The 144179-nt window shown below is 34.1% G+C and overlaps 5 protein-coding genes and 1 long non-coding RNA gene across 9 annotated transcripts; 3 read left to right on the top strand and 3 right to left on the bottom strand.

Moving 5' to 3' along the window:
• Nucleotides 1-2945: 2945 nt before the first annotated feature.
• On the bottom strand, nt 2946-24636 carry LOC105330339 (protein mesh). The gene is made up of 14 exons (XM_066070044.1): nt 24442-24636; nt 18542-18835; nt 7827-7964; nt 7435-7594; nt 6961-7221; nt 5649-5791; nt 5421-5566; nt 4872-5141; nt 4478-4764; nt 4216-4359; nt 3946-4104; nt 3650-3808; nt 3385-3510; nt 2946-3302 (listed from the first exon to the last, which is right to left on the bottom strand). Exons 1-14 carry the CDS (start codon nt 24634-24636, stop codon nt 3022-3024), a joined length of 2763 nt encoding a protein of 920 aa, XP_065926116.1. The 3' UTR covers nt 2946-3021.
• An 18062-nt stretch (nt 24637-42698) lies between these two features.
• Nucleotides 42699-43481, bottom strand: LOC136270992 (E3 ubiquitin-protein ligase TRIM38-like). The gene has a single exon (XM_066070045.1). It carries the CDS (start codon nt 43479-43481, stop codon nt 42699-42701), a length of 783 nt encoding a protein of 260 aa, XP_065926117.1.
• A 1181-nt stretch (nt 43482-44662) lies between these two features.
• LOC105317885 (U5 small nuclear ribonucleoprotein 200 kDa helicase) lies at nt 44663-73176 on the bottom strand. The gene is made up of 45 exons (XM_034475008.2): nt 73015-73176; nt 72656-72819; nt 72227-72398; nt 71169-71358; nt 70865-70923; nt 70623-70727; nt 69522-69674; nt 68987-69086; nt 67970-68187; nt 67376-67496; nt 66668-66723; nt 66199-66336; nt 65442-65597; nt 64902-65072; nt 64126-64184; nt 63505-63763; nt 62993-63142; nt 62678-62739; nt 60339-60519; nt 60077-60181; nt 59809-59911; nt 59189-59520; nt 58695-58775; nt 58178-58368; nt 57441-57738; nt 57165-57235; nt 56847-56947; nt 56156-56329; nt 55649-55809; nt 55249-55347; nt 54712-54840; nt 51546-51737; nt 51074-51328; nt 50211-50413; nt 49949-50022; nt 49630-49706; nt 49198-49345; nt 48731-48807; nt 48203-48290; nt 47715-47836; nt 47228-47371; nt 46633-46809; nt 46098-46258; nt 45746-45827; nt 44663-45466 (listed from the first exon to the last, which is right to left on the bottom strand). The coding sequence occupies exons 1-45, from the start codon at nt 73057-73059 to the stop codon at nt 45224-45226; spliced, it is 6447 nt and encodes a 2148-aa protein (XP_034330899.2). The 5' UTR covers nt 73060-73176; the 3' UTR covers nt 44663-45223.
• A 1958-nt stretch (nt 73177-75134) lies between these two features.
• Nucleotides 75135-92832, top strand: LOC105336067 (uroporphyrinogen-III synthase). 3 transcript variants are annotated; one of them, XM_034471259.2, is made up of 9 exons: nt 75135-75280; nt 79512-79678; nt 80254-80422; nt 81406-81471; nt 82487-82561; nt 83067-83165; nt 84066-84151; nt 86445-86543; nt 91453-92832. In XM_034471259.2, exons 2-9 carry the CDS (start codon nt 79604-79606, stop codon nt 91564-91566), a joined length of 783 nt encoding a protein of 260 aa, XP_034327150.2. In that variant the 5' UTR covers nt 75135-75280; nt 79512-79603; the 3' UTR covers nt 91567-92832. The 3 variants fall into 3 exon arrangements, with proteins under 3 accessions (XP_034327150.2, XP_034327149.2, XP_034327152.2); XM_034471258.2 differs by having other exon boundaries at nt 75172-75317; XM_034471261.2 differs by having other exon boundaries at nt 75172-75317; nt 83067-83153.
• Nucleotides 92833-105121: 12289 nt separating this feature from the next.
• Nucleotides 105122-106729, top strand: LOC136271090 (uncharacterized). The gene is made up of 2 exons (XR_010708914.1): nt 105122-106084; nt 106331-106729. It is a non-coding gene; the product is annotated as an uncharacterized lncRNA (long non-coding RNA).
• A 3828-nt stretch (nt 106730-110557) lies between these two features.
• LOC105336066 (matrix metallopeptidase-21) lies at nt 110558-132536 on the top strand. 2 transcript variants are annotated; one of them, XM_034471248.2, is made up of 8 exons: nt 110558-110703; nt 120260-120373; nt 121926-122395; nt 124373-125153; nt 128730-129026; nt 129949-130203; nt 130508-130683; nt 130808-132536. In XM_034471248.2, exons 3-8 carry the CDS (start codon nt 122234-122236, stop codon nt 131123-131125), a joined length of 1989 nt encoding a protein of 662 aa, XP_034327139.2. In that variant the 5' UTR covers nt 110558-110703; nt 120260-120373; nt 121926-122233; the 3' UTR covers nt 131126-132536. The 2 variants fall into 2 exon arrangements, with proteins under 2 accessions (XP_034327139.2, XP_011438547.2); XM_011440245.4 differs by lacking the exon at nt 110558-110703 and adding an exon at nt 117846-118338.
• Nucleotides 132537-144179: the final 11643 nt, after the last annotated feature.

Here is a 144179-nt window from a genome sequence, read left to right on the forward strand (position 1 = left end):
CTCACGGATGACGTCAACGGTTAGTGTCACGTGTCTGACTAGACGTCGGCTTTGTGGGTTGAGTTGCAATGGCTCAGAATTTTCATCCATTAGGGAGACAAGAAGTTCTTTTTCAATTGATTGACAGATTCCCCCAGGTTCTAGTGGAGCTGTACTAAATACTGTAGAGACCGAGCCTGACGGGGAAAGACGAACAATTGATTTGTTCTTGTAGTCAGTGACATACACATCACGGCTGCCTGTTACACACATACTATTAACAGTAATGTTCTTTTTCTTCTTTTTCTTGTTTCTTTTGTTCACTTTTCCAATGCAATTTGAATCCAGTGGTACAACCAAACATGCATCGTCATTGACTGACTCTAAAACTTGTAACAATTTATCGCTGTATTGGAATGTTTCTGTCCCAGAAGCAGTAACGTCATCTAAATCCACATTAGGCTCCAGGTAGGAAAAAGATCACCCCTTTGCATTCACTGTTTCCGATGGACAGTTTTGTTGAAAATCCTCTAAATCAATCTTCAATCATTTTGTGTCAATTTTATCACTAGAACAATGACCGCTGTGTTTCTGTTATAACAGAACAAAGAGGTGACCTAGTTTTATAAAGTTATAGGTGCATGATTGCTAAAGGCAGTTACATAAGACTGGTTCTATTTGATCAGGGTTTAAAAGGTGTGTTATAGATTAAACAAGATCCTTGCACTTATTGTGCATTCTGTAACTGCAAATTCTCTAAAATACGAAATAGGTCCTGGTTAACCCTTGCTTTTACTGTTTCTGATAATTGATGTTAAAAATAGATATTTCAACAAATCTTGCAAACCATTTGAATATAGAGTATATTAGGCAGTCAAAATGAAGGACTCTGCATTTGTATATTCATTGAAAAGCCATGTGCAAGCAAGCATGTGTGTTATCTATAACACGGATACCTAAAATTTAAAGAACAAATAAATTAAAAATATGGTACGGATGTTAATGTTAAGCAAAAACCATGCCGCACCATACCGGTTGAATAAAAACTATGCTGATGCCAATTTGAACAGTAAGCAAGCAAATGTATATTCCTGGATAATATATAAGAATTATTGCTACTATGTAGATAAAACACTATAAATATTTCGCAGTGAGGATTTATTAGTATATTTTGATAAACTTCTCTGAGTACCATGATATGCAATGCATACACCACAAATCATGGTACTCAGAAAAAGTTGAACAACATTCTTAGTAAATGTTTTACACGAAAAAATAAATACTATGTTTTTATCCGGGTTTTTTTATCCGTCACTTACAATGATATCTCGAGATCATAATTTTGTTTAAAATGGTCATAACTAGTTGTATTTGTGATGTACAAGTACACTCCATACTAATATACATAAAGAAAATTGACAAACATACTGTATGTTAATACTCGAGTAACTATGCTTATGTTTTTGTTTGGCTTCAACCGTTGATTTAGATGTTCTGTATATACTCTTTTAGCTTCAGATATAATAAGCAATGTTATGCAACAAAGACCGTAATTCCATTAACTTCAGTGTTATGACTGGAAGAGGAAGCCTAATGCATTTTAAGATTTGACATATATTAATATTATATATTACATTTAACATTCATAGCAGACTGACTGTCAGTGGGGTCACTTCATTATTGTTTTGCAACGAATAAAAGCAACAATTTAGAAAATTTTAGTTACAATCTTAAGGTTTTTATTTTGTAGATTGACTGACGATATACTCTTAACGTTAATTTTATTAATTGCCATGGCATTCCCTGTTCAACCAAAACTCAAAATTGTCAGCAAAACTGTTTAATGTATTGAAGAATTTTAATAACCCATGGTGCGAAGCCATTAAGAAAACTTAAAATCAATGTGGATTGACATATATATGGTATCAAAACACAATAAACATACCCTGGTTAAAATCGAAAGTATACAATATTTTATTAGAGCAATTTAAGTAATCATGGTATAGTGAGGTACATAATTCTCTAAAAGGTTTAAATTATAGGATTTTTTAAAAGGTACTGGATTTTGAAAAGTATTTATTGGCTTTGCCAACAAAATTGTGTAAGAAATATTGTAACTTTAGAACTGGTAATGCTAAATTACCTATTGAAATAGGTAGATGGTTTAATATTCCTAGAGAAAAAAGAATTTGTAAATTGGGTGCCTGCAATAAAATTGGGGATGAATTTCACTCCCTTTTCAAATGTACTGATGTATATATATCCAATTCAAGTGTTATATGTTTACCAAATTATTTCATAACAAATCCAAATGTTGTAAAATTTGAAAAACTGTTTAATGTCACAAACATAAACCAACTTACCAATATTTGTAAACTATTAGATACTATATTTGAGAGAGTTAACTCTCTTGGTTAAAATTTATCTGTTATCCCTTCATCATGCCTGTACCAATGATTTTCAACTATTATATATATTGTAGTGTGTACATACTGTACATATGTATTATCTCTACACTGTACATCCAGTTATGAGAATAAACTTTAAAGGAGATATCAGTCAATTCTCTGAAACTTTGATTTATCACAAATTAATGACCAATTAAGTTCCTTTCAAAATATTTGCAATAAACACAATATATTGCCAATTAAATATTTTTCAAATAAGATAAGAAGACCCTTTAAAACAACAATATTCTTCTTAAAGATATATTTTTCAATATTGTTTAATGAGATTATATAAGATCGTATTTTATGGTATGAGATTCCAATGCTCCACTGTGCTATGGTGTATGTTGTAAAAGATATGCTTCAACTAACTGTATATGAGTTGAACTCTTTAAACTTCCTTCCAAAAAAGAGGTAAATAAAACTTTCATTCTTTGACCAGTTTATATATAAATATATATGATTATGTTATATTATATTATATTATATGAAAATACAAAAAACAAAATGTGCGTTGAATAAAGTTTATTTATCGTTGATGCTATGCACAATATGCCATCAAGGAATAAAACCTTTGCGCTTATTTGACTTTTGATCAGTTGTGCATTTCTTCCTGAAGCTCGTTAACAGTCAACTCAAACGTATCTAGAAACGACAAGAAAGATTGTGTTCTCTCTTTAGTTTCGGCAGCAAGCTCTGATGACCCCGAAACAGCATAATCAAAGACGCACTCTTGATCATCACCACACACCTCCACTGCATCCGCCGGGAGATCTGTAGGTGTCTCAAAGGCAGGAATAAAGCTAGGATTTTGGTAATTGCTGTACGCAGTCCCATCTTTGTAAGTGAACAGTGACGTCTCCTCTGTTATCCTCCCTGAAAAAAAAAACAACGAAACATTGATGCATAACTCTTTTTGAGAAAGTGAAATATAGATAATTATTTAAAGTTTTTTTACACTGTAATCCAAAGTTCTGGTAGATTTCTTCCGAAGTTGAAGTTGGTTGTAAGATTCCATCCGATGGAGTTCGTAAATCGTTGCTTTGGTCACCATCAAAATCGCCCAATAGTCCTCTTAAATGTCCTAAAACAGTAAGAAAGCTGTCTATCAAATTGTGTATTCAACAAAAATTGAGATTTGATCCATTTTAAAATCAAAAGATTAATCGTCCATTTAAGAGTGTATAAGGACTTTAAAGATTTGATCAATTTTGAGAACTTGCCTGTTAATGAACTGTTCCCAACCACTGGTATTATGTTCAGCACATTGGAACTTGCTGTTGTTTGAAATGCTATTCCAATGGTTGTAAATGAAATGAGATGACTCTTTTTTGTTTCATCCGAAACATTAATGCCTGGTGTGACTTGGAGCACAGACACACCTAAACAGCGAAAAAAAAGAATAATTTTGTTCTAATTGATGAAAAACTTGCGACAATTTTGAAGACACAAACCTGCACAAGAACAAAACGAAAAGCTATACATTTTTACAAAAAAGAAAATTCGCACAAAATCTTACCTTTAAAATGGTAAGAAAGTGATTCATCGAAGGCTAAGGCGTCCCCATTAACTAACAGTTGAACAATACTTGTGGAGTCGAGACGGATTTCAACGACAGCCGAGTTATTGAGGTGCTGGGATACAAAAGATGTACAAACACTTGCGCCCTTAAGATTTCCTGAAAAAAAACGACATACATGTAAATATATTAATAATGTACTGAGTATTTGGATTGACAATTATCAATGGCTGACTTATGACAAAAGCACTTTCATGTTGTTGTAAATACCATTGCTGTCATGGAATTGTTCAAATCGGATTTGGCTTTGAAAACTGTCGTCATTAGTTTTCAAATAGACAAATTCGCCTATACCATTAAATGTGTATGCGTAACCATCAAGTGTAGTTAAATGGGGATCTCCGACAGTTCGAGCTGGAATATCAAGAACCATCATAGTAATATCGAACAACTTTGTTGTTGCATCGCACAATGACACGTCCACTGAACAATATATCAATAATTTTAAGAGGTCTTTCAACAATATATTTACCTGGTCTAGGTGGTTTATAATTTACACATGTGCTTTTTTGCCTGCGTTGTATATAACGAGGGCACGTGGACGAGAACCTTGAACCTTTAATAATGTGCAAAAAATGTTTGGAATATCGACAACAATACAAGAAAGGAAGTACATCGAAGTAAAAGTTAGCGATGAAAGGTTGGACGTCCTGGCCTCCTAGATAATGGTACCGCTGAAGAGTTCCACCTTCGCCGTAACAAGAATCTATAAGCTTGTCGTCATTGTTGTAACAACACATATTGTCCATTCCATTCGGACTGTAATTGTAAATGGTCTCACATTGAAATATACACAATATACTAGTAGTAACTTTGGTTTAAAATTAAGCTATGATTTGTTTATACAATTTGTTTTAAATACACACCCAAAGCTAAGCAAGTTCACACAATGTTTTGCATCTTTTCTGTACAAACAGTTGCCAGTTTGTTGGCTAAACATGTTGCAATTTGGGTCTGGCTGAAATCTTACAACATCCAGCAAAGCTTGGTCTAATGTGCACGGACAGGGATGAACACGATTTCGTAGCAGTGGAGGAAACTTTAAATCTTTTTTGAACCAGTCCACACAAGACAGGTAAGCTTCTTCTTGCTGTAGAGCTAACGGAAAGACATCAGACCAAATTCCTCTTCTAGGTCTGAAAATTGAGAATATTTTTTTAATATTTCAAAACAAAATCTATAACAGATAAAAATGGATGACATTTTGCACCGTTTATGCTTTGCTTCTAAATATGAACAGTTTTCTACAAAGAAACGTAATGTTTAGATTACAGGTTTTATTTTTTCCCCATAGACAGTAATAAAAAAAACTTGATATAGGCCAAACATTGATTAAAACATTTTTTAAAAATAATATTAAAGTATTTTCTAGAAAAGCAAGAATAATTGATCATAAATATTTTGAATTTTCTTACTGATCATTTTTCACGGTTGCAGAAGACACCATAATGGCCAAAACATAGTTCTGTGTTTCCAAATAGATTTCCTTCCATTCTGCTGAACGTTCCACTTCTTCTAGCAGAAGTTGACTCTCCCATGACAAATGTCCATCAGTGTCCTCCTGAGATGGACAACGTAGAGATGGTTAACTTGAGTACAGCAAATAATTGGAAACAAGCTTACATGTATAAGAAGATACTTACAATCAAGGAAAAGAGATAAATGTCGATCGTATCATTATTCTGCAGTTCGGCCGCGTCCCTATCCCATGAAATATTGTGATATCCAGAAAACCAATCATCTGGGTCTTGTCTGAATACTCTTTGCTTGCTGTCAGCTATATTAACTAAAATAAACATTCGATCAAAATAGTTGAAAGGGTCTCAGTACTGGCGTGAAACTGCTCTATGGCGTTTTAATTTCACGGAGCAGAATAAGCATTATCAGTACCACTCGTGATGATTTCAACTTTTCGCTAGGAAAAGAGACATTCTTAACATTCATCAATGGGATAATCAGCTTTTTTTTTAACGAATATTTTTACTTTTTACATTTATTCCCTACACTATGTTTCCTATCATATCGGTTGAAACCCTCATTAACAAACGAAGATGGGGGATAAGATAGCGAATATGCCCATTCATTTTCGTCGTAAAATACAATTTTGGATTTATTTTTTCCCAATTGAATCTATTCAAATATATTTTAATTCCAGTTTGCAAAAACACAATTTCTAACTTTACTTAGTTTTTAATATATTTAACAAACGATAAGAAAAAAATATTGCCTTAAATTTCTGTGGTATCGAACCCATAACATAAAAACCCAAGTTATATAAGGTTAGCTTATGTCAGGTACTCTAACCACTGAGCCATTTCAGACACAACAAAGCACGCTGTTTAAATACTATGTGTCACTTTGGCTTCGAATTTACGGATTTGTATTATTCTTTCAAAACGTTCAATAGTTTGGTACAAAATGATATTTATAATGTATAGTGGGTCACCTCTTCACGTTTTTGTTGATTGAAATTGGTTTGTTTTCCATTAGACCTTATTTAGGCTATGAGAAAAATATGGAGCACAAACCCACTCTATATAAGAAAATGCATTAAATATCTAAAAAAAAAATTACACTATTTGCAGGTTTTGGTACGGAAACGTCTGTTTGAGTGAACATATTTCCGGCATTGAACATATTTATAGGTCAGAAATCAATGCTGTGTTAAATATATATTGTTTTAAATTACATTTTAAGAAATATTAGATTGATTTGATATTTTAATTATCCCAATCCTTAGCATGTATATTTTGGAAGAATGACTGTTCCATTATATGTTAAAACGAGAACCTTGTACATCAATACATATATATATATACTGTTATCCTATGGAAACATTTCTGGTCAACAAATACAGTTTTTGTAGTAATTTTCTTATGGTATTTGAATTTGAATATAATCAATATCAAAGAGGTGTTAATAATGTCATATGTGGAATTAATGGTAAATACATACGGACTGTGTAAGAATACTGAAGTGTCCTTGTGATAATCTGATCCTGGTCCGTAATTTCTACGTCTATAATAATTTCCCCTGTAGTATTAAAGGCAGGGGTGATGCAGACTATGCTTAACAAAGATTCCCTTTCGCACATGTACTTAGTTGATCTAGAAAAACTAGCCATTATTGTTGCTCTTGGGTCAATACATGGGGCACTTAGGGTAATATATTGACCTCCCAACATAGGCCCTGAGTTAGGGGTGATCGCCAGATTTTCTGAAAGTGATCAAAATGCATGCAAAAGTTATATGTAATGCATGTTAATTTATCACAAACCTTTGAAAATAATGAGAGGCAATTTTAAAAAAAAATATGCGGTCTAGAAGTATCTTTTGAAAGCACTTTTTCCTGTGACATAACATTGACTATGTTTGCATTAGAATCGGTAAGCCTTTCATGGAATAAAACAAAACATTTGTGTTTCCTTACGCTCCACTTCACACGGTTGTATTACTTCCGTTTTGTCAACTCTAAATACAAATACTCCTGGAATCCACACATTCGACATTTCGTCAATATTCACGACATCCGGAGTTAAACCAACATTTACTTTGAAAAACCGTACTCCATCGCCTGCATTGAATCCAACCTGTAACACATCTTGAGTTTACAGGAGCATACATGCAGCATGTATTCTATTTCTATCTCGTAAATTACACAGTAAAAAGACATGATCTGTTAATATTTGTTGTCAACGAATCCGTCGCTTTGTGAAATAGAGAGAAAAATAATCTATACACAATTTACCAGTATGAAACATGAATATATCAGTTAATAATTTGAGATCGAAAAAATAATCGACCATCAAAATTAATTCATACTTGAGCCGGAGTTCCGCCCAATCCTGTGTCAATATTTCCGTTAGAAGTTGGTCCTGTTGTCCACTCTATTTCACCATAATTGAAAATCACGATCGAATGGTTTCCATCAGATATCAAGACTGCTTGAAAAGTATTTCTCTAAAATGCATGCAAAAATTATCATTTAATTACACCCAAGATGTCCCTCGCACTTTCGTAATCCTATATCAATCAAATGACTGAGAGACGGTTATACTTTGGATATACCTTTTCTGACTGGCTGTAAAATTTGTGGTTATTAATAAAGCAACAGAATGAGGAAGACTTTAACTGATAAATGTGCTGAGACAGGTCAAATAAAGGACTGGTTAGAAACAAAAATAAGACGAGAGTCAGTTAGTGCTATTGAAGGAGAGATGGTGACATGTCTTATGGAAATATTTCACACGGCGGTAATTTGTTTTACTGGCAATGAAAAAAGCAATGTTAATTGTACGTGTAGGTTTGTTTAAAATCGTTAACTTAAGCGAATAATTCAGAATTATTTGATTTTAAATTTTTTTAATATTTGCAAAGTTCACAGCTTAATTAACAAATGTTGATGGGGATTGCCATTTCATGGATTTGTGTCTTTCAAATACACTCTCGTCTATTAAACGCAAATTGTCATGAGTGCCTTGGGGAAAAAACACTTAATTTTGAAAGCAGATTTCAAAACTACGATATAAACTATGACTTTTTATTTTCTTAAAATTGAGATAGGAACTACTTCTATCTACTACCACACGCTAAATTAAAAATTTAAAACATGACACCCGTGCATTATTTATGAATTCATAAGTCTAATATTGGTGTGAGATAATCGCCGATTTGAGAAAGATCAGCTGAGTTTCTGATTTTAGACATTAAGATATTGAACTGCTTATTATCATTTTAATCCCAAATGTAATGCATGTCTTGTATGTTATGAGGTAGAGAAATAAAGTATTAACGTGAGTCTCAAAACATGTAGATAAAACAAAAATACATATATATTCCAACTTAGCTGGTGTTATGAAGAAATTTGACCCGAGATGAAAATTGCCCCGGGGGTATTTTTCAACAATAAATATTGAGTTCAAAGGTGTTGAATAAGACGTGCTCCGATGAAAAACAAAAACGACGTCGAGTATAATTTCCTCTGCCCTAGTTTTTTCAATTAAATTTTTTACACAAATTTTTACTATCATATAATTATTATTTTATGACAAAAAGATCAGACATTTACCGAGCGTTTGTTTAGGGGTTTTCTTAAAGTTTGTTAATTTTTAACATAGAACCCTGTGGGATTTTGCTTGAGGTGTATCAATGTAGCACTTTTTTTCATTTTATTCAAACTACTGCTCTAGGGATTTTTGTCCTCTTCTATATATGAAAGTTTCTGCTAAAAAGTATGAAATTATTAAAAAAACAACTTTTATCCCCTGTTTTGTTTAATGGGTCTTATCAAAGTTTGTTTTTTATTTGTTTTGTTTTTTTTTTTTTGGGGGGGGGGGGGGGGTTGCGTTCGCAATTTCCAAGATTGTCAGACAATGGCTATTTTTTTAATTGAAAAAGGCTAAAAAGGTGACCCATATAGTATAATTAAAACATTCAGACATATACATATACATATATTAAGGGTCATATATATAAAATACGTGGTAAATGTGTTGAAAAACATGAATTAGGCTATATGTAGGCGCGGGGTAAGAAAATCTGACAAAGAGCTAAGTTTGCTGAACGCTCTTTTCGATTTCCTCCCGATCCCATTTATAGCTTATATTTCAAGACAGTTATGTTTATTCTAAAATATGATAATAAATTTCACACTTCAAATGAGTTATTTTTAACAAATTTCGCTAAATATATGGAGTTGAAACCGTAACACCATGGCGTCAACCAAGCAAAAAGATGGTGGCGCAATGCAAATGAAAGGCTACATGAAAGCGTGTGTACTCGAACTGTACTCGGCCTCGTTAACTACTGTTCTACAATTTGGTGTTCGGGCAAAACAAATTGAGAAAAATCTTAAATTACAGAAAAGGGCAGCTAAAATTATTCTGCACCTTAAAACCACTCAAACTACCCCTATCTGTTGACATTTTTAGAGTTCTTTACTGGATGCCTATTCAGGATTATTTTATACATAAAACTTTTGTTAGCTTTTAAACTTTTAAAGGGTATGACACCGCAAGACTTCAATGTTTTAAGATATGTAAATCCTACGTACTAGAGAAACAAGTAGTGTTAGTGGTTTGTTGCAGGTGTTACTATCGTATTAAATTTTAATTTGTATTCTTACCAAAATTGTGCAAATTTTAATACAGATTAAAAATTCAAAACGAACTTTAAGGTAAAATTCTTTTGATATCTTTTTATACAATACTTCATTTACAATTTTTTAGCAAAATACACAGGTACATCCTGCAAGGCGTGAGACTTTGTTTGCGTCGAAGTTACACATGCGCATGAAAATCAAGTCGGGGCCTTTTCACCTCCCTTCGGAAACAACACCCATCAAAATTTCAAATGACCTAGCTTTATTACAAAACGTGAATAGTCAGACATCTTACACATGTCTAACTATCATCTTACACATTGTTTTTCATCTCATATAAAAAAAAAGTAGCCCCTGCCGCGGGCGGAAACGCCTTAAATTAAAAAATTAACTGGGTACTTATTTTGCTTCAGCAGTGTTTGGAAAGACTGAACATTATAAGCGCTCAGCCTCTTCTAGAATATCAAAATCTATTTTATGGAATCAACTGCCAGATTACTAGTATGTTCGAACGTTTAACGGCATTGCTTCTTTTAAGGTGTAATATCCCTCTGCTATTAATTTTACCTATCTTTTTTAAAAAAATTCATATTGATTTTCATGACAGTCAATAACAATAGATTCAGATGAAACAAAGTTGAAGTGATGAAGCGCTGCTAGATTTTTCAAAAATAGATAATGTGTCTAATCATGTAATGAAGAAAACTAGACATAGTGAATAGAAAAAGCAAAATTAAAAATATTAAATGTATATGAAAATAATATATAGTTATATACATTGCCAATTCATATTAGAAAACATAATAAAGCGGTGCTTTTTAGTTCAGAATAGCACTCTGTTGCATAGGTTTGTAACAAAAAATTGCTTCAATTAGCAATAGTTATCTTTCTTTATCATAGACTATTGAAGATTTTACATACATATTTCACATACAGTACTTGATAAATTGCCACAGTTTCTAATTAATCAGAAATGTTTTCTGTTTTTAAATTTGGATTAGATAATAGTTCATGTGTATGGATCCATATGTTTTAGAAATGCTAAAAGTGTAAACCAGTCGTGAGAGCATTTTGTTATAGCACTAAAAGGGGATCAAATGAATGATCTTCCAGTAACTAGTATGATCTCAATATAGGGGTATATTGTCTTGAATAAAATGTAATATTATTATTTGTTTAATTTTGTTGTCCCATATCTTCTCTCTCAGGTAAGAAAACCCATATTCAATTTTGAACATTTAAATGTTATGTTTCAAACGATGATAGTTAAGCCTAGAGTTTGCAATGGTCTTGGTCACGTTTTCCTCAATTATAATTCTTTCACCTTTGTGAACGAGCTATAAATGGGGAGAGAGGGAGCAAAATTTCATCCAAAATTCTCTGGCCTAAAACATCAAACACGCACTGTTCATGTACTGAACTAGTACATAAAATCTAGTAATATTACACAAAAAAATTAATCCATTGGGGGAGGGGAAGGGGTATACATGTTTAAAGTTTTTATAAATATAATTCGCTTCTTACATTTTTTTTTTTTGGTGAAAGTTTTCTTTACTTTTTTTCACTTGCCAAAAGTTTGGGTTTAGTTCGTTTGGTTCAAATTTCCTTTTTTTATAACTGAATATTGAATAAATGTCGCCTTCCAACAAAAATTGGGGCCCAGCACTGATTCCCTTATTGCTACATGCCTTAATAATTGTGAGTCAACAGAAACAAAGTGAGATTATTTTTTGCAGAAGTTATCTTTGTTATCAGAGGGATATTCCACCTTAAAACAAAGTATCTAAAACAATACTATTTAGCAGTGAAAATTCTATATATTGTATATTTTTTTTTTGTGAGTATATATTTTATTTATACTATTTATATGTGTCTTACACTTTTTTTTGGTACATATGTTTTATACAGGACCACAATGTAAACTAGTATAGTGTTAATACCTGTACTTTCCTGTCTTAATAAAATACATTATTTATTACTATTGTTATAGAGAGGGATGGTAAACTCCCAAGATGCTTTGGAGCTTAAGCGATTTGCGTGGAGGGGTACCCTTTAACTGAGTGAACAACCATGTTCTTTACTGACTGAAATTAATTAAATAAAAAAATCCTTGTTTTATATAACAGGTATAATTCATTTGATATCTCTCAAAATGCATTCTTTTTTATTTCTTTTACACTGGGTTTTTTTTTTTTGCCATCAAATAATCTATGTTAAAATAGTTCCCAACTTAAAGATTCAGTTTTCCTTTTTAACTTTTACATTAAAATTTAATGAATATTAAAAGCATTATCGAATGTATATTTTTCTCAGTAATTTTACAGTTAATCTTTCAAAACGACGTCGAATGAAGAATCACCATTAAAAGTGTGCAGACCCTTCATATATACAATGGCACATGTATGATTTAGAAATTGATTTTAACTAACAAAAAGTTTATAGTTTTTTATTACAAAAATGATTAAATTAGTAAGATTAATATGCACTGAATTGATAAAAAAAAAAAACCTGTTGTATCATTAAGTAGTAATTTTCCTCTTTTCATCTATTATTATTATTAAGATCTTCCTTTTCCTACGGTAGACCTTATTGTTATTGCTTTGTTTTTTTTCTTCACTTTTAATTATTTTTAAAGGAAGTGAACATGAAAAAAATAATTGTTGCTTAATAAATTATAAAAGCCTTTTGAAACTTAAAAATGAGGTATGTTACCTATTTGTTTATTTCTATCAAGAGATTTTATCAATTTAACACTCTCAGTGAAAGGTTTATGGAGGTAATCCATTATTCCCCAGCATGCATCTGTTCTCTGACGTAGATAAGCCACATTGCTGCTGGTGACTGGGTCAATTTTGGAACTAGGCCAGTGTTTATGTACAGAGTTGATAAAAGTTGAGGAGAAAAATTATGCCTTGATGTGAAGAAAAAAATTTTGTGTACTGTCATGAGAAGACAAGGATTTAGTACATTTCTATAAATGAATCTCAGATAACTATTTATGATTTGTACAAAAAATGAATATAGATAAATTAATTTGTGAAATATGAGATCATCACATTCCAGATGTTTGTACGGAGATGCATGTGGCAGTTAGTGTTTACATAAATAAAATGCTGTTTTTAGATTTCAATTTAAATTAATATAAAATTGTAATTCCATGGTACGCAGGTTCTGTTTATGCTGTCAGAAGAATAACAGGACTAAGACACTTTTTAAAAGTCAGGATGCTGTGCAATGCGCACCTTGTGTGCTCATTTATGTAGCACACATAATGTTCAAACTCATAAACAAGAAATTCCCGAGTGCAAGAAAAAATAGGTCACAATAACACTGAACCACGGACATTCCATTCTAGTTACATGTCACATTAACTGCTGGTGGGAATGCATCATTCTGAGATCCAAAATCTTCCTCCATAAACACTGTTTAAAATGACAACTCTTTACATTCCTTTCAAGTTTCCATTCACATTTTGATGATGGCATTTTATCCCTGTTACTACACGTGTGTAAAAATGCAATGTGTCTCACTGACGGCAGCATCAGTGCTGCCCTCTCTTAGATGGCTAGAGATAACCCAGCAGGGAGGTAATGATTTTAACAATATGGCAGCGCTCATGGATTGCAAGAATTAGTTATTCTAAGTGGTATATCTTTTTACTGAGGAAAGCTCTGTCTAAATGGTTTTCAGATATCATTATACACATCAAACAGACAAATTTGAGCCCTTGATAATTTTTTCATGTTCACTTCCTTTAAGGTCTTCTGATTCCAACGATTCCTGTTATTGCTTTGTGATTTTTTTCACTTTTGATTATTTTAAAGGTCTTCCTTTGAAAACGGAACACCTTATTATTGTTGCTTTGTTTCTTTTCCCTATTATTATTATTTTCATCTCTAACGTTTTCTCAGGAACGCTTCTGCCGATTTTAATGAAATTATCAGATCTTATTCAGCACAAAATTTGAAAGATTTTTATTATTTAATTTTTTGGTTTTCACCCCTAGTCTGAGATATTAAAGAATTTGTTTTTGCTTGTTTATGAATTTTCTCCAAAAGTACTATAAAGATAGATTTTTCAAATTTTCAGGGATAGTAGAAAGTCTTTAGCCGTAATGTCTCATGCATATCCAAACGCCCGCCCGCCTTCCCTTCCAGGCTCCGGGATCATGAAACTGTCTTAAATCTTAAGTCAGACTTAAGTCAATACATTTGCACTTAATTTTTAAGATTTTTCTTAAAGTGGATCACAAAAAAATTACTTAGGGTTATGTCTGAAATATTGTCTTCAATCTTAAGACTGCTATTAGGCAGACTTAAGTTTAAAGATTGTTACTAAGTAAGTTCAAAATGGCGACACTCGTTGGATTTTTAAGAAGAAATGATCAGCAAAAAAAAAAGGCGGCTCCCTAGTCCTCGGGTTTTCTATTTATAGTCTAGGTTTTTCCCCTTTGTGGACTTGCTGTTGAGGTTATTTCCCTTTGTTAAAGTGAAAGTGTGTAAACACGTCTGTATAATGACTGAAATGTTATCCAGTAAGAAACTATGCTAATATTTGTGTCAAGCATCTTTTAAATATAATTTTTTAAACTTTGTGATATATGATAATGTTTACGATGCAGTCGATAGGAATCTTCAAACGAAGAAGACTTCCACTTTAAACAAATTCTGTCGAAAAATCGCACGAGTTACTATGGAGTTTAGCTAAGACAAATCTTAGCTAAGTTTTTTCTTAGATCGTTTTGTAATGCACTTAAGTAAGCAATCTTAACTAAGTCTAAATCTTAGATTTATGACAAAATTCTAACTTAAATTTAAGACAGTTTCATTATCCCGGAGCCAGTTGTCACCGGAAGGTAGTGAAACACCTTAATTCTTTTTTTTTTGCTTGATTTTTTGTTTTTATTCGATTGAGACGCTCTCAACACTCGCAGATATGAAATCTGTTTTAAAATTTATCCGAGCATCCTCGAGGATTTTGGGCTCCAAAGACCTGTAGCGAGTGCGCCTAGCTCAGTCGTTTTAGTCGAGGGCATGTGTACAATCGACCCGGGTTCTGCCCCCCCCCCCAGTGCCGAGTACTTGTTCTTCCTTAATTGTGTTAGAATTTATTTATATCATCTTTATAATGATAAACTTTACTCATTTCTAATTAAAATCGAAATACTAGTGAGTATTTAAGTATAATTATATGTCTAATGCAATTCTTTTAGACGGGAAAATGGAATTTGATGAAGTGTTAGGACAACTATCTTTATAGGCTATTTTATGTTTTATTCAAACGGACACAGGATGAATATTTATCTGTACCATTCAGTCAACTGAAATACAACTGAAAGGTAACTGAAAAGTGACTGAATGGCATATTTGTGTGTTATGCAGAGATGGGGTAATGGTAATTTATAATGGTAATGGACTGTAATTCATTACTAATTTGATGTAATTGATAGTGATGTGTAGTTGACCTATTTTGCAATTACATGTAATAGTATTTAATGAATTACTTTCAAAAAGGGCATGTAATTCAAGTTACTTTTCAATTACTTTTGATTACACACTGATAATTGTATATATGAATAAGAAAGATGTCCACTATCCATTGACCCCCTCTTCACCACTTCTAATAGTACAGAATTATAAAACAATACAAATACAAGATCAAGTTAGGAAAAGACTTAAAATGCTTTTAACTTTTACCAAATATACTTGCACTCAAACGGAAGACCTATCGTTGCTCGCAACGAGCGTCTAGTAATTTTTTTCCTTAAATGTTTCCTCAAAAACGCTTCAGCCAATTTTAATGAAACTTTCAGATCTTATTAAGCACAAAATTTGTAAGACATTTATTGATCAATTTTCTGGTCGTTGCTCCCGGTTCCGAGATATTTAAGATTTTATATATGTTTTTGCTTGTTCACAATTTCTCTCCAAAAGTGTTAGAATACGAAATTTCAAATTTTCATTGATGGTAGAAAGTCTCTAGCCGCAGTGTCTCTTGCATATCTGAGTATCGGTCGTCACTTCCGGTCGTAACCGAAAGGAAATGAAAAAGCTTTATTTTCAATTTTTTTTCCTTGATTTTATTGTTGTTTTTATTCGATAGAGACGCTCTCGAAACTTCCAAATATGAAATTTGTTTTAAAATCAATCCACACATTCACGAGATTCTGGGCTCCAAAATCCTGAGAGTAGCTCAGTTGTTAGTGGTGGGCTTGTGCCCCGCCGACCTATGTTCAGTCCCCGAGTGCCAAATATGTCTACCTTAAATGTGTTAAGATTTCTGATTTATATTTGAAATGATAGGTTTTACTTATTTCCATTTTAATTTTATCAAATATCACAATAATAGCGACTTTAAAGTATAATTTAGGTACAATTATATGTCTATTTAAATTTTAAAAGAGGTTTCAATGGAATTTGATGTAGTGTTAAGAAATGATAGAAATCAACAACTGCCCCTATTGTCTACTCGCAACAAGCGTCTTGTTTTTTTATTTATCATTATTATTTTCTCTAACGTTTCTTAAAATCGCTTCCGACGATTTCAGTGAAACTTTCTGATCTTATTTTTAACAAAATTTAAAAAAAAGAATACGCGTCATTTATTTTATTTCCGCTCCCATTATATTTTTAATTTGATGTTTTTGCTTGTTTACGACTTTTCTCAAATAGTATGAATGATAGAACTCTCAAATTATACATAGCTAATAGTCGCTTTGCAATTCCCAACGTCGGTCGTCACCAAATGGTATGGTAAAACCTAATTTTTGAAGATGTCTTTGTTTTTCAATATTTTTCTATCCCTTTTTTACAGTTGATAGAGATACTAGTACTTTTGTGAATTCAGAATATATGATTTGTTTTAAAATCGATTTACGCATTTCCGAGATTTTCGGCTTAAAAGTTCGAAGCGATAGTCTGCGTAGCTCATTTGTTAGAGTCGTGGAATTGTGCCAAGTAGACCCACCCGGGTTTAATCCCCGAGTGGACTCGAAAACTTCCTAAATTGTATCATTTTATCATAATTGATTCTCATAAGAGATTGCAAGAACATTTCTACGTATTTGTAACATTGGAACAAATTGATAAAGCAAAATTGTTTATATTATCAAAGCCAAGAAAGCTTGTAATGAGTGATTGAATTGTCCAAAATATATCGACTTATTCTGATCTCTTTGTAAAAGTCGACATACTTTTGACAATTCATACGTTTCATATGAGTATGGCACGAATTCTAACGGTTATACGTTTCCGTACCGTACACATGCCTTAACGCATTGAAAAGACCACATTAAAAAAACTGAAAATTTATATAACAGGTCCATGTAAAGAAATAAAACTCAGATAACAACAAAGAATAAAAAATACGCTGAAAAAACAATTTTAATGTTTTTGTTTTCCATCGCATTGATCAAACTTCAATAAGTATTATCCTACCGAAAAGAATTGATTAAATTTGCATCTTAAATAATCGACTTTGTAGTAATCAAAAATATTTACATTCACTTTCTTTCCCCCTATTAAATTGCATTGATCGATTTGAGTGATATTTACGCATAACACAGAAGACCCAATCACCAAATCTGGTGCGTATGAATACATTCAGTCTTCCTTCAGAACATGACTGACTCTCCTCTCGACTTCAAACCGGATCACGACCTGATATTATACTTGGGCTGATTGATATTTCATGGATGTAAATATTTTTTTAAGATTTATATGAATTCAATTGATTAATTTCTTAGGGTGCCAAAAATAGATTCATCAAATTACAGAATGAAAAATAAAATTGTATTATTAGAATTTAAAACGCTGTGCACTATTTTTGACAGCATAATTCGGCTGTTCCAAAGGCTCTTCAGTTAATTGCGCATTACACGTTGAATAAGCCCGAGATTTTTTTAAAATAAATCATATTTGCGGAAAGAGAAAAAATGTTAAAAAATGTAAATATAAGCATTGAATCATTTTTTTTTGAAAGATGTGGTCTCATAACTGCAACGGTGTGTGCAAGCAAATTTTCATAACGCGCTAGCGCGCGTTATTCAATTTGTATGCACGCACCGTTGCAGTTATGAGACCACATCTTTCAAAAAATAATGATTCAATGCTTAAATATATCTCAATTTTTTTTCAACCGATTTGACTTCGTCGAAGTTGGTGAATGATGGTCCGACACGGGAAAATTTGGAAGTATCATATTACTTTCTTAGTTCAGGTTTTTGGCGGGGATAAAATTGTTTGACAGGAAGCGATATCGATGCTGTTTTAGGCTAGGGGTAAGTCTATGGGATATAATTGACAATGGTATGCGATAATTGTAGTTCTTGCTGCGCTCGCCCAACCGGTTCACAACAGAAATATATTAGTTTACTGGCAGACTCAGATAATGTTCCAAATAGAAAAGAAATTATAACACTATCTTTTGTATAAAGTACCTTTAAACATCCTGACCCAAAGCTACAGCCAAAAAATGTCACGCTTTCCCATGTGGATATGAATATCCAGGACGCCTGAAAGTCCTTGAATCTGCTGGGAAAGTAGGTTTTGACATAATTTGTAGCTCGTTGTTTTATGGTGTTCTCCGTTGTAATTCTGTACCAAACTCTCCCTCCTTTTTTTAAATAAACATCCGCCCAGAAAGGAGCAATCAAGGCCCTATCAATAGGATACTCTAAGGGACGAAACCCGTAATAGAGATTTTGTAGGGAAATTAATCCATGGCTGGACACCTAAAAGATTTATCAATTTTGTATTAATAACTTCTTTAAAGTGGCTCACATGATCTGAAAAAAAATCTCAGATCATTAGAAAATTACTTAGTTAAAAAAATAGCATGAAATTTAGAAAAATTAAATTCATGACACGTCACTTCATTATAAAATCAAAAAATGAACAACAGTATACCTTCTGTTTTCTTCAAAAGTAAATTTTTCTTCAACATATGTAATAATAATTGTAATGAATGTAATATTTGAGAAAAAATATCTTCAAACCTTTTTAAATCTGTCTTTTGATTACCTATTTTTTGTTACAAAATTTGTTGCCTTCTATAAATAGTTATATTTTTCAAAACATTTAGAAATATCGTCATCAAAATTTCATCTAAAACGTTGTATACACTTTCATTATACTTTTTTCACAGTCCTTCAATATGTTCAATAACGAATCCAAATGTTACATTATATTTACATGTGTATTTTTAAATCCTTGTACTACTTCAAATTTTATAAACATGCGTTCTAATCGTCACATTCTGTTTTACATCATAGACATTTGTTTGAATCTGTTTTACCAACCTTGAACAGTTTTCCATATGAAAAAAATCACATTATCAAAAAAAAATATAAGTACTACAGCATCTGAAGGTTTACCATCTCCTTGCAATATCATCCATCTAATATCAAGTATTACGGTATTATCAATTTGCAGTTTTCTTTTTCAGTATTTGTTTCATATTGGAGGGTAAAACAGCTTTTGTATTAATATTTTGTAAAATTAAATCTTTATTTTACATGAAGAAACCTTGGAAGCAATGCTTCTTTCACATAAGCATAATTTAGAGCAATATTTTTTCCACTCTTCTACATGTAATACAACATATAGTAATATTGCATAATCATCTTCAATTGATTTTGCTTTATTTTCTGAATTAAATTCATGTATTAGTTCTTCTATACAAGATTCAGGGAAAATCCAGTTATTCATCCATATGAAATGTCTCTGATATGTGTGTAATATCTGCTTTTATAAAATGTACCAGAACAGTGTTTTGTTCTTATTCATAATCGTAAGATTGAAAAACAACTTGTTTTTGTTTTCATTGTAATCAATAGTATCTTAAACTGATTACCATGCACTAAACAATTCAATATAAAAGGAAGGCAGACATTGCAAATCTTTTTTGCTCAACTGAAAAGAAATATTTCAATTTCACTTCCAAAATCACAACGTTTGAAAAAAAAAAATAGCTTTAGGTCAGACGCGACCTCTCTTCCATATTTTATATTCTTTCCTATCTCCAAAATGTGAAGATTTCCATTAAGTAATTCGATATTTATATTTTCATGTTATATGATACCTTTTTCATTTAGATATAGCCTAAAGTGTTCAATTAAAAATACATACTATGACTTTACTTATAAACATTCAAATGCATTTTGCATGGTATTTGAAGGTTTATTCTAAATATTCTAGCTCCGAAAATAACATGGTTAGTACCTTGAAGTTTTGGGAAATAACTGGTTTAAATGTTAATTAGCAAGAAATAATATATTAAGGAAAATTATATAGAATTGAAGAACGTCTCGTGTGTCCTTAAAATATGTTTCCATATACCAGTTCTTTTGTTAAACAAAATACTTGGCTAAAACTTACGTCGATCCGACAGTATTTTCAAAAACAATATTATCAATCTTTAAACCATCATTTTTATTTCATCAGTTGTTTTATATGACACTGAAATCCCAGACAAGAAATATCATAATCTTATAACACTAGCTCTTCCATGTATTGTCAACTGTCTTTAACTTCACGTGCCAAAAAATTGTATTATATTTTGAACTTTGTTAATCAAATATAAATTTTCACACTTTTCTTCATTACCACCACATTAAACTCCATAAATTTTTAAAATATTTCTTTTTGTAACATTAATTTTTTTTTCATCCTCCAATGATCTTCCGAAACCTATACACATACAATTTCAGGTAGTTTGATTTTTGCCTGCTGTGTACCGTCTGGTATCGCCAGCTATTGTCTGCTATTGTTGTTTCCGATTTTTCCCATTTCTTTACATAGAACACTTCTTCTCAAGGAATTCAGTAAAGTCTGAACATGACCATCATCTAGCTCTTTTAAATATGAACGAAAGCCATAAAATTGTTTCATGTGACCATTTATATGTACATGTATTTTGATGAATTGACATTAAAGTTGCTTTGTATGCCTAAAATATTAAAATAATGTATACAACAGTTTAATAAACCAACTAAATCTGACATTGCAGTTTAAATTCTTTACTAGTAGATAACGGCAGCAATAAATGAATATCAACTGTTACAAAAGAAATAAATTTCGAATACATGTACTCTCATCATCTAAGAGATTATAATTTCATATTCAGGATACCAGATAAGTACATGTAGTAATTTCATTCATTGGTCAATGAATTTGGCATTTTTTAGCTGGAAAAAGTACAAACACCAATGCGTTTACACAAATTTTGATCCAAAAAAAATTAAGATACTGACCGATTACTGATTACACTATTTTAAATTGAAGACAAACAAATAAATTAAGGTTTATAAAACCTCTTCTACAAAAAAAAATATTTTCATAAAGCACATTATTGATTATTGATTATTGATATGAAATAATTATATGTCAATTCGTCTTGTGGTTCTCATACTCTAAAAAATTGATGATCAACATAATCAAAATATACAACCAAACACTATTTAGAAAATACAATTCAAGATATATACCATATAAAACAATATTTACACTGAATATTAAGAATATTGATAGAAGTTTCAGTTGTAAATGTGTATTCTGTGAGCAACTGCAAAACTGTGCATGTTTCAGGTGCATAAAATGCATAAAGTTTTTATGTTAGAAAACATACATTCTAAAAGATTTTTTTACCTTCTGAAATTAAATCTCTAAAGAACATAAAAGTGTCCAAAATTCAACAAAGGCATTTTAAGGTCTTTCGATTATCGTGTGACGTCATTGTGAGCATTCCAGAATATTTTACCGTTATCGGTTATAATAATAGTGTTATGTGGTGTATAGTTTTGCCAATATTTCTTGATTTATACTTGTGTTTAACACATTTTAAGCTATGTAAAGTGAAATGACACCAATGTTTAACAATTCATAGAGAGTAGTTTGAGTTGAAATCGCTGAATTCAATGAAAAACTGATAAAACCGTATATAGGTAAACTTGACAGAGACCACAAATCATAATTTTTTACCAGGCAAGGTAAACATTTCTTTGCAGATTTCGATAGGATATATAATGAATTACAAGTGTACCAATTTTTAGTGAGTTTGAACCATTATTTCAAAAGTTATAGACGTTTTATGTTGCTAAACTGTACTTATTCATGGTTGAAAAATCGTATCAAAATGCACTGTAAATGTGATAGCTTTCATACTGGCAATTTTTAAATGGCCTTAAAATGTTAAAATACTTTTAAAAAAAGGATTGCGATTAATTTCTTTTAAAAATTGCTTTATTATATCGAAATTAATTAAAATGAATGTGATGATAAGAGAGCAGTCGTTGCTATAACTGTCCTGATAGTGTACCTGTGTTAGCTCCTACAGCATGAACAATATATTTGCAACATACCAATATTTAACTTTAATTTGATTGTTTGCATATTAATCATCAAATTTAAACAAAAATTACACAGATTAAACCATAAAAACATCGAGGGTGGAGAAACCTTAAAGGAAGTTATCCCTCTTATCATCTCTAAACCTTAAATTTGATTATCACTACATACGTGAAAATTCTGTGATGACAAAGATCAAGTTATGCTGTAATATTCTAATAATAGGTATATTACAACGAATATATATTCTTCTAATCACTACTGCAGAAAAAATATCCATCTCATCATTCATAATCAAGTTTGTTTTGCACTGGCAACTAAAATTAAATTTTGGTTGCATGCAAATTTGTAACCGATGAATGTTGAATATTTTTGGTACAAAACTTATTCTAAAAAACTATACAGCATTGTTACATTCAGTGTTATATCGTTAAGGATTGGCATGCTTCTTTTTGATGATACAACAAAAACATCAATGGAGCAAAACAGAAGTATATTTATTTAGAAAAAAAAAACATTAGCGGGGAACTAACAATTTACCTTTATTTTTAGAAAAAATGTATTCTTATATTTCCTTAAAAGAATGTTTAAAAACAGTATTATTAAAAAAAAAATAAAAATCCCGTTTTTGTGCGATGAATTTTATAAACATATTAAAAACTTAATACAATCTCGTTACGAGTAACGAGTAGGTCTTCCATTCAATTTTTATACGATACGATTACAATATTAATTTCAATGAAATTTCAGAATTTCCTCTCAACCACTCCCTTTCAGATAATGTATACGATTGTCTATATCCTTTAAAATTCTAAACAAAGTGTTTTGCTTTTTCATTTGCTTTTTACAGCACATTAAAGATTTTAGTCCCCTAAAATCCCTAACTACGTCATCAATGGGTACGGCAATGAGTTTTACCAACTGATATTGTTACAATCAACAACTTTGCTTCTATAATGCATTACAAAATCGTGTTCGTTTTTAAGGTATGTGTAAGAGACTTTACGAGTGTCTTGGTCCCTAATTAAAAGAGCAAGCCCCCTTTTTATTGCTTATTTTGAAAAAAAAAACTTTAAGAATATTAACATTTTTTGCTCTTACACCCATCTAAAATTGTTGTTCATTTTTGAGATACAGATGATTGAATATTTTAGGGGCCAGCCCTCTAGATCCTTAATGGGGACACACATTGGTAATTTGATTAATGGAATCAATTTGAATCATCAATGCAAACATTTCTCTTCTACGATGCTTAACAAAATACATGTATGTATCCTGTTCTAGATATGTTGCGTCAAAGTTTAAGTACTCTGGGCCCTAATTACGAAATGAATGGGCCTGGCAATGATTTTTTCTGATAGATATTGTTACAATCAACAACTTTGCTTCCATAATGTATTACAAAATCATTATCATTTTTAAGTTATTTGTAATAGAGTTTACAAGTCTCTTGGCCCCTTATTAAAGGGGCAAGTCCCTTTTTCTTTAGTTTGATGGAAAGAACTTTTGATTCTCTACCACTTTTGTTATATATGTTTTAACAAAATATCAACTGATAAAAAGAAACAGATCAAAACGTATGAAAATTTAGATGCAAAATTCGTATCAATTTTTCGAGTCTAGGCGGGCTCAAAGAAATGACGCCACCGGCGTAAAACAACATAATAGTGCACAACTTTAAACTGTAGACTACCTATCCTGAAAACTTAATAGCTATATCTCTGATAGTTTCTGAGATCAGCTCTGCACAAAATAGGTCGTAAAAATGTACAAAAATGGCCGATAAATCGGTACCGGAAGTGACAACAACAACAATTTCAAAAACATATAAAATTCAGATAATCATGTGTATAAAAAATTGCTGAGATGGGTTGAATAGTTTTTTAGAAATCGCGTGCACAAAATTTAGGGGGAAAATATCAAACAGTACAAAAACAAAAAGGTCTTCCGCTGGAAACGGAAGAATTTAATAATACTCCGAGATTATACTTACAAAACAGTTGCGACATTTGTTGTTGAAAAATGAAAAGTTCGTTGGAAACTCGACTGATGGAGAAATACTGTCAAGGTGGTTTGGCAGCCAATTGTCACCATATTCGTCTCCAAATGGATAAAGTCTATCAACCAAAATGCCAAAAAATGTAGGCACTATACAAGAATACAAAAATGAGCGAAAAGCGTTCTTCATGGTTTGTGGTTAGCTGTGCGTCGTTTTGATATACGGTCGAGTTTATATAGATGTACAAATTGATTGACAGATTTGGTTTCCCAATCATAGTTTTCAAAGATTTTATCTGACAAGACATTTCACGAAATGTTCAACAATTTTAGTATTTAAAAGCTGTTAGTATTTTTTTTTACCAATGGAAAAATTGGTTTTTACGCTCTGATAAAACGACGGTCCGGGTTCCAACCTACCTTAGTTTAGCTCACATTCACCATTCTCCTTCGATTATATCTATAATAAAGTATTACATTATAATTATGAGTATTATTATTATCCATTGAGATTATATGCGTGCATTGCGTGGTGTTTTGTCTAAAAACAGTCGGACAAGCAGAAAAATATACAATGCGTCTTTATTCTTTACTGATCGTTAAAATTTACCAGAAAGAGAATGAATTTGATATGTGCGGGAGAGAGAACGGGATGCAACTATTTCACCTAAAATGGAACAATACTAGTTGTAAATAAAAGATGCTTATCTGTTTCAAATTTTTGTGTAGTTTTGTGTTCATGTAACTTTCTTACTTCTATGCAAAAATATTGATCAAAATAGAATACTAGTATACTAGATACGCAATGATGTGAAAAATAAAACCCATGCTTGTTACGGATACTTGTTCTACATTTTGAAGATATAAATTGTAACCAATAGCCGTGGCTTTAACAATATGCCCAAAATATACACACTTGTTCTTGTACCCAAAAATTAAATTAATATATTCTGTTCAAGAACATATACTGTTAAGTATATAAATTGTGTTGATTGAAAGTATAGTAGTATCATAAGATATTGAACCAAAATAAATTGGTTATGTGCTTATAGTAAGATGTAAAGTAAATTTCACCCTTAAACGCGAAAACTATTTTTTTTCCATTGTGTTGCAATGTTCAAAGGGTTTAGTTGTAATAATTCATAAATAAATAAGGATAGAAAAAAAAACTTACCCATAGTATAGAAAGGTAATTACAAATATATTTTTTTATATCTGTTTTTACTTTTTTTTTAGTTCTTATGGAACCTTATTGGTGACTTATCTAAAATTAAGACTATATATAATTTATTATCATATGCAAGATATTTATCCTAGAAATGAAAAAAAATGTTAATATTTGCCTTTCGACAAAACTTTTGACAAACATAGACACATTTCCTCTTTAGTACATTTAGCAGTACATGCACCAATTATCAGTTGAAAGAATCAGTCTCATCAATATTCATTTTTATGTAAGTATATTTTTACACCTGTTTATGACATGATATAAGATTAGATATCTAAATAGATATAACGGAGAATGTTAATGTCGAAAAGGTGTCGTACTACTAGCGTACTAAACACCACCAGTCTTCTAATAGGCATCAATGATAAAGATACAGAAATAAGAAATTTACAGAAATAAATTCCTTTTTAATTTCAAGCTTTTACTTTAAAATCCCTGGTTTTTTAGTACATGTTTTTCTTACAGCCTTTTTTTTTTTGGAGTCACCTCTGTTTACGTCTTATAGTGGCCAACCGTTAGGAAAAACGAAAACAGAAAATATAAACGTTCTTTTTCTTATCTAGAAAGATACAAACTGGATTTTGAAAAAAAAAACTTCCATGAAATAGATTTGAGTCATTTTACTGCAAGCATTTCAAATCGACTTAAATTCTTAGTTGTGTGCGTCATTACGCAACCCATCCCTCGCCCGCGGCCGAGAAAATCGGTCGCAGTGGTCGCGGCTGGACTACCTAGCGGTCAGCTGTTATCTAATACACAAGAGTCGCGTTTTCACATGTGAGTTTATTTAGCCGGAAACACAAGAATCGTACACATTAAAGCTTACTCTTCTAAATTTGAATTAAACGATAGAGTGTCAATGAATAAATCGTTCTGTTTATTCATAAAATAAATGCCATTCTCAAACTGAAGAAGTATCAGACAGATAAACTGTAGGATTTAAGGGGAAAAACTATATTAATTAGAGTTTAGTCATCATATTGCAAACATTTTAAATCTTCCTGGGCGTAAAAATTATCCGATCCCTCACCCGAGGACGAGGAGATCAGTCGCAGCTGCACTACCTAGAGGTCAGAGGTTATTTAATAACAAGATATACTTGTTTGAGTTTATATACAAGAACTGTTTTGATTTTATGTTCTAAAAGTTTGTTCATCTTCAATTTATTTAATTAAACATTAGAATGTAAATTTAGAAGTCCTTCTGAAAATTAATAAAAGCGATATCATTCCCAATCAGAAACATCGTCAGACATAAAACAATGGTGAATATGTAAGTCTAAAAGGTTATAAAAACTATACTAATAATATTTTAGATAAACAACGAAAAACCACAAAGATTAAACCTTAAAATGATGATCACCCCTAGCACATAGCCAAGGAGATCCCGCGCGAGTGGACAAGTAGCGGTAGCTTCATGTTCTTCTACATGTTCTTTATCACACATGCATGTTTATTGATATTTTGTACGATCCCAACTATTTGTTTATTCGAGATTTTGACCGGTACATGTAAGATTGACTTGTGTTTCAACTTAAGATTTCTCTTAAGAAGAGAGAGAGAGAGAGAGCTCAGAACTAGAAGCATTATTTAGCCAAATTTAGAAAATGTAACACTCTCCAAGCGTTCAAGGCAGGATAAAAAAATCAAATATCGAATTAACACATGCGGTAGAGTCTGACACGATAAAAGAATTGTCCGGAATTGAGGGATTCAGAGATTATTTTAAGAATGTTCACATGAATGTTTTAACAAGCTTTGTTTAGATTTTTTGGTTACATGATCACAGTGCAAGTGGTTTATTTTTTTCAAAATGTGGCGAAAACCAATGTTTGGCGACTACTTAACATGTGTAATTTTTTTGAAGATTTCCAATCAATTTCTAAATCTCATTTCCTAATGCTCTAATTGGTAAGAAGAAATGGTCGTGTAAAGATGACCTTTTATCAATACAGGGTCTGTCAGGCCTGACAAGTGTGAGGAGAAGGAGGTGTTTTAATCAGACTGATGAACAATCCTTTTGCGACACGAATTTGCGTTAGAAGACCTTCTCGTTGGTTTGCAACGAGCTCGGCTCTAATTTTACAGCGATAAGCTGGCCAGGTGAACATTCTTTTGAGAAGGCTTTAAATGAAAAATGTCCATAACAAACTGTCAACCATCTAAAAATTCCACCAAAAAATACAAATCAAAGCAGAGCAACACGGACCTCTGAAAAGATAGAGGTAGGATCAGGTTCCTAGGAGGAGTGAGCATCCTCTGCTGACCGGTCACATCCGCCGTGTGCTCTTTGTCGTGATCGGAGGAAACGGAATAATCCGTAGACAATTAGGTGATTAATTACGGTCCAACAATTAATATGAAATTGTCAGTCAGCATGCAACCTAGTGGAAGATTGTATTTGGTGACAAGGTCGTTGTATCGACCATAGAACTTACGAAAAGATGTCTTCAAACAAGACTGCTGATAGTCCCTTTTCATCAACTTGTTTGTCAATGGGAATTTCAACAGACTGTTGGAAGACTTGATTTCCAAAAATTAAAAAGATGTTGTCTATCAGAAACTCAAGCATTTTTTTAATGTCACCCTAGAGTACTTGTGTGTGCAATCAGAATGGTTTTTAGCAAAAAAAATTAAGATATCCAATGACAAGGTAAGCATTCCTACGACTTCCATATTTATTGAAGAAACAACTGTCGATATAAAAAAAAAGCCTAGATTTTTATTTGTCATTGGGAATGGTTGTATGAAGCGTTGCAAAATCGTACGTTTTAATGTTATTGATTTTGGTAAGATTTTGTTACTTTAAAGTTTCTTCTAATCCTATAGAGTTTTTTAGTATCCACGTCTGATTCACACCGCTTCTAGAGTATATATTGTTGTACAGTACTCTTGAAGTTTCTCCTTCACTACTTTAAGAATAGAATACTTAACAGTAGGAAAAAACGGTATGGAGTCTAGCTGTCTTTGTACAACATAAAAGGGTTGAATGTAAAATAGCAATTTACACTTGAGTAACCACATGACTTTTATATGATATTGTAAACCTTATAAGGCAATCCAGCAAGCTATTGAAAACTCTACCGATATTTTCCAAATCGCTGTAAAACATTTCAGTTTCAGTAGAATTGATAAAATGTTTTCCAATTCCCTGTGGTATTTTTTGTATTTGACCTTAATCTTTGAATTTGTTGTCTTTTTGATAGGCCAAGTTAGACGCTTAATCCTATTAAGTGGTCCGAAGTTTTATGACGAACGGTAGAAAATGTAGAGCATCATCGAAATTCAAAAACTTTCAGGGGAATTCAGATCATCTCTGTATGAATAAATTGAAGAACACTCTAAGTGAAATTAAGACATTGATGTGAGTTCTATCTCTTACGGTTTCAGAGGAGTAGGTTGAGTCTGATCAGTACTGTAGGTCTAATATTGTCGTTACATATTTGACCTTTCCATCGAAATGAAGATTAAGAGGCTGGCCTCTAATAACAGGGAGTTAGGGACTTCAAAAGTTTTTTTGTCAAAAACATGTAAAGAAAGAACAATTCCTGATACAACTTTTCTACAATACACGGACGTCATATAAAGCATTATGTGTATTGCTGACACTTAAGCATTGAATCATTATTTTTTGAAAGATGTGGTCTCATAACTGCAAAGGTGTGTGCATACAAATTGAATAACGCGCGCTAGCGCGTTATGATAATTTGTTTGCATACATCGTTGCAGTTATGAGACCACATCTTTCAAAAAATAATGATTCAATGCTTATATTTACGTTTTTAAACATGTATTACCTTCCCGCAAATATTATTATTATCTGTCTTATTCAACTAGTAAAGCGAAATTAACGGAAGAGCCATTGGAATAGCCGAATTATGCTGAAAAAAATAGTGCAGAGCGTTTTGAATTCTAATGACACAATTTTATTTTTCTTTCTGTAATTTAAAGAATTTACTTTTGGTATACTAAGAAATTAATCAATTGAATTCATTTTTCCGTCAAAATATATTTACATCAATGAAATAATAATCAGCGTAATATATTTACATCAATGAAATAATAATCAGCGTAAATATAATATCAGGTCGTGGTCGGGTTTGAAGTCGTAAGAAGAGTCAGTTCGTGCTCTTCGATAAAGACTGAAGGAATACTGAATGTATTCATACGCACCAGATTTGTTGATTGGGTCTTCTGTATTATGCGTAAATATCACCCAAATCAACCAATGCAATTTAATAGAGGGAAAGAAAGTCAATGTAAATATACAATATTATTGTGAAGATTGTTTCTGAAAAGTGAACTTGATATTCGTCAATATTACTATCACTACAATGTTGGGATAATGATTATCAAACAGCCTTCCTTTGCAATTTATAAATTATCTACATACAAACAGAAATGTGATGTAGGCCTGTCTATTTCATGTAACAATGTATCAGATAAGTGCTAGAATGATATAAAATTCATTGCTGATCAATGTTTTCATTCACGCATGTAAAGAAAAATATCTTTTGATTTTTTTTTTGAATTTATTCAGATTTCAAAAAAGTAAGAATAAATATGTGGTTCTCAATATTTTTTTATTGAAACCGTTGTTTGTTAGCTTTAAAATCAAACTCATTGTAAATGTCTTTTTGTATTTAAAAAAAACATGCGATGTAAATCCCTTTGTCATGCAACGTTTCGGATAAAGCAATGAAGAGTTGTATCATGAAACTTTATACCAAATTTTATTAGACACTTTTTTCTTACGCAATCGCAGGTTGGCCAAATACTCACCGAGACTAATCGGTTTGTATTTTGTTTTTAACGTTTAGCTGCATTAAAAAGGTAATACTGTCATTCCTATAATTTTGAAAATGATTAATGAAAATTATTAAAATTACAGGAAAAAAACCTCCTCCCCCCTGCCCGGAAACAATATTATTCATCATAATCCCCTGTAAAAAAAATTTGATCCCCGCATATAACTGCATTTTTGAAAGATTGATAGGCGCTCTCCCCTTTTGATAAAAAAAAGTGCGCGTAAAATGTTCTTCATACAGAGCATACCCACTGTGTAAATATAGTCGTCGACTATGTTATTCTGTCTAACAAGTATATTTAGACACTTATGATTACCAAATCAGTTTCTAAAAATAAACTACACATGTGAAAAATCAAACTATAGACAACTTCCAAAGATCTCTATGTGCGTCTATAGTACAGTACATTTAGAAGTCATGTTCTTTCCATCAATCGCCTTGGCAAAGATGCACAAATATTAGTACAATGTTGTTTTAGGCTCAAACTACGTTCGTCTAATAGCGAGCGCAGCGAGGCGGCGCGAAGCGCCGCTCGCGTAGCGAGCTCCATAGACAACGTGTACGAACGGAGGAAATTCGAGTTGAAATCTGCACATTGTTCAAAGAAAATTTTATGAGGCCACGTGAAAACGTTCTACTATCCCAGTGATCCTTTGCGGTGCATAGCAACTTGGCGGAACAGGAAGCGTTTCTAAGGAAAAGTCTTACCTGTAAATCGCATACATCATTTTCATTTAACAATAAAAAATCCTTTTAAAAACATTTAAAGTAAACAACACATATGCTTACGTAAAAACTGTACCTATGACGTCATTTCCTTCCCCGAATTTGTCCGACAATTTACGAAAACTGTCGAGCGCAAAAAAGTTAAGTATGACGTCACAGTGATCTCGTGTTTTATATTCCCGCGATACATTTAGAGGTGGATCAAGCATCTGTACTGAATGTAACGTGTAGGAAGTACACAGTAGGGAGTCACCGTTAATACTGATACTGCGCTCACTATTAACGGGGACTCTTTGGCTGATTAGTTTTGTTTTGATGATTTTTTTTGCTCAGTAAGTACACATGCAAGTTCCATGCTAAATTTATTGTCACATTGATCCAATCATTGTATACGTTAGGTAGGTGACAAAAAATTATTAAAAAAGAAAAGTCTAATCATTATTAGATCTACGTGTAGCCACGTCATTTTGTAATGAATAAATAAAAGAAAAAAATTTAACTGTTAAAATATCTACATGTATTTGTTATAGTTGCATATGTGGTCAAACCTTTCAATAATATTGGATAGCACACACTAAAAAAAAGGGGGAGGGAACATGTCTACAACGTATAGCGTACAAAAATTAAAAAGATTAAAAACAAAATTGATGTCACAGAGGAAAATTAAAACACCGGTAACAACAAGGAACAAAATGAGAAATAACACAGACACACAATTTATTGATTTTAATGATCATTATTAAAAGGTAAAGAAGAGATAAAAAATAAAAAAAACCGGCTTTGTGTTTATCAAAATATTCTATGATAAGTCTGTTTAACATTTTATTAATGCTCAGTGGTAGTTTTTTGTTTAAGTGTATAAACCTAGTAAGGGACCATTGGAATAAAAGTTTGATATCTTCCGGTTCCTTGCGGTGGTAAAAGTTTTCGAGACAAAGCCAAAGTTTTTTGGTTTGGTTAAGTCCACGGGTTGCATTTAACAATGATGACAGATCTATGTGTGACTCCTTCTGCGCTCGCCCCAACGGTCACACCGTAAAACATATTAGTATGAAAAATGTCCAGATTATCTCCCTTTGAAACGCCCCTCTACCGCTTCAGGTTTCAAAACACAACCCAAAATAGAAAGTCTACAAGGATTTTGCTGCGCATCAGCCATGAAATAGCCCGGATGATAACGTTGAAAGTGGTGCGAGGTATTTCGAGTGACTTCCAAACAGTAAAAAAAATGTAAGCAAGTCCCATTATAAAACGCCGTAAGGAACTTGTTTTCTTTTCTGGAGTTTTTATGAATGAAAATTGATAATATCTCAACGAATACATCTTGGATATTTTTCCATATTTCGATTTCATCTGTATTTCTTTCACAGGTAAGTGTATTTTTATAGAAAATCATTAAAAAGTTATGGAAGCAATAAATTATGTGCGTAAATAATGCGTTTACAATTCACCGTAGAATTCAAATTTATATTTTGATCAACTAGTTTTTGATCAACTATTTAAGAAAAGTCAAAAGCCGTAAAGTTTTCTTAATAATTAAGACATCCAGTAATATGATAAATCAAATAGTGTCTGTTTGGGAGGGCAATTGTTGAAATTTACACCCCTCAAAAACCATTGTCAACCGATCGAGGCAATGCGAAGGTTGATAATTTGTTCGAGGGGTGTCAATTTCAACTGTTTCCTTCGCAAACAGGCACTATTAATATAATGTAGCATTTGTCTCTTTTACTAAGTGTCTATACATCTAACATTGTATCATAACCAGGTTATCAGTTTTGTTTTCCTTCAAAAGTATGACGTAACTTTGATGAAAGATCTAGTAGTTGCCATGCAACAAGCAAGTTTCTAGTTATTCTGCAGATATAGATATATACATTGTATTTTGGAATTATTTCTTACAGACTATACACATGACATGTTGATTAATCAAGGTGTGCACATCGTCTACATGATTGTGTTTAAATATGTCGTGTTGATACATTTACGTCTCTGCAGTAGTAATAGAAAATACGAGTGAATTGTCAATATTTCATCTAAAGTGGAAACGCTAGTCGATTGTACATTTAAAGGGACTTGGACGCGATTTGAGATCAAAAATTTTATTTTTATTTTTTATGTATAAAATGGTTAACTGGTGAATTTTCAATGATTGACCAAAATATTGAATGTTAAAGTCAAGTTACAAGCGAGATACAGAGGTAAGAATTGGTTGTTATGTAAACAAAGCTCGAGTCTTATAGTTGTTTACAAAAATGTAATGTAGAGAATTACCATTTCGTAGACAAAATGACATGCAAAAAACAATTTAAACTAATTCAATATCTTCATAAATACTATTTTCAACAAAAGAAAGATACATTTGATTGAAACTTACACCAATACAACACATTTGTAAAAAATGACATTTTCGAGCTTTGTTTACAAAACAAAGAATTATAAACTCTGTATCTTGCTTATAACTTGATATTTGACTTTCAAATTTTGACATAGCATTGTAAACTTCTATATTTATCAGTATTAACATTGAAAATGGGAAAATAAAATTTGAAAATTTTAAGTCAAATCGTGTCCAAGTCCCTTTAAGCAGTACGTTACATATACTGGTATATCCGTGTAGTTAAAAATGTTGACTACAAACGTTGTCATATATTTATTATTTTAAAATGTACAATTCGCTTTGCATATCTGGTGATGATTTTGGATTATAAAATGTGGAAATTTTTAGTTCATAGGTGATCAAGCGTCTTTCTGAATTGACCCACCATCGTTTAAATCAATGCTAAATAAACGATAAGATGAATTTATCGTTTCATGTTGGAATGTTTGCTTAAAACGGTATTTGGTAAACGTACTCGTTATATGAATGTACCGGCCACAACTCAAAAACTTTTATTTTATTTTTTAATTGATTTATGACCTGTAAATAGTTGTATGGCTTCAGGTAAAACACGTATTATAGGTTTTAACGTAATCTTGAAGTGTAAAGCATAACAATGTATAGATATTTGACAGATATATAAAATCCTTACAAACACACAAAAATCAATTTTTCTTCAAGCGCAAAATAATGTGATGCCAAACACCATAATGAAAATAGAATAATAAATGGACAAGGTTGTTTGGTACGTTCAGAAACATCCATATCAAATGAAACGAATTCGTAGAACCTCCGCAGAAACCCCACTTAAAGCGTTCTTATTATATAACCAACCGTAATCCGGTATTGGTACTATATAATATGTTACATTTGGGATACTCATTAAATTATTATGCACTTTAAAGACGAATTACTAGATTCAGTAAGTATCATTTAACCTAAAATGAGTTATATCGCCTCATTATTGAATCAATGATTTTATCAGGGTCTGCCCCTTTGGCGACAAAAATTATCTTTTAATCGAAAATGTTCGATTTTTCACGCTTTTATGATAACATTAAAGCAACAGAAGTATTTGATATCAGTTTTATCAGTGATATTTTTTGATCAGAGTTTGCTTCCTTTGCTGTCATATAGGTACATGAAGGTACATGTATTCAAATTGTTTGAAGATAAATGATTGCATCCCAAATAGAGTAATGTGAACTTTAAAGAAAAATGGCATCTATAATTTTTTGCATTGTGATAAATTTTGAATCAAAGAATGTACTTTTAAAAATATGTTAAAAGTGCGTTGGAGTATGAACTTTTCATTTAAAGTGCGTTATGAATGAACTTGGACATTTGTTCAAATGGAGTCACTAGCCCGCTTAAAAAACAATAATATTATAAATCACACATTTTTGAATTAGTATTTTTTAAAAGACGATTTGGCTAAGGTGTTTACCATTATCTTTTTATACTGAGAAATAAAATTAACCGTCACTGGGAACCGGAAATGAAAGTCAAATAACTCTATTATAATATGAACTAAACAGAACACATTGAAAAGGCCCTTTACTTTCTAATTCTACCTTGTATATATTACCATGAAGTTTCTTTTAAATTGAAATACAATTTACACTGCTAAAAAGTGCTTAATGTAAAAATAATAAAGTCAAATAAAAATAAAATCCGATCAGTTTAATGTTAAATATGAGGGCATCTGGTATAAAACAGTTTTTCTTATTCGAAGAAAATGAAAAATTTAACGAAGCACATGGACAATTTAGCGTCTTGTTTTGTCTGTATATTTACAGAAGACTTTATGGTCATAACAAGGCATTTACTTAAACCCCCCCCCCCCCACACACACACACACACGTCTGTGATATTATAACCTACAGAAAATATACAAGTCGGTATCCGTTTTGCAAGATTTATTAAAATTCCATAAACATAATACAATATTCCGCGAGTTCGGGGGTCGGTGATACTACAAGCGCCTTGACCGTCGCTCTCTAACTGCTGAATATATGAACATTGCCAACAATTACATATAGAAATAACAAAACACAGTTTTTACAAAAAAGAATAGTAAATATAATGAGTTACTTCAATTAGAGGATTACATAGATAAACTGGGAGCCAAAAAAGAGTGTCCGGATCAAAGTTACAGGAGAAAAGGTGTCATGTCCAAAGAGAACATTTCAAGGTTATATTTGCCTCTTCCTCCCGATGAACACGTAATCATTTTCCGAAGAAACTTAGTGCTGTGAAACTTGGCACTTGTTCCTTCTCGGCCCATTCTGGAAATGGATAGATCACACTTCCAATTGCTTGTAGACTTAAACCGTCTGTCAACATTGGTCGAGTTCACTGCAGCCCAGCGAAAGTGTCCCCTTAAATCACTTGTCTTTGTCTTTTCCTTTAATTTAGTTCTTCTTCTCTATCACGTAGTGGTAAATATTTTTATACTTTTATTGCTCAAGAAGTTAAAACGGGTAAAATTATTATCAACGGACAATTGCTACAGACGACGGTGGAAAAGATGATTGGTAATAGGTCACATAAAAGACTGGCTTTAACAAAAATTTATAAACAGACTTAAATATTAATGATAGGCAATAACATGTGATCAGAAAAGTGCATCCAAGCTATTTTTTTTTTTTTTGATGAGCTGAAAATAAAATATATGTAACACATTCTTCTTACACATATCAACTTTACAAAATTGATTTATTTTTAACAGAGTTTTGAGGTTTTTTGGTTCTGTTTTATGACGCGAGACTTGTTGAGATAACTCATATCATTTGACACCCTTTTAGGTATACAAAAGCAGCTTACGATACAAGAGAGTCACTTAAAATCCTTTCCAAACAGTTTTGTAACAAAATACCTTTAATAGCAATTCAGAATTCATTCAATGTTAAAGACCATTTAATATTTCATACAGGTATAGATGACTTACTTTTGATTAAATGTATATCTTTTAGGCTAAGACTAATGTTGTCCAGTTGCCTGCAAAGCTGATTTACGGGTATTTGATAATAATAAAAAAAGGTCAGACTATCTATAGGTTTGTTACGGCGACGTAGAAGGGCCAGCTATTTGTTCGGATGAATTTGGATATGTTCAGACGAATACGTTATGTGTTCGTACTATAAATAGTATTTATTCGGACGAATAAGCTATTTGTTCGGACGAATAAGCTATTTGTTCGGACAAAATAGGATTTGTTCAGACAAATTAGCTCTTTGTTCGGACGAGTTAGCGCCCCCCCCCCTTTCACTTATTCTCGCAGCAAACATTTTTCTTAAATTGACTACATAAAAAAGTGAACTAACATGAAGTTACCCCATCCCTGATCATTTTGGTGAATATGTTAACAACTGAAGTGAAATGAAGTAATATATACAGGAACATTACGCTCTGCGCCACCACCCCATCACATCCCGATTAGGAATTTTACGATTTTTAAAAATTAAGTTGTACATTCCCCCATTTAATTTAGATATTTTTTTTGGATGAGTCCCCCCTCCCGACTTTTAAAAGCGAAGCTACGTGCCTGAAATACTTTTTGAGTTGCCAAGCCGTGAATTGAAACTGTTTCACAGGTATGTGATAATGAAAACAGCCAGGCTATCTGTAGTTTTGTAGATACATCAAAGAAAACAATGATATTTAACACATGTTATTAGCACCGTTGTACCTACCTACCCAACGCATCAATGTACTTAAAGTTGATTATCTTTTTTATTTGTCGTTGTAAGATAATATGTTTTTATTTTTATTTAAACATATATCCACTGTTTTCCCCCTGAAGACAAAACTTGATTGCAATAATAGAAGGGTGTTCTCAAAGTAAGTTTACTTTAAGGAGACAGTACGGCGCATCTTATAAAAAACTGACTTTAAAAAAATTCCCGATCGGATACGGTATTTTTGTATTACCCATAAATGTATAAACTTTCAGAAAATTGCAAATTTCTCCATCAAATCACTTTAATCATTTCAATTAAAGTAATGATTATTTATGGTCCATAAATATATACATCGCATTGTTATGACATATCATTGCTGTAATGTATTGTCATGAAACTAAAGTCAGTGTACGACGCTTAACGGAAACTCTCAGATACATTTATTAATTGTAGGAACACACTCCGTTTTATTAATAAAGCATCCTTTATCCTAGATGATTTCTCCTATTTTGGGATTGTAAGCTTTATACTTAATTATAGCAGTTCTTGGACTATAATAAGTCTTTTTACAGTAAATGATCAAACTTAAATTTTTAATACATAAAGACCACAAAACACACTCACACAGAGCTATATACTGTATATTAAAGGTATGATATACAGCTGGGTCTCGTTTCATAAAGAGGCCTAAATTTTGGGCCTAATTTTAGTCTAGTCCGAGGACCTACACCAAAACTTAGTCGGGAGTATTTTGCATTTCATAAAGCGGCGTAACTAGAGGTGTAAACTTTAGACTACAGCTTTAGCATAAGTCCTTGACAACGCAGCACTGCACATGCATAAAATTGTTTCTATTACTCTGTTATGTATAGGTGTATGTAGCATGTGAAAATATGATCAATTTTAGAGGAACTAGCACTTGTAATAATTTTTATTTTAAAATATTTAGGATTTGATAATGCTTGGTTCACGCAAAGGTAATTTTTTTAAAAATAATATTACTTTTCCTTCAACAATTTACAGCAACTAGTTTTTTTTAAATTTCACATATAAAACATTGAATCATCATGCCCCCCCCCCTCCCATTTTTCTGGGGAGTATGTTAAAATCAAAATACATTTTTTTTCTTGTCAAGATTTTTTGGATGAGTCCCCCCCCCGCCTTTTCAAAAACGATGCTACGTGCCTGACACGTAATTATACCAATAGATAAAAATAGATAAAACATTAAACGGAAACCAAAAAATGGTGAAGAGTATATGATTTTCTGGAATACCACCGCAAGAAGTATTATTTATTGTCAAATATACATGGAAATCTTAAATGAATTATCCGTATAAAACGTGTATAATGTTGAATTTAAAGCAGGCTTACTCGGTATTAATTTGGTTGAAGTACATGTCTTGTGTAATGTGCTCAATAGAATAATCAATATATCATTTTAAGTAATTAGGTAGTCCAAATTATACTTATTTTATTACTTTCATCATAGTGAAAATTTTGAATTTACTGGGTCGGTGTACATTTATAAGTTGTCATATTGTCGCTCTTTGTCATTACGCATTTCAATTGAAATGAATTTTAGGGGTTATATATATACGAAAGCCGAGAAGGATCATTCGAGATTCGAGATTCAAAATACGAGATTCGAAATACGAGATTCAAGATTCGAAATTCGAGATTCAATATCTAAATTAACCAATCAAATCAAGGATCTGAAAATATGTATCCTAGCGACATCAAACTGTTCTAAATAAAAATCATCCGTACATGCTCTTATATACAAATAAATGCTATTTTGTTTTCAATCATTTCGTGATGTTTTGTATTTTATCGCAATATAATGTATTTTATACATGTACATGTATTATGATAAGATACATTTTCTGTATCCAGTATTTGAAAATAATCATTTGTATTTATCAAATCAGTTTGAACTGCAGACTTGTCTAAACTCTAATGTGTCACCATTCTTGTAGTTAAAAACCATGTATCAATAACATATCTTCACTTTAAAAAGAAAATCACAAATTAAGTTTATAATTGTGCATTAGTATCAGTGAGTTTAATCGGCTTCAATTTTCAGTATTACTTGCATTCAATATTAATGCATCTACAGGTACATATGTGACCGCGTAGATTTTACGGTGCTAGAGAATTCTTCTGGATCTGCATCGGCCGTGTGCAGTACGAACCGGGTGAGGGAATGTTGGCGTAAAGGGTATAAGGTATAAGGTTGTGGCGCGTTGTAGGCCGTAAAGGTAAAAACGAAGGGTAGGTTTGCCGTATTCCCGAAAGTCCACCAGTATACAGTTCCAGAGAAATAAACAGGCAATTGATGCAGGATTCCACATTTATTGGACGAGACTCAACGATGGCAACATTATAACAATTTAACAGACAGACATGTTACAAACAAGCCGGATATGGCCAGTAGTGGCCTCCGGACTCAAGACTCTGGGTGAGTCGGACGTAGCCGAGGCTGGCCGCCGACTTCCAGACTGCCGATTGACAATTGTACATAATTATTTATAAGAATCTGAACAATGCGTATAAATTGACAGGTGATGACATAAGTAAGCTGAGTGAAAGGTTCACAGATATAAAATAATTAAATAAACTCAATGAGTCTTTGGTGTCCAAGAAATGAAAATCTGATAATTGCACAATGTTGTTTTAAGAGATTAACAGTCTTTGAGACATGGCACTCTGTTTCTTTGGAATCACATATAGAGTCCGAAAAGTGTCAATCACTAAATAAACTTGTAACTTTGTAAGAAACAAATTGTGAGAAAATATTACGAAACAGATGTTGAATTTTAAAAGTAAAGTCCAAAATAAAGTTATAATTAAACAATGAATTTTGCACGGTGATACATACATCGTAGGTTATAAAAAAATACTGTTCATATATAAATTCCCCAAAAAATATTAGCCTTTTTCTCAGGAAGAAATTTTAATGAAAGATTTTTAAAAGGTAAAGTTTTTACTAAATGTGATGTAAACTTGTTCATGGTAAATGTAAAAAGGAAAAAAATGGTAAATAGAAAAAATATAAGTTTATAAAATGCAACACAGAAAATTAGGGCACATTTTTAAAATATAAATTATGATCTCGATCTCTCTCTCTCTCTCTCTCTCGATCTCTCTCTCTCTCTCTCTCTCTCTCTCTCTCTCTCTCTCTCTCTCTCTGAATGTGACTACTTGATGTAACTTATAAAATACAATCGTCGTTTCATAATATATATTATGCTTACTTATGTTTACGTCCGAACTTACACCTACCTATAAGTGGACGTAAAATTGTGGCTTAACTTGAGTCGGACGTAAGGATGCGCTCTTTAATGGAACGAAAATATTCGAACTAGTCCCGTATTTACACCGGCGCAGCGTTAAGTCTGGACGTACGACCATTTATGAAACGAGCCCTTGGAATAGAAAACATTAATTAAGCCTATTAATTTTAAAAAAAAAGTGTTTAATTCAAAAGTATCACAAAGGAGAATGGTACAAAAGCTGAAGAAATTAGTTTTTCAATTTCAAGTATGTTTACTTCATCATTTCAAATTCTTTTCAATAGTAAAAAATACTCATTTTTCAGAAGACTTAAAACTAACCCAATCTGAATTTAAAAAAAAACTGTATTTTAATATGCTAAAAAGATTGTTGGCAGACAATGTTGAAGAAGGTAGTTCCATATTTGAGGCCACAAATTTTTTGACAAGTCCTTTCTCATTTCCTATCAACAGTGCTGAATTAGAAAGTAACATGGAAGATGGGTGTGCTATTACATCTTGTGCGAATAGATACTTTACGAACACTCCACCCGGACTAAGAAGATGAATCTGACTATTCTTCATGTCACTTACAATGATGTTAGAACGCGAGTCGCACACTACATCAGAGAATGAACATTTCTTTACAAGACTTTGACCCCTGTAGACAACCTTCAGGCATCCAGAGGAAGATAGAATCAACAGTTCAGAGGTAGATTTACTTGTCCTGTTTACTATACAGATGTCAGTGTTACCGTTCTGTCTGACTCTCCATGGTAGAGTAAATAGCCTGGTCTGACCGTCCTCTTGGTACTCGTACTCACGGATGACGTCACCGGTCAGAGTCACGTGTCTGACCAGACGTCTGCTATGTGAGTTCGGTTGATATGTTTCCGATTCATCGTCCATTAACGTGACGAGCAGTCCAAGTACATTGTTAAAGGTTGCTTGACAGACCCCACAAGGAATCAATGGACCAGTACTGAATGACTCAGATACTGGTACAACATCATGGAAAACCTTGTATATAGAAAATCGATTAATTGATTTTTTATTAAAATCAGTAAAAAATAGATCAGCATTGTCTGTAAGGCATGCGCCATTTGCATTTGACGTAATTTTTCTCTTCATACCTTTAGATTTATCGCTTAATTCTTTCACCGATGAATTTTACGTGTAAAGTTCCTAACGCGAATTTTCCGTGAAGTTGCGGTTAGCCCGGTAGCATGCCAATCGGCTTTCTACTAAAAATACTACCCAACTTTCACGAACGTATCTTGTATTTGATTTGTATTCTAGACTGTAAATTGTAATGTAAAAGTTCTTAAAATCCATATGGTGAATTCAGGGGAAAGCTCAATTCGTTACACTCGCTCAAGTTTACGCTGAATAAAAACTCCAAAACGAAACAAAAGTTAAACAAGTTGTATTTAAGTTGATGAAATAACGGTACATGGTATTCCAATGAAAACCGATTCTCGGAGTTCCGAGATAACAACTTGATAACGTGCGGAGATTCCAGCACGGACAGTCCGATATAATTCTTTGTACAAAATCGAAACTAACGTGCGGAAATCCAGCACAGCTAGCCCGATATCACACACACTCCACTAACGTGCGGGGTTCCAGCACAGTTAGCCCAACATATCACTTCATGCTAACGTGCGGGGTTCCAGCACAGCTAGCCCAACCATTCTCTTCCAGATCTTAAACCATTCTCTGTTACAATTTTTTTTTTTTTGACAGGCATTGCTTTTTTTATGACAAAGGGATAGTAATGGCATGCCAGAAAAGTAAACATTCACACATATAGCTGTTACGATAATTTCACACTTCTATTGTCCAACAATTATTTAATTTGCCTGGAGATTAACTTAAGAAGATATCAAAGACTAGTGTCAAGAGGATTAACATTTTTGTCAAATGAAAGCATCTCCGTTTGTTTGTTTGGTTATTTCCTTTTTTTTGTGTTACAAACTAAATTGCGTAATTAATCTGAGAGAAAAAAAAAATTAAACTTAAGTTCTCATAGCAGCTTGTAAATTTTAAATTGATAACCTGTTACATTAAAAGTTTAAAATCGAAGATTTCTAAACTTATCTATAACAATCTAGATTGTTATAGATAAGTTTAGAAATCTTCGATTTTAAACTTTTAATGTAACAATTCTACTTCACCCGCTTGTATGGAGACAAGAATATCTTTATCGAATTCTGCCAAAACATCTATAAATTCTGTTCCAATATGAAATGAATCTGACTCTATCACAGTGATGTCATTTAAATCAACAATATCTCCCATCATTAATTTCAGTAAATCTTCTTTGATCAAATTCTCTTCGTATCTCAATGGATATCCCAAAATCGTTATACCCCTGTCTCTGTTAGACAAGAGGTTGGTCAAGTCCCTGAGGTTGTCTATCAAACTATAGTCAGACATTGTACTGTGCTTTTCTTCTATAAAGTCAACGACATCCATAATTTGTTCTTTTTTCTTTTCCAAGTTTAACCTACCATCATTTGTTTCAGAGTTTTTACTTTCCAGATTTCCCCTTAATTTTTTTTCGTAATTCTTCCTGATTTCGTCCAGTTTTGAAACAATCGCTTCAAAGTGTTTCTGAAGCTTTGAAACTTCAAACTCGCATCTTTTTTGGTTTTTCTCCATTTGTTCGACTGCCGTTTGCATCATCTCATTCATTTCTATGACATAAATATCCTTAACCTTACCCAGAGTCTTCTTTAGCTCTCTTCTCCTAAGACTTCCTGCTGTGGGAATTGTTTTCCAGTCGTGATCTTTATGGTCTGTTTTGGCACATTGTGAACAGATGAACTCATCACAGTCCTCGCATGTGATATCTATATTCACATTGTGTTTTTCACACATTGGGATGTGTTCCTGAGCAGATTCAAGCGGGTGTTTTGGAGATATGGCCGCCATGTTTATGTTTTGGTAGACACCGTGACTAGACCTAAATCCAGTTGCGTCTTGTCTTTACATTTGAATGGATTTGTAAAGATTTAAATATTGACTCCAAGGAGTGCATTCTAGTTATTCATTCGGTTTGTTAAAGAACAAAGTTTAAACGACGTTGAATATTTTAATTTTATCATTGCGACTTATTGTCATCAATTTAAATTATTTCGCAGTGTTCCTATCGTTAAACAGATCCAAATGTTTTTTTATTTTTAAAATTCATGAAATTAAAATTAAATTATATTGAGGGAAAAAAACATTTCTACAAGAAAAGTACTGTATAAGATAGGGACTCTCTATATATTAGGCAGACAACATTCCTTTCTCTTTACAAATGTCCGGGTCTAACAGGTATCTAAGAAAAACAAACGGGTTCAAAATTCTACTAGTATCTATGTAGTTATGTGTTTTCTAAATGCTATATTCGTCAAATTGAGGAATGTTATTCTTTAACGTACTGTTATTGGGTCTTCAAACATTGAATATAACCATTTGTAAATCGTCATTTGTAAGATTTTTCGGGCTTCGGTAAATTTTTGATTCATAATCTATTCGATGCAAGTTTAACATTTGCACTTTCATCATTTGTGATATGTATTTTTAGTTTTGCAAGTTACTGCACCATTATGACGACAGGGGGTGCAGGCTACATTGAATCTAATCATTCCTTCAATCTCATTAGACCCGTATTGCATACTCAGCCATTCATGAATACTGTATTATTTTGCATTCATTGAACTATATTTCAGTTTACCAATACATATAAATATCATAAATGTTTACACTTAGTTTTGCAACACTATAATGTAGTAGTGTATGTTCATTTTTTTCATAACTGTTAGGGACAGGATTGGGGTTGGGGTTTGGGGTCCAAAATTTATCATGAAGCACCAAACTCAAAGTGTATTATCAACCAATCTATTTAAAATTAGATCTTTGATCCGCTCCTATTAGATCTAATTTTAATTAGATTGATATTCAACTTGCCAAATACAGAAAACATGTTAGACAAACCCTTTTTTCTGCCTTTCATTAACGTAACATACCTACTAGCACTAATAATAATCAACATGAATATCTGAAACACTCTCCTTTGCAGGCATTTTCAATATCTCTCTCCATTATGATAATTTATAGAAACTGAATTTTGTGTGTTTATCATTTATTACATTGTATAAGAATGATGCATTTTCTTTCATGATGATGAATACTTTGCAGCATGTACTTCAAGGATTCATGACAGTTATTTCATGTACAAATGTTATGATTATTCATACACTATCAAAATAGTGTTTCTCAATGTCATAAATATATGATCTTTGATAGGCAATAAAACATTGCCTATGTTAAAGCACAATGACAAAACAAAATACAAACAAAATATAAACAATGACATTATCAAGTCATCAATTTTCAAATTCCTGTTTTGAATAACACAATCTTTGAAATAAATTGTGCAAGTGTACATGTTACACACTTGCAATGCATTTATCTGACACAAAAACTAACAGATTATTTTGTGCTTGCATTTTGCACATTGATTTTCATTTCATATTTCAAAGTATATTAATACAGGACAATCTAAGATATTTCAATTTTAACGATCCCACTTTAAGTTATTAATCAGGGAATGTCACTTTTACACACATGGGGTAAAATGTTGAACACTCTAACCACTGTTGCTTTTGCTGTCAATAGTGAACACTCTAATCACTGTCGCTTTCGCTGTCACTCTCGCCCTCCTTCACGTCAATGCTGAATTTATACTCCTGGTCACAGCCCATGTAGGCGTCGCTCATGAAAAAGATGGTGTAGTTGTAGTGACCGGGGGAGGGGGCCACAAAGTCCAGTTTAACCTTGGCCTTCTGCTGCAAGGTCAGTCTCCTGATGGACAGCAACGAGTTGGACTTGTTGTCCCCTATCACCACCCACCAGCCTTCCTCTCGTTTCTAGGGAGTAAAAAGATAAAAATTTAGATACACTGTACCATATATCATTATCTTAAAGCATATGTTTTTTTATACGTCGACAGTGTCGAACAAAGTTCAGGCATCAATATGAATTCACCTCAGTCACAACTGCTAATACTAAATCACTATTTCATATGTCACTATCTCAAAATATTTAAAATGACTACATTCCTAAACTTTGCCGTCATCAAACAATTACTCTTTCTCTCTCTCTCTCTCTCTCTCTCTCTCTCTCTCTCTCTCTCTCTCTCATCATACCTGAGGGAAGAATGGTGCCACAACTGGTCCCACTAGTTCATCTTCTCTTTCCAAGGAGACAAGCACATTGACGGGGGAACCACTGAAATGAAAAGAGTCTTCATTTAAACCAATTTGAAATTTCCTTATATTCATATTGCAGTCTCTATGTTTTTAAAAAGTTTAATTACCCACAAAAAAAATTATTTACAAAAGTTTTAATTCTGTCTTCAGCCCAACTGAAAATACACATATTTAAAGAATAAGGAAAAATATTCTAATAATCATATTAGATTTATATACAAATTAGAGAGAACTGAGTTAAACACTGTGATCTTTGACCATCTCAATTAAAGGAGTTGGTTCCCTTTACCTGTGAATGCCTTCTTTTTCTTGGACATCGAATGACATCTCGATGTTGGGGTACTTGTTACAGAAGCGAGCCACGTCGGCCATCTGTTCCTCCGTCAGCTGTAGAAGCTCATTCCTTTCATCATCCTCCATCTCCATGATGTCAAAGATGCTCTCCATTTTCTAAAAACCACAGCCATTCATTTCACCATTAAAAAAATTTCCTTTCATCTTTCAGATAATCATTATTTACAAATGAAAATCTAATAAGAAATATCACCACTTTATTACAATATCAAATACCAAGAAGGAGGAATATCAAAAGGTCTGTAAAAATCTGAAGTCATTATCTTATAAACTAACAAAATAATCCAAAAGGGGACACTTGCTACTCCAAGTGTAGGTCAACACTTGCATCGAAAGCTGGGTATATCTATGGATTTTATACTACACATGTATTTGTAAGTACAGAAATGAAGTTTGAATGACTATATCGTTGAACAATGAACCTCACAGTCAGGAAAAGAGAAATTTTTTTGCCTGGTATAATAGCCCACCTTTTCCTGGCACCGCTTAATGATGTCCTGTGAGAAGTGGGGGAGCTGTTTGAGATACGAGTCCTTGCCCCACATTGCCTGGGTCACCATCTGAGCGAGTTCCATGGCTGCTAGGGCGGGGCTCAGCCACCCGTTACTGCTCAGTACATCCACACAGGCCTGGATCAGGCGGATTGCCTGTCAACAAAACAAAACGATATAAAATGTACCGCAGATTGAAATTTCAATAAAACAAATAGAGGATGTGTTCAACATTAACAGTATTGTTCATGCATGTATAAACTAAATTTATTTCCCAATAACATTTTTTGCATTTCAAATTGATATAGAATAATTCTGTTTCCATATACATGTAATTTATTTTCAAACAAGAAATGATCATAAGTACCCTTTCTCATGATAATCACTGGGAAAAGTTCACACACAAAAACTGTCTTGTCAAATATGAACTTAAAATGAACTAACTACAATATAACACAAAGAAAATAATTTCCTCATCAATTTAGTAAACATGTACTCAATATCAAACTTTCTGACCCCACCCCCCTCCCAAAAAAAAGAAAATCCAATATAGTCATCAAGCCCCTGTGTATACCTTGCTGAGTATCTCCTCAGTGTCGGACTGTAGCTCCGCCGACAGCTGCATGCGGGACAGGTGGGCCTGTAATAGGAGGTTGGTCTTGACGTGAGGGTCGTTGTACTTCTGGTTGGACAACTTGTTCGGCAGTCGACTGGCCAGCTGAAGTAAATCAACAATAGATTTATTAATATTAAGTAATTCACCATTTAAAGAATTAATCTAATTTTTAACAGGGTTTATTTGTGTTTCTCACTGACTCAGATTACTGGAAAACTTAAAATGAATTATGCAGGGAAATTTCAGAGAAAACACAACAATGTGTACAAACATCCAACCCCAATGAACTTTTACAACAAATATATTCACAACTACACATCCAGTCAAATAGATTGGAAAGTTGTGACTGCATCTCGTTCTGATTTCATTTGTCATATGACTTTAATATCTTTTATCATAAAAGTACCTGAATGTACAAAGTAAATATGCAGGTGCTTGTACTTACAGATTTCAAGATGGCCTCCTCGTGGTGTCTGATGGGAACATCTTCATACTCGGCGGCATTAGAGATAATCTCCAGGAGACCTTTAATCTTTGTCTTGTTGTTCAGAGACAGACTGAAAGTTTCTGTAAGAAAAAACAACCCCTAGAATTAATTTCTTCCAGTCCATGTAGCAAAGAAACCAATAGAGTACTAATTATCAATTGAAGACCTATTTCGCAGATTTTGATCTTGAATCAACCCACTATATCAAATGTTTAAAGAAGTTAACACAACTAAATGTTCAATGACGTAGACAGAATTTATTTTTGATTTTACTTAATAAATCTACAAAGTTGTGTAGACTCAAAACTAGTAACTCCACATAATCCACAAAAACTGACGCACAGAGATAATATTAAAGCCATAGTGTGAACAGACAACTCTGAATACAATGTTTGATTCTATAAATAAAACTCTCCATTCCCAGACTACACGATGGGGACACTGACCTATGGTGGTGTAGTTGATGTAGTAGTAGGCGGCGATCATGCCCAGATTGAGCGGCGTCATGTCCATCTCGTCCTCCACACTGATACACTGTATAAGGAGATCAAACAGGCATTAAACTTGCAATTACTGTAGAATCACATATATTCGTTGGGTTAAAATTTTGTTGTTTTTAAACCATACAAAATTTCATTGGGATTTAATTTTGCCGTATCTTGATCTCTAAAATGTATTACGGATCAACTCTGTATTTATGAATTCTTGGGTTAAAAATTCCTCATGGATTCAATTTCATTGATAAACACTGCCAATAAAAATGCCGAAATTAAATCTTCAATGAATATTTCTTCTTCTATAGTATACAGGAAAGCAATATTTTTTTCCCGGACTAACATTCATTAACTCCATTCATTAAAAAACCCTTTATTTGCAACTTTTTGAGCTCACTTAAGTGTCAGGTTTATTGTCCTATTTTCAGGCTTATTAAAAGCTGACAAGTTTCTCAAATGAACATGATGAAGTTGACAAACCTTGGACTGTTCAAGATCTGACACCGTGTTCTCGACCAGCTCAGACAGGTGGTCCGACAGATGTCTGTGTGTCACACCTACAACAAACAGGAAAATACATCATCAAGGGTTTAATCCTGTATAATAAACAACAAAACTAATTACGATAATTTACATTCATAGACTTCATTGTAGGTCGATATGCGGTAATGTGGACCCATGTCAAGTGATATAGACCATAGACACAGAAGGTAATGTTGACCAAGTTTGCAAACTTACGGCAGATTTGCCATGATTTCTCTTGTTGTATACAGCATAAGTTACTAATATTTTATTTGATATATATATCTTCTTTCAGTTTCAGTTACCCTTAAGGTTGTAGTAATTGTTACCTTGTAGGATGTAATAATGGTTAACTTGTAGGATGTAATAACTGTTACCTTGTAGGTTATAGTTACAATTACTTAGTAGGTTGTAAAGTCAGTTACCTTGAAGGTTGTAGTAGTTAGGGTTCTGGGTCATCCTTCTGTACAGGAAGGTCCATGTCAGGTAGTCCACAGCATCCTGTTTGTTCTCAATGGTCTTTGTCACCACCTCAGCATTGAAGTGATCATGTAAACAGTGGTCCAAGTGGCTCTGTCAAACAGAAAGAGAAAGTAGAATCAAACAGAAAGCACATGTAGGTACAAACAGAAAGTACTTATTGGTATAAACTGAAAGTGTGTAAAGGGTAGAAATGAGCTGATTACAGAGATCAAATGCACAACATACAAGAGATCTGCAATCAATAAAAAAAATTTAATGACAAAAACCTAATTCTGTAGCTCTTTGAGTACGATAAAGTTCACCATGACAAATTAGCAAAGCTTTTGTTTTAGCTCAGTGTTTGTGCTGGTCAGTGCAAAGTGAATACAACTCACCTCCACCGGAAGAGGTTCATACAGGAATTTCTTGAAGAATTCTTTCTTTGAACTTTGACACATGATCAAAGCTTTACCTGAAAGTTTAAAATGCCCAATTATAAAAGGTATAAATTGTTTTTAAATCAGAATTTAAGTATTTATATATTTAAGGATTGGCTGATCATTTTTCTTGCATGCCTTAAACATGATGTGAAACAGTTTCCTGTCAGTCCCTTGTAATACATCTATACATGTACATGGTAAGCATCAGTTCCCAAGAACGTTCTGATATTTATCAATTACACAATTAAACAGGTTCAGGTAAATATTTCTTAACCTTCCTGATCTGTGAGTGGACGGTTGGCTCGACCAATCATCTGTAAGACGTCTGGCACTGGATAATCTTCATAACTGTAACAGAGACACACAACATGCTTAACATTCAGAGCATCTTTATTCATAAATTCCCTTTTGATATTTTTCATTGCAAAATAACTTCTTAAGTAAAAACTAAAGAAAAATAATCAAATACATCTCAGGATTTAATTAACAAAGAGTCAAAAACATGATAAATTCTGATTTTGACTCTCAAAACTTACGAGTGTGTTTTTCCGTCATAATACTGGGTATCCATGACAACCACCAAATAGGCAGACACACTCATGCCCCAGGAGAGACTGCGAGAGGCCACCAACACCTGTACAGCACCGCTAGAGAACAGATGCTCCACTGCCTTCCTCTCTATGTCACTCAGGCCCTCATGGAGGTACCCCACGCCATTACTGAGTGTCTCCTTCAGGGTCTACAAATTATAAACATTTGTAAAAAGTTTGATAAGACATACAATTTTTTTTAATTTCATTACTCAAAAAAACTGTTTGAGATTATTTCAATCCCATAATATGCTGTTTCTGATTTCACTCCAATCTTCTGTAAAAAATTTGAGAGGACACATACTTTTTTCATATCAATACTTAAAAGACATGTTTGAGATTATTTCAATCCTATAATATACTGTCTTTGATTACACTCAAACCCTATTTTATTCCCTTGCTATAACTGTATTCAAATTCCTAATTTCATTTTCAAATTGAGAATTCAAAATTCGAAAAATTTGACAATTTCAAAGCAACCGAGTAACACTCCGAGGCAAGACATACGTCCATATATGTGAGACCTCTACAGCCAAATACTTCGAACTGCTAAGAGGTCTACAGCCTATATAGGGGTTGGATGGATAGCAGTGATTAAAGAGCAATATGGCAGACAGTGCCTATTTAAGAGTGTTGTTCAGCTTTAAGCAATTACAACACATCAGTATGTCAAGTAAGGAGATGAAATCCTCAAATTATGAAAATCCAAAATATGAAGACTTCCCAAGCCTGCATATATTTTCTACATAGTAAGTTTCATGAAACTGAAAAAAACCCAGTAATTTTGGTTACATATCCCGCAATCCTACCTTGTCTGTGATCTTCTCCAGGAATGGTTGGATATCTTCCTCCTTTACGTGGAGGAAGCGACTTCTAGGTGTCTCTGTGTCAACCTGAATCTCAGCAGCACTGAAGGTCAAAATGTCAATGGCAGTCAAGCGTGTCTGTTTCCGTGATGGCACGAAGATGATGACAGGTTTACGTGGTGAGTGACGCAGGATGGCCTGGTAAGTGGGCTTGGCCATTGCAATTATTCGGGACAAATTGTGGCTGATGTTCAAACCCTGAATAGAGGCATATAAGGTTTGTTTGATACAGTTTTCTTTACATCTAAGATTTGTTTTTGATCTTTGCTCTATGAAACAAATCCTATCATCTTGCAAGATATCTCGGGTGCACTCTCTCACTCTCTCCTTTCTCTCTCTCTCTTTCATATAAGTGGGTATATATGGTATATGAACTTTTTTTCTGTATCTCTCTCTTCCTTTCTCACTCACTAACCTGTATGTGTAGCTCCAGGGGCACAGGTCTGACATTGGGGTGGAAGTTGAAGAACCCTGTGGGGGTACAGCCAAGCCACTGGGACACGTCCTTGGCATTGGAGATGGAGGAGCTGAGGGCAACCACTCGGATTGTGTGCTCCAAGTGGGCCGACATGTAACGCATACGGGAGCAGATCACCTCCAACACAGGCTGTAATTATAAGACAAGAACATCATGTAACAGAAAGAAGATATCTAATGTTCATTGATTAAGTTTAGGTATGATAATATTTGTCATCAAATTGGCATACATGTACCGTAATCCGGTGAATATAATACGCAGTAGTGTACAATACGCACCCCCCACTTTGGCTCTGAAAGTGGTGAAAAAAAGCTAGTTTGGATGTATAATACGCATTGAAAAAATTGACAAAACGGTAATGCTGAGTATTAACAACGCAGTTATAAACGCTCAATTTCATCGTGGAAATACACTACCGGAAATAAGAAAAACACGATAATTTTTTAGATACGGATTTATTGTAACTAATACATCGTGGTAATATCTTTGATTTATAATCATTGTATAAATAGACCTAGTATAAAATATTCTACCGTAAATAAAATTAATTACTTTTAACAATCGTTAATTGTTTTGACATCACTACCCAAAAGTAGCGAAATGGTGTACAGGTATGGAGAAGTGGACCTAATTAAATTCTTAAACGATGCCGATGATCAAAGCGATCAATTAGAGGCGTAAATTATGTGCTCTGTCTGTATAAACAATGCATTAGGTTTGATAGGAAAATCAAAAATTTAATCATTTTCCAGTAAGATATTGATGCGTTAAGATGGGTAACGTACATCAGTCATTCACAGCGAGAGAGAAGTTGAAAGTAATCGCGTATGCCGAGGCCCATGGAAATCGCGCAGCAGGGAGGCAGTTTTCCATCAACGAGGCCAATGTTCGACTATGGAGACGTCAGAGAGACAGACTACAGCAGCTACCAAAGACCAAGATGGCAGAGAGAGGGCGTTCAGCACTTTTCCCCGACTTAGAGGCCGAGCTGCTCATCTGGGTCACGGAGCGCAGACTACAGGGATATGGTGTTTCTACTGCTGAGATCCGCGTCAAAGCCCTGAAGATCGCCAAGAAGGACCCCAAGGCACGAGAATTCAAAGCATCGACGGATTGGTGTTACTCCTTCCTAAAGAGACACAATCTTTCCATCCGGCGGAGGACCCACATCTCGCAGAAATTTCCCGAGGACTACGACGAGAAACTATCCAACTTCCAGAGTTTTGTGATAAAGATGAGGAAGAGACATGGCTACAGCTTGACACAGATCGGGAACGCTGACCAGACTCCGCTGACATTTGATCTTCCCGCCGATACCACTGTCAACCCCAAGGGCGCATCAACAGTGTCGATCAAGACAACGGGCAACGAAAAGAACCGGTTTACCGTGATGCTGGCCTGCACTGCTGATGGGGGAAAGTTACCACCGTATGTTGTGTTTAAGCGGAAGACAATGCCCAAACTTCAGTTTCCCAAGGGAATCCACGTGAATGTGCATCCCAACGGCTGGTTTGATGATGACATTACAAAGGACTGGATAAGGAAAGTGTGGGGACGACGACCAGGTGCAGACCGGGGCCTGTTAGTGTTGGATGCGTTCCGCTGCCATCGATCCGAAGCTGTAAAGGACATTCTGAAAGAAAACCACAAGACAGACATTGCCATTATTCCAGGAGGAATGACCAGTGTTCTTCAGCCCCTCGATGTCAGCGTGAACAAGCCTATGAAAGTCGCACTACGACAGAAGTGGAATTCATGGATGTGTGGTGACCAGCATACAAACACAGCTCAGGGACGCATGCGGAAACCCGAACTTGACACCATCTGCACATGGATCAAAGAAGCTTGGGAAGAACTCGATCCCCAGATCATCGTCCGTGCCTTCAAGAAATGCTGCATCTCCAACGCACTCGATGGATCCGAGGACGACATTCTTTGGCAGGAAACTCCATCCACATCTACAGAGGACAGCGATGCAGAAGATTGTGACAGAAATGACATTGTCTATGATGACGACAGTGAAGATGAAACCCCCCTCTCTGTGCTTAGAGACATCTACAGGATGTTCGGCGAAAGTGACGACGAGGAGTTCGAAGGATTCTAAGTGATCAGTGCTTAATGTGATCAGTGCTTTGATGTGATCAGTGTTATTATTTCGCATGCTGTTTCATTTTATGTGTTTGTTATTTATTTATTTATTTGATTACTTGAACAGTTGAAAGTGACACGTTGCTTACAAAACGGGACTCTATTGAACTGAAGTGTAGTGCTTTGAAATGTATGTGTGTTTAAATGTTTTAACAGATTTCAATTTTAATTGTCTTCTAATGATATCTGTGATGCCTGAAACATAATAAATTATATGCAGAAATATTTGTGTTGTTTATAGTACACTTATAGCCTTAGGGGGTGTCTGAGATAACCAAGGTGTCAAGCGTTAGCGTTGTGGGGCACAACAATGGCTTCAATTAACGGAATAGGCTATAGAATATTATATTCATAATTATTTGCAAGAAATCAATTATCATTACATAAAAATGCTTTAAAATGAGTCAAATGATTTGTAAGCTGTTTTCAAAGATCGGTTACAAATATAGCACGTGGCCAACCAAGCCCGGATTATATAAACATCTATTAATAACAGCTGTAATGGCGGCGTACACGGAGATAAAGAAAAGGCAGTTCAAATTAATTTTTAAAGGCCATTTTGAGACAGTTTATTGATTAACATACCTTAAATATACATTTTCTCTAATAATATGGTATAACAATGATTTCCTACGGGTCAAATATTAATATATATATGATAATGAAGTAATGTTACGATGTATAGCGGGGTATCGTTTCTGTTTGTGGTCAGCATAGGTAATACGCCTGTATGATATCTCGTGCTTCACCTAGGAAAAAAATGTGTCAAAATCCTATAGGGATGTATAATACGCACCCCTTTCTCACGGTAATAAATGCTGAAAAAAAAGTGCGTATTATATTCACCGGATTCCGGTAATTATATAATAGAAAGTGCTTACATGTCATTGATTTAAATTAAGTAAAAATTATCGAATGTCTTGGTTATTGAAACAAGACCTATTGACCCACTGACCCCAACTTCCTGACCAATCAGATGGAGTTCATCCACCACAAAGAGATTGACACTCTGCACATTTTTTCTGACTTTCCATCGCCTTGACAGGACGTCCCAGATCTCTGGAGTACTGATGATGATGTTACCCTGTGAAATTACAAACAGTAGAAAGTTACACAAATAACCAATATCATGTAATGACAGTTTACAGTAATTCCTTATTTTTCATGAAAGCTAATTTCGCAATTATTCTGCTGTTTTGAATAAAATTATGAGTGTATTAAATCGCAAGCACTAATTTTCCTCAATATTTCATATAGTTCAAAACTGTCTAATAAATAAAAGAGATTCAAAAAATATGCAAGATCCGCTTCTCGCAATTTTATGCAAATATGAATTCCTTGCATTTAATTAGGAATCTAATTTAAGTTCTCTTGCAGACTTTTCCTTCAGATTCTTTTCAATTGAAGTTTTGGCTAAAATATCAAAAGTGCTCTTTTACAGTATGACATTGATAACATTTTAGAGGAATCTCAGCATTGACCTTGACCTTACCTTTGCCAGAAGTTTGAGGTCAGTGCCAGTTTCACCTGTCAAAAGAACCACTTTTTTCCCCAGCTGTCCTCCAAATTTGGCCGTCCATTCTGCATACACCTAAAGTAACATCCAAGTTTTATGGGAGATAAAAAAAATTGAAATTGATGGATCTGAAACACGTTGGATGTATCTCGTAAAATTATTCTCCCATGGATAGAGACTGCATTAAAATTTTTAAAGGCATAATTGAAAATTTTCTACACTAAGTCTTATTTAAAGAAGGAAAGGAAAAGAGGCGAAATTTCAATCAAATTGCTTAACACAATTTTCTATTAAATATCATAATTCTCAATACCAATTTGATGTTTCTCCCTGTACAAATTTTATGATAGTTACATAACTTTCTTGGGGGTTTTACCTGTTGTGCCAGAGGCTCTAGCGGGGTTACATATACACAGCGCCCATCTGGGTTCTGTGAGAACATCCTCAGGATGGCAAACTCCCCACAGATTGTCTTTCCACTCCCTGTGGGAGCCCCAATAAACACGTTCTCATCTGTGTGGTACACAGCATTGAACACTGAAATATAAAATATGTCAATCAAATACAACTGATCAACAGAGTATTTGTACATTATGTATATCACATTTAAACCATTAAAAAAAATTTATTTTAAGTACATTGTACTCCCAAGATACCCTTCATGCATAATCACAGAGTACCTCCAATGAAAATAAGTTTACAATAAATTTAAATGGTCTACTCTTCATTGATAATACATGTATCATACTTCAAACTATCTGACCTGAGAAACCAAAGATTAATTTAATGGACTTCAAATTAAAGAAAAAAATGTTTGTAGTTATCATAAATTTCAAAATCATTAAGAGTAGATGCTTTGCCAATGAGATGGCTTGTAACCTACCCTGGGTCTGGATGGGGTTGAAGAAGGGGAACTTGTCGCTGTAGAGGCTCTCAAAGGCTGGGCTCCTGAGGGCGGAGACAGGAAGTGGCTGGAGGTCCAGGAGCTCGGTGGGTGGGGGGTACTTCTCTGGGAGGATCAGGTGACGGAACGAGACGGGAAGCTGAGTCTCAGCCCCTGAAAACAGGAAACAGAAGATATTAAGTTGTTCTAAGCAAAAAAAGTGCAATCTGTTGATTCATTCAAAATATGTGTTGGGGCCAATTATAGTGGATTGTCAATATGTCAAAGGTTCGATGGATGTGATATCATGCATTTGTTTGTATATGTATGTTAATGTATAATAAATAAAGACTGCGTTCTATAATTTGGATGGGATGTTAATTTATGGCAAAGGGGTACCCAAGAAATCCACAAAATTTGAGCCCCAATCAATTATAATGATTCCACAGTATTTTGCCTCTGTTTCACTTCAATTTGTAAACTGTTCAGTGCAGGTACTATTGCAAATGCATAAACTGTGTGTATATTTCACACTTAAATTAATAGAACAAGCATAATGTAGAACAGTACACAGCGTATCAGTTACATGTATCAGATTTACTCTTTAGCTGGGTCCGCAGAGCAAGTCAAAAGGTCAGTTCACAAGAAATGAGTTACCTTGTGTGAAATTTACACCTGAACAGGGACTTACCTATCCAACGGTCAGACACAACCCTGATGAAGTACTGGGGAGGAAGTGGCTCAAACACAGGCACAAAGAACTTCACAACATGCTCATCCTGAGCAAATTTGCTGAAATGAAAATGTGGCAGAAATTTTTAAAAGCATACATATGTCCAATATTCTAAACAGATATGATATCCTTACATATTTGTGTTGATAAACCATTACACAGGTATATGTACATGCATACCATGTACAAAATGAAAACAAAGAATGACACTAAATACTCTTCATGGAAGATATTCTGGAAATTTTTGGATTTGTTATTGGACACTTTAATCCTTACCTTTTAAGCAGGAAGTACTCGTGATGTAGAATGACCTCACTGTCCACATCCTCCACCAGGATCCAGAACGCCTGAATAAATTGCATAAACAATGTTAGAAGTGTATTGGGCCTACTTTCATTTTGATTTTTTCAACATTTCCTACTTTCAATTTTATTAGTACAGTATACTATATGCAAAACTCAAAACCTTCATTTACATGTAGTGTCATATAAAGTATCTGAAGATGGCAATTGTCTACTTATTAAGACTTATAACTGAAATAAAATCTCTCACCTCGGAGGTTCCGTGAACTTCCTCACTCCACTGGAAGTCAGGGGTGATGGTCAGTTCCACTCTCAGTGTAGCCCTTGTGATTGGCTGGACATGCACAGACAGTTCTAGTTTGGGGAAAAGATGCACATATTTATGGATAGTTTTTCCACTCTTTGGTACTCGGATGAACTCTCCGATTTCCAGAGGATCAAGGTCATAGAGGCGCTCAAAGGGGAAGTTTTTCTTCTCGATTTTCTTGATGACCTCAATGGGCATCTTCTTGTCCTTGAACTGCCTTAGTGGACACATACTCTGCCACCTGGAGAGAGGCACAAAGTTCAAGACAATGACAATAAGATTGATGAACAATACGTCAGTAATCAAGTTCTAGCATTTAAACAAACTGTACACATATGATCATATCTGCAAGTAGGTATTTTCATATTGCTAAATTGACAATGTGTTATGTGTACTTGCAAGAAGTACAAGAATTAAGGGTATATTAAAAAGTTACAATCTTAAATGGAGTTTGCAAACCCAACAAGTTCTTCAGCCAACTCCAACCTGAATTTTTTTTAAAGTTCTGCATTTACACACATGTACTAATTAAAAATTCTAATAATCTCTGATGTAAAAAAGAATTTAGGAAGAAAAATCTTTAAAAATCTTTTAAGACATGCTTGTCAAGAATTTAACAGAACCTATTTCTTTACAAGTTCCATATCAAACAATTCTGCTCCAATCATAAACAAACTTACATGCGCTTGTTGACCATCTTACAGAGGGCGAGGGCCTTATCAGCCAGCTGGGCCCAGCCTCTGTGTAGGACGATCTCAAATATGGCCCTCATCAATCGCCCCGCAGACTGGGTCACAAACACCATGTCGGACATCAGGGCAAATCCCTCCAACTTCAGCTGGGAGATGTAGGCCTGTAGCAGCACATTCACCTGAAACATAGATATCACAATCCCTGAAAGCCTGGCACTCATGACAACAAAGGTTGTTTTCAGCTGACAATATGAAATGTTAAAAACAGTCATCATTCTGGGTTTTTTTCAATTTCTTTTTTATGTTCTCCTTTGAGAACTAAGCGGGCACATAGAAAACCATCCTAGAGAAAGTATACAGTCAGGTTAATGTAAGTCAATGAGATTTTGCACTACGCAACTATTGAGAACAATCCTCTTTCAGTGATAAAAATGAGAAGTTTTGAGAGGGAACATTTAAATTTCAGTCTGACTCGACATTTCCAGAAATCCTGATGTCAGTGTACCTTGGCGCTGGGTTCCTCAATGCTCTCTTTGATCGGGATGGGTACCCTCTCCAGTAACTTTAACAACTCCAGCTTCTCCTCCTGAAAAAAAATAACATGAACATGTATAATCAAACCTGTATAATAAATTCCTGTTTCTTACAGTAACATTTATTTTACATATCCCCCTATCAGTATGGACCAAGTACAGTACAATAACATCTTTCATTCAATTTGGTTGGTGTAGATGACTGTAGACAAATTTGTTGTACCTATTTTTGGTACTTGGTTCCACAACAAGTTTATTTTTCATTATCAAAAGAATTAAGACTAAAAGTGCCAATGACCAAGTGGCACAGACAAACAGACAGAAGGACCCATATTATTCAAAATAAAAGCTTTTCACATTCCCATAGTGGATTTCACTAATTCACTAATATAATATGTCTGCATTACAATACATTGGGTGAAGTGACTCACTCCTTTATGTAAATGGTACATATTAAATGTCTCACCTCTCTAACTGTTAAGTGCTTGAACTCGGATGACAGCGAGAACACTCGGAACAACTCAATCTCGCTGAGCGTAGGCTTGAGCAGCTGGTTGTAGGTGGCAATGGTCTCGTTAGTGCAGTAGTAGTGACTGGCGATGCGCCCGAGCTCCGTGCTCTGGATCTGACCAGTCTTCTTGTCGTATTTGATCAGGTTATTTTTGTCCAAGGTCAAGGCTGCAGTGTGGATCAGATCTTTACGTCGCTGCTGTAGAAGTGGGTCATCTTTCAGCATGTCATGGCCCACACCGTACAGCGACGGCGCTCGTAACATTCTGATGTACAAATATGTGTATCCTGCAGGAACAAAATAACAGCCATGCGAATACTCAAAAATAAGCACCACAAAAAAAGTTACTTCACTTAACATAAAATACAATGCACAATAATGAAAACATTGATAAACTTTCTTATGTCATAATGATTGTAAAATTATTCATTCTTTGTCACCCTAATTTTTATCAGTATCATGAGTGTAGTTTACAATTATCTACAGTACATATTTCAAAATGTTTCAAAGCGTTCAATATGTAAATGACTAGATTTCTGGTTGCCAGTTTAGAGATCAACCTCCCCCCAACTTACCCAGCCAGTCCACTGCTTCTTTCACAGACTGTACAGTTCCCAGAACACACTCCGCATTCAAGCAATCCGACATCCGACTGACAAACTGACTCTCAATCGGTAACTGAAAACAGAAGACACTTTATAAAGGCTTACTATTCTCTAATGAGTTAATATTTATTTAAAATAACTGGAATTGAATGTAACTTCTTTTGTGTTTAGGGATGAAGAGATAAAATTGAATTATTAGGAGATCATGTGACTGTCATGTGATTGCCATGTGACCTACCTGCTGGTTCATCAGTGACAGGTAGTACTGTAGCTCGCTGTGATTGGTTATCATGATCCCCTCCCCCTTTGTGTCGTATTGGGGTCGGCCAGCTCTTCCAAACATCTGCAAGTCATAGAAAAATAAAAATGTTAAACTTTACAGAATTACTTGGTTACAAAAAAAACAACAACAAATATTCAAGAAATGATGACAACACACTTCCTTTTAACTCTTGTACTACTTAAATAAAGTTAGATTTTCTACATTATAAATTTCTGACCTGCATGACATCAAGAGCACTGAGCTCCACCCAGCGCCCCTTCTCTGGGTTATAGATCTGTGTCCCCTTGATGATGACCGTGTGGGCGGGTAGGTTGACCCCCCAGGCCAGGGTGGAGGTGGACACCAGCACCTGAATGTGCCGGTCGGCAAACAGGTCCTCTACCAGGATACGGTCCACTCTGGAAGGTACAAGTCAAAGTTTACATCTCTCCTTTTACATGTATACTGAAGTAAATACAACATATTTCCTCTGCACACTTACATATACACATGCATGCAATGTTTGTGTACATGCATATATATATAATACTGTACACCCAACACAAAGCTTAATTCACCTGCAAGTGAATTAATTCCGATATATCCATATGAATGTGCATACGAAAACTGTAAAACACATATACCGGTACATATGGTTTCTGATTTTATACACCACATTTATTTGTTTTACACAATGGATTGTAAGTAAAGCAAAATTTATTGAACTACCGTCCTCATCTTTACATTCCAGCTTACTGTAAACATACGACATTTGGTTGTGTATAACAAGATATCTGTGAGCCAATGCTCACTAGTGATACCCCCGCTCTGATGTGAATATGCAAAATAAGCAAAGTCGACATTTAACAGAAAGCTGGCATCCGATTGGTACAGAAATATATCCCACAATATAGCATGCCTAAACAAACACTGTGTAAAAATTTCAAGCATCTCCGATAAATAGCTGCTGAGAAATCTTTGACGAAAATTTGTTTGAAAATTTTGGCAAAAAATAAACAAAGTCATTATTTAACAGGAAGTTGACGTCCGATTGATACAAAAATATATCCCACAATATGGCATGCCAAAACAAATAGTGTGTTAAAATTTCAAGCATCTGCGATAAATAGCTGCTGAGAAATCTTTGACGAAAATTTGTTTGAAAATGTTGGCTAAAAATAAACAGTCGTCATTTAACAGGAAGTTGACACCCGATTGGTACAAAAATATATACCACGATATGGCATGCGTATACAAATATTGTGTTAAAATTTCAAGCATCTGCAATAAATAGCTGCAGGACTGTAGCTCCCGGTCTGAAAAAATTCGGATGGACGACTTGGGAGCTACAGTGCCTCCCATAGTAAAAAACTGCAATTTACGGCGCACAAAAAATTGCGCTAAGTTTGGACTTATTAACCTTATTTTCACACAAATTCTGTAAAAATAATTAGAACCATAAAATTCTTCAGCAAATTTACTACTGATATCATCACTTTACTTGCCTCAGACCTTCTCTTAAACATGATAACCGACCTCGGAAAATGAAGTATGTTAATTTACGTCGAGATCGAGAGTCGCCATTTTTAAATGTAAACAAACATGCACCACTTTAATTGACAGGGCTGGGGATGGTGTTTAAAAGAATATCAGAGGCAAGTGAAGTGACAATATCTGTAGTAAAATGTCCGAGGAATTTTTGGGGATTAAATATTTGTACAGAATGTGATCGTAGATGAGATTAATCGGTCAAAACCTAGCGCATTTTTTTGTGCGCCGTAAATTGCAGTTTTTTACTATGGGAGGCACTGTAGCTCCCAGGTCGTCCATCCGAATTTTTTCAGACCGGGAGCTACAGTCCTGCAGCTACTGCAATAAACAGTTGCTGAGAAATCTTTGACGAAAATTTGTTTGAAAATTTTGGCTAAAAAATAAGCAAAGTCGTCATTTAACAGGAAGTTGACGTCTGATTGGTACAAAAATATATCCCACTATATGGCATGCCTTAACAAACACTGTGTTAAAATTTCAAGCATCTGCAATAAATAGTTGCTGAGAAATCTTTGACGAAAATTTGTTTGAAAATTTTGGTTAAAAAATAAGCAAAGTCGTCATTTAACAGGAAGTTGACGTCCGATTGGTACAAAAATATATCCCACGATATTGCATGCCTTAACAAACACTGTGTTAAAATTTCAAGCATCTGCGATAAATAGTTGCTGAGATAAATGTGACAGAAATTTTTGTTACGGACGGACAGACGGACAGACAGACACACAAGGGTAAAACAGTATACCCCCTCTCCTTCGGAGCGGGGGTATAATTATAGCACTTTTGGTGGAATGCGGCTTCCGCTTAGTCAAGTACATTGTTGAATGGCCTACTTATGTACATTGTATGTATAAGAATAGTCACATTCAGGAATTGTGGAATATGCTAATTCAAATCCACGCTAACTTGTTCAAAAACTATTTTCTGCTGAATATCATACACATCAAATATAATACGTTTACAGTAATGTATTATTCATGAGGACAGTGAATAACTTGAATCAATAATTTGAAACATTTTCCTTACTTGGCCATTCCTGCATGATGGATTCCAAATCCATAGGGTAGCAAGTCTTTCAGCTCTAGATTCTACAAAAATACATTGAATTTCACAAAATATATGACTTTGCCAAATGCCAAAGTTCTACATGTAAATGCATTTACAGCATAATCATTCCAATACATTAGTTTTCCATTGAATGCTAATTCAACACTGCACTAACAGCTAATACTTATAGTACAATAACATTATTTTTGACATAGATATAAAATATTTTTGGTTTTTATGATTATTTTTCCTATTTGACCAACTTCTCAGTGTCCTACATTTCTGTGACCTTACCTTGACCTGTTCAGCCTCTGTCCTGAGAACCTCGGTGGACATTGACCCCTCCTTCAGAAACATTCCAAGCGAGTCCTTCTCCAGACACATATCTCGGATAGCTCGTGCTGTCTTACCAGTCTCCTTTCTAGAGTGTACAAACACCAAAACCTGTAAACAGAACAGTGAAATATTTTATAAAAGTACAAAATGATTTACAGGATTACTCTAAAATTTTGCATTTTAAATTAATGTGGCAGTGTATGAAAACTGATGAAGATCCTAACAGTAACAACAATATAAAGTGGGTTTTGTTTTGATTTTTTGTAGATAATTACCAAATCTGCCATGATTTAATAAATGTTTATATCCTTCACTTAATGCCATGCTCAACCAGAAAACATTACTTCAACCCGATAGTCTTGCTTCAAACAATCAAGAAAATTAAAAGTATCATGTCTTCCATCCAGTTTTTTTTTTATATCCGATAAACTACATGTAATTCCTCATTAGATTAGGGGCCTAATCCTCACCTGATTCTTCCCAGCATGCTCCATCACTTTTTCGTACACAATCTCGTTCATGATCTGAAAACGCTTGACAGCTTTCTTTTCTGTGATTCCGATGAACTGCTGCTCCAGAGGCACTGGGCGGAAGCTGTTGTCGAAGAAGTAGAGTCCCTGGGCGGGGTCTACGCGGAGGAAGGTAGCCACATCCTCATAGTTGGGGAGTGTGGCACTGAGCCCCACCAGTCGTACGTCTTCCTGGGTGGTCTCTATGTTTCTGATGGTTCTGTCAGGAAGATAGGTTCAGAAAATCATCAGATCATTTAGTGTAACATGAAAATGTTGTATTTGATGGCTCTGTCAGGCAGGAAAGTTTATAAAATTGTCAAATCTTTTAGCATAAGAATTTAATATTTGTGATGGTTCTGTAAGGCAGACAAGTACATGTATATAGAATCAAAAAAAACTTTTCAAACCCATCTTCAACATGCATTTGTATATGAACACCTTTAAAAAATATATTGAGTTTCAAAAATACTGAACACCTGGCTTAATCTTACTTGGGTCTCATTATTTTAAAAGCAATGCATGCAACTACAGTTCAACCAATGAAACCAGATTGTATAACCTAAGCTAATAGTTCCCTACCTGGCCACTAGAGCCTCCAAAACTGGTCCTCTGTCATCATGGAGAAGATGAATCTCATCCTGGAATTTATATAACAGACACTGTACTATGACACCTAGTTAGACCATTATGAAGCAGAACAAAAGCAACCAAGAACATCTTGTAAATATGCAATAACAACTCCCACTTATCATCACAAGTTTCAGTTGGTTGAGAAGCAACTCATTACCTTGTACAACCATGGAAAAGCCCATACTTACATGAATTTGTTCTTAACAAACTACACCGAATAGCCTAAAGTATTTAACAAGGTTTTCATATAATTTGTTTAAAACTTTACAAGTTTCGCTTTTGCATGACTAAACTTTTATATATATTAGAACCATTTTAACAAGAGCTTGAACTTTGGGTAGTTGTGTCAAACAGCAATATGACGTAGGCCTGTCTATTTCATTGCTGGCCACTCAGCCATGACTCTCTGAAATCAACAAGATTTGTCTGGCGTTTGAGCTAAGACTACACAATCGGTGCATATTTCGCTTGAAACTGTGTTATTTCAAACTTGTTTTGAAGCAAGAATTAGATAGCTACGTCCTACTGAAAGTCCAAGGTCTTGTTAAAATGGTTCTAATTTCCTTTCTCTTATGTTTCAAAAAAGTACACCCAAGACAATTAAGGTCCTGAATTTCAGAAGGACACTTACTAACCATAAATTACAACAAACAATTAACATCAATAGAGCCAAAAAAAAATTCATATTAAAGAAATCTTAAATCAATGCTCAGCCTTGTACTCACGAATATCATGAGCCTGACGAGTTGAGTGTAGGTGCGCTCGCCGCCCTTCCTGGTGATGATGTCCCACTTCTCGGGAGTACAGACGATGATCTGGGTGTTGGTGATCTGTTCCTTGGTCAGCTGATGGTCCCCGGTCAACTCGTCCACACGGATACCGTACGACTTCAGCCTCTGTTAACCGACACATATATTGATATCATATATTAAGTTACAATTCAATAATTTCAATTATGTAGTGTAATCTAGTCCACCCTTAACACATACAAATTTCATTCTCTCTAAATACACAGCATCAAAATAAATACCGATATCAGATATTGAGCTAATATTAAACTGTTGTGACTATGTAGAGGTATTTTTAACCACCATGATCCTGACTTTAGTCTCTGTTACATAACTAACATCAACCTTGATATATAAAAGTGAACTAACAAACTTAAAGTAATCTGTTGTAACTTTTTAATTCTTTTAAGTTACATATATTGTACATGTACACGTTCGTATCTACATTTATGTACATTTTCTGTTTCAATCCCTCACCTCTCCAAAGCTGCCAACCATCTCCTGTACGAGTGACCTCATCGGGGCGACGTAGATGATCTTGAACTCGTCCGTATTGATCGTGCCATCAGCATTAATGTGTTTCCCTATCTCCCTCAGCATACACAATAAGGCTACATTAGTCTTACCAGCTCCCTGTAAACAGTAACAACTATCTATACTACCTCTTATAACTAATATAACACATCCTGATCAACACATTTGTTGGATACTGTGGTTTCATCAATATCGTTGAATTCCAATTTTCATGGATTTTGGTATTAAGTTGATAAACGAAATTAAGTGTTCATTAAAGTGCAATTTCTATTAACATTTTGTATTGATAGGGTCATTGGCCATGAATTTACGTACCCTTGAAACTGTAATTTTTACTTTATCCACGAAAATTGATACCCTTGAATATTAATGAAACCACAGTATCTGCCCATTCTATTTCATTAGAGAGAGAGTTTTTATATCCAAACTGTCATTGTATGTGTATACAACTACAGGTGACTTTTGACAGCTCAAAGCCCATGGGACGGAGGAAAAACTTCGAGGGATCAAGACTTCAAGTTTACAACAGTTTGGAATTTCCCGGGTTGAATAAATAAATATTTATCCCCAGTATTTGTATAAATATTCGATGTGACAAAATTTTCATCATTTTTTCCAATGCATCAAATCTTTAAGTTAAGAGCACATTTCGCAAAACCATGTAGAAATGCTCGTCTAAGACCTATTTATGGACACCCACCGTAGGAGCACACAGCAGGAGGTTTTGGTCAGACTCCATACAGGACTTCCAGAGCCGGCTCTGTATCCGATTCAGGCACTTAAAACCGACAAAAGCAGGCTGGGCATACTTAGGTAGTCTGTCTATAGGCAGCAGGGTCTGCAAAATTAGAGTTTACCATCACATGTATATCATGACATAAGTTTACTTAGTTCTCAACTGAAATTTTTTTATGAAAAATATATGCTGTAAAAATATATTAAGTAAATTAAGTGCACATACTAAAAAATTGCTTTTATTCAATGTCATAGAAAGATTAAAAGTTAATTTTTTAATACTTGCTTGCCATTATATCTTTTTCTATAATGTACCTTGTATCATCCAGGAAATGACTCACATGGTTACAATTTGGTCTATATATTTGAGTATCCCCATAGAAACAACCATGTCATACTGCACATCATACATGTACATTTACAGCAAAACATACCTCATCTGTTTCAAAAGACTTTGGCGTCAACTCTGGTACATGTACTTCTTCATAACCTAAAATAGTCAATTTAAAAAGTCAAGATTTTATCACAGATTTGTATATTGCTTTGAATTTTATATTAATATTTACAAACTCAAACCATTTTTCTAAACAAATACATGTCTTTAATAATTTTCCAAATGTCTAATTTTGGCCATCGACAGTACATTACATGCAAGTTTATTTCACATAGCATAAACATTGGCTATAAAACCTTTTTATTAACCACACACAATACAAGACTTTGCTATATGAGCTTTACTCCACCAAACACAGTACAAGGCTTGTCTATATAAGCTCACACAAAGAGCAACTCTTGTCTTCATAAGGTTTTCTTTTTCACTACACAATATCCTATATCCGGTAATTTTCTTGATGATCTAATTTTGGGTTTTTTCGCGACCTCTTTTAAATCGCAAATTACTGAATTATTACACAAAATCATATCCTGCATCAATTTCTATCAGAACTTTATAAATTGCAAAAAATGACTGTCTGACACAAATTAAAAATGTTACAGATTTCTCCCATTTTCTAAAATTTTGTGACATGTGAAAAAAACACAGATATACGGTATAAGCTAGGCCTTAATATTAAGCTTCATTTCAACACATACTGTCTATTTAAGCTTTTTCCTACCACACACAGTATAAAGCAGGGTCATACCTTTCCTCTGCTTCCTGTACGAGCCGTCTGGTAGCTGACATCGTTTGTTGGCCATCAGACGACTGCCCTGACTGAAGGTCAAGTCCTCAATGTCAACCAGATTCACCTCTCCAAGTTTTTGCTGAAAAAAAAAGTTCATAAAAAAAAGAATGAGATGACTGTGTGGTTCTAGCATCCACTAAACCCAAACAATAACCATAGAGAATCTATGATCTCTATAAATTTCATTGTTAAATACCCTTAAAAAAAAACAACAAGACAGATTCAGAATCTTAATGTTTGAAAATAACACTCACGAAAAATCTCCCATCAAACCCATACTACCTCAACATCAATCTTAAAATCCTTAAAATTCCCCTCATACCTAGCGTTGGTCTACATTCATCACTTCAGTATTACTTCACCCTACCTACTCTGAATCTCCTCTCATACCCAGCCTTGCTTCTATGTCAATCTACAACACTCTGTCAGAATCTTTTATCATACCAAGCCTTGCTTCCATGTCAATCTACAACACTCTGTCAGAATCTCCCCTCATACCCAGCCTTGCTTCCATATCAATCTACAACACTCTGTCAGAATCTTCTATCATACCTGACTTTGATCTACATCCATCGCCTCAATGTCTGCAGCCACCCTGCTCTGTCTGGCTTGTTGGCGCCTAGCCCTCTCCTCAGACACGAGGTCCTCCTTGTCTGTCGCCCCTAGGGCCTTGAGGTACCCCGACAACTCTGTGTCTGCAGACATTTTCTCCTCAATGCCCTTCTTCTCTTCATCAGTCTGAGCTTGTGCCAACATGGTACAGTACAGAACTGAAATCAAAATATTCAGGACATTTTAGAACAGCACAGAACAAAACAAGATATCTGTGAGTCAATGCTCACTATTGATACCCCAGTTCTGATGTGAATATGCAAAATAAGCAAAGGCAATATTTAACAGGAAGTTGGCATCCAATTAATACAAAAATATATCCCATGATAAGGCATGCCTAACAAATAGTGTGTTAAAATTTCAAACATCGCTGAGTAACCTTTGACAAAAATTTGGGCTAAAAATAAACAAAATTGTCATTTAACAGGAAGTTGACGTTCGATTGGGACAAATATATATCCCAAGTAGTGGCATCCCTAAACAAAAAGTGTGTTTAAATTTCAAGCATCTGCCATAAATAGTTGACGAGAAATCTTTGACAAAAATATTTTTGAAAATTTAGGCTAAAAATAAACAAAGTTGTCAGTTAACAGGAAGTTGACATCCGATTGGTAAAAAAATATATCCCACCATATGGCATGTCTAAACAAATAGTGTGTTAAAATTTCAAGCATCTGCAATGAATAGTTGCTGAGAAAAAGCAACAGAAACTTTTGTTACGGAAAGACAGACAGACACAAGAGTAAAACAGTATACTTCCTTCTCCCTCAGAGCGGGGGTATAATTATAGGCAGAATTTAACAAAAGTACACCATTGAAAACAACTTTCATCAATAATATCATCAACTTTGTACTGATGGGAACAACCAAGATCTTCCATTGAGAAAAAAAACTCGAAGTACATGTATACATGTATTAAGGTAAACAAAAAAATGACACTGTTGTCTGTTAACTTACTCATCTGCCTGTGCTGTCGAAGGACCTTGATGAAATCAAACATGTCAAATCCCAGCAACATGACCAGCTGGTTTTCTGCTTCTCTGTCATCACTCGCAGACTGTAACAGGAGCATTCAGATGATTGAAGACAAGAGCAATAATCAACTAGCAAAATTAGTTACCTTTAATAAATCATTTACATGCAATTCTGCAGTGTGTTTCAAAGGCTTTTAATAATATTGTACTAAAGAGGTGATTTACTCATTTCAATGTCTTTTTATAGAATATTTAGAGCATTTATACTTCAAATTAAGATGTTGGAAGTGGCCTTCTATGATTGTTGATACAGTGAAATACAGCCCCTGATTCCCCTTACTGATAGCCTTGTGTTTCATAATCATTACATAGAGACACTTTCAAAGGCTTTTATTTTTCTGTTCAATGAAAAGTTAATATAAGTATATTGTACTTATATTATACTAAAATCAAGTTTAAGTCATTGAAAACTGACCCATCACGTTTTATTACAATTATTGCTCCAGTTTGTATCATACCTTGAGAGTCTGTAGAACTTCTCCAGCCTTGGTCTGGGCCATTGTGGGGTCGTCTGGGTAGTGTTTACTCAGCTTTCTCTGGAGCCAGAAGGCGTCAATGTCCCTGGGGTGGAGGCCAGAGTCTGACTTGTTACCCCCGTCTTCTCCCGCCAACTGAAAGCACAATACCACATGATAGAATAAAACTACTGTTAGAGCACAACATAAGCTGTTGTTCAGACATGTTTATTGTGTAGGAGTGACTTACATTATTGAAGCCACAGATTTACATTCGTGTACATTGCTGTAGATACTAATTTACCGTAAAGTTGTGTGTATAACACACACATTTTTTAGCCAAAATTTGATCCAAAGTGGGGGGTGCGTGTTGTACATAGGACTAAAATTTTACGCCATTTTTCCAAGCCGTGACTTATGACTTACATAAGAGTAGACACTTACCAACTCGAAAATCACACTGACTTACATTATTGTAACTTATGGACAATGACTTACATTGGTGTAGGCAATAACTTACTTAAGTGTAAATTATGACTTACATTGGTGTATACAATGAATTACAGTGGTGTAGACACTGACTTACATTTGTTTAGACACTGACTTACATTGGTGTAGACACTGATTTACTTTGGTGTAGACAATGACTTACATTGGTATATACAATGACTTACATTGGTGTTAGACTTACATTTGTGTAGACAATGACTTACATTTGTGTATACAATGACTTACATTTGTGTAGACAATGACTTACATTAGTGTAGACAATGACTTACATTTGCGTAGACAATGACTTACATTAGTGTAGACAATGACTTACATTGGTGTAGACACTGATTATTATTGGTGTAGAAAATGACTTACATTTGCATAGACTATGACTTACATTGGTGTAGACAATGACTTACATTAGTGTAGACAATGACTTACATTTATTCAGACAATGGTTTACATTTGTGTAGACAATGACTTAATACATTAATGTATTTACATTAGTGTAGACAATGACTTACATTTGTGTAGACAATGACTTACAATGGTGTAGACACTGATTTACATAAGTGTAGACAATGACTTACATTTATGTAGACAATGACTTACATTAGTGTGTAGGGTGTCGTTATACTCAGCTTCCACTCCTTCATCTTCATCTTCCTCTTCCTCAACTTCTTTAATTTCACCATACACGTCTCCATCATCCTGAAACTATGTCAACAGCAAATTATTTCATACTCTTTTGCATGTACATCTTATCGCAATCATCAATCATTTTTAAATTTAAATTAAAAGCAGTGATAGAAGAGGAGAGAAGAGAATAGAGAGATTGCTTATAAATGAATTACTTCATCCTCTGATTCTTCAAACTGTACATTCACACCGTATGTCTCATCAATGTTGTCATCTGAAAACAGGAAAGCAAACTTTAGCAGCTACATGTAAATCAACCATCATTAGACTCATGTTTTATTGTATATCACATTATTTTTCTTGTTTTTCCAAATTTCACAATAGCTACACACCCAAATACACACAGTTAATAAATACAAAAGGACACCCTCACAAGTCATAAGTACATTACATGTACTTTTAAATACTAGTGTTTCATAAACCTTTTTACTACAAACAGACATTCTATCAGGCCCCTACCCGTTTGCATCTTCTCCTCCTGCCCCCAGTCAGTGATTTTCTTGCCAAGGTTGACAAGTACGGCAAACCTCTCCTCTGCCAGTCCTCCCAGTAACTCCTCTACTTCCTTCTTTCTCTCTTTGTCCTTCAATCTGTCATTCTTCATCACCTGTAAGACCTCATCTGCAGCACCGCATAATACGTCGCGAGGCTGAAAAATATTTTGTGAAATTCTTTCAAATCTAATTAAAATCTTCATCATTTGGCAAATCAAAATTGATATGCACAAACAGGAATTTAGAGAAGCAATTTTTTCCCCTTCCACTGCTTAAGTCGAGATCTTTCCCATGTTTACCATCTAAAATGTTAAAAGCTCCTTAATTACAGAAGTCCTATGAAATTCCTAAATTAAAGTTTTTATTTAAATGCAGAAATATTGCTTTTAAATTTATATTCACCGCAATAAAAAGAAAATTTTTTGGCCTTGATAAAGGTCTTGAAATGACCTTCAGATGCACCTCAGGCTTTAATTTGCTCATTTAAGGTCAGACGACACGTTCCTCAATTTTATATAACATTTTCCAGGAATTTGATAATGGTTTACTAAGTACTACTACTACTCTGACAAGCTTTCTTGCAAAAAAATTAGGATATCTTACCAGGCATTTCTGCAAAATATAAGAGAATGCAATTTCCTATATAATCTTCTTGAAAATACACTTGAATTGCTATATAAATATAAATAAATAATACAGCACAGCGAAATTCACTATATTGGGCCGGGCTTTGAACCCACAACCCCTAGAACCTACCCTCCTGGCAGATAGCGGCCACGGCCCTAACCACTCGGCCATCTAAACATACATCCATATACAAGTAAATTTTAATCATTTTAAAAATCATTAGAAAAATAATAATTATTATTGGAACTCTTAATTATGAGGAAATACAAAAAAGATGCTCGAGGAATGTGTCGTCTGACCTTAACAGAGGTTTTGCCCCCTGAATCCCTTGATTCAATATGTGTCTTCAGGAATTATTTTAGAATACATTAACTAATCTTTGGTTGTTAAGCTTACCTGATCACCTAAGGCAGCTTGGATAAAGCTAAGAATAACTTCATATGTCTGTCGGGTTTCCTGGGTTTTAGGTCTGTAGACGATTCCAACAAAATCGTCAATGCCTTCAGACAATAAAGTTGCTCCTTTCATTTTCATCATATCCCTCTGTGCTTCATCACGCTTTGTTCTCCTAGAATTTGAGGAAATTATAATGCACTTAATATCAAATAATCAAGAAATTTCTGATGCATTATTTTTTAGCAACTGTTGGGTTAACCTGCATAACAACTTGTCCATGACATGCTGTCAGACCAGACAACACAAAATACACATAAACCCAACATCCACTATATAACTAAGCATATAAAATTGTTATCAGTCTTTTAGACAGGAATTTAAGATTCCTGAATTCAAGAACCAAAAAATCACAACTGTGACTAAACTTACTTGACTTTTCGCTCTTCCATCTGAGGAGGTTTGGATCTCATGGCTTTCTCACCCATTCTGGTTCCCGCAATCTTTCCAACAAGGGAGGTGACTTCTCCCGTGGGTTCATCGCGAGCTCTTTTTTCAATGAGCGAACGATCTGCTTGCAATACAAGGTTAGAGTTCTGAAATGATAAATCACAATATTAAAAGTAGAAAACGTCAAATAATTACATAAAATCAATGCTTGGTATCTTCCTTTATTGTTGTAGAATTCAAATAATTAGATTTCAACTCTGCGTTTGTAAACAAAATTTTGCTGTACCGGCGTTTGTGTTTACAACTGCTTTCAGTTTTTCATACATAAAATTGACACCTACCGCCTTGTATTCATACTGCAATGCTCTGGCCGCTGCACCAGCCATGGTTGTTTAACTCTTTTTTCTTTCCTAATTTTCAAATAAGTAATAATTCTATAAATCAAAAAGCATGGTTTTTCACAACGTTGTAGTGTCGCTTCCGCTAGATGTCGCTTTGTTTACTCCGCGATTTTTTTGTGTGTTTTGAGCCAGATGTTTAAATAAAAAGCGGTGAGTCGATTTACCCAAATGGACCCAAATGGAACGTAAAATGACCCAAATGGACCCAAATGAACCCAAATGTAGCCCAAATGGACCCAAATGGAAACCCAAATGGAAATTGAATGGCATAATTGAAGATTTTATTTAATAATTTTAATCATTATTTTAAATATAATGGGTTTTTATGATTGAAAAATTTCTAATAAAACGACAATTTATGACCAAATGGAAAAAGAATTTGATAATGTAGCCTTATCAATTCGTTTCAAAATTTAAATACATGATTTGAATTTTTTTTTTCGAATCTATTTATTGGATTGTTTGCGTTATAAGTAGTATAACGTTGCCCAGCTCTTGCCACGTTGAGGCCATTCCAATAGAAAAGTTAAACATAAAAACTAATATGTAAACGGTGTGACCGTTGGACCGAGCGCAGATTTAACACAGTGCAGTTTGATTTTTGTAGAATAAAATTTATTTGAAATGCACACAGTAGGATCCGCCTGGTTGCCTACTCAAACCATTAGCCAAAGTTTTACTAAACGTCGCGTGCTCAGTCTACATTGTGACGTCATATTTCAGACGTAAATCGTTCAAGTTTTGTCTTTGGAAATAGCCGAAGAGAGTAACGTTATTCCGAACTATTTTTTATTTCTTCTTTCATTGTTTATCAATTTAATTCATATGAATGTCGCTGTAATAAAATTAAATACTTTATTCGGTATCTAAAAGATCAGTTCCTTGACCTTAATGTTTTTATTTTCCATCTGATAATTTGATAAGACATACATAGAACATGTCGTGTTTCTTGATTGAAGCACTATTGAAAATTATCTGATTTCCTTTTTAATTTCTTTTAATTCGAATTACCTTCTATTGAAACACTGGAACTTATTTAATCGAGTTTAGGGGCAACAAACATCGATAAGTACTGATCAATCAATGATCGAACTAACTTTTTAAAAACAAAATGTCTGCCAATATGGCGGCGCCCAGGGCTGGAAGAAATTTTTTTTGGCCTTAGTACCCCTAGCTGATTCAACTTTCATTTTTCACCGATTTTCTTATATATACGTGTTACCATTAACCCTCGCTTCGCGAGGCGGGCTTCGCCCGCCTCTCGCTGCGCTCGGTATAATTTTCGAGCAAAAAAAGATTTTTATGTTTAAAAAATAAGATATGTATTTTCAAATATTTAATAGTTACTTAGAACTTCATATGACCTTAAAAAAAATTTCAGCCCAAACATCGATCGAAAATCAAGAAAGTAATTAAAAATTTGATGCATGAAAAATGAACCACATACTGTACATGTATAAGAAAACAAAAAACATCATATCAAAACATGCACTTCATGATTGATTTGAGCTACTATTAGAAGAAACAACCAAACAGCACTTTAATTATTTAACATGCATAACAAGAATTTGCCATATAACTAAATTATATACATCTATATTTAGAAGACAACTATGGTACTTTATCTTCCAATATCGAAAATAAATATTTGAATTATATTGTAATATTTATAAAAGGACCCGAAACGATTATATATCAACAGTTATGTATAGGCTAAATTCATGTATCAATAAAAAAATCATTAACAACACAAGAAAATTGTCGTTTTAGAATTCATATTTATTGATTCTTCATTAAATAAAATCTTCAATTATGCCATTCAATATTTCCATTTGTTTCCATTTGGGTCCATTTGTTTCCATTTGGGCTCCATTTAGGTTCATTTGGGTCATTTTACGTTCCATTTTGGGTCCATTTGGGTAAATCGACGCACCCAATAAAAAGAATGATCCTATGTTAATGTAATGACAAAACAATCCAGACCATATATATCGCCTGTTGTTTATTGTCTTCGTTATTTCATTAATGTAACTATTACTATTACATTAAAATCACGACAGATAATTATTTACATTGGGTTTCTCTTTAACATCGGGATCGGAATACTTTCCACTCATCAGTAAATCGGACGTCAACGTGCGTGTTTGACAAGTTGACAGTTGAACAGAGTGCAAAAAGGTCAACAACGCCGAATTTATGAGATAAGGTGTGACTTACATATTTCCATAAACAATCTTCTATCGGTAAGAGTAATGTCATTTTTTCCACCTTCCGTTTTCTTGTTTTAGACTGTTCAGCTGATAGTGATAGTGATATTTCCTTGATTCCCTCCTGAACTGAAGTACATGCAGAATATACCAGAGTAGGAGTTTGAATCAGAAGTTACCTTTCGCTATGTCATTTAAGATAAGATAATTGAGATACAGGGACAGACAGCACATTTTACTTACTAAAATTAAGCTCATATGCTCGAGTTTGGTTATGGCATATCTATTTACATTTGGAATCGCTAGCAAATTTCACACTGAATTTAACACTGAAAACGTAGTCCAAATTGGTTCATGAAAAAATATTTGGAAACAAATTGTGTACAGGGTTGCATACATGTATTTATTTGATAATTTACGTTGATCAGTGTTGATAAGTACTAGTACTTTACAGATGGACAACAATTTTAAAGGCCATAAAACTGATATTGTTAGTCCTTAGTTGTTAACACCACTGCCAGTAAGTCTTTTAAGACATTTTCCATCTCTTAAACCAGCGGCTTAATCACATTGAGGTATGAGGATAATCTGAAATGTAAATTCTTTATTCATGGAATCTAAAACTCTATAGTTCTGGGTAAGCCTATTTGTTAAAATGTTATATTAAGATTCAAAATTATTTGTATATTCTATAAAAAAAAAAAGAAAATAGCAAATCAGATCCAATATTGTAATACAGGACTATTACATGTATGTATAGATATATCATACAAAATTAGCTTGGATTGGTGTAACAGTAAAGTATGAAATTTGCTGTATATATCATCCTTTTATCTAAGCTCAATACAGATGTTTGATCCACCACTAAATTTATTGTGGGAATTACAGCGCAAGATCATTGAGACATCACATGTTAAAATTTCTTTTGCTTTGTTTGAAAAGCTTTTTCAAATTTCAACTGAGTTTTTTCTGTTTTGAGATAAATTTAAGGTTTTTCTTTAACACATTGTCAAAGTTATTTGACAAAGGCAGAAGAAAGGGGGACCAGTGTTTGTGGCCTTAGTAGGTAACCCTTGCCAATGAATTTACATCCCCACAAACGTATAATTATACATGCATTTGTATAATAATTATTATGAATGAAATTAGATAGAATGTTCTATCGTTAAAATGACAGATGTCCTACGGACCCGGTTTAACGTAGCGTAGCCTGGTCATGATAAAATTATTCTTTCTAGAATGAAATAGAACCTGCTACAAAAAAAATTACGCACCCACAAAGCATAAAAATTTTTGGCTACTCACAAACATTGACCCCCACGATTAGAATTAAAAATAATTTCACAGTATATGATAAACTTCAGGAATTAAATCAGTATTTTTAAAAATCTTCTCAGCAACTAAAGAGCAATTTTACTGGGAGATTGATTATTGGAGGGGCTCAACCGTCCCCATTTACAGGAAATAAGGGATTTTCCAAGGATTGAAAATCTGATAATTGAGGAAAAAATTATAAATTTATTTTCTTGAAGTAGATTTCATTTGTGTACATGTATTAGCCATTTAGCCTTGATCCAAGATAATGTACTGTTGTCAGCAGTTTAAGTTTTACTCTTATGAAATTGCTTTGTCATTCCTTCAGCTGTGCAATGGAGTACATGATTGTATAACCTTCATGCAGTTGTTGATCATGCATGGCTACCTGTTGATGTATTTATGTGTACTGTATCAACTCCGTTGTATGCATGGTCTGTTATATTGTCTTTTTTGACAATGGGTTCGGTTTATAAGTGTAAAGAACAGGAAGAAGGTATAATTATTTTGGTTAATAACAGTATACTGTGGAATCATTAGATTTCGTGGTGGCTCAATTTTCGTGGAATTCGTGGGTACCTCTCATCCACGAATTAACATCCTCCACGAATTAATAAAATGGTAATAAAGGCATATTTCATTTGTAAGTTTTAGAGAATACACGAAATTACGTCCCCACGAACCTGTAAAATTTAAGCAATCCACGAAAATTGGCCTCCACGAAATTTAATGATTCCACAGTAACTTCTCATTAAATTGACTCCCCCCCCCCCCCCACCCCCCACCCAACCTGATTCTTCCACTACAGTGAGAGTGAAAATTGTGTGCAGTTAAAGCTTTTAAATAGGCATGTTATAAAAGTGTCAGATGATCTATTTAAAATCTGAATCATTAAAGACCCACTGATGCATTTATAGTAAGCTTAGGGCCTTTATTATATTTGATGGAATTTTCAATGAGGCTCTGTACAGGAAAGCTTAATATATTGATAAGTTCTTAAATTCATCCCCAATTTAATGCAATTATGGCTTAAAAGTCTTCCTTCATTCTGCAATTACACTTGTATTATGGAAATTTATGGTAGACCTCCGTAGTGGCCTAGCTGTTTGAAATTTAGTTCATTTTAATACATGTTGTCAATAGACTGTTCACAGTGCAATTGAAATTTGAATTTTTTTTTACAGTTTTCACTACAGTTGACACAAAAATACACATTTATGTCAACCCGACCAGACGGCATGACTATTTCTCAATTTGTAGTTTCAATTTGTTGTTTCATATTGCGTGTTTCAAAAGAAGTGTCAAAGATATAATATTTTTATTACAATTCGTTCAAAAATAAGTATTGGTGTGGCAGTACTAGGATTTGTGTCATAATCAAATATTTTGATCTTGACCATAGCTTTATATACCAGTACATGTGTACTAATTGTCTAATCTAGGGAACTCTTTTTCACCAAATCTTAATTATCTGTACTGAGCATTACAAATTACAGTATGTACAGTGGTGCATGGTAGTAAGAAAATTATTTCTTCTTTCATCTTATTGGATTGTTAACATACAATGTACTATATATAAGCAATTTTTATATATAATTTTTGATAAAGTGCATTATGATTGCTTTTCATGTCAATTATACAAAATTTTAAATACTATACTTTTACATGTACTATTTTACATGTAGTCTATATAAGTTGGGAATTCATATTCTACTAATTTCTATACAGATAGTTTATTTTCTTATCTTGATTTTTATCTGCCTCTATATTGATCAAATTCTACAAATAGAAATCAGCTATGTGTGTTATTTACTGAAAAGTATGGAAATTGTTAAAAATGTTGACAATAGTAATATTTGATGTTACGTATGATAAAAGGGTTCCCATTGTAACTAGAAATTTTAATGACAAATAGGCAAATTGTCAGTTTTCCAATGAAAACCAAAATATCCATGTGTTAAAAAATAACCAGATTAAGTCATTCAGTAATGTATCCTAGCTAGTATACATGACATAAAAAATCGTTCGAAAGAAATCACCCCCAAAATGAACATAATTTCCTGAAAGTTAATTTATTAGCTTTATTTCATACATTATCACCATTGTCCTTTACACAGTGTGGTGTATAGCCTGGCAGCAACAAACTTCCTCCACCCCTGCCTTATATAATCCTCATGGGCCAGCTTCTTGATTGATCCCCAGGTTATTTCATACATACCTTCAAAAAGAATTTAAATTTGAAAGAATAATGCATTGATTAATGGATTAATTCATTCAAGCAGCGTTTTGAAATGTATGTTTTTTGGGGTTTGTAAGCACATTAATTTCTAAAGCAATCACTTTTAAGATGTCATAACAGATGATAACTGCAGCGGTGTATGCATACAAATTGAGTAATGTATGTTGGTGGATTATGTAAAATTTGTATGAACGCACCACTGCGTGCAGTTAAGAGGCTATATCTTTAAAAAAAATAATGATTTTAGATTATTGCTTATATAAACATTTTTTTTTTTAATTCTTGCCTTGTCTGCAAATGTGATTCATACCTTAATAAAAATCCTATTTTATCCTTTTTACAGGTAAGTTCATATAAATGGAAGAGCCACTGTAACAACCACAAGTGTGAACTTTAATTGATTTTCACATGTGATGCGTTCAACATTTACTAGGTCAAAATAAAACTCAACGTTTTCACCTTTCAGTACCCTATGTGTGTTAAATTATAGTGATATAACTGCTGTAGCTTTCAACTCTCTTAACATGCAAAAAATATGTTAAATGTAAATTTTATATAATTATATAACATAACACAATTAACTCATGTGTAATCGAGTAGATGTAAATGAAGATATATGCTTTTTTTAGATCTAGAAACGTTGTATAATCGATGATTTTTTTTTTTTTGCGTTTCAGTTTCCGCGAGCCCTTCAAATGAAAAAAAGCACGGATGGTAGAACTTGAGTCGCAAATAGGTGCAGTTTGATGTTCTAGTCACATATATTTATATGGAAATCCAGAACTCCAATCTGGTTGTTCTATTCAAATCTGGAACAACAGATGATAATGATCCTTACTTAAAGGTATGGTATGATGATTAAAAGTTTGACAGCTATGTCCATTAACTAGTTCACCTTTGTTGCGTACTTGTTGTGTGTTGTTTATATTCACATTCAATTTGTTGTTTTCATTAATGTGGGACATATATTAATAAGTCTGTTTATCTCTGTATGATATGAAAGTATGACGTGATGCATTAAAATAACATTTACAATAACCACACCTTATTCTGTTATCATATGAAGGAAACATTAAATTTTGATTTTCATAAAAATTGATTTTAATGGAACTTATTAGAAATTGTAATTATGTTTTGTAATACATGTATGAGATATTTTTATTTGCACTTATCATACCTTTCCCCTGTCTGGACCTTATAGTTTTCTTTATTTTGATCCTTGGCCTATTTATTTTTTTTTTGCCTTATACATGTACTACATTTATAGAGTGCTTTTTGGATCAATTATAGCTTTTGCAATAGCTATAGTTAAAAATTAAAACAAAGTCTCCCAAATTGGTTATGCTTTTGAGTTGTATATGACAATGTATATGATATGCATCATATATAGAGGTCAAGGTCATTGTTTGTTGATTGCAGGCTTTAGAGAGTCATGGTTACCATGGCCACTGCATACCCATCCTTGACTTTCACTTCATTAACCTTGACCTGTACACCCAGCTGCTTAGGAAACTAGACCAGTACCTGGCCATAGTGTTCACCAGTCCACGGGCCGTGCAGGCCACACGACTGGCCCTCAACTCAACAGGTCAGTCTTATAGTTATAGTACAGCTCTCGTCATTGGACATTCAATTTGATACTATAGAGGGGTGAGTTAAGGTGCATGGACCCTCTGAAAAGGGGGATTACTCACACCTGGATTATAAAAGACGTGTATTGGGTTAAGAGGTGATTTCTGGTTAAGAATATTATTGTGAATGGTAACTATATTCAAATTGTGGACATTTTTGTTTATAAGTCAAAGTAGATGACGTTATGCTGTGGAAATATTGAATATGATGGTGGACCTTAATCAAGTCAGTTTTAACTGTGTTTGTTGAAAAGATGAGACCTTGCATGATAGTTGTCTGTATAAAATTATTAAATGTGCATTTAATCAGATCAAGATGAGTCATTAATTTTGTGAAAACCAGACAGATTTTGACTATGGCATTAAGAAACACACTCCAGTAAACCTGTACAATGAAATATTTTGTTCAAACTTATGTAATATGCAAATTACCCAAACAATGTGCAACTGTATATATTTTCAGGTAGAGGATTACTTTTTATAATGGTAATTAGGCTGAATGGTACAAAACACAAGCCTTATGTGAAAAAAGAGGAGGGGGGGGGGGGGGGTGGTTATCCCGACAACACTCCCTGGAAAATTAAAACGTTATTAATAAATAGGCCTTGTTCCCCCTACATGTTTTTTTTTTTGTTTTTTTTTTTCAGGAGACTTCTTATTTGCCATAGACATATATGTCATATGGATAATTATTACCATGATTATATATTGTAAAGATTTACTTCCTGTTAGCAAGAAATAAGTATTTTCTAATTTTAACTAGTTGCTTACTTTCATGATTTTATTAAAATGTTAATTACTTACAAACGGGGTTTTATGTACTAGGTATAATTAAAACTTTTTTAAAACTGATCTTATGTTTGTATGTACATGTTTATTATGTATTATTTGACTGTAATTTTTTTATTGTAAATATAAATTTTTCAATTCTTTTTTTCAGACACTCCACTGTTGTTGATACAGAGTGTTAAATGTTACACTGTAGGAAAGGCTACAGCCTTAGCAGGTACTGTGAACAAATCATGCATGAAACAAATACTGTATACAGGGAAATAACTCACCCTTGTTTTATTTTTTTCCCTTTCGCCCTCGTTGGCAGAAAATTTAAGACTGGGCAACTCTTTTGTCTCAAATTATCTCTCTATTAATACAACATTGTTTGAGTAAATTCAAGGCAAGGCAAAACCATTTGCAAGTGTACAAGAGTGAAAATAACATGGCCAGGGGCGAAATAACCCTGTTTACAGTAAATGATATTGTCCTAAATGAAATGATAGTGTTGCAACAGCGTTAGGAATTGCAGCAATGACCACCCAAACTACTAAGTATAGTTATATTGAAATAATTTAATTCTGGTTGTAACGCGGCATTTGATTGGATAGAAAAATTTAGTTAAATTTGTATAACCTGGTTTGCACGTCACAAGACACGTCACAATGCACCAACGTACTAATTCACTTGACGTTACGTTTGAATTTTGGACAGATTTATATCATTTTTAAAAGTAAAACGGACTCAATTTGTACAGCAAATTCCAGAAAATTAAATTATAAGGAATGAACTCAATGTCTACCCAAGTTATACTCGTATAACCTGGGTTGGAGCAATTTACGCTTTTTTATAATCCGCTTCGCGGATTATAAAGCGTAAATTGCCCCAACCCAGGTTATACGAGTATAACTTGGGTAGACATTGAGTTCATTTCTTAATAACAATTTTGATTCCTAAATGCCTTATTTACAACTAAGTAGTTATTTTGAATAACAATTTTGAGTCCTTTTATTTACAACCCCCCATGGCAAAACAATTCTCTTGTATATGCAATATTCCACATTTGCATGTATGCTGCAGTTATACCTACCTGCCAGACTTGGATAAATCAAACTAAAGCAAAAATTATTAAACATGTATTGAATTCATGTACAATTTATTTAATTGTTTAGTTGAAACAATTCAGAAAGTGTATACTTTTTTTTATTAAAAACTCCAATTCCATTTTTTCAATTTTTGTTCTATTTCAGCTCAAAAATTGGGTTTCCAGACGTCAGGGGAATCTACTGGGAATGCCGAGCTCTTGTCCCAGTTTATTGTGGAAGGTAAATTGATTGAGCCAGTATCTATTGTAAGTAATAGAAAGGTTTGAAAAAGAAGAAACTTATATCTAAAAATTGCAATTACGGTAAACCTTGTTATCTTGAGCTTATGAGACTGAGAAAAAAATTTGGGATAAACTTACAGAAATTTTAAGCTTTGAGATTTTAAGTGTGAAACACGTCATAATAAAATCAAATTGTACAATGAACTTAAGAGTGCTGAACTTTAAAACACATTTTAATTGAAATTAAATGAAAGATACTGGATATCAGGTTCTATCAATTTGACAGATGCACAAGAATAAAGAAAATGTGTCCACCAAATTTGAATTTTACCAAATTCATGAAAATTAACAACCATGAATATTAATGAAACAACAGCATTTGAAATATTAAGTTTACTACAGTGACTGTTCTTCCCAGAATTTCTTCAGAGTGATGACTGAAGAACATCAGTTTATTGGTGAGTCTAGCTAATCTGATGGGATCCCTGGTCTTTGTTTTGCAGACAGTGAGCAGGCAAAGAATCGGGAAGTGCTGTTTCCCTGTGGTAACCTGTGTAGGGACGTGTTATGTGAAACACTGAAAGCTCACAGTCAGTATAAAAGTATAACTCATCTTTTCCTCTTCTTCTCTTATATGTACTCTCTACATATCTGTTATCTTGAATTTTCTGAGAAAATTTTAATGCCAGTTTATCCTAATTATGTGAAATTAGGCCACCCAAAAATAATTCTTTGTTAAACGTCACTTCAAAATACAAAATGAACGCGGTAGGGCAGTAAAATTAAAACAAAATTTGTTTTCAAACAAATGATTTTTATTCATTTACATTAAAAAGAATACAGTGAGTACCGGTATTCAAACTACATATAGGCTACCATTTTAATAGTGATCCTTCCTGAATCCTTTTGAGTTTATAGTCCATAGTCCATTTATAGTCCAAAATGCTGGAAACCAGTGAAACTTATTCTCAATCTGGAATCAACATTTCAGTAAATTGTATCAACACAGTGTATTGGTGTATGGTAACGAAAGAATATAATACTGTTAAAGTGGTAATTTACGGGTAGGAAACATTTGCATTAGGGCACATAAGCGGTAGGCTTAAAACCACAATGTATGGTTACAAAGAGTGTAATCATGCAGCCGTGTATTTTATGCCCAGGCATACATATTGTTTGACTATAGAAAATGCGTTCTTATTAAACCACCAGCGCAATTAGCCCTTTTACTGTATACTGTTAATTCTTTATATTTCGCGGGTACTTAATTCTGCAATCCCGCTTTTTTGTATCAAACCACGAGAATATAAAATCGCAAACACGGAACTTTTATCCTTATTTCTTGTAGTTCTCAACTCTAAGAAAAATAATGGCGAGATTTTTAAATCCGCAAAAGGTGCCTCTCGCGATTTTACGCGGATATTAATTCCTCGCGTTTAATTAGAAATTTACAGTACAGATGTTTACATTCTAAAAATCCTAATTCTTTCTTCTACATTTAGGGTTTAGTGTGACAGAGGTAAAGGTGTATGAAACGATAGTCAAAGATGACATCTCAGATGAGATCTTCATGATCACACAAAGCAAGGTAAGTCATTACAGGTACTTAATGGTTTATAAAGTTTGGGGAAAGGGACAGCAACAAGGGGTGGGGGGATTTGCTCATATCAATAATGTTTTTGAAATGACTCTATAATTTTGTATTCATATTCTAAATGAGATTTTTTTTAGCTTTTTTAAAGCCTTAATTGACTTCAGGTGGCATTTGTATTAAAAAAAAAAACCATGAACTTTATATTTCTTTGGTCTTAATATGCATGATCTTTAATGATCAAATTGGACCAGAATTGCTATTTTTGAAAGATTTACATTCAAAATGCTGATCCAGGAATAAAATGTATGTAAAGGGCGGGGGGTTGGGTGGTTTGCTGGAAGATTTTTTTTTTTGGTGTTCCTAGGGGGAATCTGAGGCCCATTCTTGCATACAATATATTTCTAACAGACATCACTTTTTCTGCCTGTGGCTTGATGATCACAAAGATTTTAGAGTTATTCCTCTTTGCATGGTATTTTCAGTTGAGAACTGATTAATGCACAAGGGCAATTATTATCAATCCATCAATGATGACACCAAAAAATAAGTTTCATAAAAATATCTTTAAAGATAACATATTTGTGTCCCTCTTAAAAATCTCATTAATGTGTGAAAAGACAGTGTTGATCCTATATGTTCTAAATAGGTCGGTGATATCTTTATTATCTAAGTTGTCAACACACGACTCTATAAATAGTAGTTGGTTCCTGATTAATCGCTGCTTATCTTAGCAACATCGCCTCCTTAAGGCAATCAGATTTCTGAAACACATTTATAGCAAGCAAAGTGACACCAGATCTGAGGACATAGGATATCAGGAATATCCAGTACACTATTGTAGGCGGTTAAGAGGACTGAAAAGTCGTGGCCAATTTTAGACTAAATTAACCTCCTTGAAATGAAGAGTTCTGTATTAAGATATAGAAAACTATTCAAATTTTGATTTTGATTTTTTTTTTACTATGTAAAAGTTTTTAGCCATATATTATATTTAAAATGTTTCGGGTAGATTTGATGGATAATTTATTAGCCATCCAGCCTATAGTGAAATATAATGGCCCATGCCTGCCCCCCCCCCCCCCCCCCCCCCACCCCCTTTTCCACATTGCAGATTAAGATGGAAACCAAAAGGTCTTTATATAATGTCAAGGTCTGTCGTTGATTCTTTGATGCTTGTAGATTAGACCCCATTCCATTCAGTTGTGCTACTTACTGCCGCGTCATTGCGATTAAACCAGAGAGAGAGAGTGCACATTACAGGCCTCGCTGCTATTTTTACACCCTACCAGAAGCAGGAAATGGCTTTAGGTCTTTTATGGGTCTTTATGATGTGTTGATAAGTTTTATTTTCTCTCTTCTGTTGGCTAGAGGTATCATTAATGTGGAGCAATATTGATCATTTAATAAAGTGTCCCTGGAATCAAACCACTGTTAGATGGGAGAACTGAGTGATATATGGCCAGACTTTGACCCATATATTGCCTGCATATAACATATCTTTTATATCAAGGAAGTATAGGCTTAGGGAATAATTGGACTTCACAATTTTGTGACATAATTCATATTGAAAAATATGAAGCATGAAATTTTAAGGATAGTAAAATACTTAGTACATGTACAAAAGCAATATTGTTACTGTTGAACTAGAAATAAATAATTTAAACTGTCTGATATACATCTCAACCATTGAATTCTGAATTCATTTTTTGGATCGTTTTTATGGTTTTTAATTAGTACCCTTTCATGTATCCTGGTTCTTGGTTTGAATCCATCAAAAAACTTTATTTATTCCTTTAATTAACTAATTATTTCAGAATAATTTCTCTTTTAGTTAGATCAAATAATTCTCCCTCAGTGAATAGTTTGAAATCTTTTTCTAAAAGCAATGCTACATCACAGGTTCCTGTGTGCTGCATGTAACATTTTTTTTTTTGGGGGGGGGGGGGGGTTATTGTATAATACAATGGAGTTTATGTTAACTTTACTAGTTGTTTGAAAAAAAAAAATCATAATGCTATATACTGTGGTTTCATTAATATTCAAGGGTATCAATTTTCGTTGAAAAAGTGAAAATCACAATTTCAAGGATACGTTAATTTGTGGCTAATGACCCTATCAATACAAAATGTTAATAGAAATTGCACTTCAATGAACATTTAATTTTGTGGATCAACTTAATAACGAAATCCACGAAAATTGGTATTCAACGAGTATTGATGAAACCACAGTATTTAATAATTAAGGTACTTTTCTTTGTCTACACAGTGTAACTTTTTCTTTCCTCCAGGTTCCCGTAGATTCCTTGGTGATGTTTAGTCCTTCTGGTGTGCCAGTCCTTACCAAAACTCTGAAGAAATTCCCCCAGTTATCTGTTAACTCAGTCAAAGTAAGATATTTACCAAAACTCTGAATTATCTGTCAACTCTGTCAAAGTAAGATATTTACCAAAACTCTGAATTATCTGTCAAAGTAAGATAGTTACCAAAACTCTGAATTATCTGTCAACTCTGTCAAAGTAAGATAGTTACCAAAACTCTGAATTATCTGTCAACTCTGTCAAAGTAAGATATTTACCAAAACTCTGAATTATCTGTCAACCCAGTCAAAGTAACATATCTACCTAAACTTTGAAGAATTCCCACAATTATCTGTCAACTCAGTCAAAGTAAGATATCTGCTAAAAAAATATTATTAGATTGGGAAAGAGGTATCTTTTATGTCTTTGTCATCTCTATATCTTGCAAAATAATCCATCAGTTAGATGCAATAATTTAGCCCTATCCAACATATTTTTAAGGGTTGATTAAAACTGGGAAACATTTTTGAGAGGGCTTCATTTTTGTACATGCAGCTTAATTTTGATTAAACAAAAAATGGAAAGGGCATGAACTACTTAATGCATATATTTTAGTATCTGAGTGGTAACTCATAAGCTGGACTAGAAAGGTATAAAATTGTGCAACGGGTAAGGTGCCGTGCGTTTGACAAACGTGCTAATGTACGTTGTCTATCTGCCGACTGCAAGACTATATGTATGTTTCGACATGGGCGTGCATGAAAACTAAATGCATCCCCGATGATTTATAACTAGAAATTAATCATTTTGTTATTACCGTGTGTTAGTACTACATGTATATATTTATTATGATTTTTAAAAAAAAACTAAATGATATGTATACCGGTAATTTCATGTCGTTTAACTAGTTTAGCTGTTTGGAAGTTCAGATCTGCACACCAGAGAATTGAACCCATGTCGCACAGTGTACATATAAAAAATAATGTTATTTCCAGCATAAAAGCATGAACAATTTACAGTTATTTTTATAAGTTAACGAACATTTCTGAAGCTTGACATCGTCCATTTAAACGTAGAGTTATAACCGTTTTTGTTTCAAACAAACAAGGAAAAAAATATTGCTGTATTTTCTAAATGTCTCAGGCCTGCAAAATCTCTTTCTTAAAACTGAAGTGTTACCGGTAATTTTATCGGTTTGGATAATAAAAAACGGGACTCAATACACTTTTAAAAATTCCACACTGAAGTTTCCAAAAAAAATGTAGAGTTGTCTAACCTTGTAGAACAATTTGGGTTTCTAGATTTCAAGGACAAATTAATGTCGACGGTTTGTAAGAAGTGCCAGGCACCCCGCAATCTCAGATTTATTAAAGAATAGTTTGTTTATCTGTTTAAGATGAATTTTTTGCCTCCGATCGGAGAATTCGATCCATCACGTTTTCTCTAACAAACCAACACTCTTACATCCTTTGATGTCGGCCCCATGTTATCGTCAAAATAAAAAAGCTAGCCATACAAAAATGTTAAAAGTACAATCAATTTATAAATAATTCAGAAAAAAAGGTAGACAAAAGTTCTCCGTCTGATGTAAACACAACCCCACACCGAAAATCGATGACATATCTGCGTTATTTAGACAACACATATTTCGTCACCTCGTGCAGATATTATCCGCCCCTCCCACCGTTACTGTCTGTGAGATCCACCCTCCTCCATTCACACATTTAGGGTCAGGGTTAGACGGTACACGTCCGCGCGCGCGCAAGTTTGATCGTCTGCCAAATGTATCGTCTGCCGCTGGAAACTGGGTAAAGGAGATAGAGACATCGTGTTTTCATTAGAGACGGGGATTCTCTCCGTGTACCAGACGATTTTCTTCTGGTTCCTGTCACCATTAAAGAGAGAAACGGTGTGACTTTCCAGTTAAATAGCGTAGAAAAAAGCGTTGCTTCCATTTCATTTTGTCAGCTGTGACATGTCATATGTTTACCGTCCACTAAATCCGTTACCACAACCAACTCAACTCGCTTGCGTTCTCTCTCTCTCTCTCTCTCTCTCTCTCTCCAATGATATACGAGAGAAAGTCACGAAAAAACACATTAGCTTATTTAAAGCCCGTCATCCCAAGACACAATATACCCTGGGTACAAGAACAGCTAAACACCATTTGCTCAAAAGAGATTGTGAAATGACTAGTTTACCCCAACCCTACTTTGGCCCTTTCCTTTCCCTTTCCATATACACCCACTAATCACATACTGTACTTTACATACATTTCATTTCGAGGTTACCGGGTTTCGTTGATTTGCATCACTCATTCTCGGAACACATTATTTACATTATTACGTCTTTTCATCATCACTGTTTTATTCTTTATGGCATAGAATTTTCTTGTCGTCATCGTGTATTGAAGATACATGTCAAGGCGAAAGTAGATTTGTAAACCAAAATTTTCAAATTGCTCCTTTTACTTGTCTCAAAGTAGGGGGAAAAAGAATATTTATGACAAACAAAACAAAGATTCGGGAAGTCACGAATTCTGTTTTAATTATTTTTTTTTGGATAGCCACCTGCGTTCACCTGTAGATATTTGTCATAGATAGATGTAAAAATATTATCAATAACGTTATCCATCATCTTTAATGGATTATTTCATAAATCGCGCAATTTCCCCCCATAAAGCGAGCACGTGTTTAACTTCACAAGGCCTAGTCGAGCCGTGTGATGGACGGATTGTAGGTGTAAAGCGCTCCATCAGCCCTATAGCACCGACCAAATGCTCCTTGGGACGAAGCCTCGGAAAAATATCAGCGGTCGCTTTAATACAAACAGCGTTTCGCCTTTTTGCAGTAAATTTTATCAAAGCGTGAACAGGTATGCAACGTTGGGTTGCGAAGCTTAACATTTTCTGAAAGTTTAATTTTCATTTTATTACCACGGATAATCAGATGATAGTTACCGGTATTTAATGATTTATTTACTTTTATAAAAGCATAGATATTTTGTTTAGTACATGTACACTAAACCACTGTTTAATTATTTTTAAAATATGTGTGCTTAAATAGTTAAAAAAAAATATTCTAAATTTCTTGACGTTCGTGTTGTCTGCTTTGTATCTTTCTGTCGCCGGCGTCACGTGAGTGTTTACACCAATCAGAAGTTACAAAGTTGTAGACAAGGTGGAGGACATTAAGCAATTAATCTTGTGATTTGAATAATCGGGATTAACGAGAACTGCTGAATATCACAATAAACGCATCGACAACACTGTAGACAGATAGCGTTTTTTTTGTATTAAACCTCCCTGTACAATTGAATTCGATAACTTTCCAGGATACGAGAACCCAAGATAAGACGACGTATGTTATATCAAGCCTGATACAAAACAGTTCGCTGATCGAAGCCTCGCGGATAGACGATTTACAAGATTAACTTATTTGTGAGACAAAAGTTGTTAATGGATCCGTATCTTTAAGAGACTATATAGATACAAATGCATTTAATTCTACAGTTGTTATTTGTACAATTTTTTTTTCGACCGAGCAAAATGCGCGCCAAAATTTTGGGGCGAATGGCGTACGATTTTCCTTTCATCAGATAAGGACTTTTGTTTTCCGATCACTGACGTCATGGCTGTGTTTGAATTAGTCGTGGAGTTGATTCAAGATCTAGTTGAGCGTGACTCCCCGGTTCTCCCTCCCTCACAAGAAACAAACATTAGCGATGTTCGTAGATTTGATGACGACACCAGGCTTAAACAGTCGCGGATTTACCGCGGAGATAAAGATTTATCTACACAGTTAGTTTACTGATATCCGTTCCATTGTCGTCATCTGAATATTAATTAATGGCTAATTTGGTGAAACATTGTTGGAATACATGTGTTTTACAAGATGTAGGCTGACCGTATGCTTGTGCTTAGAATTCCGTAGCAATATTAAATGTTTGTGGTCTTTTAATTCAAATAAACATATTTAATGTAAATTAAATTTTCGATTAAGCAACACTATTCTTGGAATAAAAACAATGGCGTCATGTGCTGTATTTTCGCGAATATCAAACAAATTTATTTTCAGGAATTGATAGTAAATGCTTTTCCTTTGGTATTGACAGTAGCGGTTAAGTCTTAGACACTGTACGATTTGCTTAGTGCTTACGACTAGCACATTATTTACTCACGACTTACACACGACTAACGGGGATCTGTAGTAGAATACCGATACAGGATATATCGGTATACGAGATATCTAGTATTCTACATACGAAATTATTTTGCTTAGTGCCTACGACTAATACATTATTTACACGACGTACACACGACTAACGGGGATCTTTAGAAAATACCGATACGATAGATACGAAATATCTAGTATTCTACAAACGAAACCATTCATTCAGAGGGAACAAACCTTTGCGTACTGAGACAGAAAATATGCTACCCTCCCCAGTCGTATTGTGTTATCTTTCTATCGTTCCGACTCCTCCATGTTGTTTTACAAACTGTTGAAATCTTTCAATGATTGTCGGAGAATGCCAAATAAACAGAAACAAAAGTACGTTTTGCTAACTTTGCAGGATCCGAATTTCTGTGTTCATGATATTTCTATTGTAACAACAGAAACATCCTCTTTGATAACGCTTAATGCTTACTTCCTTTGATGAAATCATTCCAAATATTTTTTGCAATAATTCCGATGATATCGCATTGTAAAAAGTTACGCGTACTTTGGAATTAAATTGCACTTCTTGAAAAAATTTTTTGTGTAACACATGTACATTGATACAGTATCGTAAGATGCTAGGAACAAGTCAATTTAGTATAGTAATAGACTGATTCTTTTCTCTAGACCGGGTCTCTTGATTTGACGCATTTTTAGTCGGAACTTTCTCGGCCTCATCCGCCAAGTTTTTCTCGGTTTCACGGAAAAGGCCGAGCGATGTTCCGATTGGAACAGTAAAGTATCGTAACATCTGCTGCAGTTCTGTCCCTTTGTTACAGATCCTGGCGGTTGGTCCTACCACAGAGGGCGAACTCAAGAAGCATAACGTCCCAGTGTACGCCACCCTAAGACGCCCCGACCCCCAGAGTCTGATCGACTGTTTACAGAAGTAACCCGGCCCCTAAACCAATGTACCATGTATCCGGGTTTTTTGTTTTTTGCGTGTCACAAAATTTGTGAAAATAGGGCAGTTAATACGTGTATATAACCTATTTATTTGCTCAAGTCATTTTTGCGATTTAAAATAACAAAAACTTAATTGCAAACATTTCCTGTGTTTTATTCTATACGAAAGCCAGACCGCGAAAATAACGAAAATTGGATCTTGGGCGAAAATAACCGAATATACGTTTAAGTCCCTCCTCAACATGGCATACTAAGACAAGAAAATGTCCCCCCTCTTCTTTTTCATTAATATTTTTATTTGGATTATTATATATTATTAATTTACATGGTTTCTTTGTGCTTTGGTGTGTTGCTTTAGCCAATATCAGTGTTCGTTATTAGTTTCATTGATGGAAGATTCCTCGTGTTTCATTGGATAATTGATGCATATTTTCAAAGAATAGTCGTCAAATCATGTTTCTTTGGTCCAATGAATATAAGATCGGATTTTTATTTCATCGTAATATAAATGTGATGTGATATATTAATTAAGTGCAATGATCTGTATTATCATAAATAAAAGATTTTTTCAAAATGATTTTCATAAAAGCAAAGTAGATTAGATTTACTTTCCAATAATCGTTTTATTTGGTTTAGGATATAGTAACGGTGGTATTTTTATTTTTGAAGACTAAGACTTTGGAAATAGCAGAATTGTTTCGAAACTGTTAAAACATTTTTGCACAAATACCCCCCCCCCCCCCCTTAAATTTTTTTTTTCCAATTTTATCATGTTAGTCTTTGTGATACACATGTACTTGCATAGTACACAACAGAAGTTGTTTAATATCAATTTTTACTCCGTACACGTAGGTGTATTTATAATTATTAATAAACCCGCCTGACGTCATTAAAACTATCCAGATTAAGGTTATAGTGAGTCCTTTTCTGGCCATAGCACAAATTATTTCGTCCTTGCAAAATCATTCAGTCCCTGAAAACTTTTTTTTAATTTGTGTAGTGTGTCAGAAATCTAAAGTGGTCCATTGATTTTCGTGCATTTTTGTCAATTCAGATTCATTGAAAGTAGTTTCTTGTGAAATTATTTTTTTTAACGTTTTCAATAGTCAGCTGTATAGAATCTTTGTTTTCGATCAATTTATTTATTGTTATTTTGTTTGTTGATTTACTTCTTGTGTATTGGGCATTGTAATGAATGCAAACTGTTTTACTGAATAAAGAAGTATACGATATCATGGTATCTTAAAACGCTCTTTTATTGTTGTTTTCAGGAGCTTATTTCAAGTAGAATTTATTCCTCACATTTAGTAACAGTTGGAATAGCATGTGTGGGATTTTGATTCAGCAGATGTTAATTTGATTATTTTTTTTTGCCATGAAAATATCATTCTCTGAATGATTATGATATGTGAGAAAATAGGATCATTTTTTTTCACGCACCTCTTTTTATTTTTAGAAATTATCTTTCTATTTTAGTGGCTTTAATCACGAGTTAAAGATATTCCTAAAATAAGAACCGATAAAAGGCCACCAATATATCGTATTATCAAAAACGTATTTCATCATCAAGACAGGAAGATATGTACAAAGATTTCATGCAGGAAATCTTTCGCGTGGGAAGGTAACAATGGTGTTGTATGAAACTCTATACACCTTAAAATAACCTCTTATTTCTTTGAGGAATTGGCCTGTCGTGAAAGATTCGCTATGTTGTAGTATCTGTTCGGAGTCTGTTAGATGGAGACTTCTCTCCTCTCCATCTCTGAAGTCGTATTGGGTTCTATGAAGCTCCGGCATCTGTCGAAAGACGAAAGTCACAGATGAAATAATAATTCTGGATAAAAATAAGATTAAATGGTGCAGAATTAATACAAATACATGTATGCAAGATAAAATTAGTAAGAGAATGCGTGTTAGGGGGTCGTAAAGGGAGAGTTTTTTGGAGAACATGAATATTTGATCGTGACCGCATTTGACGAAGAGTAATCTTGCGTGAAGTCTAAATGGAACCTTTTTGAAGTAAGCCAGTGGGTCAGCGATAATCGTTAAATCGTGAGCGAGGAGAACGGTGGAGACGCTTGTACTCTTGTTTGGTCTGGTGCCAGTGTTAATCGATAATCGATTAAAAATAAACGTTTGAAAATGATAGATAGATAGATAGATAGATAGATGGATAGATGGATAGATAGATAGATAGATAGATAGATAGATAGATAGATAGATAGATAGATAGATAGATAGATAGACAATCGGACGGACTAATAGTTATAAACGCAAGTAGACAAGCATCAAATGCAATATTTTTTTCAACAGTTTTCACGTCCTTGTTTTATACATATATAGGGGTTATTTAAAATTTTGTACTTTTATCAGATACTCTTGTCATTGATATTCAATACTTGTAAATGAACTAAATAAAAACTAACTTGATTTGTTTGAAATATTAAATAAATCAATGTGCAACAGTCCGTCAAGTAAAAAATATTATGAAAAATTAAGGGATGAGCCAGTGAAAGTGAAGATGGAGTTAAAAAATGAAATTGGGACATTAATGTTTTAAATTGGCGCCTCTATTCTTCTCATTGAGGAATGATCTTGCGTTATTTGACAAAGCAACTGTAATTTTTGAGCAATTCTTTTCCATTTGCAGCATCTAAATTTATTTCCGTGACAGCAGATATAGAAAACTGCAGAGAAGATACGATTGCCGATTGAAATTATTAAAGAAAACTTTCGGATCAATTCATCAAAAGGGAAAAGTCAGCTCTCTATTGAATATAGCTCAGTATCACGCGAATTATACCTTAAACAAATCCAACAAACATTTTTTATTGTCTCTGGAAAAGCCAGGAGCCAGAAACATAAAAGATGAAATATACGTTTTACAATTTGTTCACCACAAAATTCAAAATTATTACATAATTTTCTAGTTCCTTATTGCATGTTTGGATTTTTTTTTCTCGAGAGTGCAAATTGCCAAGGGACCTCATCTACGTCGGCTAGACGAATGCGTATGCAAAGCCTTATAAGACAGTAGCCACATAAGCATGATGGGGATGACTCAGCCAAATATAATCATCGAAGACGGATTTTCTCGAAAAAGGATAAAAAAAAATTACAGACTTTCTACGTTTACTGAAAACACACAAACGTGAATCATCTCTAAATATTCATTTTGCAGACTTTTCTTATACAACTTAATTTGGCAGACGGGATTAGTTTGGAAATGTAAATGAAACAGACTGGTGACTGAAGCAACAAAATAATAATGGCCAGATTCAAGCCAGTCTTCGGGGACTTGATTGCAACCACCTCAAAACAAAGAGAAAAATGTCGGCTGTCTCTGTTCGTCGTTTTGTGTTTTGTTGAAGTGGCCCATTGTCTGTCTCTCTATGTAGTCCTCTTTTCCCCTTTGTCTGTATACATGTAACTACCCTTTTGTCCGTCTGTGTGTGTTTCCCCTTTTATTTTGTCTGGTGTACTGTCTATTTGTCTGTCTGTCTATTCCTGTTTATCCGTTTGTCTGCTTAATTATCCATTTGTCCGTCTTTGTGTTTTCCTCTTTATGCGTTTGACAAGATCTGTTGTTTGTTTGTCTGTCTGTCTGGTTTTTTTTTATTGTTTTACATGTAAATTAACTATTAATTTATTCGTCTAGATTTATAGCTGTTTCCATGTGCTCGTCTGTTGAACCTTTTAATTTTTGTACAGTATGTTTCTCAGTTCCTTGGTTGTTTGCAAATCACTCTGTCGATCCGTCTTTAATACTGTTCTTTGATTTGTCTCATTACCCATCTTTTTCTCGCTCTCTTGCCTTGCCTATTCTTTGCTAAAATTTGAAAAATACTTAGCCTTTAGTAATGGAACTTAAGAATGGTTGAAAAATTCTGCCTGGAATCTGCAAACTATAATGTAATGCATGTATTTATAAAAGAAAAGACAGAATGGGATAAATAAAAATCAACTCAGGAACTTATGAGTGGGTAAGCATCGTTGGCAATGGGCTTTTCTCACAAGTTTATTTAATTATTGAATTTAAGGTTAAAGTTCATTACACGACTTTATATTAAATATAAATGTTCGTTTTATTTTTGTTGAGTGTGCAAAAATGAGGTTTAATTTCGATTATTGGTACAATTCTTCCAGTTAATGTTCTCGTATATGAGAGATGCGCGCTGACATTATCTTATTACAATATATCAGATAATAACTGGAATATAAAATAAATACAAAACCCATGATATCCAGAAATTTAATAGTTTTGGATAAAATGTAATTTACCGCCTACTAAATCGGCGATTTTATAAATTTGTCTATAACTATAGAACATTAAAAGCGAGGTCTGGACCATTACATGTAATCCTTATTGCTCCCTAGTGCTGCCCCTTTGACCTACATATGCACGAAGTAAAGCAATTTATGTCGTATTTGTTTAGAAATTAGATTTTGTAGAAGTCTAAACCGGTAAGTTGGTCATATTTAGTTCAAATAGGTAGCAGTATCAACTTCACACGAAATGTTTTAGTCTAATTATAAATTCATTTTCAAAACTGGTAATAGTCAATATTTTAACACCGTAAAACATATCTTGAATTTTCTTATACAATGAATTTTTTTTAGGGGCATGGTTACGAATTTGGTCAAAAATTATACTTCTGATTTTAATTTTTACAATGCTTTAGTAAGGCATTCTTATTATGCAACCAGAATTTGACTGTCATTCGTTGAGTTATGAGCGAGTTACAGACCTTACAATTCTTTGAAATGTAAGCAAAGCTTTTGTTTACATTTTTAACGTTAAAGTGAAAATTCTAGTTTTAGACCTACATGTAAATTAAATGTGGTTAGGAAGTGTTTATATATGCGTAAAATGAAAGAGAAGATGGTCAAATCAGCTTGAAAAAAAGAGTTCTTACTCAGTCTGGTATTTTGAACCTATGTAAACAAAAACAGGGCACGAGCCTTGTATACATTACAAAGAAATGCGAGACATAGATCTTGCTTAAAACTCTACGACTGACTCTCAAATATCATTTGATCATAAGAAATGCATTCCTAAAGCATTATAAATAATAAAAACAGAGAAATTGAATTTGACCAAAATCGTGACAATACCCTTTTTAATATCCTACATCGTATTTAGACGAAATTGGACAAACTCTTGTTTGATGAGAGGTAGGAAATTGCCGGTATATATAACTATATACTATGGTCCATCCTTAATTCTCTCTCTCTCTCTCTCTCTCTCTCTCTCTCTCTCTCTCTCTCTCTTAATCACACAGAAAACAACGATAAAGCACCTAATTCAGTATCAATTAGCCGACGGATACCAAGTGTCCTTCGATCCATGTGAGTGTTATATATGGCGTTAACGTCAATAAATTCCCGGATCATTGTTGCGAAACTCTTCTTGTGAGATTGAATTCCTTCAGTGGAGCTGATAGACAGGGTCCAGATTACGATACGGAAAGACAGAGATTTGAATCACGATTAGGCCGCCCACATCTTCACGGACCAAAATAGAAAGAAACAATCTCTCCGTTCGAAAACGGATAATGTCAACAGCTGTCTAATGTTAAAGTAAAACAAAATTTATTCATATATAGGGCAACACATCTGTCGTAGTGTAATTTTTCAAGCGGAATGTGAAAAGTAGAAGTGCACTTTTACACAATGAAACGGTGGAAATAGTTTCCGTATACCCCATGCAAGGTGGGAAAAATATCACTGTCGTTTGAAATGTTAACATCAGAGAGTTAGAGGAAAATCCATACTACAACATTAATAAAAACAAAATTATACCGATAATTGATTGATTGATTTTTTTATATTAAATCTGAAACCAATGACACATAGTCTTTAGCACAAACTTCGTAAATTGTTTATTGTCCATCTAAACCCAGTCCTAACTAAACCCAAATTTTAAAATTCAAAATTATGGGAAACGGATCAGTTTAGTGCATTGGTTTGTTATGACAAAAGTTTGCACCTTTCTCAAACGGAATAAGCATTTTGATTGACCGTAATATCGCAACGATGACTGTTTCCAGGAAAAGAGTATTTATTTTATTTCATATGAATTCTTTGAAGACAGAATAATTAATAGCATATAAAACCTAGAGATAAATCATCGCATTATATAATATCTCTTGTTTCATAATTCATCAAAATGGTTTTTGGTTGAATTATGTGTAATTCAAACGAAGCAAGTCGAAATATGCATTTAATACTTTTATTTCCCGCAAGTAATTCTTATTTATTATATTCAGGTAAAGTATGAACATTAAAGAAATAAAAACTCACTTTATTTCAAATCTGGCAGCTTTGGCTCGTAAATCAAAAACATGCGAGCGTTTGATCCACGTGTTTCTGCTAGCTTGTTGTTTATTGATGTTGATCACGTGACTAACCACTCTGTTCTTTAAAACTGTCGAATGTGTAAAGAGAAACATACTTTAAAAAATGGATTCACAATGATAATGTGCCAGCCTTCAATCGGTACCGACGTTACGTGATGTGAGGGTCATGATCATAGGTTTAATTTCTAATTAACTATTTACTTCCCATGTCACCGATATTAGCATATCGCTCATGCATGTCTTCTCCCAAGTCCGCGTTGATTCACACGAAATGTACTTCAAAGTTGCACCTTTTTCTTTGAACTTGTTAGAATCTATGTGTTTTCTTTCAAGTTTAAGATATTCAGTTTTTAATTTGTGGATTGTAAATTCATTTTTTATGTTGTCAAAACCTATCTAATTTTCTATAGAATGAATCGTTTAATACGCGATCCGTTCATATAAATGCAGCAAAAACTAAAGTCGAGAGAAATTCGCGGTTTTCTGGTTTTCATTGTACTGAATTATCGGCGTCTTGTCAAAAAAGCATTACAATAAAAGGATGTCTTTTAATGAATCATTATAATTACGAGCCACCGATTGCAAAAAAGAGAAAATTACACCTGGTACTCAAAGGTTTTGTATGATTAATTACGGTTACGTTTGCTTTCACGTGCACATGGTTTTTCTAAGGATCGCCGACACCTCGTGACTTCTACTTTTTATGACAATACGTCACAACAATTCGATTTTAATACATTGTGAAACAGTTTATATCGCCGAATATTGGTGTCTATCTCTGTAGCGCAATGGGTGTAGCTTCGGTCTACCAACCCACAGATCCCGAGTTCGAATACTGCAGGGACTTCTATTTTCATGAAGCGCGGTAAAGTTTAAAAAGTTGATTTTCCCCCCAAAATTGATTTTTTAGGGTTAATTTTCAAGTCGAACGCATGCATTAAGTAATTTAAAAGAATGGGCTGCCTATATAAATATTCAGAATTTTTCTCAGATGTGTGGAGGGCCCTTAACACCAAACGTTTTTTTTTTAAACCAATGATTGTGTATTTACATTATACGAATACGCGGATCTAAAGTGAGTGAGGGAGTCCGGACCCCCTGGAAAATTCAAGTTTCGCAAATATACATTAAGTAACTAGTAGTAAAATTACCAAAAATATGCTTTAACCCATGCAACCCCCAACCTCCCGGCAAACTTATAATATCACTCGGACATCCCTCCCCTTCCCTCCCCCCCCCCCCCCCCCGAAAATGTTTCTGTATCAGCGCATGAAAGATGCATTTTTTAACCAATATCGAACTAGAATCATTTTGAAATTACTATTCAAGTTTTAAGTTAATCTCATTTTTAGCTGATACCGTATAATATCAAAGGAACTATTTAGTTACATACATTTAAATTAGTCTTTTGGTGGGGGGGGGGGGGGTCAAATTTAGAAAGACTTTATTTATTCAAAATTGCAAATACCAACTAAATATACATGTACACTATTCTCAACAAATATCGATTTTAAAAAAAAACCATCGATGTACAGTATCACGAATTCTAGTTTTAAACTACTAATATATATGAATGCAGATTTTCTAGTCCTTACTATATAGAAACATAATTTAAAATATAAAAAAAAACACAATATGAAGAATCTTTCAATTTATAATTAACAAGTAGAGGTAACAAAAAAACGTTACCTTCTATTTATTATATTACTTCTTCGGATCACACATCTTGATGTTAAAATGTATTTAAAAAGTGGAGTTTAGATTAAAAGAAATACTAGAATTACTTGGAATATTAGAAAATCCCAGGGTCAATTTCATGCAAATTTAATACATACAATGCAGCCATGTGGAGATCAAGGAAACGGAGTCGTGAAAGTTTCTCTTCAATCAAACAGACTAAAATATCATGACGAAAATATTACTGTGTTCTTAGAACATTGTGAAAAAACATTCAGTCCTTACAGATGATATTAATAATATATTTTATTATGAAGGATAATGATATATTTAAATTTAATATTTTATGACTTGCATGGTTTTTTCCGCCAAATTGGCGTGATTCGAATCGCATTGCCGCAATCAAAGAACCTTGATGATAATTAAGTCGTCTTAAATCAATAATTTGAAAACCACAATCTTGAACCTTTTTTTAGCATTGCATATCTTTTAGTTAGAACAGCAGCAATTTTATTTTTGGAAGAAATATGATAATTGTAAAATTCACTGATATTTTAAAGCACCTTATAAAGTTCTAGCTTCAAATAATATATAATTCTGCATAATTTCTTAAATTTCGCATTATTCAAATTTTAGCGCATTCCATGCTTATTCTTGTCCTCTATTGCGCTTAAATTTAATATTAATATGTTTTCAGTATTTGAAATAATATGGAAGTCCTTTTTTGTAATAAACATTTAACAAAATTGAGTGCAATTCATTTTTAATATTTATCAGTATTTCTTTATGTGATAAATAGTAGTTGACTTTTGTGCACGGAAGCTATAATTTAGTGTTCTTGTAAATTAGATTTTTTGTAAAGGTTATGCATAGCAGATTAAAATCAGAATGCCGGTATGACAACTCTGGAACATATCTCACTGATTTGCTAATCATTTGCGATGAGATAAAAATTAAACGGTGCTGTGATTTACAACAGCCTTTAATAATTTTACACTGATGATACTGCTTGATAACCTCAATGCACCGGAAGTTAACAGAGCTTTCGCTAGATTAAAAAAGGATCTCTCTCTCTCACTCTCCTTCTCTCTCTCTCTCTCTCTCTCTCTCTCTCTCTCTCTCTCTCTCTCTCTTAGGTTTATCATAATAATTTTGTTCGTATATTTTGTTATGAAAGTCAAGGTCAAATGAGGTAAAAACTATAACAAAGCAATATGACGAGGTACAAATCACCTGGCAAATTTTGGTATAAGTTCTTCACTCAAAATCGAACTAAAATCACCTTATGTCTTTTTTTTTTATTTAACGTGCAATAGGTATAACAATATGAATAATAGCGAGAAGATTCCATTGTTTTTGTAAACCCTTCAGGTTTCAGGTGCAACATGTTTTCTAACAAAGACTGTTTGTCTGCAAGTGATCGGAGGGAAATTTTGAGCAGAATTATGTCCGCCCATACCGTGGAACCTGTCAAAGAATTTAATAAATAAATTCTGAGGTTTTTGCAACAACATGATTTGTTGAGAGAGAGAGAGAGAGAGAGAGAGAGAGAGAGAGAGAGAGAGAGAGAGAGAGAGAGAGAGAGAGAGAGAGCTACAGATATAATGTGGTTCTATGCTTGGTTTGCTTCACTGCTCTATCTCATATGAGATATCTATAGATTTATCAGTGCTTCTAAATCTTCTTCAAATATATTCTAATGATTTTAAAAACCCGCCGCAATGATACTAAGGAGGTTGTTATTTCTTACATGGCGGAATCTGATGTTATATAAAGATAAACTTCAATTTCGTTTATAGCTGGCAACAAAAAGTATAAATAGCTGTTTATCATATTTGGAATAAAAAGGATTTGTTTAAGAATTAAATCTGCAACCTTACGGGTATATATATATGAAATAGCAGAATTAATATCAAGCAGACACACCTCCTCATAAAACCCACATCCAGTTCTGAAAAGTCAAGCGAGCTAATACCATGAAAACAGAACTGTGTCTTCAATGATTCGAAAACAAGAGCTTATAATATATTGGTCACATGTTAGTCAGTTCGATTTGAGTGCGATTTCCCGAATTATCTCTGTCATTGACAGATTATTGAACACACCCATTGCAAACCTATGTCGTCTCGTCAAACAAATATAAAACCAAATCTGCAGGCCATTGTGCAAAAATAACATTTGCCAATTTTAATGTGCAACGCTTCAGCGCAACTTTTTTTAATTTTCCAAAAGGGGAAAAATAAAGGATCTATATATATATAGAGGTCTAGATTCATTATAAATAACGACATAAATGTCGCCCGACTTGTGTCAGTTTGTGCGATAATTGACCTTCGTTCGGAACCCCTCTGACAGCGAGGGTTTTCCCCGTTCTTCAGGATCACGGAGTCTAGGTTTATGCGATCATAATTTGAAAACATCCCTAGGTCGTTGACCCTCATTCAGAATGAATTCATCGCCGGCCATTCCTGACTCACCAACAACCATTTTATAACACTATATTCGTAACCGTCCATTCTCAAAATTTTTCCGCAAGGTCCTTTTGGGACATTGGAAAACGACTTCGTTTTTATTTTTATTACGGAAAAGCAACAGTTCTCGATACGTTAATATGGCATCGAATTCATCAAAATAAATGATATATCGGGACCATTTTTCCTTAATGCATAAGCAGAGGTCAAATGGAAACTGGCAAATGGGAGCTGAATTAGCTGCCTCGTGATCATGAATGTCAATGCGTTAAAGTCAAATTGCTTCCGTTTTTCAGACATCAATTGTCTTGTTTTACATACATCATTTAAATGACGGGACTAGTTCTGAAATGAAAAAAATCTAACGTTTATATGTTGTCAGTTTTTCTCATATCTAGCATTTATAATTATTAAACTACATTTATTTTGTATTATAAAAATCAATAACATTTAATGCATATGATACATATAAATTGTTAAGGAAATGCGCTTTTTACGACAGAAAGATTGCACAGAGTGGGTGAAAAAAAATACAGTGCAAGGTTAAAGTCATTTACAAAAAGTACATTGTGTTTTAGTTTAAAATGAAATGATTTGTGATAATAAAGCATTCTGAGGAACAAAACTGTTCTACATAATTTACGAACTCCTTCTCAAGGTTGCCCAATGGACCATTAGCAAACTAACCGCTATCCAGTGGCAAAATTCAAAACATTAAAGTCACTCGCCATATATATATTTATATTACTTGTTACGATGATGAATCACCAATGTTTTACGCATATTGATGTCGATCACGATATTTCCAAGTTCTAGTACTCTGCAAAGCAAGAAAGAGTATTGTAAGTGAGTAAAGTAAGCGAGAAAGCGGCAAAAATATCAATAAACTAGAAAATTAAGATAGAAGCATTTTAAAAAGACCTTGGACTTTCAGTAGGACGTAGCTATCTAATTTTTGCGTCAAAACAAGTTTAAAAATGACGCGGTTTCAAGCGAAATATGCACCGATTGTGTAGTCTTAGCTCAAAAGCCAGATAAATCAAGTTGATTTCAGAGAGCCATGGCTGAGTGGCCGACACTGACATAGACAGGCCTACGTCACAATGCTGTTTAACACAACTACCTAAAGTCCAAGCTCTTGTTAAAATGGTTCTAAATATGCTTGAAGCTTGTGTTTAGATTGGTTGGGTAGTCAACAATTTAACCATCGGAACTGCATTAAACTCTCAGACATGGTTTTTATAAACTATTATTTAGTAAAGAAAAATTCCAGATAATTTGAAGTAAGGGCTCTTCGTCATAAGAGGTGCGTATATCCAAACTCTTCTTGGTCAATAGAACTGTGGACAACGCTAAAAGATGCCACGACAATATGCATTGGACTTCATAATGCCTTTCTAGACAAGGTGTTTCAAGATACCCCGTGCCCAAACGGTCGAAGACCATTTGGTTGTTGCAGTTGGAATCAATGTAAGATCAGGAATGATAATAAAGACAAAGCACTACGTTTAGCTCTCAGAGTTAAAGATATAGAATTAATTATTGATCAATTGAAGTTGTGTTTTTTTTTCATTCCAAAGGACCATATAAATATGTTCCAATAATATTTTGAGTGCACGGTATAAAACAGAAATTGATTCTAATCTTCAAGATATAACGTGTTTTTGTTTTATGTCAGTTCTTAATATAGTCCTATACAAGCTTTGTATGCCGCTTTTTGCCAAACTCGCAGAATTGAAAACAACCAAATAAAATACAGTTACAGATTTCAGTTATGGAAAATAAGTAAAAGCATTCATGAACATATCACTGTAATACAATGCCGTACATGGCTCTGCACGTAATCAACGTAACCAAAAGGACAGCTTTGATATAATTCTAAGTTTGTCAGTGTATTCTTTTTATCGGAATTTTGTACATAAACACTTTTCTGGTTTACTGGATTTCAACTGATCCGGCAGCAAGATTCGACCAATCTGAACTTTCCTGACTTTGATTTGAACTAATCGTCCGACAGAACGACTTCAGCAAATTTACACACATAAACATTAAAAAAGATTTTTGCGTCGCCGCTGTCAAGCGGAACTCCTAAAATAAGAATTGTTTTTTTAATTTGTTTTTTTTATTCTTTTGAAGTTTTAATTTATTGCACAATGTTTGATTTATTCCGAGTCTTAACAGGATCTAAATTGGTCACAGCTGACAGTTGTCCGCGCGAACACGTGATGCGGGCGCCCGATTTGTATCAGTCCGTGATACCTCTCCCTCACAGCACAGTATGGCACGCGGTGGGGTTGTCCGGTGTAAACAAGTAGGGAACTAATTACTTTGGTTAATTGTACACAGTTTAAATCAATTAATTAAGAACTTTCTGTTATTTTTATAAATTGCACCGATAACGCAATGGAGAGCTTATACTTTAATAGTGCAAGGTCTGGCCTCTTAAATCCGACTAGACTTCCAAGTTAACATCAGTTGATGATACCATTCAATTTGATTATTTTGTTCCGTGTTGCAATCGGAATTTTGTTTTTAGTTTGTATCAATCGGAACTTCTCGGTTCTTTCCCACAAACGGATTAAGCATCAGAAAATTATATTCCTTGCACCGAATGGTATTTCAACCAATGAAAAAATTGTTAATTTTCACATCATGTACATTTTCTACCAATCAGAAAGCTGTAAATTAATTCAACTCTTTACACTGTTTCAGGGAAGACGGTAATAAAATTAAGGTACATTGACGGTCTGAAAAGAGAATTAACCCTCGCAGGAATAAATGACTATTCTATTGTTCTTTAGTAAACTGCATAGGCTATTTCTGTCAAGTTGTGACCTGCGAGGTTCGTTGGATTGTGTGCATTTCAGCTACATGTAATATATTTTTCATTTATTTTTTAAGATTATTATCATAAAAAAAATGTGTTTTGTAAATATGACAACAAACATCAACTATATGTTACACAAGGCAATGAGAGTAGAATAAAATTGTATGCATTTTTTTATATAAGAAATGCATTCGTCATAATTGTATATATCAACATGTACCCTGAACCTTTAATATTCAATTTGTAAACAAGACTTGTTTTTACGTTACCCGATATCTTTCATTATTTTTCTCTTTTGCATTTTTGAATGCAAAATTAAAAACCCCTATATGAAGTGTCGTGGGAAATTTGGCGTCATCAGAAGTTGAGTACGTTCACGCACGAATATGTTATGGAGAAAGCAGTTCTTTCTCCAATAGACATCCTTTAATATCTCCCTCTCACAATGCTTTATTTACAGATATCAAAAAGTGTTAAGAGCCGGTAACTACTTCATTAAAATCAAGGATGTAGATTTTTGGTAATGTATAAATTCATTTAAGGTTGTTTGACCCCTGTGTGTGCGTTTCGTAATTTAATCGCGATGAATTACGCAAAATTTATTACTCGCTTTTAAAAGAATTCTTAAGACCCATTCAACATTTATGTCATCTTGAACGAAAGTAATTTTGTACCTAGGGGGTAAATGTTAATGGATATTGTTAACGGTAAATGTGTAAGCCTACCCTAGTTGCCTGTGTAATCTGAGTAATTCGAGGTAGGGGGAATAATACAATAGTTGAATGTTATTTACTTATATGAAATACGAAATTATCTATGTAGTACAAAATGCTAGCTTTTCTGTACACAACCATTGTCATCCTTAATGAAATATCGCCAAGTGTTTGGTGACCTTATGGAATATTTGCACGGATTGAACGAAGTCACCGTCCGTCATAAAGACATTCCTGTCTGCGCAGACGTCAAAAAACATTAGACGTGAAAAGCATTGTGGGTAAACATACAGTATCCTGTTACATCGTCACGAAACCCCGCGACGCAACGGAATTTCTCACCCAGTTCAAACCGTACAGACATCTCTAGAGAAAGAGAAGGACAAATTGGTAACAATATAAGAAGTCGACCTCTTATGAGCAATAAAAAACAGTTCATTAACTGTTTAAATACGTAGGTATTGTTATTATTTTTTTGCTTCCCCTCATACATGGTAAAATTCGCTTTTGGGGGCCATTTTTGGTGACTTTGAAAATCACGCACGTGTTGTAATATTAGAAGGGAATTAGCAAGAAAAGGGAATTTGTTGAAAAGATTTATAATGAAATAGTTTAGTTATTATTTAACTTATTTCAATTTCATCCGAAGAATGTAAAAAATTCTTTTTCTTTTTCTTCATAAATATGTGGGGTTTTTTCTTCAGGACTACTTACCAGGGGGTAGAAACCATCAAACGCTTTTAAACGTAATACCTGTATGTCTTAGAAGTTTCGTACATAAATGACAATATTAATGTAATTCTAAAACTTGGTATTATTTTGATTTCATAAGATAAAACCCATTTGCTAATGAATGGAGATATAGCTCAATGAGTTTTATATTTAAACCAATTCATGTCACGAACAAACAAATCGGGGTACAGGGGGTGCACCACTCGATATCTTCCAGATGGGTGACCAGAAATCCGTGCACCCACCCACGTGCCACGGAACAGAAGAAGTGCATTGTGTGACCACAGATGGAGAAAATGGACACCGACATTCCACAGTCGGTGTCAATAAATTATGGTCAGATGTCGAAATAAATCAGACTTTTGAGAATCGATCGCTCTCTTGTTTTGCCAAATCACGTACTAACATTTAGAGGTTTAAGCAAGGTGCATGATTTCTGCCAAATCAAGAAGATATTAAAATAACCAATAATTTGTCATCTCGTCTCATGACGTCATTTTCGACGCGCGCAGAAAAAATCTTAATACGAGCAGACACGTAGCATTGTTTTTGAAAGTGGGAGGGTGGGGTCCATTAGCTTCTATTCACTTCCATTTGTTAATTGCTCCCCGAAAAAGGGGGGAGAAGGGGGCAAATCCATGATAGTTCAATTTTTTATATGATAAAATCGGTCATCGATGTTGCTTTCAGTTATGACCACTAATCAAGTTTGGGCTGATAAAGAACCTAAATTATAACATAAGAATTTAATCAAATATTATTATTGAGTTAACCATTACAACAAAGACGCTGGTCTCGGGTAAATCGTGACTTTGAAAAAAAACTACACGTCAAAACCATTCCGGAAGGAATGTGTATGAAAAAGGTCTATGGAAGGGGGTTATATTATAGAAATCTGATTACGTTAAAATATTTAATGTATACAACATATACTGCTGAAAAACGATGAAGAACAGCTTTAAAAACAAAACACTACATTCATTCTGTCATTTCAAATTATTTTAAATGTCCCATTAATCCAGTCGATCATTAATCGAGATATTTCCCCAGTGTGAACGAGTACTCTATAAGTGTATACTGTTTTGTCATTCTTACAATAATGACTGAATATTAATTGACGTCAAAACCAATTTAAATGTATATCTATATAGATCAGATATATTGATAAGGTTGAATATATAGGCCGAAACACCTGTGCGAAATCTGATTGGGTTTTGGAACACAAACTAAAAAACACAATGCACCGAGAATGTCCTTTCATACCTCACGATCGAAATTCCTTTCATATCTAGGTGTACTATGACTATTGCAATGCAATGCAACTAGTGCATGTTGATCGTAAATTAAGATGTTGTATAACATTGAACTATATTTTTAGGCTATTACTGTCGGAGAAAAAACCTTAATCTTCCTCCACTTTCCAACATCACCCGCGCTCGTCGTTCAAGGTTTATAGCTGTGACTGGCTATACATGTACAATTCTATAAACGTCGACTGATGAGAAATTTCAGCACCAGTGTTCCAAGTTTCATTATGGCTGCAATTAAGACCTGATTGACGCCCCCCCCCCCCCCCACTCCCTCCTCGTTTAGTTAACAAATCAATAAACTTAAAGAAATAACTTGGATTTTTATATCTGATGTTTTATTTTCCCTTTAATTCCCCTTTGAGAGGAGCGTTGATGTCATTTTAGACGACAAATGTGTTTCTCGTGATAATGCCCTGTGACAGTGTTAAAAAAAAGAAGATTTTTCTAAAGCCTCCTTATACACTACGCTGAGGTGCACAAATATTGAGGTGTTTTGAAAATTTATAAATGAAACTATTTTTAAAACTGAATAACTTATTTTAAAGACCAAATTTACTATGAAAACAAAATTCTAACTTTTTATCTCTCATTTGCCAATTTTATACATAAATTATTTTTTTCTCATGAATTTATGCATACCAAAAGATCTTTCTTTGTACAAGTTTACTAAAAATTTATAGGATGATTTCGATATAAAGTTATACTTAGAACAAAAACCAGTGTAATAGATTACGCAACTTCTCGGGCCTTTCCGGCTGGCTCGGAAAAACACCTCGAATGTCAATCGCAACTTCTCGGGCCTTTCCGGCAAGCTCGGAAAAACACCTCGAATGTATTATCTAGGCGTCCATGACAACCCCCTTTTTATATTATAAAACTTCATATAAATACAACACATTTTACGATCTGTTGAGATGTAAGCTAGACTTCAATAAAGTAAATGATATACTCAAAAATATAACACAGAAGCGACTTATAATGCTGTCTAGCCGATACTTATTTTAATGGGAAGCGACTCCATTTAGTATAAAATTCTAACATCCGGTAATGTTAATACATTCGAGGTGTTTTCCGAGCCTGCCGGAAAGGCCCGAGATGCTGCGATTGAAGGGCACCTTTAATAATATTCCAAAAATGATTCTCCTCTTGAACACTCGGTTAAATGATTACAGAAATATAATTTCGGTACACCTTTACTCATTAAGTTGATAAATGCAAGTTTTTATGAAAAATAAAATAAAACCCTGCATCTAGCTCTAAAGTGTCTTTTTGTCACTTTGTAATATATATTGAAAAGTTTTTCTAAAAAATATTTTCTTATTTGAATTAATAAGAACCAACAAAAGTATTTTTCAGTTTGTCTAGGATACTGAACAGACTCCATGATATTTCGTCTGCAGTTTAAATACATTTTAAATTAGTTCAACGAACCTTATGAGCATTGATGAGAAACAGTTTTAACCATAGGCATTGGGCATGGATAAAAGTACATGTACATCATATGCGAAATATAATCCCAATTGAAAAATCGTACAATATTGGAGCCTAATCCCCCCCCCCCCCAAACAAATGCTTGAAATGTAAAAAATTGTAACCCCCCAGCTGGTTTTGAACTCATGAATTGTAATAAATGGGTATTTTTGAAAGAAACATTTAAGAGGGCTCGATGGTCGTGGTCAATTTTAGAATGTATTGATCTCCTATGGAAGAAGAGCTCTAAAAAAAAATATAGGAAGATACCCTATTTTAAAGGTTAAAATGTACGGATGTTTTCTTTGGATAATAATAATTTATAGGTAAACACATTAAGTTCTATGTGGATCTGGTGGTTCATTTGTTGACAAGCGGCGAACATCCTTAAAGAAATTGTTAAATTGTCAACCATTATGTTAATTAACTTCGTCACAACATGCAGGAGTTCCGTACACGTACCTCCATTACAGTCTGAGATGCCAATGGCATCAAAGAACATCCGGGTTACCCCTTCATAACACCTATATACATGATAGACTTTTGCCCTTTTTCGAAAATGGATCTGGGATATCTTTATCTTTTAACACTGAAACTAAGTGCTAAGGTACTATAAATAACAAATTTATCAATGAAAAGTATTGAGACGCTTTTACCGCAAAGTACGTCAAATCATTAAATGTACATCAACTTGGACAATTTTTATCAATGACAAAAACAGTGGCTTGATAGTAGAGAGAGAGACTTATCAAACTGAATATGAATCATCGTCTTTCAGTGACCTATCCTAGCAAACTAAAAACCGTAATGACGTCATAATTCACCATAAAGAGGTTTAACGTAAAAGCAGTTCTTAACGTTAATCGTTTCTTAAAACATTCTCGTAAACATTTTTGGTAGGTGTTTTATCTATGACAGCAAAAAGCAGTCGAAGTCATATTTCATTAATAAACAAAAATCGGTGTTTATTAATATCTGCCGATTTGGGATCGCGTCTAGACAGCAAGAGTCCGGCGTTGACCTCGTAGGTCATTGGCCTATTGACGAACGTTCATTTTCAATTAGTTTCCAGGGCTCTCCGAAAAACTGGGGAGGGGAGAAAAGCTCTGGACAACGAAAGAAAACGACCGTACCGATCTGGAATCATTGCTAGGTATTGATTTAATATCCAGAGAAAGTCCTTAATAAGCCCTTTCCTTCCTCCAACGTGAAAAAGCATTAGCTATTTTAGGTTCCGTGCTTTCGTGTCCAGCGAAAAAATAACCAAAATATCGCATGTGTGTTCTTTTTCCCCTCAAAGGACAAGCTATCAAAAATAGAAAACATGAATGAAAGTTCTAAATTCGGGATTGTGTGAAAATAAAAAAAAAAACAAAAAAAATATTTTAAAAAAAATCCCGGGACGTATTTAAATTGCTAATTAAGAAATCGATGTAATTTTTAGTAAAGTATACCTATAAATTCGGTTTATAACCATAACGGACTCGTGTGAACGCGGTTGTCAGATGTGCGAGTGATTCTATATATGGGAGTTAATAGTTCCACACACACATGGCGTACAAAAGGTAAGTTCTGTATATCACTCTGTCTGCGGTCTACCACTGCGCTCTATTCTATTTTACAAACGTTGGCATTTTACATTACGAATTCAGTGTTCAGATTCTAAATGAACGTGTTGCTGACCAGCTTTTACTAGTATTTATGACAGCAGCGATTAAACAACATGTATTATATATATATGCTTGCAGTATGTTTTAATTAAAATCTAAGTACTTTAAAACAGCCCTTGATTTGCAACACTTTGGATTATAGTTTATTACGAAAAACCGAGATCTATTTGCCGAAAAAGTTCATTTTACTTTTCGGAGATCTTTATTCATCCTTTCGGATCTTCGGATTTTTTCTTAGTTTGGGTATTTTTGGATCCGCGTGGATTTATTTCTGTTCATAAATGATAATAAATGCGAGTGCTTAGATAATGAATTCAAAAGTAGATTTTGATAGCAATTTCTACCAGGAGACTTACCAAAATATTGCTACATCTTCCACTTTTTTTTTACACTTGGATAATCTGGGAGCTCCCGTAGAAACAACAGTTATAGGTGGCATTGATATAATGTGTATTTAATTTGAATATATATATACCAACAGGGAGTTAGGGGGAAATGAAAAAAAAGATAATGTATGTGTAAATATAAGCTACCGAAATTTGGACACGGAAAAAAAATGAAATATCTCCAAACCGTTCGATTTTACACACCATCTAGCCATCCCAACCCAACCCACCAGTACTGGAAATGGATGAAATAATCATACAGTTGAAAATGAATAATCACATCTCTACCCTCGTATCAAACTGATATAGTCCTTATATCTATATGCGTATATCTAAAAGTCTTACGCAAAGAAGTATAGAAATGAGCACTCTGTTCGAATTTCTGAATGAACATAGACAGGTATTAACCGCATAAAAAGCTGTTATTCATGAAATCAAATTCGTTAGGTCTCTTTAAAAGTTATAAAAATTCGCACACCTGTGTTAAGCTCTTAGATCAAAAGTTGAATTCGACATAGACTCTTTAGAAAGGTTATGTAAAATCACAGGCTTTAAGAAAGGTACAAGCACCTGTGAAAAAAAAATAACTTTTAAACTATCAAATTATTTCAAAATTATGAATTAAGTAATAAAGAGTTGATCTAAACGTTTTTTCCGTCGTTTGATTCTTTATTTCTATCTGGTGTAAACACAAGTTGTATTCATGGTAAAAAGAAGATAATTTTTCCTTTGTAGCATTATAATGCTTGTAAACTTCAATGGATAATGATTTCATGCTTCCAGAGCGCTACAACCCTTCTTTATTCTGCAAAATTCCCCGATGTCAAGCATTTCAGTACTACTGAACGTAGAACTTATTTAACCCCCCCCCCCCCCCTCAAAAATAGAATAAAATAAAAGTCGAATTGTCGCCCGTGACACAAAATCCTTTACACCTGCTCCTGATGCAAATTTAAAAAAAAAAGGACACAAAACAAAACTCCAAGTGCTTTATTAATTGTGTTCCACGCGTAAAAATATTTTTGGAACAGGTATATGTTAGCTCCGTCGTATTCCGTTTGGACATTTTTGATTGATATCGAGACAGAGGAAGAGAGCAAATTGAACTGAGACACAAGTAGCAGAAAAAAAAAACCCATCGTACTGAAGCCTGTGGGTTGAATATTGTGTTTACTGCGATCGTTTAATGCATGCATAAAATATGGATATAAATCTAATAGCTATGGGTTTTAATCCCTCTGATGGCAACGTGCATTAAACTCAATAACATCTTCATTTCCATACGCTTGATGGTGGTTTGAAGCTTAAAGAGATGATTTCGATAAACTTTACGAAAAAAATAAAAAAGTGAGAGGAGATATGCTCGTTATCGAACCCGGACGAGAAAGGCAAACTGGAGCAAATCGACAAGAAACAGAACTGCTTCATATTGTATCATTTGTTGGAGGTTTTTCATTATTTTATTTTCTTTGAAAAAAAAATTAACAAAAGTATGTTGCGTATAATATGTTCTGAAGTGAAAGTGTCTACCGCTGGTTTGAAAATTGCCAAATTTACTTCCTTCATTTGAAACCCATAGATCTAATTAATACGAGTGTCTATGAAGCAGCTATTGAGCTAGAAAGAACTTAACTCGGCGTTGCGGGTTCACTTTTGTCAAATAAATATTTTGACGGGAGTTCAAAAGAGCTCTAATGATATTTAATGCACACCCTGCAGCGAAAGCAAAGCGATCTCGGCCAAAAAGTACACTGTTTCCGCGCAAGGTTAATTATTTGAAAACAGTGAAAGGCTGCTGAAAGTGCATACAAACGCTTAAGATAATTAACGATTTCAACTACAACCTGTTTAAGTATTCTGAAGTATTCCGTCAATTTTTTATTCCCCCCTCTGTGTTTTTTACCCCTCTTTTGTAATGGAACATCAACAGATAACAAACGAAAGGTTAATTGATATTGTCCTCTTAATGAAATAACTAGTCATAAACGTCTTTCGCAATAATTATGATCATAAGTGGGAGAAAAAAAACATTATTAGTAAAATTTGATACTTCTTTTTCATTTGCCTAACAAAATTTGTCTCGAACGATATTCACTTTGCAGACGTCATGGTTAAGTCTGCTTCTTTTATGTAAAATGTTATGAAATTCTCTATTTATAACTCAAAGCGATCTAAATTCAAAGTCACTACACCTAACCTTAAAAATATGTCATTTTTGCGTATCTATTATCCATGCTACAACCAAGTAAATAATCTTACTATAAGAAAAAATTTCTAAGAATCCCTATTAAAATATTTCAAATATTAGTAATGAGTAGTGACCAATTATTGTTTGGATTAGGGTTGCTACGTAATTCTCTCTCAAAACAATTTTACAATCACCCAGATTGAAAATAAGTAAAATTCAAGCTTCTTTGGGTGCTCGTATACTTTGGCATCAGACATACTGACAAGAGAGAAACTGACTTATCCTTCAAGGCTACCATAAAGTGTGTCATCAATTTATTGTTATACAGTAAATTACATTTGATTGGGTTTCATAAAAAAACCGGGTCTTATATGCGAAAAGATAAATCAGAGAAAAAATTTAATAATGTCTCTTAGCGAAAATTCTCCATTTACATTGATACTGGGCTCAGTTTATACCCTGAAGATAAGATATTTATGGTTTATGCATTTCATTTAGTTTTATGCATTTACTTATAAGCACGCGTAATATTTTTTAGAGTAACAGAAAGAAAGTTCCATATCGTCGTGATAAATAAATTGGGCCTGAATATTGCAAAATTGTTATCTAAAAAAAATAGTTTTAAAAAATATTGTGCAAACAGACGAAGAAGAATAAATCGATGCAAACTGTTATTTAAAAATATTTTCAAGGTTAAGATTTATTTTTCAATGTCACATTACATCATTTAAAATTCCAGTAAATTGCTCGACACTTTTTAATTTTTTTAATCAAAAACTTAATTCTGATTTAAAATCAGATTTAAATTGAATCGGTGACAATTGTTTAATGTTAAACTTTGCCACAGCCTTTAAAATATTTCGTATACATATACAATGTATATCTCCATAATTCGTTTCATAAACTTACAAAATAAACGTTAGTGTTGCGTTTTTTTGTTTTGCTTTGTACTACTCAATGTATTGCGCGTTTGCATCAGGATTTCTGTACATATTAGACAAGTAGACAATTAAAAAACACCTTTTTGGTTTACATCTTTGTTCTTCGAGGTATAAAATCACTTGCAAAACATTGTAAAAGAGATTGTTCATACATATGTCTGAAGCAAACTGAACACACCCTTCAACTCGTCTACCTACCTCGGCGCGTTCAGTGAAGATGGATGCGATAGGGGATCGCTAATGTTAATCTACAGCACCGCAATCACATAATGAAGATGTTACCAGCCGATTTATTATGTCAGAGGAAATGGTAACATTTATCTTTTTTTAGTGAGAATCAGTAAAAGTTACAACTTATCTTCGCGGTTTCCGATATAAGACAAGACACGCTGGGGTTGGTTTTTTTTGTTCAATGATGTCTTGCCTTGAAAACGGGGGCGTCGCAGGAGTTAAAGATCATTCAGTCGTTGTTAAGTCGCTTTTATAACATCGTTAGGAAATACGACTAGGTGTGTGATCAACCGCAGAGAAACATTATCTTCATCGCCAAGAAGTGTGCAGATTTCTCATTTCTTTCTGTTGTCAACAGAAATCAGTCTCCCTCATAAAGTAGCGGTGCTGAAAAAAAAGCTTCAAACGGATAGAAATATGTAGAATGAACCAGATGCAGTTCCGCCATGTGGCGAGAAAGACTCTTTTCGTGATTTATTAGGATTCTATTAGGATATATTATCATAATTTAAAAAAAAATTACGTTAATTACGTAAAATAATTCACGGTGACTTCATCAGAATTACATCTGTCAGACTTCGGTAGAACTATATAAGATTGATTGATCTCCGTGTTGTTTTACGTCGTAATCGAGACTATTTCTCTCGAGGGACAAGGTCTTTCTTTTTATCGTGCCAGCGCCTACTTTGACACTAAACTTACCCGCTTGTGGTTGTTCGGTCTTTATCCAAAGGTTCCATTAAAGCTGGAACATACCTTGGTCTAAAGGAGGTCCACTGTGCATATATTTGAATGCACTTAATACAGAATTAATTTTGTCTTCACAACAACTAAATTTTGTGCATTATATCTTATGATGGTAAAATGTGCAAATCGAGTATTTCGTTGTTTTCGTTGTCTGCAAAAGGACATTTATTTCTTTCAATTCTTTTTCCTTATTGGGCTTAAAACAATTTTATTGGAAGAAAAGTATGTTATTGCATTAGCTTTGCGCCCTGTTTACGTCAAATATCATTCATGCCACTACATTAAATAAAATGCAATGGACTTTATTTTAATAAAAGCACCAATCACAATTAAAAAAAAAATAGAATTGGACTCAGACGTAACTGTTCGATCGATTTATAGATATGGACAAAAACATCAACAACATTGTCAAACGTGTGATGAAAGTTCTTGTATATGCTTTTGAAATAAAATCCTGGTAGGGCGCCCAGACATAGAATGGAAGGAACGGTTTAAGCTGTTTGGGTTTTATTTCTCTCTTTTTTATCTCCGTTTAATTTGAAGTTTTTGGGTGGGTTCAACTATAAGGCGGTGACTCACGGAGAGACAATAGAATCCCGGGGTATTATCTAATACAAATGTAGGTATATACACCCCTGGTGTGAAAAGGGTCTATGTGTGTTCTCAAGGTTAGCTTTGTACTGGAATATAAAGTACACAGACTTTTCGGTTCTCTTCGACTACGTGGGAAATCCAGCGTTTACTATCCAGCCAGGTGTATGTAGGTAATAGTTATCTACCTAGCCGTTTTACCTGTCGCTATCAAATGTGCTCTCCGCCTGATAATGCGCGTCTGTATACACAAGTATTATTATATAGATATATTTATACCGTATATTCTGTTTTTAAAGTATACAATGGTAAAACATTATGGTAATGACGAAATATGGTAATGCTAATTGTTTTGAACCTATTATGATAACCACAATGAAAAAACAAATTGTTGTCAAAAACACTTAACTTGCGCTAAAACAGAAAATGGAAACAAAATAGAAGTTCGTTTTCTGGTAAATAATAATTTTGTGAATTATTATAAACATCCCTCCGTAAAACTTCAAAATTCATCAAAACATTCAACATAGACCAATAAAATAAAAGTTTATTTCCGATTTACATGTACATTTTTTGTTTTTGGATTATATTTATATTATTATTTATAAGGATATTTTTCCCGAGGACGACATTCAGAGGCAAAAATGAAATTACATGTACATGTATTTATGATGTTCGAACTTTTTGCACTCATCAGACGCGTTCTTCCCGAGAACTCCGGGCTTCAGGTCAACGTTTTCTTGAAACAATTGGCAGACGGTTTGCGCTCCATGAAACACATAAAAAATATTTCTTTCGTCTTGTGGTACAAGGGAAACGTCCATGCTTGAAGTTTGTTTTCTTTTCTTATATAAACACAGAATTTCGTACGACCAGACGTCTCGTGTATGCCAACATGTATATTGTCAATGAAGTAGTTTAATTTCTTTTCCTACAATGGATACGTTTTTGAAATCATTTTTAATACCTGGGGTTTTTAAAATTCAGAATAGTATTTTCTTTTAAAGTTAAATCGCACTAGGCTGTTTTACTATAACTCGGACATATCAGGTCAGTGGGTCATTAAAGGTTATGTTTTGGTATGAATATTTACGAGATTTGCTTCCTAATTTGCATAATGAATAAGATGACACAATGGGGGAAAAGCCATTTAAGTCGATGATCCATAAAGAGACACTCTGAATCCTAATACATGTATACAAAAATTCCATCCATTCTTCCAATAAATGCGGTTTTGAAGTTTTTAGTTAATCAAAGACTTTGAGCTCGTAAATAATGGAACGAACAGGTGCCCCGCTTAAATAACCGCATAATTTATGCTAGTATAAACAAGACAACAGTTGTACAAGTACATATTTTGTTGTTAAGAAAAATTGTAATGCATTTCATTAAATGCGTTTTAGCGCCGTGGTAATCCGTCATATTATGACGAATCCGACGCTTCGTACGTCTAGATAAATCATAAAATGGGCATGGAGGTGATTGAAAGAGAAGCTTATACCCTTTGAAAGAAAAATAAAAAAATAAAAGACGGAGTGTAAAAAAATATATATACACATTGTTATTTTTTATGTCGTCGGCAAAAGAGTGGAAAAAGGGGGGTGTTTGTGGGTTCAGGTTTGTTTTGACTGGTACAGAACTACATACACCTGTTAAGTTCATTGATGAAGGCGTAAAAACGAAAGTTTGATACCGTGTATTAAAGGGATTATTACAGAAAAGGACGGCTGTGGAGCGAGAGAGAGATAAACGATTCGGAAAAAAAAATTATGTGTAATTCTTGAGAATTATCAAGAATCCGGTTGATATAAAACGGCGTAGTAAAAACGGCATAGTATAGCAAAACCTTCTGGGAACTGAGAGTTGGATGGTGAAATACGTTACTCTGGTAGGTTCCGCTGCATGTGTTTGTGTGAGTGTGCGTATTGTTAACCCTGCCAGGGATCAGAGTTGAAATTTGTGAGGATGACGAGTCGCGCACAGATTATCGTTAATCTGGAGGATTAGCAGAAAGCGAACATGGAGGTGTTATTGATGCTATAGATGCTATATCTCCAGCCTTTAGCTAGACGCAGGCTGATACATAGAGTTGGCTGTTGAGAACTGGAGACAAATCGCTGGCATTTGTCCACTTTGAATGCACTGAGTCTGCGAGGAAACGTACCGCGCTGCCTGTAAATTCCCGGGGACAGGATTATCTTATCCCCCTCCCACCGGCGTGTCTTGTCGCTCTGCCGCTTGTGGAGTACCCCGTTTGACATTGCTGTATATGTGACCCTATCGACTCGTGTAGGATGTTGTCTCTTGGTGTTATACTTACTAATACTCTGTGTGATGGCTAGTGATTTTGAAGTCTGTTGAGCACTACACGGTTTAAATGACTAGATTTTTTTTTATAATAAAGTGTGTCTCAAGTTATGGATTAGCAGGATGGTTTACCTAAGAGGTAGGTAAAATAGTAAAAAAAAATTCTCGCTGTGTATTTGCTTTTCTATCGTCTGCGAAGACTTAGAACCTTCATTGTTCAGTGGTATAAAAACTACGCGCCCGATATTTTATGTTTAGTCTGCCTATGAGTGCAAGGGTACAATTGTCTTGAAACTCGACATATTGCAAAATGTTTCAAAGCGATTTCTTTAGACATAGTTGTACAGTGCAATTTACACAAAAACTAATGGAAGGGTGATTTGCAGTTTTTCATTTGATCTCGAATACTACTCAGAAACTTGTATATGTATATTCATATAGACTTAACACAAGAAGCAAACCCTTTTGAAATTAAAGATTTTCAATACAAACTTTCTCATTTGTGTACCGAACTTTATTAGCCATCGAAATCACGTTTTGTGAAACATCAAGTATTCCAGCAAATTTGCTAAGACGAATTTCCTCTCTTTTTTCAAATACAAAATTAAAAACTTTATTTTAGATTGATGGATGAATCAATATGTATTTTTAAGAATATTTTTAAATCAATATAACGACCCCTGACATTTTTTTCCCTTTCTTTCTATCAGAAGCTAAAGGGCTTGACTACACATAAACACTGTATGTATATGTCTCTGCATATAATTCTCAATGAAACTTGCTCTCTAAATGGATTTTAAATGTGTAGGAGAATTTATCAAGTTTGGTGTATTCACCGTGTATAACAAGGGCTGATAAAACACACATCTTATGATCGCAAGCTGATCCCACCGACATTTTTTTTAATTCATAGGGATGATTACTTTGTTGCTTTTATGAGTCTCAAATTAAATGGATATTTAAGGATAACATTTGCATGATAAGTTGGGGTTGGGTTTTTTTTTTGGCGGATGGTATTATTTGAAATACAGGTTTTGAAGTAGAGTGTTTACTGTACAAAAAAGCATGTGGATTTTTTAATAAAAAAAATTAATTATTTTTCTTGTACGATGTGACAATTTTCTTTCGCAGTTATGAGATCATCCCTGTCTTATAATTTCTTTCATAAATCAAATGACAGTGATTAACTTCTAGAGAAACATCGCTTGTAATAAGATAGAAATTAAGACCAGTTTACGACATGTGGGAACTTTTACGACATCAGAAATCGTTTTCGAGTGTTGTTTTGCGATATGCGCAAATTGTGTAATTTTCACCAAGGGTACGTTGCGCTACTCACAGAAAATACCAGGCATATTTGGTCAAGAGTCGGAGAGAGTGAACAAAAGGCTTGGCGTTTCTTGTTAATTATCTACAGATGCTGGATGGTTGATTAGTAGTCATAACGGCCACTGCAGACACCCAGTATTGAGGCGAGCCTCCAGTAATGTGTTTAGACCAGCTAGTAACAAATTTTGATTTCCATTGTGTTTTTTCTCCTGGCACTCGTATATACTGATGTATTCCAAAGAAAACCTATCAAAAGCATAACCCTTATACAAAATGTATATATGCATTCATTCGCGATGTGCGATTTTTTTTTCTTCTTCTGGTTTTGTTTTGGGTTTTTTCACATTCCGTAATATACCTTACGTACTGTTTCAAACATATATGAAAGAGATAAGATAATTTGGGACTCTGTTTTAGATTGTCGCGATGAAGCGTCGACGAATCGCTCTGACGATCAAATCGTTTACACAGACAAATCTTGATTGGAAAGGTCAGAGCTCTCAATATACAGGTCTAGTACGACTACTTCAAACCTGGCTTTGAAGTGGCTAGAACGTGTTAAAACCATTCCGGCACCGCCCTGTTTCTTCAATGGAACCCACTTTACCGTCTCCCATGACCACCATTTTATTTTATTTGACAAATGATAGTAAAGGTGTTAAGAGTTAAGCATTCACGAAGTGATAACTCTTTCTTGTTTTTAAAAGTGCGTCATTTTGTCAATATTGTAGATGGCTCGTCGCCCAACCTTCTACTTAACTATGTCAGTGTTAGTTTAATTGCTGCGAAAGATGATTGTCTCCATGGTGATAATGAAAATCAGGAACCATAACTTTGCAAGTTTGGTAAGTGTCTTATTTACCTCCCTTCAATAATTCTGAAGTGTTTTTTAATTAAGTTTATTTTCTTCCTCAACCAATTCACTGAAGTACGCTGAGAAACTCCTGTAGGTGACTAATAAGATAAGCATTAGATTTAACACGATGAAAGGGTTGGTTCTGAATGAAATTCTGGCCAGTACCATACAGAAGCAAGCACCATTTGTGTCCTAACCTCTCCTTAAGGCAGTGGCCTGTTCATATGAATTACAAAAAGAAAAGAGAAAAAAATGGATTCCACTTTCTTTTAATCTCACGACCTCTTGGCGTACAAACGACGGACAATGTCCATCAAATGACACACAATTTTACGCGAACTCCCAGGCTGGCCTTTTTAAACGCACGTCAACAAATTTTCTTCCATTCATAAGAAAAAAATACAAACCCCTCGTGGTTCACCTCGGTCAGAAATCCCCCCACCTGCCAAAAAAGGTATGACTTTGTTTAATTAACAAAGATCTGTCGTATTTACTGTAATTATAGACTCCTCATTGTTAAATTTTTTTGATATATTTTATCAATTTGTACAATGGTTCGCCGTTGTTTCAGATTTATGTAATTTAAGATTTAAAGTAATTAATCATGACGTTAATTAATGTCTTAAAGCAGAGGTCTTCATGTCTCGTGCATGGCTACTTTTTGTTGTCACCAACCGCATTGGATAACGTGCACGCGTTTGCATGTCAGAGAGAAATAAAGTTTTATCATTGAAGAAAAGAATGATTCAAAATCAGCTATCAAAGGTCTGTGAAAAAAATAATATCAAAGTAACTTTATTTGATATCTTTTTATCAAAAGAATAATACAACTTACGGGCTATCGGTGATTAAAACACGATACTCCATGCGTCCAAATTGTTTACATATTTTGTCTACAAACTTTGTAAACAATACGTTGTCTCTCTGATCTGTATAAGCCAATGGGAATTTTTTCAGAATAGAAAAAAAAAGAGAAAAACAACACACACAGCCAATACATGTAATATCAGAGAGAAGTCGATCGGGTTTGAAATTCTAGAGTCATTTAAGCTGGGAGGTAACAATCTGCTCGCGACGAATTACTCGGCACGTGTATCGAGTGCAGACGTCAGTGGCTGTCAGTCAATTCCAACCCTCCCTATTAAAATCATCCTTGAGGTAATCTTATCAACATTTCTGCCCCCTTTTATACTACGAGTAGTATCAAACTAAAGTTATGTATGAATATTTCTATTGACCCGTAGCAAAGAAACGAGATACCGGCGCGCGGCCAGTTGAAAACAGGGGAGGATGAAAAAGGGGGTTACAAAAACCAATTCACACGCGCCGATATTGACAACTGGGTATAACTATTAGACATATATTAGGATCAGAAGACTTGTTTCTAAGCTATTGTAGTCGTGTAGACATTATAGACTATACCATCTTGGTGTAATATCAGTCACTGAGACTGCAAATACGCTAAGTGTCTGGATAACAAATCCGTTCTCTAATCAAGTGATAGCTCTCACCGACATGACATTTTCTATTCTGATTTTCAGCCGATGGCAGTACTACGAGATTTCAGTGACTCTCGGAATTGTTAAATGTGACCAGTGTCAAAATACCTTGGATTTACTGCTGCTTGTGTGATTTTTATTTTATTTTAAAAAAAAGTGAATTCTGGGATATTTCGGGATACATGACAACTTGCAGAAAATGAAGGACTACACACGTCGTCAATTTCAAGAAAACATCAGACACGACAGGTGACAAATAAAGATTCCACGATTTACCACAAAAAATTGTTTATAAAAGAAAATCAAATCAAAAACCTGGCTTCAATCATCTTATGTACTGCTGTTAGAACATGGCCAAACTATTGGTCCTTTGGTTATCAGTGATGCAGATACTGTCTTTCTTACCTCCGGCGCCCGGAGAGCGATTTTTCCAGTTACGCGACCATTCGGATCAAAATAAATACCTTCGTGATCAACAATTGACAATAATTCACAACAGACGAGAAGCAGAGGTAAGTTTTGAAAAACCTTGATCTGATCGTTTAAAGGTTGTAAATTATTTTTTTTTCATTGTCAAATCTTTAATTCATTAGCGACAATACCTCCATTCATGGTACGTGTTGATATATCAAAATGTACATGTATTCTTTGAATGATCATGAAACGATATTGCTGATCATTAAGTTTAAATGCCTGTTTGAAAGTAGCAGACACGAATAAGTGAATTAAAAGATAGTAAAAAAAAATGCGATAGTGAAAATTTACGATAATGTTATGACTTCAAGAATTGAGTTAAGATTTTATGGCGCAACGAACAGACGATTAGCGCTCATCTGATTTCACGTATGAAGAAGAAACCAGTGAAATATTCAGTTTACAGAGAGTTTTTTTGGAGCTAGACGTTCTTTTGAATTCAGACACCAGAGAGGAAAAACCTAACACCTTCTCCTAAGGTCGATCCGTCTAAATTGTTACATAACAATGTTGTGAGGCCTATGTTACAAGGCATTTGCGTGCAAAAAAAATGAATTTTTGTCTTTAACTGATGCGGGTAGAGTTTATATGTAATGAAATTTTGTTAGAGAAAGAGAGGGTAAGAAAGAGAGATAGACGGAGGGAGGAAAGTAAGAGAAGAGATGAGATGGGTAGTTAGGAAAGGGGAAGGAAAGGAAAGAGAGGCGGACGGAGAGAGTGAAAGAAAGATGGGAGACATCAAGGAGATAGTTATTGCGCCGTGATATGTTCTTTTCACAAGAACACACCAGTAGCATTCAGATACCGGACGCTGTCTCTCGCCATGCGTGCTTGGCCTTTCTCACCCCCAGAGTCTTTAAAGTCATTCCACATGTCGTGTGCATCGTATACACGAAAGGGTCTGAAGAATTTCAAACGTCCGACATAGTGTGATCGAAATTCACTTTCTCATATGAGATTGCCGTCGATTTCATTTTTTTCCCTTTTGTTAAAGTATGTCACACACGCAAGGGAACAACAGGTGATATTGTAAGGCGTTTCGCTAATATTAGACAAATATTGGAGAAGAAATGTGTACCGAATAAATCAAGCATTATATCAAAAGTCTAAATATAGTAGAGTTCGGGTATTATGGCCTGAGAATATGTTTTTATCTTGAACACGATAGAAATCTGCCGACATGAGAAAGCCGTCAGTGAACACAAAGATGTAGGTAAAATAAGTAATACATGTATAGGTTTAGTGCCAGGTTCATGAGCGACGGAAGCCTAAACATGATGTGTGAAATAAGCTGCTGTACCATTCGTAATGAAACACTTTCTCTTTTGGCGATGTACGGGGTAAAAAGAGGTCCCGCTGGCTGTCTACATAGTCAGGGCTGAAAAAAAGATGAGTCGCGCCGAAGATACAAACCATTACAAAAAAAAAAATAGAAAACCTTCTCTAATGAAAACGAAATCTGTAAGAAAAGGATGACTCAAGTCGGTAACAATAATCATTAAATCTCCAAGCCCCTTCACCTCTGCGTGAATTAGCGGGATCTGTATAGTGTCCTATAAAGCACCATTGACGGTGGCCAGGTATTAATTTAAAGGAGATAAACCCTCTACGGTGGGAGTTTTTCCCGTCTCATTGTCAGCGAACCCATCCTTGTAAACAGATATTACGTTGGTGTCTGGGTGAACACGGGCTTTGACCATTGACCCCCCGATCCCAGGTCGATAGCTTCCTACCAGAATATCGAGTCCGATTAAAAAGAGTCATTAAGGTTATTTGATACATGCTATGCGAAGTAATGTCATGTAAAAGTATACGCATCGGGTCAACTTTGATGCGCGTTAGGCATTTGCTTTCAAGATAAGAAATGCGACATCCAAAACCCGAAGCCTAATGTTGTCCTAATGTTTAAGTTTTTTAAGCATATCAGTTTGCTTACACGCACGATATTTTTACACCAAGCGACATTTTTCGGTCAGTGTTCTTTTTTATACACCTCTCACTGCTTCTTTTTTTAGATTCAGCTTGAAAAATATGGCTATTTGAAATGTCGGGTTCAGAGAAGGCGACGGTCAGCCTTGATGGAAGTGATGGAGGGTATTCATCCGCTGTCCGACAAAGAAGTGGAGGCGGATCTTCCAATGTGCAGTGCATCTCAAGTCAACACCGCCATTAGAGACTATCAAATCAAATATAAACTTCCGGTCACGGGAATCTTAGATGACGTCACGAGGAAATTCATGAGTACGTCACGATGTGGCAACGCGGACAAAGACGCTATAGCCGACCACGCTGTACCGGAAGTGATGGAGGAGAGCAATGATAACTTATATAATTCCAATTCCAAAAACTCTGACGCTGATCCCGTCAATAGACGGCGTTGGCGAAGAGACGCCAGCAAGACAAAGTTAATAAATGTGCTTACTAGTGATTCTGTCAAAAATCAAAATATATTGAGACGGACGAAATATATCAAAAGATATGCCGAGAAATACAAACAGGAGCTGTTAAAACCGTATACTCCAGAAGAGCGACAGAAACGCTCCATCATAGCTAATGTTGTTGTAAAAAATAATTCCCTTTCGGGTGAACCCGTCTGGGACGGACAGAAATTTACCAAGGACTATATTCGATGGCGGATGCTGCGGGACGGTTTCAGTACGCGGATTCCCGTAGAGGAGCAGAGAGCTAGCCTACGTCTGGCGTTCAGGATGTGGAGCGAGGTGATTCCGATCATATTTGAGGAGGATGTTTCGGGCGATATCAACCGGGTAGACATAGAGATTGCCTTTGGAAGAGGTACTAATTTTTCATATATTGAAAATAGAGCGCATAAATGACTTTTACGTCTCCACCCCCTTACATCACCAAATCCCATTTTTTTATCTCATGAATTTTGCTAGACCTCTATAAGCTGATATTAAGGGAGGGGACAAAAAAAGGCCATGCCTGCTGTCCGATCCTATTTCATTTTGAAATAAAATATTGTTTGAAATTAAATAAGCTGATATACATGTAGTATCAGCGTAGCTTCGAACCGTGTCCGTATGACCCCTCATGAAAGGAGGAGGAAGAAGTCAATTGTCCAGATGTAGATTAACCCTTAGGGCTAGGTCCTAGCAATCATATATTAAACAGAGACTTTATCTACCACTGATTCTGGGTGGGTACTTCCCGCCCCCCCCCCCCCAACCCCCTTTCTCTTCATGGGGGCAACAAAAGAACGCAGCGGGGCCATCTACATACACTACGGCAACATCAATAGTATCCATTCTTAATGAAACTTGAATTTAAAGAAGGAAATTATTTTCGTTTTTAAGAATTCTGTGGATAATTACTGCAAAAACAAGCATGCAAGCATTAATTTTGACTTTTTGTGTTTTTTTTAATTAAAATTAAGATTTGTTTTTGTATATTTTACCACACGTTTTATTTGACATTTTGAGGTTTCACCGGGAGAAGTGTTTGTTTTGTCTCAACCAAATGTTATAGAATTTGTAGCGGTCGGTGGCCCGAATACGGAAATGAAATGATCCCCACAAAGTGTGTATTCCAAATCATGCAACAGCTGTCCCGTGTGCTAAGTTGGGATTATATTCCAACCCGTACTAAAACTTACTTACACTAAGTATACAGGAATAGATAAAAACTCATTAATTTAATTTTTTGGTGTACGGCGGAACGCACTCTAAAGTAAAATGCGGTTAACAAGACGAAATTGTTGAAAATCCGAATACCTTTCAAATCTAGACGATATTTCAATGTCACTGGATGGCATGTATAACTCGTCGTTTTGGTATACATATTCGCTGAAATAAATTGCGTGATCACATCTATTTTCGTTTTGAGAGTTCGATAATTGATAAAACGAAATCAAATTTGATTAAGTCTTTGCACTGAAATTTAGCTACTTTTCCCCCATTTTTTTCTTACATAATGAATAAAAAAATGTTTTTCCGTTCAGGGTTAAATTACATTATTGTTAAGACCGTTTTGTCCAAACAAAATCCTTCCTCGCCGGGTTATTGCCTAGGAGTAATCCGTCTGTGGTTTACCTAGTACAGAATGCCTTGAGATTGACATGCTCATCGATATACCGCACTCTTATTCAAAACCAACATAGGGATTTCTTTTTTTTATTTTCCGAAGCCTTTATGCATATGCTTGATAGCTAGAAGGCTGCAATTGTAGTATGCACAATCGTTTTATTTCAAATAAATTGTTACAACTTTCAATACAGACTCTTTACATTTCCGATCTCTTTGATTTCCAGACCGGCTCGCAGAATTATTCAATATTATTTCATTAGTTCGTAAACTCTCGATAAATTTTTCAATATTACATGCGTGAGGCTTATACATTAACTCAAATGTAAGTAAAGTGATAAAGCAATTTCCTAGAGTGCATAACATAAATTCGAATTAACAAGCACATTTGTTTGATGCAAATCGATGCACCAGGGATCTTAATACCGACATGCAGATTCCCCTGCCAATTAAGTGTCTCTGTGATCAAGATCTAGATTGGAACTCTTTGATGTGGAAACCATGTTCCGCCCTTAACTCTACCACAAGATGGCGATACCCGCCCCATTGGAGCTATAATGTTATAATTGCGGTTTGTGGCGTAATATTTATCGTTTTGCAGAACAGATATCAAAATGAGCCAAGAAAAAGATCATAGTGTACATCGTGCCGAAACGTAGACATTTTAGCCTTCTCTATTCTTTGTGAGAGTAACGCCAAAGTCACAAAAGTGACAAAACCTTCTCATTCATAATTGTTGGATTTTTTCACATGCTTGTTTGTGGATCACATGGGAAAATGAGCAAGAAGGGACCATTTAATACGTCAAATTAGCGCACCCCAGGGGCAATCATTACATAATATGACGTTTGTAGGGCAACTTCTTCGACACAACTCCTCGTTTTTGGTCTAGGGTATAAAAGGCATTTTCCACGACAGTCATCTTTGTATTCGTGGGATAATGGTCCTATTATGCTTTTTTATTTATCAAATGAGGTAGATATCGGTCAGAGTGCACGGCAGATAAACGCCTTTTTCTCAGTGTGTGAAGGTTGCAGACTACACCCCTCTCTCTTCAAGTCTCTTTTCTAATTGCATGCGATCGTAAATGCAACAGAGAAACTCATTAATATAAGATGTAAGGAGTTAACAGAAACTATTCAGCCGAGGTTCCTGTTTACAACTCTCCATTGTTAAGAGAAATCGTGTTGAAATTGTCGTCTGGTTTTCAACAATCTTTTTATCCCCCATTATTTGTATGCTCCAACTTCTCAATCCCTCCCGTAAGTGAGAATTTTTTTTCTTTCTGCTTACACTGTAGTTTTATGAAAGCAGCTTCGATTATTGATATTTTTTTTACGTATAAATAGCTTTGGCTTTTTGTCCTGTACAGTGTATATCGATGTTTTATATCTACGCAAACTTATCAAATCACAAAGGCCCTACATTAAAAGACACTAAAATTAGCCTGAAAACTAAAACCTAGTTTATAATGAAAATGTCAGATGTGTATTCGGTTTACTTTTATATCCATTTTGTCATCCCTAGAACCTTGATCGTTGTGCTCATCTAATAGATGCTTCCACTAGATAAGTTATCCGGAAGCAATGCCGTAATCTGGAACGATTGTCGTAAATTGATATGATTGATAAAATGTCAAAGCTTTCTCCGTTCGTCATAGCGTAATCCTGACTTTGTTTTCTAAACGTGTCTTTGCGCTGAAAAGTTGGACAAGGAACGGCACAACAAGTACAATGTTAAAATCAGAAAACACGTAGCATAGAAAATATCATTAAAAATTAGTATGCTCTCATTAAAATCTACAACCCTTTTATTTTGTCACCAATAGAACCATTATTTCACTGTGGAGATCTAAGGTAACGTCCATGACTCGAGTAGAGCTCCGTACTTGCTTCACTGGGTCAGTGGGTTAGTTCTCTTAATAAAATTAACATACTTCGACAATCGCGGCAGATTATGTGTATATTTTTGATATAATCATATCAGCACATTTAACGAGCGACTGCCTCATAATATCCCATGCCCTTCCACTGAATTGCACCGTCAAAATACAGCATTTAATCTAGGTGCTAATTCAAGCACAGCAATTCTTTGGCACTTCGTTATTTGCCTGTTTAAAAGCGTCGTGGTTTTTTTTATTCGTTATATTGAGAGTATTCGGCAATAACAGAGTATTGTGTTTTATTAAAATTATAATCTGTCTTATATCATTAGCTTATTTTCCGTTGTTTGTAGTTTACTAGAACTTTGTTTTTAAGGAATAAAACAACAAAAAGGAACATATTTTGCAAGTTCTACTAGAATGCATTAAAAAAACTATCCATTTCAGGTTCACACCAGAATTGCGGGCGGAAGTTTGACGGCCATGGCGGCGAGATTGCGCATTCCTGGAGCGGTAGAAACGTTCATTTTGATGACGAGGAGGACTATAAATCTATTGACACCATTTCCAAGGATGGCATCTACCTTCTACGTGTGGCGGTCCATGAGATAGGTCATGTTCTTGGCTTGGCCCACACCGACAAGAGCTATTCCATAATGTACGCCATATACCACCAGAACGTGGTGCCGCAAGCGGGATTCGAACTTGGATGGGAAGACCGGAAGTCCGTGCAGAAGATATATGGTGGGTTTTGAATGTCGATGCCGATGTTTATTTCTTTTTTTAATTTTTTAATGTCCATGTATGTTGAATGTAGACTACGACCGGGGTTTTCATCACAAGCTTAGTATTAAGACATATTGTGATCGTGTTAACATAGGTTAAACTAAAGTTTAGATGCAAAACATGCAAACACAGAGCCTTGGAAAAGTTGACTCTCAGAACAGGTTCTCGTATTAAACATGGAAAACAAGTTTAACACACCTATTTGTAGATAATTTTTTTAAATCAAAACAGGATGCGTCTTGAATAGATCTAAAATAAACACCGTTCCTTCTTTTTAACAATTTATGGTATTCCTTTGACAGTATTTTAGGTGCACAGATTTGTGCGTCAATAATTTCTGGGTGAAACAGAAATAGGAGCGTTTATGTACAAGATGGTATGTACCTATGTAACGACAGGTGCTGGCCTATTTCTTCCGCGTGTTCGAACAAGAACTGTTCCCTTGATTTCACCCAGTAGCTTCCTCTTTTATCAATCAGAAAGCCTTATATCTAAGAATTCCATTGACTAGTATCTGCATGGAATCGTACATCTGTTAGGGAAACGTATCAATGAACGGAATTCAGCCCTTTTGGCAGATTCAGGCATCTTTTCAAGAAGAGGCATGTCACAAGAATGCAGTTTTATTAACACAATCAATTGAAAACAATGGCTCACTAAAGCTTACAGAACGAGGGGAGGTATTGAAGCCAATTGCTACCACATGCTAAGAACAGATTCTTCCTTAGTCAATTCATCCGAGTCGAGTATTAATTCTTTGAATAACTTTGGCCGATTCAACTTTAAAAAAAGCCCAAGAGACACGTATAATTAATTTCCTAAATATTATGACAAACGTTTTGGAATGTTTACATTTGATGAGGCGTATTGTTATTTGCAGGTGTATGCAAAGGGCGGTTTAATACGATTTTTGACTGGGTTCGTAAGCGGCCTGACAGTTCATTCATCTACAATACGTACATTTTCCGCAAGAACCATTACTGGATGTACGAGAACCACGCCAACAGAACACGGTATGGCGACCCTCTGTACGTCGCCCTAGAATGGAAAGGAGTTCCGAACTACGTTGATGGCTATGCGCATGTCTGGTTCTATTCCGGGAAACTAATCACCGATGCAGCCTACTTCTTCAAAGGTCTGCAAACAACAAAATATCTAATAAAAGAATTAAAGTTATGAAAAAACAATTGTTTTCTGGAAACTAATGCAGAGTTTGGATTTATATTAAAGTATTTAAGGTATTAAAACTTTGAAATATTATTTTCAAAGAAGCTAACCAGCATGTATCTGTGGTACAAAATTAAAATATGGCTTGGGTTCATTTGGTTGATTTAATTTCTTTAATTACTTAATTCTATTACAAAATATTTGCTCACTCAATACAGTTACCTTTTAATGTAACAAATCTGAAATTATAGTATTTCCCGTCATTGTTTTAGGTGAACACTATTACAAATACGATAGCGAAAATGACCGTGTGTACGATGGTTGGCCTCGTCTAATCACCGAAGACTTCGGTCCTAAACCTGACGAAACCGAGGGTATTCCCGCGAACATAGATACAGTCTACTTTGACATGAGAGACAGAAATTTGTATTTCTTTAAAGGAGACATGGTAAGTCAAATGTGAGAGAGAGAGAGAGAGAGAGAGAGGGGGTGTACAGCAATGCATCAAACAAAGTTACAACTTTAAGAAAATGCATCATACACTAAAATTAAAAATTATTTTTTAATTTTAGGTTTATGTTTATGATCCTAAAGGAGCGGATCACACAAAAGGATGTTGCGTGCGCAAACGAAAAATATGGGAGGAGTTTCCACCAATGGAAGGAGAGGATCCTTTGCCTAGCGATTTAGATGTCGCGTATTTTTCTTATAGTGACAAAAAAGTGTATTTCCTGAAAGACGAAACTGTTTGGGAAAATGTTTTGTTCAACCCTCGACAAAAACAGATTAGAAACTCTGTGAAAAAGATCGGAACTTGGTATGAGAAATGGTATGATGTATGTGACGTCAGAACAATGGACGCGCCACCTGATGGAACTGAAAAAACGTAGATGTGACGTCATATGTTCGCTCATCGTATGAGCGATTATCTTACTGTTATCAAATTTTGCTTGGAAAAAAGACGGGCATAGCTTTTCTTCCTGTGCGATATGAAAACTCAGTATTGCTAAAATAGGGGCGAGTGTCAGTGAAGTGTGCTGAAGTTTCTATGCAAAACGTTTCCTTGTTAAAGCCATTTTAGGTTGTACGAAAACTTCGCAAAATCTGCATGGTTGCTGCGTAAGAAGACTTAGCTCAAGGCGATTCCAATTTTCCGAAAAGGGAAGTTGATCCAGTGAGATACATAATTATTTTGCAAGTGTCAAATCGGCTTGTATTATTTTCTGTTTCCCAGTTTTTCCGAAACTTCTTGCAACATTTTAGCAATGTATTGAAGTGTTCTTGGGGGGAAAAAATCTGTGAGCTCGATGTTTTTGCCTTCAGTGAAAAAACTCTTTCTGCGAGAAAGAAACCGGAAGGAGCCCGAGTAGTTCGCACGGACAGACGAGTTTTTGCGCATGTGCTCTGCATATGGTGGTATCCATGATACACTTGTGATATAATTTATTACAATGACAAATATTTATGTACAACACATTCCCAAGTTGTTTTGAAACCTCTTCAATCGCAGATTATATGTTGTCAAGAGTTGTTACAATCACCAGTTGTTCTTCATTGTATGAGAAGCTTCCTGTGGCTCGTGGTTTTTTCAAGATTTACCAAACATCTTCAGATTTATAGCTAAAAGGCAAAATCGCCCTTTATTACTTGTAGTTCGATAATATCTTCACTAGAAAATAAGAAAATTGTATTAATTGCGCTACCGAATTTTAATAATACACAAGTATTCTGGCCAGTTTACAAGATGTTTTGATATATACATTGTATTATTTTTTAAATGATATCATTTCATGCAATATATGACGCAATATAATCATTTACATATCAAATGACGTCATCTGCGTGAACATACCACCTGCATGTTGCTACTGTTGATCAATGTAACCTTGACCTACTTGTTGATATTTGTCCTCATTTTGGTTATATGACCTAATTGTTGTGACCTGTTTTTTATCGTCGCTAACAGATGTAATGATTGTCTCTGTTTCGTCACCAGGCATATTTATGGATAATGTTATGTTTTAAGATTTTAATTTTGGTATAACTGTACATTTTCTCGTGTTTGTTTAATTTATTTATTGCCATCATGTCCTTCTTTGCCGAGGATTGATGTGTGTGACATTTACTATGTTCACCCCCAAGGGTTGTTCACTCTTTGAAGGGTGGGGTTTAGTAAATGGAGCAAATGTGCGCGTGAAAGAGAACGAGTAAATTGTCTGAAAGCGAGATTTTGTTGAAACAGATCCTTATTAAAATCAGCTTGATGGATCATTGGTGATATAAAGTTTATTACAACAATCAGCCTGTGTTCGGTGTTCCTGATTTTCTTTATCTACTTATTTCTAAGATAGATGGAACGAAACAAAAATATAAAGCATTTTATATATTAAAAATCGTTATTCAAAATACCCTAAGAATCTTCACTAGACAAGAGGACAAATGAACAAGTTGGAAGGAAATTGTTTTCTAGAGACTAATGCATGGTTGGGATGTATTTTAAAGTAAATAAGGTTCATGTAATAAACCTTTGAAATATTGCTTACAAAAAAGTTTATCAGCATTTATCTGTGGTACAGAATTAAAATTTGGCTAGTGATCATTTGGTTCATTGAAGAAAATACAGCCGTAATGCCGTTTCGTTTATGCTTAAATAAACTTTCAGCCTTTACCCCCCCCCCCCCTCCCCAAAAAAAAAAATCCCCCCCCCCCCCCAAAAAAAATAGGGTTGGAGAATTTGAATTCAGTTAATGCATTGTTAGGTTTAGAGATATCAGTAAAAGTTCAGTGCCTAACTCGATGATATAAAGATTTCTTCACTATACATAAAAACTTGTCATATTAATTTTGTGCTGAACTGTCCACTATTATTATACATGTATGTACGCGAATGCAGGGTACAGGAAATGGATGCGTCATGGAAACTTTACAACGTTGTGCACTAAACGCATCCTTTGAGCTTCATCTCTTTCACCCATAATAGTTGTAGCTCTTCCTTTTATCATACCTTTTAATAGGACAAAACGACAATGACCGCATTAAAACGACTTTGATTCTGCAGTTGTTTCACTTGTATTTGATAGTTTGATTATAATTTTTTGAGGTCGGCGCTTGCAAAATCTAAAAGACTGTCCTATAAAGTTATGAAATTAAAATCTGAATAGCCCCGAAAGAGCCGAACTGCGTCTAAAATATAATGTTAATAAGGTTTACAGTAGTCTTTAACGTGCCCTTGAAACTAGAAAAAAATCATGAATTGTCAATGCAATCAAGGTCGTTGTTCAAAATAGTGTAGTAATTCTCTTCAAGATAAACATCTATATATATGTATATAGGAACCTTGAGTGCATGTAAAGAAAGTAAAGAGTAGATAAAGTTTTTTAATCCCACTCTATTACGAGCAGTAAAATTGAAGAGGTATAAAGACAAATGATGCTAACATTTCGGCTATTGGTGTCCAGGGGAATTACTGTTTTACGACTAAATCATGTCTGGAACTGACTATTCGACACGTTTTTCGTTTCTGTAATTGTCAATCTTATTTTTTAACAAATTCACTGACGGTGAAAGTTGATTGTCTCGGCGTGTTAGAGTTGAACCCCCCTCAAGGTATATCGTGTAAATTCAGCCGTGATCTTTTCAACACTATTAACAGGTTTCCACTTATTTCTGAACAATACAACACTTTATCTGCCTTACCACACACATACAGTCTACGGCCATTCAGTTTAAATCATGTCTGTAATTTCGCGGATCTTACTTCAATGTGTTTACTCGGAGTTCGTCTATAAATGCACAGACGTTAAAGCTTTGTACACTGTCAGTTTTGAGCTTTATTGAATATAAAATATGGAAGAAGTATAGTAAGACAACAACAAACAGTCAATTCTTATGTGATAAAAAAGATTGTTCTAAATTCTCTCTCGCTCACATCAAGTTATTACTAGTATTTAAGCAATAAAGTGGCCATTTTTTACTTAAGTATATTAAATATGGAAGGAGTATAAGAAGACAACTAAGATTGTTATATATAAGTTTAGAAATCTTTGATGTTAAACTTAAACACAACAACGAATTTTTCATGGGATAACAAAAATCGTTTTTAATTCTCTCCCGCTCATATTAATGATGAAGTGATTATTCTAGCAATAAAGTGGTCATTTCATACTTAGTTATATTAAATATGGAAGAAGTATAAGAAGACAACAACGGATTTTTAATGGGTTAAAAAATATCGTTTTTTAATTCTCTCCCGCTCACATTAAGTGATTATTCTACCAATAAAGTGGTCATTTAACAAGCACGGTAATTGTTTAAATCCGTCTGCGTTGGTGGTGAAATTTTATGCCCTGTTTAGTCTCCTAGCAATAAATCAGGCGCGTATTTCAGCCCCATTCACCATAATTATCCTAACCGGGCGATCATTATGTACCTGACTAATTATACGTTATAAATCTATTCTTATCATTTTGTTTTCTGAAACAATACCCTGAACCAATCACTGTGCTAAAGGGCAAAGAGAAACTGGATTATTTCGATGTTGTTAATCAACAAAAAAATTGTAAGTTCGATTCGCACTGGATGCTATTTGCTGCGGGCCTGTTTCTTCGTCTCTTATAATTACGCGTAGTGTATCAATTTTGGTGAAACTGTTTTTGAAAGATGATATAAGAGACCCGACTAGTTTTGATTAATGAACTTTGGTAAACTTCTGTTCCTATGAGAGCAAAACAAATGGACACACTATGAGATATACACAAAAGTTAGAAGGATTTGCAAATTTATCCAAAATACTGGTATTTTAATGATCTTTCTTTGCTAAAACTAAAAATTAAATAAATATTAAATATCATTAAAAATTACGTTGGTAAGTAAAAAAAAAATCCAAAAAGCAAAAAATCACTCGAACAAGAAATACTTTATAGAATTAATTCCTTTCTGCGAAATTTATATCACGCAAAAATATACCCCAGATATATATACTGTTACTAAATTGTACGCCTCATACTGTTTGCGAAATATTCGAAGCGATATTCAAGGTTAAATTTCAAAATAACCGTCTCGCCGAAAACCCGGTGTACAGTGCGCGTATATACATATATAAAATATAATTCGAAGAACATTTCATTTCTGAAAAATAATCGTATTAAATTGAGAAGCAATGCATTGAAATATCATATAAAAGTTTCAGACGAGTAATTGTGAATGGAAAGTATATAATTAATGACATAAATACCTATTTATTGTGTGGGATTTTTTTTTCGTTGGGTTCTTTATTCAACAATATACTGTACCGGCGCGCGCTGCGTCTCCTTGTCAGAAAATTGGATCGGGTGTGCGCCTCTGCTTCCCCATCGACCCCGAGCTTTTTTATCGCAAGGGGTGGTATATTTAGCGAACTACCCCGAGCACGACTAATTGGGCAAAAAGTCGCCGTTTTATATCTCTAGCTGTAATAACACACTACCAAAGACTGAATAGAACATAGGCAAATGATGTTATCATGTGATATTTATGATGTCGGCATTAAGGGTGATAAATAGAAATTGGAGGTTGATAAATTGAGCAGTGTTCTTGGGTTACATCCACGGCTCCAATAGTCAGAGAACGAAGGATGTGTATTACACTGGGGTAGTAATCCTTTTAAATTTCTCGAGCCCTGTAACTGTCGGTCATTATTTTATGTGTGAATTTAAGTAATTAATCCGTACGAGGGCGTCGGTCGGATCATATAGATATACACCGCCCAGCTTATGTAAATAAAAATGGATCTCTCTCTCTCTCTCTCTCTCTCTCTCTCTCTCTCTCTCTCTCTCGCTCCTTTTCTGAAACTGGAAGCAGGGAGCAATTTCTTAACTTGACACTAAGAAGTCATTTCATAGACTAAGTGAGTCTGTCATTGAACCAATGATAATTTCGTTGAGTTTGTTTCTGTTGTTCAAAGTCTGGTGTCCATGGGAATAAGAATTATATCCCCATTTGATAGGAATGAGTCAGAATCACAAAAACTCGAGAGAGAAGAGACAGAAAGGAAAAAAGGCATCCCGAAAAAAGACAAAAGATTGCACATCCAAGTCATTTATTCACACTCCGTGACAAAGAAATCGCTCAAATCTAATGAAAACGGTGACTTAGGCTCTCAATATGGTTATTAACAAACTACGTGCTTCGTAATCTTAAAAGAACTTTTGCAACCATTACTGCTCCAATGCCGTTATTTTGACAGCCCAACCAGTATTCCGCCGACCAAATGTGTCGGTGTTGGCGCGGTCTCCCCGGCAAATCATGATTTTGATATTTTATCACAATATGAATTCCGACAGTGCGGTCTCGGAAAAATTGATTCCTTATTTCCGGGGAAAAGCTAATGTGTGAAATACACTTCAAACACAGGCCATAAAGGAAACATTACGTAATGTTGTATTTATCAAGTGAAACTTCTTCCAGGGTTTGGTTGGTCTCTGGCGGCAACGCGACTGCGCCAAATGTTTCCAAAAATTACTCTCTTATGAGCAATAGAAGTAAAAATAACCGAACAAATTCGAACGCAGTTAGCGCCATATTGCAGATAAATGTAAAGGAGAATAATGTCAGCGGTGTAATGGTATAACTGTAATGAATAAAGATATCGAAGACTTCTACTGTCGGAAAAATAAAATAATGGCTGTTAACATCAATCAAATTAATAAAAAGTACATACATAAAGTGTATATATTCTGCATCCACGTGCATCAGTATTGGGCAACTTTAAAACTGTCTCTTTTTCTCAAACCATTTTTCTTTATTATTTTTTTTTTTTGCTTTCCATATTTTTAAACAAAGGTTTAGTAACTTGAAATAGATCTATGAAAGAAGTGCGTATTTCTGTCAACGAAGGTCTCTTATAAAATAAAGGCGAACATGATATGAAGCAAACAAAATTGTAATGTCTAAAAGTAGATCCTGACCATTTTTTTCACTCTAAAATTGTTAAAAATGTAATGGCTTGTAAAACAGAACGTGATTACAAATTTGAAGTCTGAGTCCCGCAATGGGTACTGACTTGCATGTACAGTATCCATGATGTCTGGAAATCTGTCTAATACCCGTGGTGCCTATTTGTGAATGAAAATAAGAGGGTTAAACCCACGCTTGTTCAATACTCAATAGATCGTAATTCACTATACGTAGGGTTTGGTAAACACTCTCCGCTCTCTCGAGATTAATTTTAGCACCAAAAGTGGCATTTCCTGCCTTAAGTCTTTATTGAATCCTGAGTGCTTGTGAATGAGATGTTAAGACATACTATTAAACCGTTATCGATCATTGCTAGACAGGTTGGGGAAAGTTTTCCCCAAAATAATTAGAATACTCTTGGTTATTTACTATTGAAAACACCCCGAGTTGTTTTGAGTTGTTTCGGTCCTGAACATATATAAATTCAATTAATTACCAAGAGTCTTTTGTGTACGACCTACCTTTTTCCGGAACAAAATGTGCCTAAATACTTTAGCTAAGCTTCTTCAAACAGCCAAGTTCAACCAAGTCAGTTTATTTATTGTTTATCAGCCTCTTCGCTTGTTTTAGTCTTGACACATTTCCATTCAGGTATTTTGCTAAATGCTTCGCTCAATTTCCGGTTACTATTTTGGAGGACTTATGGGAAATCAATATGGCGGCAGCAAGAAAATTTCTCAATTAGCATTTCGTTGGATCAAATTTAGTTATGCAATTTGTTAATGTCTCCTTTGTACAAAATCACGCTAGATTAAGACATTTCATTCACTGAGAACATAAATTGACTCCGTCAATGAAATTCGGCGAGAATTTATGATTTTCGCAATAAATAATTTTTCGGTAGCACGTTTTCGACATTTTTACGATGCCAAAAGTGGAATATTTCTGTAATTAATCAGAAACACACTCTGTTTACCGGATATGATAATCCCACATCTGTTCTTTCAAAGAAAATTTAGAAAACGCTAGAGATTTTTGAAAAATGGTAGTATTACAGTATCTGCATACTTGATCGCGTGTTTTTGCTTTGAATATCAGCTCTTGGTATTGTTGAAACATCGTTGGTTATTTCCGCGGATTGAGGCAAAGTATCTTTTTTAAAAAAAGGGGGGGGGGGTATATAATTTAGTTGCATACGAAAAAACTTTATAAAAATATTGTCAATGATACGATTACAATATTGAATATAAAGATTATTCGCTTTATTTTCGCGATTTATGCCGATGAGTTCCTTTATTATAATTTTTGCTCATAGTAATTCACAGAAACGTTTAAAGCTCAAGAATGCTAAGGGATCTTTGAATTTGAAATATTCTAAAAATTGCCCAGACCATCCGGCATTCATAACAATTTTTCTGTTCATATGGACTAAGTTTTAGAACATATCTATTCATGTAGAAGGGGGGGGGGGTTGCAACGTTAACGGCTACTAAATATCATTTCTTTTGGTCATTCATGAACGGGTAGAATTAAAAAAAATACTTGCATGCTACACATTGGTAAAGAAAAATAAAATCTTAACAGAAGATTCTGGGTCTCATACAAACTCTTTGTTGAAAAAAGCTACATTTTTCTTTTGGCATATCATAACTTTCATTGATAATTCCATGAAGATAATTTTTTGCTAAAAATCTGTTAGAAAATCCTTATTTGATCAAACATAAACACCTTGGGGTACATATATAATGATTTTTAAAATATCGTATTATTCTAACATCATAAAATCTTATGATGAGTTGGTTTTAAGTTTCTAACGTTATATTCTGTGACAAAATGTATATATATATTATAGCTATTGGTTCACAACTGTATGGGTCGTAGATTTCAGAATATAACGTTATAACTTACATTGCGTAGGATGCCTGTCCTTTTCCTTGATATCTTCGGAACAACTAAACTAAAAGTGTAAACTACTTATAGTATGAGCAATAGGCCTTAGTTAGTCATCAGATATCTATATATCTACTAATATATAATATAGTATAGGGCGATATTTCGGTATATGCATGGCTTAGTCATAGCTGTAAATGTGTTAGTATATCAGTATACAGTTAAAGCTCGTACCGCCCTGAAGCGTTATCTAATAACAGCTTTATAGCACTGCGTGTCAGGTTTGATTAAACCGAAAGTGAAAGTAATTGGGAAGTTAGGGGCAGAGCCGTTTGTTCCTTTTCTACCTCTGCTGACTAGAGAGTTTGACGTGACGACATTGATCGTGTATGTGATGCCTGTGTTTACATCTTGTCTGCGGGCATGAATCACCCAGTCTGTGTATTTACTTCCATTGATCGTACGATGGAGGATGACCTTGATGCAAGGCCAGATTTGTTGTCCGACTTTATGATCTCATTTTCGTCTCATAAAGTACTAGACTTAGTACTTATATGTTGGGAGTACCTGCCACAATGAATTTATATCTTTTTTATGATATTATTCATATTTTCATCAGTAGAATATATATCGTATACTTTTACACACTTTGTATTCTGTTGTTACAACATTTTCAAATATGACCTAAAACAAAAACTCACATTGTACTTTTTTAGATTCTAGCTTACATACATGTAGCTAAAAGCTTACATGTTTAAGCATTTCTTTGCGTAATTCGAAAGTATAGCTATATGTTAGTCTGACCGTCTTAGTGGGTCATTATAAGATAAGGGTTTAATTTCAATGATTATGTATAGATGACGCTTGACCGGAAATCGACGCAACGCTGTACAAATAACACCGAAAAACTAATATTTATCGGAAACATTTTTATTGTGCATTCAATTATTTTTTATAGATAAAAATTGAAATTTCAATTTTCCAAAAAAAAAAATATATATAAATAAGTTAAATCAAGCTTAAGAAATTGATTTTGATTTTTTTAAAAAAATGTATCTCTTACTTTATATATTGTAAAACTTGTAAAAAAAATCATCCATGTTTTAAAGCTAATTTTTGATTTTTTTTTACTACCCAACCACTTACATGAATCAGTATGGTTTAAAATATAACATTTTGTAAAAAGATAATTCTAACTCTGTAATATTTTGAAGTACATGGGTATTTGATAACTATAACCAAATTTTAAAAGATGGTGTTCTTATTTAATGGTAAAAGAGTAAAATGTCCATTCGATTCCTTGAATATTGTAATCCTCTAAATTTTAATCTTGATTCCGATTCAAAATCTGTGTTTTATTGCTGAAGACTATATAAACAATACTTGTATCTTAATCTTCGCTTTTTTGCAACCGAGCACTATTTCACCTCGCGGAATGTAGGGTGGTAAATAGGACATTCCAAATCCGCGACATACAAAGTGGATAATTGGTTTAAACACTTGTAAATATTGAAATACCGTGTAAAAACCTGAAATAACGAGCTTGTACCGAGTCACTATTCCGAAATTCACGCTCCAAAGAAGCACCGATATTCTTAACATCACCCGCAATTTCTCTTCTTTTTTGAAGTAAAGGAAATAGAAACTGTTTTGTATAATCATACGTTACAATTTAAAAAATAAATACATGTTAACAACAATTTATGTTCTGGAAATTTTAATATGAAAATTGACTAATCCCCTAAAATATTATGTAATCTATCATGCTGAAAAAGGCTATTAAATGCTTTGATTGAATCAACTGTACACTTTTGTCGTCATATACAAAAATTGATTGTACCTTTTTTTCTCTGATAAAATTTAACGATTTGTTTTTAACTTAATCCTCACTTAAAATTACGTTATAAAAAGAATTTTTTTGAAGCAGAATAAGATTAAGAAAAATAAACCTCATTTTACTTTAAATACAGTTACTATATATACATGAACATTCATCCTGTATCAAAAGTTTAAAAATCGTTTTTCCTCATATGAAAATCAAATCATTTTCTTTTTTTTATCAATGCAACTCTCTCAAAGAATCAAAACATACGGGGAAAAAATTAGCTCAAAGATACCATATGCAGAGTAAATAGATTTAGTAGTGACATGAAGTTTATGTGATTTCATGTATTTTTATTAGTTATAAGAAAATATAGACTTATCCATTGATTTCAGATTGCTGATATTTTTAAAATTGTAAATGTTGAATTTTTTATTCCGTATTTAATCTAAAAAAATTGATCATGAAATAAAAACCTAGATACTTTAGGAAACATTTACCTCATTCAAATCAACAAATATAATTTAATACATTACCAAAATATTTACAAACGCTATTATGGATGAAACTATCTTTAAAGCAGGTGTCTTAGAAATAAAATATTTTCCAACGGTTAAACTTTTTAACGATATTTGATATAAAAATGGTTACGGTTATCATACCGGTCAAATAAGTATAATCATATAATATTGTTTGCATTCCGATCCCGATGTTAAAATAATCCTTTGTATGAACTTATTTCAATAAGTTTATAAAGGTCGTTATAGTTTACTTTATTTTGAGATTTCCCGATCGTCCACAAGAAACTCTGTAACCTTCCCTCAGGTAGTAATGATCAAAACAAAAACAAAACCATCCAAACAACATTTATTGCGCACTCAAGTACTAAATTACATTTGATTTGAATTAGTTCTGATCGTGAATTGAAAGATTTGACTGTGCTCCACAACTTTATAATTATCTTATTGAAAAGTAAAAGAATTGCTTTCCCTACAGTAATGAGTGCGATATGAAATATAACAAACACATCGAGTAAAGCAATTCCAGATGAACTCTCGTGATATCTCGTAAACTCGCGATTGTTTTGAGTTAACTCGAAATTTCTTACTTCCAGGCCTCTGGTTTTGGAAAGTAGTAAGGGAGAATTTCACTGATATTTTGATCAAATAAAAAGCTATCGTCTGAAGAACGCACGTAGATCAGAGCACATCTCTTGTGTCTTCAGACATTAAAAATTCTACAACGATCGTACTCTCGCAGACGGCATTGTAGCTCCGCGGGGCGTTTTATTACGCTAATCTTTTTTATTGTATTTTATTGCAGAAATAATTGATAACTGGCATATATCGATAACATTGAAGTTGGTGTAGATAAACGCGCACGTCTAGCCGAACTTCGATCAAATTGAGCATTAGCCCCCATGAGCCTTAACGCAGATCGACCTCGTTTTTGCGCTCTCATAATCAAAAGGAAAATTCGTTTTACCTTAACTACTGATTTACAGAACCCATATAGATCAGACTCGGTCGCAAACTAGGTTAACAAAGCGTTTAATCGAAAACGATTGTATAATGTCATCATCAAGCGTCTTGTACATCAAACTTAGTGTAACCCAACAGGGCTTAGAGTTGAGAGGAACTCGTAACAAACAAATATTAGTCGGACCAAAACCTAATCAATGATCCGGGATAAATTAGTTTGTTTTTGTGTTTTTATCTTGTAATATCCAATGATTGGTAAATAAACAGAAAAATCTAGAACAATTGTTTTGTGAGTGCGTGACATGGTTATCGCATAGAATAATTAAGTTCGTAGTTTTCCAGATCATATTTTTTTCTGATTGTATGAAATCGACATCGCAATTGCAAAAATTATGATTAGATTGTTTGGGAACAGATCAAAATTGGGCTGCAACGAAAGATTAAACCACAAATAAAAAAATTACAAATAAAGGACAAGAAATTACTCCCATGTACTATGTTAACAGAATTTCCAGAATAATACATGCATATACAATAACACACGTAATTCTCTAGTCTCGTCATTTTCCGGAAGTAACATCCTGGAACATGTATATTAGGTTATAATGTAAGTATTAACAGAAACACAATGAAAAAGAACGATTCTAATTTATATGGATCATATAATGAGAAGGTTGATGATTTAAATAGTTGAGAGAAAGTCTTGTCTCACAGATTGAATAGGAGATTTTTTTTGCCCCCAAATCATGGCGCGACCTGCCAGACCCCAGGGTTGTCAGCTCTTCCTGTTTTTCTTGTCAGCTTCTCTTGACCTCTACTAATAGAGAGACTCTGAGTGATCCTTTCCCATATTTTACCTAGACTAGCATCTAAGTCTATATTCTCAGATTACCTACCAGTAATATTCAATATACTGACACGTGTGCGACTTTTTGTACATGTACTTACAAGCGCTCATTTTTACAAAATTGATACTTATTTTGCTAATGTTTCTTGATCATATTAAGTAGGTGTAAATTCCATGCATTATTTTGTTTTAAAAGTAAAGTATCAGTAATTTTATGAACATTAGTCATAATAATTTTGTATCAATTTCATTGAGTTCTTTAATCAATACATTCATTATGATTTTAAATTTTAAATTCCGTTTGATTGTTCTCCTTTCACGAAGATTTATACCGTTAAAGATAAAATTTCAACTTTTGTCAAACAACAATTTTTTTTCAGATTTTGTAATTGATGTGAATGTAATCTCACGTACGAACGTTGAATTTTTTTAAATCATTATTTCAAACCGTAACAATTCTCCTCTATGATTTTGCTTTATCATCAAATAGCGTATTTAAAGTTTTAATTATGAAGTATTTGTTTATTCATATTTATTAACTTTCAAACTCAAATCTATTTACGACTGATGAAGACCGGTAACACGGTCGAAATATATTTTGAAACAGTGATTTTTCTTATTATTACTGAAAAAGAGACTTTGGATTTATTTATTTATTTATTTCTTGCTTTTTAACTTCTATCATGTACATTTTGAATTTACTTTGTGGTAGTTGTCACGCTGTAAATTTTGTATTTCCACCCACCAAGTAAATTTATGATTTACAACATGACACTTCTTTAATGATTCAAATCAGATAAGATAAGATGTTTGACTTCAAAACTCTTTACTTTCTCAACACCTTCCAATTTTATTTAGATGGTATAAATGTTCTTGTCATCATCAAAACTATATTCAAAACTCAAAATTCCTTTTACATATATTGAAAATATATTGAAATATATTGAAAACATATTTTGCGTTCCAATTTC

This window comes from Magallana gigas, chromosome 8 (genome assembly GCF_963853765.1).
Source record: "Magallana gigas chromosome 8, xbMagGiga1.1, whole genome shotgun sequence".
Classification (NCBI taxonomy): Eukaryota; Metazoa; Mollusca; class Bivalvia; order Ostreida; family Ostreidae; genus Magallana; species Magallana gigas.

Bases quoted from the DNA above. Each gene is read 5' to 3' on its own strand.
- LOC105336067 (XM_034471259.2), top strand. From the start codon at position 79,604: ATGGAAATCCAGAACTCCAATCTGGTTGTTCTATTCAAATCTGGAACA. The intron at 81,472-82,486 runs GTACTGTGAACA...GTTCTATTTCAG, and splicing joins AAAGGCTACAGCCTTAGCAG to CTCAAAAATTGGGTTTCCAG. The intron at 83,166-84,065 runs GTATAACTCATC...TTCTACATTTAG, and splicing joins AGCTCACAGTCAGTATAAAA to GGTTTAGTGTGACAGAGGTA.
- LOC136270992 (XM_066070045.1), bottom strand. From the start codon at position 43,481: ATGGCGGCCATATCTCCAAAACACCCGCTTGAATCTGCTCAGGAACAC.
- LOC105336066 (XM_034471248.2), top strand. From the start codon at position 122,234: ATGGCCAAACTATTGGTCCTTTGGTTATCAGTGATGCAGATACTGTCT. The intron at 125,154-128,729 runs GTACTAATTTTT...TATCCATTTCAG, and splicing joins AGAGATTGCCTTTGGAAGAG to GTTCACACCAGAATTGCGGG. The intron at 130,684-130,807 runs GTAAGTCAAATG...TTTTAATTTTAG, and splicing joins ATTTCTTTAAAGGAGACATG to GTTTATGTTTATGATCCTAA.
- LOC105330339 (XM_066070044.1), bottom strand. From the start codon at position 24,636: ATGAAGAACGCTTTTCGCTCATTTTTGTATTCTTGTATAGTGCCTACA. The intron at 7,965-18,541 runs GTACTTTATACA...CATGCATTTTAG, and splicing joins TTGGGTCAGGATGTTTAAAG to AGAAATACTTTTCAAGCAGT. The intron at 7,595-7,826 runs GTATGAATTAAT...GATGTGTTACAG, and splicing joins TGGGCGGAACTCCGGCTCAA to GTTGGATTCAATGCAGGCGA.
- LOC105317885 (XM_034475008.2), bottom strand. From the start codon at position 73,059: ATGGCTGGTGCAGCGGCCAGAGCATTGCAGTATGAATACAAGGCG. The intron at 51,738-54,711 runs GTCAGTGGGTCA...TTATAATTACAG, and splicing joins TGATTGGTCAGGAAGTTGGG to CCTGTGTTGGAGGTGATCTG. The intron at 50,414-51,073 runs GTAGGATTGCGG...TATAATTTGTAG, and splicing joins TGGAGAAGATCACAGACAAG to ACCCTGAAGGAGACACTCAG.